Source organism: Camelus bactrianus, chromosome 3, assembly GCF_048773025.1.
Source record: "Camelus bactrianus isolate YW-2024 breed Bactrian camel chromosome 3, ASM4877302v1, whole genome shotgun sequence".
NCBI classification, from domain to species: Eukaryota; Metazoa; Chordata; class Mammalia; order Artiodactyla; family Camelidae; genus Camelus; species Camelus bactrianus.
In genome coordinates, this window is record NC_133541.1 from 2,370,679 (window position 1) to 2,492,574 (window position 121,896).

At 61.5% G+C, this 121,896-nt stretch overlaps 4 protein-coding genes and 1 long non-coding RNA gene across 15 annotated transcripts; 3 read left to right on the forward strand and 2 right to left on the reverse strand.

Moving 5' to 3' along the window:
• Positions 1-28,482: 28,482 nt before the first annotated feature.
• Positions 28,483-46,681, forward strand: SLC6A19 (solute carrier family 6 member 19). Of its 3 annotated transcripts, none has more exons than XM_074355726.1 (13): positions 28,483-28,800; positions 35,396-35,536; positions 36,542-36,679; positions 36,930-37,111; positions 37,416-37,526; positions 37,737-37,849; positions 39,807-39,935; positions 40,038-40,194; positions 41,882-42,086; positions 42,224-42,383; positions 43,868-44,030; positions 44,141-45,161; positions 45,790-46,681. In XM_074355726.1, the coding sequence occupies exons 1-12, from the start codon at positions 28,599-28,601 to the stop codon at positions 44,342-44,344; spliced, it is 1,905 nt and encodes a 634-aa protein (XP_074211827.1). In that variant the 5' UTR covers positions 28,483-28,598; the 3' UTR covers positions 44,345-45,161; positions 45,790-46,681. The 3 variants fall into 3 exon arrangements, with proteins under 3 accessions (XP_074211827.1, XP_074211838.1, XP_074211832.1); XM_074355737.1 differs by lacking the exon at positions 28,483-28,800 and adding an exon at positions 32,138-32,186; XM_074355731.1 differs by lacking the exon at positions 28,483-28,800 and adding an exon at positions 32,283-34,638.
• Positions 46,682-47,318: 637 nt separating this feature from the next.
• Positions 47,319-63,071, forward strand: SLC6A18 (solute carrier family 6 member 18). Of its 5 annotated transcripts, none has more exons than XM_074355702.1 (12): positions 47,319-47,569; positions 52,659-52,799; positions 53,425-53,562; positions 54,057-54,289; positions 55,902-56,012; positions 56,834-56,946; positions 57,798-57,926; positions 59,379-59,535; positions 60,125-60,329; positions 60,652-60,811; positions 61,814-61,976; positions 62,800-63,071. In XM_074355702.1, the coding sequence occupies exons 1-12, from the start codon at positions 47,398-47,400 to the stop codon at positions 62,989-62,991; spliced, it is 1,914 nt and encodes a 637-aa protein (XP_074211803.1). In that variant the 5' UTR covers positions 47,319-47,397; the 3' UTR covers positions 62,992-63,071. The 5 variants fall into 5 exon arrangements, with proteins under 5 accessions (XP_074211803.1, XP_074211820.1, XP_074211798.1 ...); XM_074355719.1 differs by having other exon boundaries at positions 54,108-54,289; XM_074355697.1 differs by lacking the exon at positions 62,800-63,071 and adding an exon at positions 62,199-62,793.
• A 3,742-nt stretch (positions 63,072-66,813) lies between these two features.
• Positions 66,814-86,080, reverse strand: TERT (telomerase reverse transcriptase). Of its 5 annotated transcripts, none has more exons than XM_074355672.1 (16): positions 85,850-86,080; positions 84,406-85,759; positions 80,980-81,175; positions 79,579-79,759; positions 78,609-78,788; positions 77,796-77,954; positions 76,225-76,320; positions 75,642-75,727; positions 74,856-74,969; positions 74,377-74,448; positions 73,328-73,516; positions 71,614-71,740; positions 71,184-71,245; positions 69,199-69,323; positions 68,298-68,435; positions 66,814-67,872 (listed from the first exon to the last, which is right to left on the reverse strand). In XM_074355672.1, the coding sequence occupies exons 1-16, from the start codon at positions 86,066-86,068 to the stop codon at positions 67,733-67,735; spliced, it is 3,438 nt and encodes a 1,145-aa protein (XP_074211773.1). In that variant the 5' UTR covers positions 86,069-86,080; the 3' UTR covers positions 66,814-67,732. The 5 variants fall into 5 exon arrangements, 4 of the variants coding, with proteins under 4 accessions (XP_074211773.1, XP_074211766.1, XP_074211787.1 ...); XM_074355665.1 differs by having other exon boundaries at positions 76,225-76,323; XM_074355686.1 differs by having other exon boundaries at positions 67,730-67,995.
• On the forward strand, positions 71,571-74,584 carry LOC141575731 (uncharacterized). The gene is made up of 3 exons (XR_012503494.1): positions 71,571-71,707; positions 73,270-73,473; positions 74,403-74,584. It is a non-coding gene; the product is annotated as an uncharacterized LOC141575731 (long non-coding RNA).
• Positions 86,081-96,174: 10,094 nt separating the features above from the next.
• CLPTM1L (CLPTM1 like) lies at positions 96,175-109,242 on the reverse strand. Its single transcript, XM_010970354.3, has 17 exons — positions 108,933-109,242; positions 108,445-108,545; positions 107,372-107,561; positions 105,885-106,030; positions 105,004-105,082; positions 103,374-103,491; positions 102,998-103,092; positions 102,462-102,546; positions 101,607-101,710; positions 100,655-100,720; positions 99,722-99,772; positions 99,033-99,115; positions 98,640-98,674; positions 98,093-98,148; positions 97,974-98,018; positions 97,161-97,276; positions 96,175-96,697 (listed from the first exon to the last, which is right to left on the reverse strand). Exons 1-17 carry the CDS (start codon positions 109,092-109,094, stop codon positions 96,625-96,627), a joined length of 1,605 nt encoding a protein of 534 aa, XP_010968656.2. The 5' UTR covers positions 109,095-109,242; the 3' UTR covers positions 96,175-96,624.
• Positions 109,243-121,896: the final 12,654 nt, after the last annotated feature.

Consider the following 121,896-nt stretch of genomic DNA (forward strand, 5'->3'; position numbering starts at 1 on the left):
TGTGTCACCTTGGCTGGGCCATGGTGCCCAGATCTTGGGTCAAGGATTTTTCTGGATGTCTGTGAGGTGTTTTTGGGTGAGGTTAACATTTAAATTGGTGGACGGAGTGAGCAGGCTACCTTCCCTGATGTAGGTGGGCTTCGTCCAATCAGTTGACAGCCTGGACAGAATGGAGGCTGACCTCCCTGAGCAGGGGACCTGTGGACTCAAATGTCAGCCCTTCCTGATCCTCCAGCCCACTGCCCTCCCTGCAGATTTTGGACTCTCCAAGCCAGGGTCTCATGGACCAGTTCCTTAGAGTAAATCTCTCTCTGTATCCACACATACTGCTGGGCTTCTTCTCTGGGCCCAACACTACACATCCCACATCTTGTCTGTGAGCATCGCTGCTCCGTCCTGGCTCTGAGGGAACTTCCCAGAGCCCTTCAATGCAGGCTCAGCTCCCAGTGGGGATGATGTGGGGCCAGGTTGCTACAAGGCAGGGCTCTGGCTTCCCCACCTGGAGGACGGGGGCCTGAGTCTGCCCAGCTCTGGAGAACGTCCTGGAGGCCAGCTCCCCTCGTCCCCTTGCTCACTGGGTGGTCACAGGAGATGATGACGTGGTGTGGCCTAGCAACTGTGCCACTTGAGGACCCAGTGTGATGGTGGCTCTGCTGGGGCAGGAGAAACCTCACTCATGCATGTGCACGCCCAGAGACACACGTGCACAAACACACACACGTGCACACAGACATGCGTACACACAGAGATATATGTGTGCACATGCACGCAGACGCGTGTTCGCACACATGCACACACACACGTGTGCATAAACACATGCACACAGACACGTGTGCATACACACATGCACACAGACACATTCCCTGACCAGCTGGAAGGGTCACCCATGGAGTCATTTGAAACAGGAAGGTCCCTGGACAAACTCACTCCTACAAGAGGCCTGAACTCACACCCTGCAGAGAATAATTCAGATTAGCAAGGACCACTCCTGGGAACGCCTGCGTGGTGCAACTGGATTTAATCAATCTGGCCTCTCCCGGAAGACGAGACACAGGGCTCTGTCAGAGGAACAGGTGGGGAGGGGTGTTTCCTCTCAGCCTGGCCCTGCTCTCCTGCTTGCACTCTTTTGAGTACTTCCCTATATCATGGTAACACACAGACAATATAAAACGGAGCATTTTCAGGCATTTGAAAGGGCCAGCTCAGTGCCGTCAAGCACAGCCACACCGCTGTGTCACCGCCACCTCTAGAGCCACCTCATCTTCCCAAACTGATGCTCTGTCCTTGTGAAACACTACCCCCCCAGCCCTGGCCCCCACCAGCCCTCTGTCTCTATGGATCTGGCCTCTCTGGGGACCTCACAGAAACGGGCTCAAACAGGATTTGTGCCTCTGTGACCGGCTTCTTTCACTGAGCAACACGGCCTCAAGGTCATCCGTGTGCAGTGTGCCAGAACGTCCTTCCTTTTCAAGGCTGAATAATACTCCACCGCATGGATGGATCACGCTGTGTTTGTCCATCACCTGCTGACGGACGCCTGTGTTGTCTCCACGTTCAGCTGCTGGGAGCGACACAGCTGTGCACATGGGGTGCAGGTTCTGTCCATGTCCTCGCTGTCAGCTCCTCTGTGTGCACACCCAGGAGTGGCATCTCTGAGCCTCATGGTAATTCCCTAACTTTCTGAGGGACTGCCGTGCCCTTTTCCACAGGCCCGTGCCATTTTGTGTTCCTGCCAACAGTGCACAGTGCTACTGTTCCTCCACTTCCTTGTCAGCACCTGTTACTTTGTACTTTTTCACAGCAGCCATTCAGGTGGGTGAGAGGTGGTTTCTCTTTGTGGCACCGGCCTGCACTTCCCTAACGACCAGGGATGCTGCTCACCCTCCCATGTGCATATCAGCCAGCCACGTGTCTTCTCTGGAGCCAGGTCCATTCAATTCCTCCGGCCACATTTAAGTTGGTTTGCTGTTTGTTGCCGAGCTGTGGGGGCTCTGCCGTGTTTCGGGTACCAACCCCTCATCACATGTGCGAGCTGCAGACGTTTCCTCCCTTCTGCGTGTCGTCTTCGGTAGCGTCCTCCGATGCCTGTCTGCAATTTTCAGCCCTGGGTCTACAGATACCTTTTTACTGCCCCCCCCCCCCAATTTGCACAGCAGCCAACACCCATGGGCACACGTCCAGTCGCCCAGCCTGCGCCCACGTTTGCAGGCGCAGCCTTCGCTCATGGGGACATGGCCCCATGTGGGAGGGGCGAGGGCAGGGCAGCGGGGGCCCCCAGAGGCTGGCCTGCCCTGGCAGCCTTGCGGCGGGTGAGGGACGTCGGCGTGGCCGCCCGGACACACACGTCCTCGTGCTTGTTTCCTGCGCGAACCGAGCAGGTGTGGGGCTGGGCAGTGAGGACGGGGGCCGGGCTCACCCAGGGCCTCCGGGGCCGAGGCCCCGCCCTGCTGTGTGGATTCGACTCTGAGACCAAGTCCTGATTCTCTCTTGGGGGTGTTACAGCTTTTATTTAAAGAAAAGTTTGATGTGTAAAGGGAGCTGGTACCTCAAAGCCCACCACAGTTACACCCCCCCACCCCCCCAAAAGAGAAGCCGAGCTGGACGTTAAGCAGTAGAGAAGAGAAAGGCTGGACATGCCCATATGGTGCCCTTTAGGCCGTGCCAGAAATCACCACGCCGGGCCCTTCAGCAGCAGCTCGGAGCCCGCGAGCGGCGGGGCGGTTCCCCCAGGAACACGCGGCCGAGAGCCAGGAAGCAGTTCCGCCAAAGGGGCCAGGTTGGCCCGGGGTGGCGGGCATTCTGACTCCAGGGCCGGGGCGGCCTCCCCCTGGACCCTGGACAGCAGCTCGGGTGTGTCCCCTCGGGACAGGGTCGCCAACCTCGTTCTGATGCGAAAGCACTGATTCAGGCAGGGAAACAGACTTTTCCCTGAAATGCACCTTGAGCAGAAACTACGACCCGCTCCCCGAACCTCCCTTCAACACGCACGACCTTCAGTGGCACCATCTGGGCGGGGAGGTGGGCTCCCCCACAGTGCAGGCCGCCCCGAGCCCATCACGGAAGTGGACCTGGGGAGCCAGCTCTCCATGCATGGAAGCGTCCTTGTGCCTGGCAGAGCAGGGACCGTGGGCAGGACCTGAGGACCGTTCTCAGCCTCGTCCCCTTCATGTCCCGGGGCCCCCAGATCCCAAATCATGAAGAAGCCTCGTCCCCTCGAGTATGAGCCTTCTGTCACACAGTGTTGTTCTCCAGCCAGAGCATCTCCAAGGCTTGGGGGGCAGCCCTTCACCCCCTAGCACTGAAAACCAAAGTGCACACAGAGACAATAGACACACATGGACGCACACACACAGACACACACTCACACAAGTATTCGGAGCTGGCGGCCTGCGCTACAGCCCTCCAGGTACAACTCTGAGGGAGGGTCTGTGGGACTCTGCTGCCCCACTGCCAGGACAGCCCCAGCGTCAGATCCAGGTGGAAGCAGGGTGAGGGCAGGGAGATGCCTGTGGGCTGTGCTGGGAGCGGGGAGCCAGGGAAGCCGGGCAGAGGGCGGCCCATAGAGTGGGCAGGATGAAGCTCTCTGGAGCCCCTCTGCCTCAGGCCCCTGTCCGCTGCTCCCAGGCCTGCAGACCAGCTCAGGCCAACATCGGGTAGGGGCGTCAGGCTCAGACCAGGCAGGACAGAGGCTCTGAAGGCCCCGGGCTGTGGGTGCTGCTGAGAATCCCAGGGAGAGCCTGCTGGGTCCTCAGCCGCCTTGCCAGCCCACACCCACCCTTGTCCACGGGCAGCTTTGGGGCTGGTGGTTGAGATGCCCACCCACCCTGGCTGAGGGTAGTGCCTGACCAGACTGGGTCCCTGGGCTCCCACTGCCCAGATGGACGGGCTGTCTGGGCCCCGTGTCCCCTTGGCCAATGCCAATGGCCTCCCGCAGGCCCTACAGCCAGGAGGATGTCCCTCCCCGTGGAAGGGACAGGCCACTGTGCACTGGCCCTGAGCCACGGCGCCTGGCCACAGCTCCCACGTCCAGAACCTTTCACTCAGAGTCTGTTTCAGACGCAGCCCACCCCGGCCACAGAGAGGCGGAGGTGGCCGAGGGGAGTGTGGCACTCAGGATGGGGGGGAACACGGGGGAAGGGGGGCAGGTGGGGGCCCTGAACCCCCCTGTCGATTCCCCTGAAGGAACTGCACTGGGGATGCTCGCTAGCACCCCTTTCCCGGGCAGAGTGGGAGGAAGACGGTTCACCAGGCCCATCCCCCGGCCACCACCACCCCTCCCCGGGGCACTCGTGACACCGTCACCACACGGAGCCCGGCCTCTCTTCTGAGACGGAGGCTCTGCAGGTGCCCCCTGCCGCCCTCAGCCCCGCTCCTGTCTGCTCACAGCTCAGGGGCTGCAGGGCGGTGGTCACACCTGGAGACAGCAGCTCCCGCCTCCCCTGGGTGAAGAAGCCACCGGCGGCTCCTGTCCCAGCACAAAATCTCGGCACCTCCGCGGAGCGCACAGAGGTGGCTCTGAAGCGCAGCATCAGGCCAGGTGTGTGCCGCCAGCTTGCGGAGCCGGGCATGCGGGGTGATGGCCACCAGAGTTGGTGGACACCCTGTCTGAGGCAGAGGGAAGGGAGAGCCCACCGCTGGCCAGCGCAGCCCAACCAGACTCCCCCCAGGGAGCGGGGGCCACGCCTGTGACCAGACGTGCTGGGGTCCCCTCCGGGTCGGGAGCGGCAGGAGCCCAGGAGGGCTGACACAGCCTCCGCTCGGCCACCGACACACACCCGAGTGTGAGAGGGAGACAGGACGGCATCCCACCACTCCGCTTCCTGGCTGCCCCCCAGGGCCTGCCGACAGAACCTGCGTTTGCTTTTGTAAACTTAGGCTGCATGGTCTTCACAGCAGCGTCAGACACTAGGTCTTTTATTCTCATGGAGTGGGGATGACAGAAAACCACTGATTGATCCTTGCTGGCTGGGTGCCCCTGCAACTCCCGCACCACTGGAGCCCATGGCCGACTGGCATTGGCTCAGCACAGTTTCCACACTGGAGGCTGGGAGTGGAGGGCGGGGTGGGGTGGCCCACATCCTGCCTGGGTCTTCTGGCCCCAAGTGAGGGCAGGGGAGGGAAGGAGGAGGAGGACGGACCCTGGACAGCTGGCCCACGAGAAGAGGGGAATGGGTATGAGCAATTCTAGGGTCAGGTGGATCCCTGGCCCCGAACAGCCTGCTTTCTCCCCCACGCAGCGTCACGTACCCTGGGCAACACCCTCTTCTCCCCCATCGGGAGAGGATGAAGAGGCCAAGAACCAAACAGGGGGCTTCCCCAGGGCAAAGGCCAGCACCGTGGGCACCGTGGGCAGGCACAGAAGATGGGCCAGAAAGGGCCACAGGTGCAAGGAGGCCCGGCGGGTCAGCCTGACCCAGGGCTGTCCCCACGGCCAGGCTCTGCTGGCAAAAAGCAGCCCCACGCAAGAGGGTGCCCACTGGGAGGCCAGCTGAGAGGCAAGGCTGAGGCCCGTGGAGGCCCCAGTTTCCGTGGGGAGGCGTGTGGGGGCCCAGCCAGCCCAGCCTGAGGTCAGTGGGGAGCCTGGACTGGGGCCCTCAGGGTCCAGGAGAACCGGCACCGCTCACTGTGCTGGCCACAGTCAGCAAGACCCCTCCGCTGAGTGCTGCTCTCGCTGGGACACCCTTTGTCAAAGACACTTCCCCTAGAACGGATTGGATGCTGACACAACACCCCAGAAATAACTAAATAATGAGTTGCTCTGACTCATACTAATCGACGACCTGTGGAAATCAGCTGCTCACAGAGAAACAGAAAAGCACCTGTTCCCGGGTCTGCGCGGTGTCCGAGGTGCCGTGGGGAGGGTCCCCTCGGCTCTGGGGTTAAGACCACAGGCCACACATCAGGTGCCACACACCCCCCTCCTGGAGCCCACGAAATGGCTCCCGGGGCCAAGAGGGTGACCTGAGAACCAGCGGCCACTGAGTGACCAGTGTTGGGTCCACACCTGACTCTGGCCTCAGAGCAGGTCTGATGGAGGCGCGTGCCCCCGCGCCATCACGCTGACCAGAGTTCTCAAGACCGAAGGTGAGTGGCAGGTGGTTCAGTGATTAAAGGCAGGGATGGGGCACAGGGAAAGGACACAACCCAAGGGACTGGCCAGAGGGTGGTGCAGTTACACAAGCACAGCTGTGACCCAGGCCTCACTGACCAGAAGGCCAAGTGGTGCCAGCCTGACAGGAGGAGCCGGCGCTTCCTTGGTGGTCTCCAAGCTCCCCCCACCCCCCACACCCAATGTGACTTGGGCTGGGCTCTGCACTCCAGGAGCAATGAGGTCAGAGGGTGCCCCGGGGGCTAGCACCAGCCAGTCCCAGCAGACAATGACCCAGGACTCACAGTCCTGTCCAAGCCTCGCCAGAGGGGGACCAGTGATGGGGGCATCTGGCCAAGGTCCCCGGGAGGAGAGCCTGGAGGGCCCTGGGGCAGCAGCTCGACACCAGCTCCACCACGCAGTGACACTCGGCTATCCCCAAAGCCAGCACCTCAGCAGCCCTTCAGCCTGACCAGCGGCCACCAGCCACTGCCCGCCTCCCACCGGGCCCCGGACGCGGAGGACGAGCATCCCCGAGGGGACGGTCCGCACCTACCGTAGCGGCTCGGCTCGCGGCAGTAGTGCAGGATGGGCAGCGCGTCCATCCCCAGCGGCTGCGGAGAGGCTGCGAGGTCCGAGTCGGGGGCTCGGCCGGAGCCGGAGCTCTGGCTGCCGCCGCCCCCAGGCCTGGGCCCTGCGTCCTTTGCCCCGCCGGCCGCGGGTGTCACCACGAAGCGCTGGGACATGGTAGCCCGAGCGCCGCGAAGGCTGCGGGATGGGAGCCAGCTGGCCGCGGGCGGGGCCCCAGGCGTGGGAGTGGGGGGAGGGAGGGGGCGGGCAGATGCGGGGGCGGGGCCGGGAGGACGGGGCGGGGTGGGGTAGGGAGGCGCGAGGCTGGAGGGGCGGGGAGGGGCGGGGCGGGCACCGGGGGAAGAGGGTGGACGGCCTCGAGCCGGCAGGGACCTGGGAGCGAGCGGGGACGTCGGGGAGCGGCGAGGGGACAGCCAGGGGAGCGGCCAGGGCGCGGGCAGCAGAGAAAGTCATGCGGCGGCCGGGTAGAGGCAGTGGCCCACCTTCGCGAGTTCTCCTGCCCACCATGAGACACAGAAGCCTTGAGTGCCCCTTCAGAAAAGCACAGCCTGGGGTCTCCTTGCAAGACCTTGGAGGGCCCACCCCCGGCGCCAGAAGTCAGAGCACCACGCCCTGGTCTGGGGAAGGGACAGGCCAGGGACGCTGGAGACCTGTCTTTGGTGTGGGGAGGGCGACCACCCCCAGTGCCAGACACTGAGGGTACCCACAGAGATTCCCAGAGTGAACTGAGGGGAGGCCTCCAGTGGGGAGGGTCTGAGGGAGGGAACCTGGCCTGGCATGGCCACCCCCCTGCTCCCCACCAACTTTGGCCTCATGGCAGCCAGGGGTCCGGCCATTCAGCCCAGGAGGTCAGGTAGATGGCTTCCCTGGAACTTCTGCCTGGAAACAAGCCCCTGGAGGGCACAGGGCCCAGGGCAGAGGCGGGGGTGGGGAGGCAGGAGGAACTGGGCAGAACCAGCCCACTCTGTTCTCCAGGCACCCCAGGCGCTCTCCAGTTTGCGTTCCCTCCGAGGCTCAGGTCAGTATTGCCACCACCTCACATTCATTTGTGTTGCACTTAGCAAGACTCAGTGTGTTTTTCACATTCATTCATTTGTTCAGTGAATGTTTATTAGTGCCTAGAAATGCCAGGCCTGTGGATGGCAAAAGACAGAAACCCCTGCTTCTTTGAAGCATGCATTCTAGAGGAGCAGCAGAGATAAGAACTCTGAGTAAGAGGCAAACAAAGAGGGGTCTGGTGGGGGGGCGGATTTTAAACGGGATGTCTGGAGCAGTGCTGGGAGAAGATGATATTCAAGCAATAACTTAAAGGAGGTAGGTGTCAGCTGTGTATGGTTTCCATTCACTCCCCTCATGATCCATGATGGCTGCTTCTGGTCCAGCCATCACATTTGTATTCCAGCAGGGGAGGGAGGAAACCGTGGAAGGGCAATGAGCACCCCTCCCAAGAACATGACCCAGAAGTTGCACACAGCACCTTTGCTTAACGCATTAGCCGGAACTTTGTCATGTGACTACACCCGCCTGTTAAGAAGACAGGAACTGTGCCTGCCAGTGTTTGGTGTCTCTGGTAATGAGGAGGAGTGAGAGGTTAGGTATTAGAGGCACGTTGAGCACAGGAGGAGAGTTCAGGGGCTTTGGACGGTGAAGCCTCCTTTCTTGCACCCAGCCTCTCATCACCCCCACCTCCCTTCACATGGGAGCAGCAGGGACAGTCAGGCCTGAGTTCTCACACGTGCAGGCACACCTGGCCGCCCCCTCTTATTCCTGCACAACCTTCTTGGGCTCTTCAGCTTCCACAGGTCTCCAGTTCTTCATGATTCATGGGGACCTGCCCCCCCCCACTATCCCAGTCTTCAATATTCTCTCCCCTCTCCATTAATTTTTTTTCTCAAGATGAATGTTGGAATCATTTTGGAAAGTTTTCCCCCAAGTACTTTTATGTTTTGATCAAAAGGCATTCAATTTAAAAGTAAATTTGCTGGAAACATGTCTTTCTGGTGTCAGTGCTTTCTACCCTGCTCCCACACGGCTTTCTCGTTAAGTTAATTCATATGCATTCACATTTTTTGTTACTAATGTAAGGGGTCTTGCAACTATACTGAAATATAAAAACAAAAACAAAACAAACATTATGGGCTGTTGTGTATTTATTTTGTAACCTGCCACCTCCCAGAACTCTCAATTCTACTACTCACTTGTTTTTCCAGTTCAGCCTCTGAGGTTTTGCAGGGGAATCTTTTTACCTGTAAAGGACGATAGCTTTGTCTTTCTTTGTTTTCATTCCTCCCTTTGTTCTTGTTTTGGGATTTTCGAGAAATTCCAGGGCAAGGTGAAATCACATGTTGGCTAGAGCTCCTTGTCTGGTCAGAACTGAGATGGAAACCGCCCTGGTGGTCGCTGTCAGTCACCGGAAGCCCCCCAAGCCGCTGAAAGGCCACCAGCCCCGCTCGGCCCTGAGTGCCAGCCTTCGGACCCGGCGGCCACTGTGGGCCGGCTTGACCAAGGAGGTCTGGAGCGAGGCTTCGGGGAGGCTCCGCAGCGCTTGGCCCTCAAGCCTGTTCCTCCCTCTGTCTAGGTGCCATCAGGGGAGGGTCCCTCCCAGCCTGGGCTTGTGTTTCCAGCTTTCCCTCTGCAACGCCCACCAGAGCCTCGCGCCTGGATGACCTAGAATTCCGGACCACTCTGGAAGTGCATGGAAACCACTGGCCATGCCGACCTCGGCCAGTGGACCTCGGACGAATGGGCTTGCTGCATCCACCATCCTCTCGGTGCCACGTGGGCAGTGGCCGCATGGCCTAATCTGAGAGGTCCTTGGCCAGGGCCCCTCTCCCTGTCCTGGTGGTGTGGGTGGGACCATGTGACTCCAGAGCCTGCCTGCATAGCAGCAAGAGAGAAAAAACGGAAAATATTGATTTTTTCTTTAAAATGTTTGAAACAGAAAAATACAGCCTGGCCCACGTAAGTTCCCTCGTGCCTGGTGAGAGAGAAGTGAAGAATGGAGGGCAGAGTGATGGCGGCGGGGGGACACCCAGCGCGAGAGACACGCCGGGGCACAGGAGGCAGCCCTGGGGCAGGGCATGGGGCTGGGGTTGGAGGAGGAGGGTGAGCTAGCTGGCGTCCCGTTTCCCTCCTCTCTGGTTCACTGAGTCTGCTGCCGTCCCGTGACCTCCTCCTTTATGCTCCTTTCTACTGTCGTGGTCTGGATACTCAGTTTTAAAAACTTGATCTGCATTATGTCTTGGTAAATAAAGAAAAGATTGAAGACCACACTTTTACTCTGAAAATACATTTGGCCTCATCTCTCAGGTTGATCTTTTCTGGGTACCTTCTCAGTGTCACTGTTTTATATGCCACCTCGGAGTCACAAGCTGCCAGTGGGTCTCCTGGCGGGATGGGGCAGTGAGGAGGCCGTGTGGCGAGGGGTCCACGCTATGGACCGGCCGCCAATGCGGGAGCCGGCAGTGTCACAGGCTCTCCCTGGCTGCACTGCAAGGGTCTGGACGTGCATGAAGCAGACAGCCTGACCTACCGCCACACGGCCCATCCACCCACAACCCAGCTGTCAGAGGGTTTCAGCAGCAAGTGTTCAGATTCCCTTTCATCTGGTAAACCCAGCTCCTCTGCTGCATCCCTGCGTCCTGGTGGACACAACATTGGTGCCCTCAAACGCCTGGCTGGAGGCGGATCTTCCGGGGGACACAGACCTGAGCCCACCTTGTGAGGAAAGCACCGTCCTCCTGTGAGGGGCCCCACCACACGCCTGGCAGGGAGCGGAGGGGGTGCCTGCGTCCTCGTGCTCTGAGGACAGAGCTTGGATCCCGTTGCAGTGAAAGTTCTCTCTGTTCTGTAGCTGTCTTTTTAATGCTGCCCACCCCACTGCACCCCACTGTGTTCTGGGGGACAGGCCAGGTCAAGGGGTCCCAGCTGGCAGGACAGTGAGGCCTTGGCCTCTCCCCGCCCCCAGCCCCTCAGTCCAGTCTTTTGAGCCCAGGAGCCAGGAGCCACCTCCTTCTCTCACTAATACTCAGGCGAGTTCACGAAGGAGTGAACATTACATTATGACAGACTTGAGTTAATAACGATGTATCAGTGTTGGCTCGTCAGTTGTAACAAACTAAGGCAAGGTGTTCCTAGCGGAGAAACCACGTAGCGAGGAGAGGAGGCGTACGGGGGCTGCTTGTACCCGCGACCGGTGTTCTCTGCAAGCCTAGACCTGCCGTAAGAGAATTAAGTCCGTAAGTTTAAAACATCAAGGGGATGGGAAAGCGCTACATTCTGTAAGACACTGAAGCGCGCCAGCTGGCTACGACGTCCTGGGAGATTCGTATTTTTTCTCAATCCGTTTATTGAGATGTAACTGACACGCAGCCCTGCATGTTTCAGGTGTGCAGCATAATGAGCTGATTTACATGCATCATGAAATGAGGACCACGACAAGTTGAGTGAACACCCATCATCTCATGTAGGTACAAAATGAAGAAATGGCAAACGTGTGACCCGTTGGTAACCAAGGGGAGGCAGGGACTGCCGAGAGGAGCAGGAAGACAGGCTTCCTTCGTGACTCCAGACTTTGAGAGGCAGCGACCACCTTGTCTGCTGAAGGTGAAGGATCCCTTTGGCCGGCTGCTCCCTGTGAGTCTATGGAAGGCTTGGTTCCTGTCTGCAGCACTGAGACGTTGCCTGGAGAGGGACAGGCTCAGGGTTGGGCTTGTTACGGGAATGGCCCTGCCCTTGGGAAAAGGGGGCCCCTCCGGCTGCAGGACACAGAGCCCTGACGGGGAGGTCGGTGCCTCCAACCCCGGGCAGGGGCACCGGCTGAGCGGTCCCTCCTGCCTCAGGACTCACCTCCCCGCAGCCAGGAAGGGCAGAGAACCACAGCGGCCACCCCATCCCCAGCCCTGGAGGTCGGGCTGCCTCCTGGGCCCTGGAGCACGAGGGCCACGTTCCGGCCAAGCTGGCCAGCCTGGTCCTCTGTTGCTGACCATCAGGAGTCTAAGGGAGAGCAGCGGTGAGGGGGGTTTGGGTGAGGCTGGGGGTGGGGGTGTGATGGCTGGTGCTGGATGTGTGCTGAGCTGTGACGCTGGCCAGGGAGTGATTTTGCTGAAGACTGAGGAGGTGACGGGGGGCTCAGGAGGAGTCAGAAAGATGATTCCTGACTTGAGGGTCCTCACTGTGCCAAGAAGGAGGGGAAGTAGGGCTGGACCTGTACATGCAGGGCCACAGCAGGTGCCTCCCAGAGTCCGCAGGAGCTAGTCCCCAGGGGGAGCTAGTTTTCTTTTGGGGTCACTCTCCCACCTTTAGAATGTTCTCTTCAGGTTCTGAACCTTTCCGGTGGGTCCTGCCAGCCCAGCACACCTCTCTGGGATGAGGCAGCCGCCTGTGGCCCTGGTTCTCCCAGTGGGCCCTTCTGTTCTATTTCCTGCTTTGCTCCAGCACATGAGATGGTGTGCAGTGCCTCTGACGCTCAGAAATTAGCGTGCAGTGATGGGTGGGTGGATGACGGAGAAACAGAGGGGTGAACGGATGCAGGGAAGATGGATTGTCGATGGATGGAGGGGTGGATGGATGATGGGTGGAAGAATAAATGCCTGGAGCCTTCTTTCTAGCACAGCTGGCACTCAGAAAACCTAATTTTCATCCTTCTTTTCTTCTAGAAAGTGTCAAAATGGTTTTGGTTTGCCCTGGACCCTGATGGCTATTTGGCTTAAGCTCTGCCTCTCTACCTTGAATTGTGTGCTGAGATCAGGCAGTGTAACTGCCCTCAAGGAGTTTAGATGAAGAGAGGGAGAAAGAGAGCAGTCAGGAACCAGGCCCACGGGAGGCGGGGTGTGGGCAGGGGCACGTAGGGGAGATGCCAGGCCTGGTCCCAGGGATGGTGGGCGACCCTGAGGCTGCTGCGATTTTCTCTGAGCAGGGCTAGGGAGATGGAGCAGGAGGGGCCGGTTGTAGTGGGGGGTGGCCTCGCTGCCCTCCCCTCCGCGGTCATCCCCTCCCATCATTCTGCCCTTCTGGGGAAGCCCGGGTTTGTCCCGGCTGCTCCCTCTCTGGAAGGACTTCAGCAGGTGGCGAGGCTCTGAGCCCATCCCTGCAGCTAACCCCCCCCCCCCCGCTTTTGCTGGGCAGTGAGCTGGGGGTGGGGGTAGGTGTGAGGGTGAGGGTTGGGAGAAAAGGAACATTTCTGAGAATGATTTCTGCAGGGCCAGGCAAGGAGGTCGCAGCTGGAGAGGCACTTTCCTCCTCAGGCCCGGGCAGGGGTCTGGGACTTACGCCTGGGCATGGGGTCTGTCTGCTTGCTAGTCTGTGGCCAGTGCAGTTAGAGGTGGCCCCGGTCCAGTGTCCAGTGCTGTGGGGGTCGGATCAGCCTCAGACAGGCCTGCCTGGTTCTAGATCAGTGTCTGGGGATGAGGGGTCAGGGTGCTCAGGACCCTCCATGGTGGACCCATGTGCCTCCCCGACCTGGAAACCCCAGTCTTCCTCTGACCACGTTGTGCCCAGGTCATCGAGTCAGTTGTCAGCCTTGGGACCCTCCCTGCAGTGAGACCTGCCCCACTTTGGATGTGTAAACACGGAAACTTGGGCCACCCGACCTGCGGCCGCGCTCAGCACCGCGACCTGATCCCTTGGGCTCCTCCAGCCCCTCCTCACTCCCTTGGAGGGTCAGGTTTCCTGGGCTGGGCGGCTCAGCCTGCTCAAGCGGCAGAAGCCCGGGGTGACCCTGGCCCTGAGCCTCCCTGAGGTCACTCCCGTGGCTTGGGGGTACGTGGTGCGCTGCAGCCTGTGACCCTCAAGCCTCAAGGGACAGCAGACACCAGTTGGCTCTGCCTCCCGTGCTGAGTGGCCGGGCACTGCCCGCAGGTGGGCAGTCTGAGTCTCAAAGTCTCCTCACGTCACAGACAGCCTGCTCTTTGAGAAGGTCTAAGACAGAATGTACCTAGTGCACGATCCATACTTTCTCACCGTCTGTCCATCCGTCCGTCCATCTGCAGCACAAGGCCTGCAGAGAATGGGATGGGGCACACAGGCCTGGGGACACTAGTGGGAGCCCCTGTGGTGGCTCTTCTGAGGGGCCTGCTGTCAGGAAAGCGGAGGGTGAGTAAGGCGCCAGAAGCAGGGCAAAGTCGTGGTAGGCAGTACATAGGGAAGGGTGCGTGGGGCCCACATTCCTGTCAGGCCAAAGATGGGGGTTCAGAGCAGATGGGAGAGATGCTGAAACAACTGAAATGACCAGACCCAGGTGCTTCCTTTTCTCTGCTCAGGTGGTGCTGTCTCACACCCTGGGCCCCTCCCCAGCTTCACGGGGCAGGTGGTCCCCGAGGCTCCTGGCCTCTCTCCTACTTGGCCTTCAGTTGGCTTCACGGAGAAAAGCACCCCCCACTGTCGTCCGGGCTGGGGGCCACACCCGATGGACGTGCCTGACGCCGTCTTTGTAGAATCCCCCAGAGGCATAAACGTTGCAACTTACAAATGAGGATACAGGCTCGGAGCAGGTGACAACTTCCCTGGCTCCCAGCTGGTGGGTGTTGAGCCCGCATCCCCAACCACGAGGCTCTGCATCAGGTCCCGCCGCCCAGGCGTCTGCTGGGGTCTGAGTCCCCTCCCCGTGGCCCTTGGCATCGCTTTTCAAGAGTCCTCCCCTCAAACAGCCTGGCTTAGACGTGCCTGCTTTGGGGCTGCCAGGCCTGGGGGGTGGCGTCTGTGAGCCCCCAGCCCCGCACAGGGCAGGAGCTGCACTGTCTCCCTCTTTTTGCAATGACAGGCTCCCCCCGTGGGGCTGACTGGGGGGGTTTACGAGGATGTATGTGTGTGTGTGTGTGAGTGTGTGAGACAGTGTGTGTGCGTGCGTGCGTGTGTGTGTGTGTGTGTGTGTGAGAGAGCAGGTGAGTGACCTCGTGGGCGCAGCAGGTGTGGAAAGACTCCTGGTTTCATCTGGGGGCCCCACTGAGCCGGACCTGATGGCTCCCCTCACCCTAATGAAAGGTACTTGGCTGCAGGGGGTCCCGAGGCCCCAGACTAGGGATTCCCCTCCCCCAGAGCCAGGGCAGTGATGGGGAGGGGGGCGAGGGGAGACCTGAGTGAGGGTCTGGAGACAGCCAGCCCCTCCATTGGGCCGGGAGGCCCTGTCTTGAGGGTGTGTCTGGCTCGTGTCTGGGCTGTGGGACCCCGAAGCCTGGGGAGTAAAGGGGAGAAGCTCCCACCCAAGGTCTGCCTGTGCAGGGCGACAGGAACCGGTGCCCGGGGCCTGGGCTGGACGAGGCAGTGCTGGTGTCAAAGGTACGTGGCAGGGGTCTCTACACAGCCCAAAAGTGCTCAACCCCGGAAGGGGACCCAGTGACATCACCTCAGAGCCCCCCTCCACAGCGGGGGGGAACCTTGACCTCACTTCCCCTTCATGCACCCCACATTCTGTTGGAGAAACCAGGGGACAAACACTGAACTTGCTTCCTATGTAATACAGCCCCGGATACAGGACCCCACAAGGATGCACACAGGACCCCCAGCAGCCCTTACTGGGGGAGCCCCCATCACCAGTCCAGGCCACACAGAGCAGTGGAAGCCTGGCCTCTTGGGGGCCTGGAGGCAGAGGGCACGTGGAGGTGAGGGGCTTGTGCTGAAGGGAAGGGGAGGGCCGCCCATAGACACCTGTCCCCCCGGCCTGGACAGAAGCTCCCTGTCCCCTTGGGACGTGGCGTGAGGAGCTGCCATCTGCCCCTTTGCAGCGCTGGGCCTGCTCTGCACCCCACACAGGTTGGCCCCCCTCCCTGTGTCACCCCAGTGTCAGTCGTGGGCTCAGGCCTGGGCCCCCTCCTGGATGCGGGCACCCCGTCCCAGTACAGGAGCAATTGCTGGATCCTCAGGAACTGGGGGCCCACAGTTAACCAGGGGTGGCTTGAAATCAGCCACGTGGGATGCCTGTACCCCAGAAGGTGGCAAACACTGCGAACTGTGCACTGCTTACATAGGGCAGGTCACCAGCCTCACTAGGAGGTGAGCACTGGGGCCATTCGCAATGGCGGACAGCTCCTGGGGGTCCTCACGAGCCTCCACAGGGGCCTGGTCCCAATCGCAGGCAGAATTCCAGGTTGAGTCGGCTCAAGCAGAGCAGAAAAGACCAGTGGGGTCTGCATGGCAGAGAACCACCCCCCACCCCGGATATTCTGGACCTGAGAGCAGAGAGCACGCAGGATGGGGAGGACCCCGCAGCAGGTCAGGAGGCCACGGGCCATGGACTGAGGACCAGCCCCACAGCTGCCTGGAGGCCCAGAGACAGTGGACATGGAGGACAGCAGACCCACGCTGATGCATGGCTGCCCGGCCTGGGGGGCCGTCAGGACAGGAGCAGACATCAAACCCACCTCAGTGCCCTGCGGGAGGGGCCACCACAAACACCCACTTGGCTGAACTGTTGAAAACCCGCCGTTAGGCTGCTGCTCCCAGGCCTGGGCACATGGGTCTGCGTGGGGCACCTGCAGACCCCCCGGGGCTGAGCCCTCACCCTGCATGCGAGGGGCCTCGGGCCCATGGCCACCAGGCTGGCACACACTCACTCTGGGTGGGTCTGAGCCATCCCGCCTGAAGAGGCTGGGCCAGGCGGGCACCAGGGGGCCCTCCTGCGGCCATTTCCTGCCTGGCAGCCCCAGAGCTCACCACCTGCTGACTTAGGGCCACAGGGTGTCCCTGGGGCTCCTCCCTTCCCACCTCCACCCCCACCCCCAGGGCCCTCTGCACTGACCCTTCCCCTGCTGGATGACTGTCCCCTCCCTGGGAGCACCCAGGCCCTTCCTGGCAGCGGGTCTGAGAGACACAGAGACAGAGGCTGAATGTCATTTCCAAGATCTTTGGAGCTTTGGGAGCAAGAGCTAAGTGCTACGTGTTGAAGAATGAACATATTTTAAACTTGAATGAGACTTTGGTGCTTCTCTCCCCGGAGAGATGTGCTGAGAGTGTGTGGAGCTGGGGTGCCGCAGAGGCACAGCGAAAGGCCCTGAGGGCTCCTCGGTGTTGTCACCCCTGCACCCAGGCCTGTCGTCCTGGGGAATGGGAGCCTGGGGGCGAGTCGACCGTGGGGCGGGTGCAAGCAGCCCCGCCCACCCCCAGGCTGCCGCTCCCGTTGTCTCCCGGGTCCCACGGAGCCTGGGTCTGTAGGGGGACCTGCTGCAGGGATGGTGCAGTGCTGGGTCTGCATGGCTTTCATCAGATGGCTTGCAAACCTTAATCTCGGGGGAGGGGTCTCGGGGGCCCTGTCAGTGAGTGCGCGTGTCCGTGTGCATCTGTGTCCATCCGTGCCCCTGTGCCGTGTGAGTAAAATCTCATTATCTTGGAGTGCTTGCTCCCCCTGCTGGCTCATTGTGGAATTACCGCCCGCGCCATTCCCCGCGTGACCTAGTGCAGCCAGGACAGAGTGTCAGGGAGCGACCCACACCCAACGCCCGCAGGGGTCCAGAGCCTGTGGGGTATACACAGGGGACTGGCTGAGAACCCGGCCACCCACCTGGCCTCTGGGCAGAGCAGGGGTGGAGTCCCGGGGGACAGGAGGCGTGGAAGAGGAAGGAAGAGACTGCAGTCGGAGGCCAGGGGGCATGGAGGAGCAGTGGGTGGGCCAGGACAATCTGTGCCCACCATGGGGTCAGCCGTGGTAGAGGGGTCAGGACCCCCTGTCCTGGGGTGGAGGGGCAAGGGGAGAGGAGGGTGTCCAGGGCGGGGCTTTTGGTCCTGCAGTTCAACCCCGGGGGTGAGCGTGCTGGCATCCAGCTGGGAGGGGGCTGCCTCTGGAGGGTGTGTGAGCTGCATTCCCTGAAGCCATGGTTGGCTGAACACCCCCTCCCCCCCGTGCCCTGGGTCTGGGGACCCTCCACCCCCACCTCCTCCAGGACAGCATGACCCCACAAAGATGGCCTGGCTTCATCTGAGAGTTTCCCATGAGTGCAGGTGGTGGGGAGCAGTCTGAGACCCCTCCCAGGAGGCGATTCCATAGGCTCCCCTCCCCTCCCGCTGCCTCAGCCGGTGGTCCCTTTGCTGGAACTCTCCCTGGCACCCCTCCTTTGGTTCCCCCCCGCCTCCGCACACTGAAGGCTGGGCACTATCCCTGCGGTGGAGACAAGCTTGTCTGTTGGCACTGCAGACTGCCGTGCAGGGCAGGGTCAGGTGGCTCCGGGATGCCTCTCCTGGACCGTCTTCCTGGGCCGTCCAATCTCACCCTTGGGTAGGCAGAGGCCCCGGGAGACCTGCTCCAAAGATTGCAGTTTTCCTGAGCTGCACGGCAGGTGAGACTTAAGTCTGAGCCGCGGTGACTAAGGGCCTATGGGGGTGCCAGGCCTCCCCCGGGGCTGAGGTGAGCCAGAGGGACAGGGCGTGGGGCTGACCTGGGGAGTCCCAGGGCCAGAGGGAGCAGGTCACACATGCGGCCCCTCCTCCTTCCTCCACCCTCTGACCTTGCCCTGGCTCCCTCCTCTGAAGACTCTGGTCAGGCCCCCACCCTCCTGGACACTTTTCCCAGCCTCTCACGTGTGGAGCTGACTCAGGCACTGTCCCCTAACCCCCGTGACCTTGCCCTCTGAACCCTGGCCACCACCCAAGACAACACCCAGGCCTGATGCTCCCCAAGCCCACCCCATCCGGGGTCATATCTGACCCCCAGACCGTGTCCAGCCCAGAGCGCCTGGTCCATGACCTGGTGCCCTGGGCCCAGATCCCCTAGCTCGGCCCTGCCAACTCTGACGCCCTGTTGGGCCGGGGGTGACTTCCCTGACAGGGCCCTGGCCCTCGGCCTGAGCCACCTCGGAGTTCCCTGAGTCGGCTCTGGGCAGCCCTATGTCCTCCGGGGGCCCTCTGACCCTCTGACCTCCAGGAGGGTCCCCAGAGCCTGATTTCCTTCCCCCCCCCCACCTCAGGCTTTCCTCATGTCCTTGACCCTGACGTCCAGCCTGGCCTCTCCTGACCACCTCCCTGCCCCGAAGTTTGCGGGTGGGGTCTAGATCCCGTAGCCCCACTCTGTGTGCTGCTCCCCTCCCCCTCCTCGCCCCCCTCGCCTGCCTCAGGCAGCCTGAGTGGCGGAGCTGACCGCACCCCTGTGGCCGGCTAATCCCCACTGCCCGTCCCTGCCAGGGAAGCTCTTCTAAAAGAATTAACTCTCCTTCACACGAGTTCTTGCAAAATGCGCAGCTGAAGTTGTGAAAGTGGTCTCCTGTGCTGGGCTCCCTTCTCTCTCTCACTCTTCCTGCTCAGCTATCTCTTTAGAGTCCACCCTTGAATTCCAACTGCTGGGGTCTGCCCGCCTCCCTGCCTGGGAGCCCCAGGCCTGTCCTCCAGTGGCTGCAGAGGACAGGAGGTGGGTCATCTCCCACACCCGTGTGCACCTCAGGGAGGCTGGCACACGGGGCAGGGTCTTTGTAGCCCCCCTCCTGTGTCCCTCTTGGGGCATCAGCCCCAGGTCCTCCAGTGTCCCCTAGACATGCGTGTCCAGGCCCCACCCCCGGCCTGGGCCCCAAGGCTCCCTCCTTGGTGGGGTTGTCCCTCCGCCCTTTCCACTCACACCCTCACTGCAGCCAGCACCATCTCAGCCCCAGGAACTCTGATGGGGAGGGCTCCCCCAACCTGCCTGGCTTGGAATGCCTCTCACCCTTGGGTAGTGATCCTGGCCTCTGGCCTGACCCTTGCCGGCCTCTCAGGCCCTGCTCTCTGCCCCTGACTCCGTTGGTCCTCCCTGAACATGGTGGGGGGTGCCCTGGGGCTCCTCGCCTGGCTCTTCTCTGCTTCCGCCCCGCCCCCCCCACCCCCGGGCCTGTCCACCACTGAATGGCACCTGATGGGGCCGTTGTGTTGAGGGCCATACAGGGCAGCTCTGCAAGGCACTCTAAGATCTACCAGTGAACGCAGCCACACAGACGCCAGCTTCTTGGCTCGGCTGTGCCCCATCTGTTAAAGGGGCCACGGGAACCCCGGCAGAGTCCACACTGAGAGAGCCTGAGAACCAGCGCTCTGGCCCGCGGTCAGTGTAGCCTCCAGTGAGGTCCGTCTCGGGCGGGCCCTGGTGCACAGGAGCTGTGGGATTACGGAGAAACGGTTCCAAAATGGTCGTTGGGGTGAACCTCGAATTTTGTTCTTGTGATAGAAATGTTCCTCCCAAACCGCATTCCCTTCAAAGCGCCTCTGTTACGAGGCTTGGGTGCACTGGCACCCACCCTGCCTGCCAGAGGTCAACAGTGAGCCTCAGCCAAATTCCAGAGTGACGGGTCCTGCTCACATGCAGCTCACGTGTCCCCGAGGGCACGGCAGCGGCTTGTGGGCGGCGGCCAGCCTGGAGGCTGGGCATGGACGTAAGGGCACAGTTGTGGGCTCTGTGCCCCTCCCCACGATGGACCCCCGGGACCTACTCTGTGTGTCTCTGTGCACCTAAGATCTGCTCTGAAACCCAAACAGGGCAGCTGTGAAGTGGGGAGCCCTGCCTCCCCGGGGGGACGCAGGGCGCCCAGTGAGGAGGGGGCTGTGGGGAGGGCAGCCCAGGGCTGGGGGTCTGCTGAGCTCGTTCTGCGAGGACTGAGGAAAGGCTGTCAGCATCTCGAGGGAGCTGGGTGCAGGAGGGGGCTGACTTCCAGGGTCAGGGGCGGTTGCAGGGGCCTGAGGCTCTGGGACTGGTCCAGGTGAGTCCGGGAGGGCAGGACGAGGGCTGAGGGGCCAGAGGTTTGTGGAAGAGGGTCCTGGAATAGGGGTGGGGGTGTCATGTGGGGACCCTTGAAGGGGCCACAGGTGTAAAGGCCAGGTTCCCAGACTGTCCCACCCCCAAGGTTCCTGCCCACCCCTCAGGGTTTCTCTCCAAGGACACTAGTTAGGGGTGGGGTGCAGGGTCTCGTGGAAAATTACTGGGCTGGACGTCCGCTGAGAAGTCATCTCCTCAGGTTGATGGTTAATCCTGCTCGTCGGCTGGAAAACAATCTGACCCGTTTCTGGGAATGCCCTGAGCAGGGGCAGCTGGTGACAGCTGGGCACTGACCGTGGGGCAGCCCTCCGCCCTGCTCAGAAACTCCCGCCTCGCTGGGGAGGGCGGGTCAGGCCGCTGCTCTGCTCTGGGAGGCCCCGGGGCCAAGTGCTCTGAGCCTCGGGTGTGACTCCCCGACACAGAGAGGTGGGAAAACAGCCCAGAGCCCTCACCTCTCAGAAGGAGGGTAGTGGCAACTGCAATCATGAAAATCAATGGAAGAGACCCCAGCTAGAACCGAGGGGTGGGGGGGTCCTCCAGCAGGGACCACTCACATCAGTACAGGTGCCGGCAGGGAGTCAGGACGTCACCACCTCCTCACACCAGCGGGAGGAGGAAAGATGCCCCACGCCCGGCCACCGCTCAGCCAATGAAAACCCACCCCCGCGAAACCCGTTTCCTCCAGAAGACGGTGCTCACACGTCACCACACTCGCGTGTCCAGAATCGCACTTCTTTGCTGTTCTTGAGCGAATCTGATTTCTGGTAAAAAATAATTGGCTGTTTACTGTTTTCAGTTAACCTACTGAAAATACGTAAGTAGCTGAGGGACCTGAAAAACCTTAATGCAGCCAGAAACGAGACACACAAACCAGTATCTTAGCCACGAACTCCTACTTAAGCCGGCAACGGTTGGAGTGACGTCCAGTGCTTCCCAGGGGCACGTGGAGTCAGCACTCCTGCGCCGAGGTCTTTCCAGAAAGCAGCTTTCATTTCCTTCAGCCTCCTGAGCCACTTCTAGAAAAATCCATCCCAGGAGTTCAAAGATGGGGAGAGGGTTTTTGAACAAAGATGTTTATTGCAGCAGTATTTATAATAACTAAAATCTCAAACACCAGAACTGCCCAACAATAGAAAAATGGGTAACATGGTCACACAAACTCCAGTACGGCCCCACATGGGGGCCAGTGGGCAGTGTGAATTTTGTGGTGTGGGAAAATAACACGTTAGGCGGAAAAATGAAGAATGACACCCGTTATGTATGAGTATCAGCATGTATGTGCAGCATGTGTGCACGTGTGTGTGTGCACACGTACATGAGGATAAAAATGCTGGACTGGTTTTTTACCGCCATCTACGGATCGTGAAATCACAAATGCTTTTTACTCATCTCTTGCGTTTGTTCTGAATCTTCCAAGTTACATGACACATTTCCATTACACAAATGTGTTAATTTCATAATCACAGAAGCGGCAAAAAGACAAATGTGCACGTGCCACTACTGACCTGGCCAGATCACTTTAGACCCTTTAGCTTCTGTCTTGTCTGCTTTTTCTAACCATGAGAATAAGCCGGAGGGCTCTGTGGGCGGGCCCTGGGCTCCCGGCGGGCCTCGGGGTCCCCAGGCCTCCTGCCCGCCTGCTGCGCCCACCGTGTTCCTCCCCGGCGCCCGCGGGCCAAGGCAGCTGTTATCGTGAGGAAGGCAGGATCTCACTGCATCCTGTCCCAGCTTATCTTGGGGCTATTTCCTCAAAGACCCAGGTCGGTAACAACCTGTTCTCTGGACAACCCAGCAGTAAACAAACACAGGAAGGGGCCTCCAGGGGACTCTGGCCTCCCACCTGGCCAGGTGAGTGCAGCGGGAAGCCTGGGTCCCTGGGTTCAGGCGCACTCAGGCAGGTGCTCCGGGGACCCCCACTCCCAGTGGGCAGGGCCTGGGAGCTGCATCCCTCTGCGTTCAGACAGGGCTCTCAGGCAGGGGTGATTCTGACCCTGTGGCTCGCCTCTGGGCCCACAAGTCGATGAGACTGGGCCTGGGTGGGGTCTGAACGGAGGAGCGTCAGAGGTCCCGAGACTTCCGAGGCTACTACGCAGTGACTCGAGCCTTATAAACAGGCGTCTCCATGAAGACGCAGGATGGAGAGGCAAAGGTTACTGACCCGGGAGATCCCGAGACTGTCCCCGGCCCCCACCGCTGCCCGCCCTGCCTCTCGTGCTGGATGGCTTCCAAAGCCCGGGTGTGGCTGGGCCGTCAGGAGTCACGGATAACCCGTCCTGTCCTAAGGCTTTCGGATGGCGCCGTCCTGCCCGGCACAGGAAGACTTCATAACGCGGCTGCTCAGCTTCCTTTCCCGCGGATTTGGAGCGTGAGCCATCCTCTTAGCACAAATGCGAGAAAAATCTGAAGCTGACCGGGTGTCCGTTGGGATGGCATCTGATTGAAAAGACACCAAATTTTACAAAATTTTATCAAGGCTTCAAAACAAGCCGTCTGGTCCATTTCAACTGCGCTTTCTAAGACTTACAAAATTAGCAAAGATTAAAACCAGTAATACTGATTGTCAGTAAAAGTGCGGTGGGCGGACTGTCCTGCTGGCTGGTGGGATCACAGCAACGTGGGGTCTGCATCTGCTCCCGAGGTGGGAGTGGTCCGCGGCCCCGAAATTCTCTCCCAGCAACTGACCCCAACTAAGTGACCAGAATTCTGGATCGACACACAGGGTGAAGGAGCATGGTGTAAAACCCTAAGTTAACTTGTCGTCAGCTGAATCCAGGGATATAAATTACTACGCACTGTGGTCAATTTGGGATTACCCCAGGAAGATAAGGTTGTTTTAAAGTTAAAAATGAGCAGTTCATTAAGAGAACCCAGGGATGGGTATTTGTAAACACGCATCAAAACAGAGGAGGCCTCTTGAGGTGAGGTGGCCCCTCGAGGTGGGGAGGCCCCTCGAGGTGGGGAGGCCCCCCGAGGTGGGGTTCTTGGGGGCGTGATGGAAGTGCTGGCCCTGGCTGTAGAGGTGGCTGCTGTGAACACACTGAAAAGAGACTGAATTGTACTTGGTGACGTTTACACGTCCATCAGGCTGTTCCAGCAGAATAAAGGGACTCAGTACACGCAGAGTAGAAGGGGGACTCCTTTATCCGACAAGAGTTTGCACAAGCATCTCCCTCGCACTCGATGGGCCCAAAGGGGAAACACTGAAAACGTCTCACGAGATGGGGAGCGAGGCAGGGGTGCAGCCGGACACCATGTGAGGAGGTGAGAAAAATGAGAGTGAAAGGCGGAAGGTGGGAAAGTGTTAAATTGAAACTGTCCTTTTCAGTTGGTATAATTTTGTATTGAGGGTATCTTTAAAAATCAACGGTTAAACGTATTAGAGAAAGATTTCCATCTAAAAATAGTGTTGTCACACATGTCAGCAGTACACAATGAGAAGGTGAACGTTAAAAACAATGTTATTCACAAGAGCATCCAATAAGTCAAACCCCAAGAATAAATGTAATAAAAGATCTCCAGACAGAAGAACTGTAAAACACTACGGAGAAAGAGAAAGCCTGTGCTGTTGGAGGGGCACGCTGTGCTCATGGCTTGCAAAACCCCGTATTTTAAAGACCCCATTTAAATCGACCTGTAGACCCATAGATTGAATGCACTTTGGTCCAAGTCCCAGACGGCATTCCGTGGGAACTTACAAGCTTGTTCTAAGATGTATGTGCCCTTGAAGTGTTGCAGAAGAAACGTGTTACAGCCCAGCGTTGTTACAGCTCAGTCGTGACAGCAACCAGGATCCGGGCAAGAGACTGAGCAGCACTCGGAGAGTCGGACGGAGAACTCAGCTTTACTACGCCAGCGGGCCCAGAGGAGTGAACACTCCAAGCTCTGGACGCGGTCTGCAGGGTTGCACAGGCTGTTATAGGCTGCTAGTTTACACTTTGCAACATCATATGCAAATAAGGTGTAACAAAAATTGACTAATTAGGGACAAGCTTTGTAGAAATGGACCAATCAGGAGTGAGAGAAATAACCAATCAGAGGTGAGCTCAGGGAACCAATAGAATTTTCGGGGTAAGTAAGCCGTTTCAGAGGCAAAAAGTGAGCTAGAGCCTCTGGGCCGGGAACCGGACGGCGCCGGCAGGAGAGCAGCGGCCCTGCCTGGGGGTCCTGCCGGTCTTTTTATGGGGCTTCCCGCCTCAGAAGAACACAGCTGGAAGACACGAAGTCTGTGATAAAACTTCGGGAGTGAGGGCTGCCTGCCCTTGAGGAAAAGGTAGACAAAGAGACCAAAAGAGCAGAGTGTGTCGTGGAGACACAGACCGCGCAGACACCAAGAGGTTTACCGCAAAGGCAGCTCTAGGGGAAGATGTGCAAGGGTGACATTTTGAGTAAACGGGGCCACAGCATTTGAATATTCCTCCCCCTCCAACAAGAAGGCTCTCGACTGACAGCTGCCTCACACGACACGGGAGACTCAGTTCCGAGTGGCTCACTGACTTCAGCGTGTAAGGAAACACTAAGGCTTCTGGACGGAAGGCGAGAGGATGTCCGCAGGACCGGGAGGTAGGCGAAGGGACTTACAGGAGCGGTGATCGGACAACGCTGCCACGAGCACTTCTGTTCATTAGAAGCGCCCACAGGCGGAGGGCCGGGCCGGGCCCGGGGGGAGGAGCCTGTGGAGCCCTGTCCAGGGCTCCCGAAAATGTCCTGGACATTAGTGGGAAGGAGTCAGCCCCCCACGATCTAAGGGCATTTGAACAGCATTTCCCAGGAGGTTAGCGATGTCACAGGCCTCGGGGAAATGCAGAGTAAAGACGTAACAAGCACCCTTGCTGGGGACACAATGGCCACTGAGTAAGAGGGCTGGCGACTGGGACTGTGGAACAACCCCGGGGCCGGCGGGTGGTGGGCTCCACCCCCGGGGAGTGGTTTGGCCACATCTGCTTGGGCTGGGCCCCCCTTGGGGGACAGACACGCACGTGCCGGGAGGAGAGGACGGGCTTCAGAGTGGCTCCTGTGGTAACGGCACAGCTGGACTCCTGCAGCTAGAACAGAGGAATGAACCCTGGCCCCCCCGGCACCTCCACCAGGGAGCCGGCAGGGCGGTGGCGGGAAAGACCCCGGGAACTCGCTGAGCCCTGGAGGCCTGGAGCAGGCAGTGTAGACCGTGGATGCCGGGAGCAGGAGGTGTAGACCATGGATGCTGTCGGGTGCCCCTCAGGAACAGCAGACCCAGCTGCGCTTTCAGACCTGCAGATGGTGGTTGCTTTGGGGGAGGTAGGGGTGCCTGGTAGGGAGCAGGGCCTCAGGGGCTCTGGAATGTTCTGTTCTTGATCTGGGTGATCTTGGATGTTCCTGCTTTACGAAAATTCACCAACCTGCCAACCGGTAACAAAAAGACGTGTGTTCACATACATTTACCACGACAATACTTAGAACGGGGACAAGTGGAAAGCGGCAGAGGTGTGCTGTGCCGGGGATTTTTCTGTGATAAACGACTGCACACGCAGCACCGAGCACGCCTGATGGTCCATGTCAAAAATGACATTTGGAGGAAAAATCTAACAAAAAGTTAGTAACATAAAACAAATTTAAATATAGTCTTAAAATTTTTAATTTAACAAAAGGAAATTACTCAAGATATAATGTTAAGTAAAGCTCAGGCACAGACAGAAATTTCAAGGGGTGAGTGTGTGTGCGTCGCCCACGGGGGACTGAGGGAGCTCTCCGTGTTCGTCTCCGGCTGGTGGTTGAAAACCCTCCGATTTTCCTCACTGAGCATGTGTTTCCTTTGTAGTAAAATGTTGTTCTGGCAGGTGTGGGCGGAGAGCCATGGTTCGGTGTGGAAGGAGGTGGCCTCGGGCTGCTGGAGGGGAGGGACTGCAGATGCCCTGGCATGTTGTCATGGACGAACGGGACTTTCCACAAGGTGCCCGTGACCTCTCAGCTTTGAGAGAGGCGCAGGGGTCCCGGCAGCCGTGGGGTGGTGCCTCTCGGGCTCCTCCAGGCCGGGGGAGGGGATGGGAGGGGATGGAAGGGGCAGTGGATTCAAACGCTGTCTCTGGCCTCTGTCTTCCTGGTTGTTTCCAAATACAATTCTAGCGAGAGCAGAAGGCCTGCTGGGCCTGCCGTCCCTTCCCCTGGGCCACCCTGGAGTTTGGAAAGGGGCTGACCCTTGAGTGGTCTCAGGGACCTGTGGGCCCTGGGGGGCTACCAGGAGGGGGAGCCTGGAAAGGAGGGGCATGAGCAGTTAGCCAAGTAACTAAGTAAACCGCACCTCCCGTCCCACGGGAAGGAGATAAGGCTGCGCAGGAGGGAAGAGTGGGAGGTGTCCGGCTGCGGGCAAGCCGGCGACCTTGGATAGATGCCCTGGCTGGAAGGTGGGGGGGCGGGCCCCTGGGCCCTGGGAGGGGCAGGAGGGGCCTCAGCTGGAGGGCAGCAGGGGCAGTGAGAGGTCCCAGCAGGTCAGGCAGCACCTGCAGGTCAAGGAAGGTGGCGGAGGTTCCAGCAGGAGGGTCCGGGGAGAGCAGATGCCTCCGAGAGGCTGTGGAAGCCTCCCCTCCCCCTCCCTGCCCCCTTATCCCATCCTCCCTCCCTTCCTCCCTTCCCTCCGCTCCTCTTTCTCCCCCTCCCTTCCCCTGCCCTCTTTCCTCCTCTCCCCTCCTCCCCCTTCCTCCCACCTTCTGCCAGCATCTCTGACTCTGTCTCTGCCTCCATCTCTCTACCCCCCTCTCTCTCTGTCGCTCTCTGTCCCTGTCTTTTCCTCCGTCTCTGTCTCTGGCTCTCTCTCTGTCTCTCTCTCTCTCCACAGGGCCTCTACCGCCGGCCCCGCCCTCCAGTCCATGCCCGTCTCAGAAGCCAGATGTCCCTAAAAACACACCTGATCTCTCTCTTCCGGCCTCCACCCTCCCCACTCACCCCCATCCTGTGGGCAAAGGTCGGGGTCCTGAACTCCTTCCTCCCCGAGTGACCCCCACCCGCCTTCCCTGGCCTATTCCTCGAATGTCAGTGTGAACCAGTCCCATGGAGTGGAGAGGGTGTAGACCGCGCCTGGCAGAGTCGGGCAGAGGCAGGAAGACAGAGTCCATGCTCCAGCGAAGGCCACGGGGCTGGGAAGGACAGGGTGGGGGGCAGGGAGGGTTCTGCCAAAGGTCGACCCTGGAGGCTGGACAGAGGCCGCTGGGAAGGACATTCCTCAAGGAAGTCTCTGTGGTGGGGCGGGTGTGGCCCCGACCTCAGGGCAGGCGGGCTGGGGGACCAGGGACCTCAGGACTGGGGGTAGGGGCACGGGGACACCCTCCCACTCACTGCATCAGAAGCTGTGCCCAAATTCCCACTCAGCCTTCAATGTCGGCTTGGATGTGACCCCTGCCGGGATGCCCGCCCCCAGCCCAGGGGCCAGACTGGGCCACCCCCTGCCCCCTGCAACCACTGCGGTCACCCTATGGAGGCCACATCATTCTCTGGGTGCACCATTGGCTCCCTGTGTCTCCCGGCCTGACTGGTCTGCCCTGGGGGCAGGGACCCCAATTCCCACTGCCGTCCTGGTGCCCAGCGAGGGGCTGCCTCACTCGTGGCTCCCGCAGGAAGGACAGAAATCCCTAGGGCAGGGCTGAGAGGCAGCAGGGGGATGGTTTTGAGTCCCATGACAACCTGTGTGGACAGGGGCCCTGGAGCGGCTCTGGGTACCTGATGCTGGTGGACCCTGCCTCTGAGGAGCTTTTTAGAGCCCAGAGCTCAGGCGGGAGGGGTCCAGCTGCTCTGAGTCAGTGTGAACAGGGCCAGGGGGGCTGCCCCCAGGGCCCCGGGCTCCAGCTTCTGTACCTGGACCCAGACAGGGAACAGGGTTGGGAGTGCCCGCTGTCTGGGAGAGGGCCTGCTGCCTCCTCTGAAGTGGGGGTGTGGCTGATGGGAGAGGCTCCGTGGGTCTGGGGGAGACCCCTGTCCTGCAGGACCAGGTGGGATGAGGTCCCTCCTCCCAGAGTGCGGGGGTGGGAGAGCCTCACCTGTGCTGTCAGGCTTGCTCGGGGGAGGGTCCAGGCGCCACGGCCGATAAGGCATTAACCGTCTGGCGGACTCGCCCTCCAGATCTGCTGACGCTTCCTTTCGGCCCAGGTGCTCAGGGTGAGGAGCCAAAGGTTCCCTATAAAGTGCTGGGGCTCTGGCCAGCGGCCACTCGCCCTCGCTCCGGGGCTGCACGCCACGAGGACCCACCCAGCGACCACGATGGTGAGGCTGGTGCTGCCCAACCCGGGGCTGGAGGCCCGGACCCCGTCCCTGGGCCAGCTGGAGCACATTGAGGAGGAGGAGAGAAGCTCCCGGCCCAAGTGGGACAACAAGGCCCAGTACATGCTCACCTGCGTGGGCTTCTGTGTGGGCCTGGGCAACGTGTGGCGCTTCCCCTACCTGTGCCAGAGCCACGGTGGAGGTAGGCGGGGTCCGTCCGGGTGTAACAGCATGGACGTCCGCATCCCAGCGCCCCGCTGGGGGCCACGGGCGGGACGCTACAGCCTTCCCCTGGGTGCGCCGCCTCCACCCGTGGACTGAGCCCCACGTTTGCACGGAGGGCAGGGCTGGGGCCGCAGTGTGACCACATCCCCCGAGTCCTGGCACACCGGCTGGTTGGCCATGGGGGCACTGCTGCCCCGGCTCCTCCACGTCCAAGTGCCTGCACAGTGGGGAGGCCCCCACAATCCAGGACCCAGGAGCCTGGCCCTGTTCCCAGAGAATGGGTCTGACCTGGGTGTGGGGGGTCCGAGAGGAGCCAGCTGCTCCTTGGGGGATGCCCCCTCCCCTCCTCTGAGCATGGAAGGTGCCAGCCTGAGAGGCAGAAAGGCCAGCCCTCCATGCGTCCACCATGCGGGCAGCGGGCCGAGTCCTCCCAGTGTGTCGTCTGTGTCCCACCCCCACCGCAGGCACCTCACTCCCTGATGGACAGAGGAGGGAGCTGGGCTGGGAGCAGGTGACCCAGAGAGAAACGCCCAGGCCAGAGGCAGGGGGCCACCAACCCCACAACAGGCCACCCTCAGCTCCATCCTGCTGCCACCAGAGGCTTCCAAGGGAGCTCCCCAGGTCGAGGCTGCCCTCTTCCCCCAGATGCAGAGGCCCCTGGTTCTGGTCTTCTCCCTTCATCCACCCTCCTGGCGTCCATGAAGTAGAGGTCACATCGTGGTCCCCTATGGCCCCCACGCCGTCCTGGGGCAGGGGAGCTGGACCCAGGGAGAAGGTCTGGAGCAGGGGCTGGTGCTTGCTGGACAGACGGGCTCTGCAGAGCTGGCCAGTTGGATGCTCTGGGAGTGCTGCTGGCTTGCTGGGCTCTTGGACATCGCACAGCAATGTGGGTCAGCGGGTGTGGCTTGGCTCTAACCTAAAGACCCTGCAAGCTCTCCTGGGCTTTGTGATATGGTTCCCCAGGAAAGCAGAAGTGGAAGTGGCCACTCCTGGGTCGCTCCTGTGACCCCCTCGAATTGCCAAGGACTTGAGTGCTGGAATGTCTGGGAGGGTGTGTCTCGTGAGCTTCTGGCCCAGCTGTCCTTCCCAGGCAGACTCCACGGCCTCTGTGCCTGGGGGGCCTTGGGGAGCCTTGGAGGTCAGGGACTGTCCCTGCATCTGGCCTCCCAGCTGCCCCAGTGAGGCTGGTGCCCCTCCCTCTGGAACTGGCCAGTCACATCCCCCGGGGGCTGGCCTGCGGGAGGGTCCCGGCGTCACCCTGCTCCGCCTCTGGCACCTGCTCAGTCAGCACATGGACTAGATGGGCCCTCGTCCCCCGTGGGTAGAAAGGGGAGAGGCTGTCTGCTCCCCCTGCACGCAGGGCCCTCAGGCGGCTCGGGATGGACCCGCTTTGGGGATGGAGACCAGATGCTTGTCCCTGAGAGGAGAGGGGTAGGCCCCGGAGCTGGGCCCCGTGTCCAGGAATATGCTGGAAGCGGCTTTAAGGCCTTCAGTGGGGTTGTCCAGGGCGATGACCAGGACCTACAGCTCCCAGAGAGCGTGGGCCCTTGACTGGGAAGAACTCGCTGTCGGAGGTGGGCTTTTGGGGCTTGGAGTCTGTGGGGGCAGCGTGGGAACAGCCTGCAGACGCTGTGGACAGCACGACCCACATCACCCCATAGACTGAGGCGGCCTGGGGCCCCTCAGGCGGCCGGCCCGTCAGCCTAGGAGTAGGGGGCGGCGTCCAGCCCCTGATGTCCTGGTGAGCTACCGCCTCCCCCTCGTCCACCCGCCCCACCCGGAGGGCCTGCCCCAAGTCCTCTGGGCCTGCTGGCGGGGCAGGGGCTCAGTGTCCTATCCTTCACGGCCAGGAGGCTGTCCCTGAGGACAAGGCGGCTGGCGACCTCTCAGGGAGACACTCCGACCCCGCAGAGCCACCATGGGGGTGGGGCCGTTGTGCAGCCTGCGGAGAAAGTGGCAGATCTGAGGGTCCTAGGGTCTTTCCAATTCTGACCGCATGTCCTGGTTTGGTGAAAACTTAATTTGTCTTCAGTTATTTCCAGGAGTTTTGGGTAATTCACAAAGTAAATGATCATCTGCTTTATTTTTAACTTTATATTACGAAAAAAAGTAATACAGAAAGTAGAGGAAACCACAGTGAAGACCAGCCCATGGCCTAGTCTCGTGGTCAGCAGCGTTTTGCAGTGTTAGCTGTGGGTATGGCCGCACAGCGTGTGCACGCGATCCTGGGCGACGGTGTCGCTGGGGACCCTGGTTCTGGGTCTCTCCCGTCAGGTCCCAGCCTGTCCGCGAGCAGCGGGTGCAGGGAGCACCGGGGGCTCCTCCCAGGGGGCCTGTGCCTTGGCCACCCGGCCGCCCTCGCCTCCGACCCATCGGCCTCAGCTGTGCTTCTGCTCTGGGTCTGCATTTGCCGTCAGGGTCTGTGGACACGGAAGGAGCATCCCGCTGCAGGCAGGCTTGTCCTCCCAGCCACAGGACGCGGGGCGATGGCACCCGGCCCAGAGCAGCCCTGCAGGTGGGCGGGAAGGGATGGGGAAGGGCCGCAGCTGTTTCAGCTCAGATTTCAGAAGAGTCTGCTGCTCCCCCCAACCCCTGGGATGGGAGGAGAACCCCGATGTCTCTCTGCCTCCTTCTCCGCGGCTCCCCCGGCCCGGGCTCCCCCCACACCCGCGTCTTAGGGTGGCTTCACAACAGGAGTCTCCTCTGTCCTCCCATCTCTGTGGTCCCACCCAACGTGGCCAGCAAGCTCCTTTCCCTCCAGCAGCCCTGGGGAGCGTTCAGAGGGTCTGCACGCACAGATCTAAGTCCAGTCAACAAACAGGCAGTGCGCACGCCGTCTGTCTGTCCTCACTCTGACCAAGAGCCCCCATCTGGAGGCCACATTCCAGTTTAGCTCTCTGGTCCCCACCCCCATCCCGCGCTCCGCAGAGTGTCTGAATTCCAGGAGGCGTGCTCACCGGTGCGCCACCAGCCTCCAAAACCCAGCTCTGTCCACACCCACGCTCATCTCAAAGGCCACCTCTCCCCAAACCCCACCTCTCCCCAAACCCCAGGGTGCACACTGGCTGCAGAAGGGGCTGAGCAGGGGCCCTAGGGGACAGGTCCGGGCAAGGAGGGCAGAGCAGGCCCTCGGACGTGCGAGGTGCAGGTCCCTCTTCTGGGGCGTGATCTCTAGACTCTGGACACACTGCCCACTACCCGCCGCCGGGCCTCCTCTCCACCCCCCAGGCCCTCTGGTCAGCTTCTGTGACAGTAGGCAGGACCTCAGGACCCTCAGATCTGCCACTTTCTCTGCAAGCTGCCGGCCCTTCCAGTGGTCACTCTGCCAGATGCAGACTGGACCCCACACCCAGATCAGACCAGGTAACCAGCCTGAAAGGACAGGACCCGAGTGGCTAGTGGAAGAGTGCCAGACCTAAGGAGGGCAGAACCCGCCACCACTGCTTTGGTCCCTCCTGAAGGATGGTTCTGCCGCAGTCCAGTGACTTCTCATGGACAGTGTGAATCTGGACTGTGGGGCTGGCAGGGGATGCAGGGAAGGCCCTGGCGAGGGTTGGGCCGCGGTCCTCACCTGTCCTTCAGGGAAACTCAGAGGGACCCCTGGCCCCTCCGTGGGCACCTGGGGTGGCGGGCAGCGTCCTGGGGGGAGGCTGGCCCTCAGAGGGGGCATCGGCCTTGGCTGCTCACTCCACGCACAAGGCCCCGGGAATGGGAACGACCCCCAAATTTCCTCCTCAACTCAGGTCACAGTGTAAACCAAAGTCCAGACCTGGGGGCACAGCCTCAGCCTCCACTTCGCTTTCCTGCTGGAAGGCCGTGGAGGTGTGCGGTCATCCTTCAACGGTAAACTAAAGTGCAGCGCCCCGAGAGACCCCCCGCCTGAGGCCGCGCCGGGGACTCCCGAGGCCCCCTCCCAGCAGCCCCTCCTCCCTGATTTCTCAGAGAGGAAGCACCCGGGTTCGCCTGCTGCTCCCGTGCCTCCCTCTGTGCCTGTGTCTGTCCGCGGGGCTGCATCCGTCTCCCAGGACCTTTGGAACCACGCTGGGCGCCTGGCCCTTACATGGCTTTCCTCCTTCGCTAAGACCTGTCGCCCTCCCTCCTCCGCCTGCCCCCTCCTCCTCCACACCTTCTCCACAAGGGAGTGGCTGGTTAAAAGGGAAGATTCATATCTCCTGGGGTTTGGTGTTGCTTGAGTTTCTTGAGAGAAAAGGAGCCAAGTTTGCCCATCCCTGGAAACAAGGTGCTGAGTGCCTGCTTCCTGGAGGGCGCTGCCAGGTGGGGGGTGACAGGCTGGCGGACCCCACAACGTGGGGACTCAGGAGGGCTCTCTGGGCCCAGCCCACTTCTGGAGGGTGCAGTGGATGTGTGCAGGGGCCCACCCACCCATCCTCTATCAGATCTGAGCCCCTGGTCCAGGAGGAGCTTGTGCGAGGGAAGGGTGCCAGGACCATGGGCAGCAGGGGAGGCTTCCTGGAGGAGGGGCTATCTGAGTGGGGTTTTCAAGGATGAGTAGGAGTTTTCTGATGGAGGTGAAGGGGCAGGGAGACGGGGTAAAATTGGCATCATGAGTGGAGGGGATAGGTGAAGGACATTTGAGAACTGTAGTCTCATTTCTTCTTGGCAGTTTTGCCCAAAAGATTTTCAAATCAAGCTTCTGAGAAAACATCAGAGAGACAAATCTTTTCTTATTTTAATTTTACCTTCACTGACCCTGGGATCGCTGCAATCCTGCCCTTAACCCTGCAGCCCCCAGACCCAGGGGGCTCCCCTCCCCGCCTCCCACAGGGGATCCAGCCGTGTACCTTCCTTTCCTGGTGTCTGTCACCACTCTCTGCTCTTTCTTGATGGCACGTTAAGTTGACCTCCCTGCTGGGTCACGCCGCACCTCTGGCTTTCTGACCCTCGGCCCCCGTGCAGCCCCAGCACCAGAAGAAGCCTGTCCCCGGAGCCCCAGGTGGAGAGAGGCTTGCGGCCAGGAGACCGGGGAAGGCCTCGGGGGCCTGGGCCCCCCAGTGTAAGGGCCTCACAGACACAGAGGAGGAGGAAGAGAGAGAAAAGGCGAGAGGTGAACCCAGGAGCCCAGGGGCGGGACAGAGACTGAGAGACAGAAAGGACTGAGGTCCCTCCTGCTCCTCCCTCGCCCACCCCCTGGTCCCCCCACTCAGCACGCGCACACACACACGTGGACACACGCACTTGTACGTGCACACATACACACGGGCACACTCACACACGTGGGCACACACGTGGGCACACCCACACACTCATGCTTACACACTTATCCACACACTTACATGTGGATGCACACTCAAAAATGCACTCCCTCAGACCCACATGCGTAGGTACACGCATGCATGTGCACACACAGGCACACATGCACACACGCAGCGCCACGCCAGTGAGGGCTCCAGCTCGGGTCTGACACCCACACTGACCCGGAGGCCGGTGCGGGGAGGAGGGGGTGCGGGAGAGGGTGGGACGGAAGTGAAGGAGCTGGGAGGCCTGGGGGAGCACAGAGAACGAGTGTGTTGGGAAAAGGAGGATGGGGCTGCACAAATGCGCCAGGTGTTGGGGTGTCCCAGCCGGGGGTGTCCCGGATGACCCCCTCACTCGGCAGGCCCACAGCCAGACTCCAGGAGGCACTGGGAGGTGGCCCCGGAGCAGCATCCCAGGTCGGGGATCATGGCTCCCGGTGTCCAGGGCCCCCGGCCTCGAGGCCCTGCCTACACTGTGAGTCCTGCTGCGACAGTGTTTCCAGCTCTTATCGCCTGTTCTCTGCTGCCGAGCTTCATCCTGACCGCGCCAGTGACCTTTGGTAACCGTGATTGTGCTATCTCTGCGGGATTGCTGTGCGCAGTCCCCTGCCCTGTGCACCTGGAGAGACTCCCAGTTTTCCCCAGAGCCCGGGTCGGGCGGAAGGGGCAGCTTGGAGGCCCGACCGGGCTCAGGACACAGCCAGTGGGGAGCTGAGGACGAAGCAGCAGGCAGGGGCGTGGAAGGGAGGAGACGCCACCGCTGGGTGGGACCGTGCGCACCATGAAGGCAGGCGTCCCAGGTCCCCGCCCTTCACGGACGCTCAGAGACATCCACAGAGCTCCTGGCCAGTATGGCCGGGCCCTGGAGCCTGCGTCCAGCTCCTCCGTGTCCCCAGAGCAGGGCCCATCCTCGGGCTGAGATCCCCCTCTGCATGATGTCCGGTTGCCTCTGAACCGGGGCTCCTCAGGGCCCCTCCTGTCCGCCCCTCCCAGATTTTGATTGATGGAGCCTCAAGGGTCCACACCTCCTGGAGGGGCTCACCCTGGCCACGGCCCCACCCCAGGCTCCGCCCCCACCCCAGTCTCCGCCCCCACGCAGACACCATGCCCAACTCTCCTGGGGCTGCAGGGCGGGCACCGTCCTGCGGGGACGGCAGACCAACTGGACACACTTGGGAGGTGACACAAGATGCCCCCCCCAAACATGCCAATGGCCTTCTCGGGTTTGTTGACGCAGTATCCTTTGTATTTGGGACAAAGTTTGTCCCCAGAGGTGGCCTTCAGCTGTCCCTGACCACGCTGTCGCCCCCACTGCAGGGGCGTTTATGATCCCGTTCCTCATCCTGCTGGTCTTGGAGGGGATCCCCCTGCTCTACCTGGAGTTCGCCATCGGGCAGAGGCTGCGGAAGGGCAGCGTGGGCGTCTGGAGCGCCATCCACCCAGCCCTGAAGGGTGTAGGTGCGTGTCCCCCCGGGCTTGGGTGACCCCAGCCTGGGGCCCCCTTCCCTTTACATTTCCAGGGAAGGGACGGTCCTGGGGCTTGACGGCCCCAAACTTGAGGCCTTTGCAAACCCTTCCTTAGAAAGTCGCTGGGGCGTGGTCTGCAGGGTCCTGGCCACCAGGGACCAGCAGAGATCGTCCCAAGTTCCTGGCACCCAGGGCCTGGGATGGGTAGACACGTGGGGAGAGCAGAGCCCCACACTCCCTACCCAGAGTAGGGCCCAGAAGGGATGCTGACCTCTGGGGCGGCCCCCTGCTGTCTGGGACTCCTCTGTTCACTCACACACAGTGTGTGAGGAGGTGACCCCAGCACTGCCCCCACCCCAGCACTGCCCCCCACCCCAGCAGTGACCCCACCCCAGCACTGCCCCCCACCCCAGCAGTGACCCCACCCCAGCACTGCCCCCCACCCCAGCACTGCCCCCACCCCAGCACTGCCCCCCACCCCAGCAGTGACCCCACCCCAGCACTGCCCCCACCCCAGCAGTGACCCCACCCCAGCACTGCCCCCCACCCCAGCAGTGACCCCACCCCAGCACTGCCCCCACCCCAGCAGTGACCCCACCCCAGCACTGCCCCCACCCCAGCACTGCCCCCCACCCCAGCAGTGACCCCACCCCAGCACTGCCCCCCACCCCAGCAGTGACCCCACCCCAGCAGTGACCCCACCCCAGCACTGCCCCCCACCCCAGCAGTGACCCCACCCCAGCACTGCCCCCACCCCAGCAGTGACCCCACCCCAGCAGTGACCCCACCCCAGCACTGCCCCCACCCCAGCAGTGACCCCACCCCAGCACTGCCCCCACCCCAGCACTGCCCCCCACCCCAGCAGTGACCCCACCCCAGCAGTGACCCCACCCCAGCACTGCCCCCCACCCCAGCAGTGACCCCACCCCAGCAGTGCCCCCACCCCAGCACTGCCCCCCACCGTCGCCGCTCCCGGTGACGCCCCCACCCCCGCAGGCATCGCGTCCATGTTCGTGTCCTTCATGGTCAGCCTCTACTACAACACCATCATCGCCTGGGTCATGTGGTACTTCTTCAACTCCTTCCAGGACCCCCTGCCTTGGAGCCAGTGCCCGCTCAACGCCAACCAGACGGGTGAGCCCTTCTCACATGAGACTTGCACACTTGCACACGCACCCATCCCACTCGGGCATGTGCGTGGTGAGCGCGCCGGGCCTGCACTCCTGCCTCCTCCCTCCTGCTCCCACCCCCCACGCCCCCCCTGCCCCGAGCTGGCGTGGCCCCACGCCTACACACGGGGGCCCACATGAGCAGGCATCCCTGGTGAAGGCCCCCGTGGGTCGCGCTCCCCGTGGCTCACGCTGACCGTGCATGCCCATCCCAGGCTACGTGGAGGAGTGTGCCCGCAGCTCCCCCGTGGACTACTTCTGGTACCGGGAGACCCTCAACATCTCCACGTCCATCAACTCCTCGGGCTCCGTGCAGTGGTGGATCCTGCTCTCGCTGACCTGTGCCTGGAGCGTGCTCTACGTGTGCGTCATCCGGGGCATCGAGACCACGGGCAAGGTGCGGGCGGGCGGGCGGGCGCTCGCGGGGGCGCGGCTCCCGAGCCGCTGCTGTCCGGCTCCGAGGGTCACGGCCGGCTCGGCTGGTTGCCCTGGCCGGCGCCCGAGGTTCAGTGCTGGTCCAGACGGCTCTCAGACACACGCTTAAGAAGCTGATCACGGGTGTGCTCATCTGATCAGCAGGAGCCAGACAGCGACCATAGTGGGAAGCAGAGAGGGAGGCTGGGGCCTGAGCACTCGGAGGAGGGCAGGGCGGGTCCTGTGTGGCCTGGCCCGGCCCCTCAGCCCACACCTGCCCTCCCCAGGCCGTGTACATCACCTCGACGCTGCCCTACATCGTCCTGACCATCTTCCTCATCCGGGGCCTGACGCTCAAGGGCGCCACCAGCGGCATCGTCTTCCTCTTCACGCCCAACGTGAGCCTCCCACTGCCTGCCTGCTCCACCCCACAGCCCTGGCCTGTCCAGGGTCCCAGGGCGCGAGTGTGCTGGGTGGAGGGTCCTCGGCTACCGCTTCGGGGCCCCTTGCCCTCTGACCTCCACCCAGCCAGGCACCCTGCCTCCGGCTCGCGGCGCTCCGGTGGGCCGGTCCTCGTGGCGTGCGCTGAGGGTGTCCGTTGGCCGCAGGTCACGGAGCTGGCCAACCCGGTCACCTGGCTGGACGCGGGCGCGCAGGTCTTCTACTCCTTCTCGCTGGCCTTCGGGGGCCTCATCTCCTTCTCCAGCTACAACTCCGTCCAGTGAGTGCGCGGGGCCGCCGGGCCCCACCAGGCACTTCGGTCCCCCACCGGACCCAGTGGGGATCGGCCGTGAGAGTGGAAGGAAGGGGACAGTGCGTGGGTCCTGGGAACACATGCGCCCGGAGGCGCTGCTGCGAATCCTCTGGATGGGGGGTGTGGGGCTGGAAAGAGGCTTGCGCACTGTCAGGGGGCGTGTTCATAAGCTGGCGCTGAGAGAGAGGCCTGCTGACCGTCTGGCCGCCCCTCTGTGCCTCAGCCCTGGGGACAGCGAGCCCAGGCGCTCTCCCCTCCCCTGCTTGCCCCTCGGCACCCAGGACCCTAGATGCGGGCCCCCTGCAGTCCACCGCGGCTGACACCCACACTGACGGGCTGCAGCCCCCAGGGCCTCCAGAGGAGCACAACAGTGCCAGTTCCTCTCACAGACTCAGAGTCCCTGCTGCGTCCCCCCACCAAAAGTGCCCTGCGTCCTGGGCCCTGCGTCTGGCAGAGGCAAACCCGCAGGCCGAGGCCTGCCAGGCTGCAGGTGGTAAGACACAGGAAAGGAGGCACAGACAGGACGGGGGTTCCGGCGGGGGGGGCCGGGCCGGCTGTGGGTCGGGGGCTGGGGCTCCAGCGCCACATGAGCAGAGACTCAGACAAGGAAGGGTGAGTGCGGCTGCCCGGCCGCGAGGAGGGTGGGGGTGGGGGCCGCGGGCGCCGTGCGGTCCAGCAGACTTAAGGGTACGCGGTGACAGCCCCTCTACTTGGATGCTTCCATGCCGCACAAGCCACCCCCTCCAGGTGCATGGTCCCGTAGGCTTAGTGTGTTCAGAACTGCGCGATGATCTCCACCTTTGAAAGAAGCCCGTGGCCTGCCTCCGCCGCCCCAGCAGCACTCGAAGGCTTCCCTTGGGTGGGTCGGTCTCTGGGCTTTTCACAGTCTGTCCCCTCCGGGTCGGTCCTCTGGCTCCTCCCAGGAGCGTGAGGTCCTCGAGGCTCGTCCGTGCTGCCCCGTGTCGCTTTCCTCCCTTTCGCAGCCGAGTCGTACCTGCGTGTGGACGGGCCACTCCGGGCTAGTTTACGGTCGCCCTGCCGCTGGACCTCTGGGCTGTGCCCACCCCCGCTGCTGTGAACGAGTGTACGCGAGCTCACGCGGGCCTGCTTTCTCCCCGCGGGTGCCCCCAGGGGTGGGGCTGCTGGGCGGTGTGGCAGCCCTGGGTCTCATGCGAGAGGAGCTGTTCTCCACGCGGCCGCCACGGGTCACAGTCCTCCGGCCTCGCGAGAGGCCCCGATCCCCCACACCTGTTATCCTTTGATGTCCTGGTTCTGGCTGTCGTGGTGGGTGTGGGGTGGTGTCTCTGGGGTTTGATTTGCGTTTCCCTGAGGGTGAAGGGACTGGCTTTTGACGGAAGCATCTGGAAGGAAGGTGTCCAAGTGAGGAAGGTAGGGGCTCAGGGACTGTGCCGAGCTGAGGACGGCTTCAGGTGTCCAGGTGGAGGGGGGAGGCCCCAGCAGGGGGGCCTGGGCGGGCAGGAGGGGCGCTGGCGGGGCAGGAAGGAGGGCGGAGGGTGGAGGCGGGGAGGCCAGGAGGAGGTGGGGGCCCTGGCCCCAGCTGTCTCTTCGAGGCCTTTGTGGCTGGAGAGCGGCAAGGTCAAGGCCTGGGCCGTCCTTTCCACGTGGGTTTGACGACTCACTGGCCTGAGTCCAGAGCAGATGCTGGCTGAGCAGGGACTTGCACACGATCTGGGGTCCCCTGGGATTCCAGGGGGACTGTGGGGCCACCAGGTCACGGCAGGGCTTGGGGACGGCCTCCGTCACCTTGCACTCGGCCAGCTGTGGAAGAACAGGTGGGCTGTGCACCCTCCACCACAGCCGGCCTGAGACAGGGCTCTGACCGTCCTGCCCGTGCTGTCACGGGCTGGGTGGGTGGACGTGGAGCCCTGGGCCTGTGGTGACCGGACACTGCCCTCGTCCGCAGCAACAACTGCGAGATGGACTCACTGATCGTGTCCGTGATCAACGGCTTCACATCTGTGTACGCGGCCACCGTGGTCTACTCCATCATCGGCTTCCGCGCCACCGAGCGCTTCGATGACTGCTTCAGCACGTGAGTGGCCCGTCCATGCTCCAGTGGCCGTGTGCCTCGCCTCCGAGGAGGCTGCCGGGCCTGCCCCCGCCCAGGCCGGCATCAGCCTGGCTGTCTTTCCAGGAACATCCTGACCCTCATCAATGGCTTCGATCTGCCGGAGGGCAACGTGACACAGGAGAACTTCGCAGAGATGCAGCAGTGGTGCAACGCCTCCGACCCCGCCGCCTACGCGGAGCTCAAGTTCCACACCTGCGACATGAAGTCCTTCCTCTCCGAGGTGGGCCCTGGGCCGCAGGGCAAGGCGGCAGCCAGCCCTGGGCAGACCACAGTTCCCAGGGGCCCGACCCCCACCATGTGCCCGCCCCGATCCTCCTGCCCCGTGGGTGCTGGGAGCCCCAGGCATGAGCCCCAGTTCAAGGGCCTCCATGGGCCTGACTCCCCAGCATCATGTCAAACACACAGAAACACCGCATGGTCCATTTTTACTATAATTCCTGCCACAAGAAAGTCAGAGTTATTATAACTGCACTTTTGAAGTCACTTGGCAGCTGGTGGCACATTTTATTTTGGACTGGCTGACAGTCTTGGCCGTCACGGTGCCGGGAGACCCTTGTCTGATGCACTGATACCCAGCGATTACTGACGTTTCATGCTGGGAGGCTCATGGGCCAACAGTTACTAATTTAATTTTTGCAGTTTTCTTGATTGGAGATGCCCAATATTTCAGGGCATGTTGAGCATTTTGAGGACCTGGCTCTGTTTCTCCAGTTGTAGCACGATCTGGATCTGCCCAGCAGCAGGATGCACAGAGCAGAGGGTCACTCTGCCTGGCTCTGCAGGCAAGCGCAGGGCGAGAGAGAGGGCGTTGACATGGTGATGGAGATTCTGTATTTCCTTTCTTTTTAAAAAACAACCTTATTGAGGTCTGAGTCCATGCACTGAGGCTTGACTGTTCTCTGCAGTTTGCTGGGTTCTGGTAAGTTTCTGCAGTCATGCCCGCCAGGAAGCTTTCCCTTAGCGGCGAGCCTGCCCTGCCCTCAGCCCCAGGCACAGCTGAGTGGCCTCTGTCTCTGGGGATTTGCTTTTCCTTCGTGGGCTGGGCCGGCTGCCCTCAGTCACTGTCAGACGTACCCTGTGCCGGGTGGATCAGAGCTTCACTCTTCCCTGTGGCCACGCGCTCTACCTTGGTGTGGTTGCCGGACTTCTCTCAAGCTGCCCCAGGCTCTCCTCTCCGCAGAGCTGAGCCCTTATGTGGAAGGGTCAGCTCACTGTCCTGGGAACTCACATATACGCTGCTAAGTTGCCTTGGGGTCCCTGGCTCCTGATGGAATCCCGGGGCCTCCCGCGTGGGCCCTGGACTCCCTGGAGGAGCCACTGGCTCCTAACTCAGTCCCTCCCAGCACAGGCACCTCTGCGGAATTTCCACTCCCAGGAACCCACCCTGAGATGGGAGAGCTGTTGCCTGAGGTCCCCTGACCCACATAGGGCTGGATGCGGGGGCTTAGGGTCAGCCCAGGGCCCTGTGTGGAGTATGGACGCACTCGCGGGCCCGTCTGTGCACACTGCCTGCCCCACGGGCTGCTCTGACTGTCAACCGGTGCATGTCCTGGGTGTCCATTTAGGGGACCCGCTCAGGCCCCGTTGAAGTCACTCGGTGCTTGGGACCAGCCATGGGCAGAGCCCCGTCTGAGCAGACGGTGGTATGTGCGTGTGTCTGTCCGGGCAGCATGCGCCCTGACCATTGCTGGACAACATGTACAACTGCCCCGCTCTGAAACTACCTCAGCTCTGAAAATACACTTGGGACTAAAAGGCAAAATCTGGTCATTTCACAAAATGGCTCAAATCAGCCCGATACTTGTGCGGTACTGGCTCAGCAGGTGGAGAGCTGTCTGGTGACGGGGCGGGGGTACCATTAAGGGCGGCCGGGGGGGCGGCCGTGGCTGACCTGTCTGCCCCGGCAGGGCGTGGAGGGCACCGGCCTGGCCTTCATTGTCTTCACCGAGGCCATCACCAAGATGCCGCTGTCCCCGCTCTGGGCCGTCCTCTTCTTCGTCATGCTCTTCTGCCTGGGGCTGTCGTCCATGTTCGGGAACATGGAGGGTGTGCTCATACCCCTGCAGGACCTCAATGTCCTCCCCAAAAAGTGGCCCAAGGAACTGCTCACAGGTAGGGGCTGGGGCCGTGCAGGCGGAGCCGTGAGGACAGGCCTTGGGGGACATGACTGCGGTGCCGCTGCTGGAGGAGGGGAGCAGCCGGCCCCGAGCCAACATGGAGCCGGTGTCCTCCCTGCGTCTGCCCCGCAGGCCTCATCTGCCTGGGGACCTATCTCATCGCCTTCATCTTCACGCTGAACTCCGGCCAGTACTGGCTGTCCCTGCTGGACAGCTACGCCGGCTCCATCCCCCTGCTCATCATCGCCTTCTTCGAGATGTTCTCCGTCGTCTACGTGTACGGCGTGGACAGGTAGGAGGGAAGGCGTTGGGCTGTCTCCGAGGGGAGCATTCAGGATGGGGAGGCAGGCCAGCCATGACACGGGCCCCAGCGTGCATTTCCCCTCTGGGACGTTATGGTTTGGGTGTGGGACTGGCCCTGGGGGGCGGGAGGGAGCGCAGATGGATCCCGCTTGGATGCCCGTTCGGGGCGATGCAAACAGTATGCCATCCAGCTTCCAGATGCCCCGGGACCTAAGACACAGAGGAGCAGAGGAGCTGTGGAGTCTGGGGGCTGAGTTGGGGAGAGGCGAGGCTGGAGGACAGGGTGGGCATTTGCTGTGGGTAAAGGCTTCCCCGGGGACCCTGCCCACCCGAGGTGGGGAACTGGGTGTTCCACTCCGACACCCCAGGGCTCGGGGAGGGCCCCTCAGCCAGACAGTGGCTCAAGCAGAGGAAGGCAGACAAATGTGGCCTGGTCAGCCACCCCCTTGGCCAAACTTTCAGGATGTTATCGGCCATCACGGACGGGTGGGAGCCCAGGAAGCAGCACCCGTGTTTTATAGGAGCTGGACTCACCACAGCTCCAGAAATGATCCGCCAGAACCTGTTAGCATTAATTGCACGGGGCCTGCCAGGCTGGGGCCCCTACGCTGTCCCCTGAGAGCACATGTGTGGAAGGACACTCGTGTGGGACGCTCTCAGCAACGCAGCTTGAGCCAGCCCGGGTGCTGTGGGGAGGCGGGGGCACACGGCAGGCCTGCTCTGCGGAGCATCAGCGGACGCCGGGGAAGGTGCTTAGACTGAAATGTGCAGACGTTGCCGTGCCTGTGATGCTGGTCGTGGTGCAGGCGGGAAACCACCCACCTGCGAACGGCCTGAGGACACCGGCCCCGTCTAGCCGCGGGTCGCTGCTCAGGGAGGACCGCCCCAGGCAGGAGAGCTTGGTGGGCCCCGGCACAGGGCCTGGGCGTCTGGCCATCCCCAGCGCGTCCTCCGGGTTCTCCGGGCCCCGGACAGCTCACGTCCTGCTGGCTCCGTTCCGACTCCCGCAGACGGCAGACTTACTTGTGCAGCAGGGAGCTGGGCATAGGCGGGCGGAGGGGGTGCGGCTGCCCACGCTCAGGGCCGCCATCCTGCCCAGGAGGCTGACGCTGGAGCTTGGGCGGCCTCTCTTCTCCGTCCCCTGAAGTTTTGACCCTACTGGCATAAGTGCCTGCAGGGGCCTGAGGAGGACGAGGCCTCTGACCTGAGTCCACAAGTCCAGCTGGGCAGTGGCACTGCAGGGCGGCGGGGGGTCCTGGAGGCTCCGAACCAGCTCCTTCTGCGCTGATGGGCGTCTGCCCAGGGGAGACGCGTCTTTGCCCAGAAGGGTGTCATGGAGGACAGGTCAGGGTACGGCATCACAGGATGGTGACCGTTTGTCCGGGCGTGGAGGGGCTGCCGGCCCTCTGCCCTCTTGGGATTAAAGACTCGTCCACGTCCCCTGGTGACGGCTCCCTTCGGCCTCCGTTCCAGGTTCAACAGGGACATCGAGTTCATGATTGGCCACAAGCCCAACATCTTCTGGCAAGTCATGTGGAGAGTGGTCAGCCCCCTGCTCATGCTGGTCATCTTTCTGTTCTTCCTCGTGATCGAGGTCAACGAGGATCTGATATACAGCGTCTGGGACCCTGCCTATGTGAGTCCGGGGCCTCCGGGTGGCGGCAGGGCCTGGGTCTACCTCCCCTCCCCCTGAGGCCAGGAGGGTCACGGGGGCCTTCGCTCACCCCGTGGTGGCTCTCTCTCCAGGAGGAGTTTCCGAAGTCCAAGAAGGTCAAGTACCCGCCCTGGGTGTACGCGGTGGTGGTCCTCGTGGCCGGGGTGCCCTGTCTCATCATCCCCGGCTTCGCAGTCTACAAGCTCATCAGGAACCGCTGCCGGAGGCGGGGGGACCACCAGGGACTGGTCAGCGCACCGTCCTCAGCCTCTGTGAACGGGGACCTGAGGTCCTGAGCAGCCCAGCCCACGGCTTGCAGGCGCTGGGGTCGGAGGAGGGGCTGGGGCACACGCATGTGTGCCGTGTGTGAGCAAGTGTGTGCACATTGCGAGCATGTGACATGGGCACAAGCATGTGCCTAGAGTTGTGCATGTGTGTGTACAGTACAAGTGTACAAGTGTGGTGTGTATGCAGTGTGTGGGTGTGTGGGCCTGTGTATGTATGTGTGCAGTGTGGGTGTACGTAAGTGTGTGTGCATTAAAGGGGACAGGAGCGATCCTCCTGGTAGGGGTGCACACACATGTGAGTGTGTAGGCACATGTATGTGTGTGTGTGCATGTGTGTGAGCACAGATATACGTGCGCTGATGCATGAGTGTATCCGCATGTGAGTGTGTGCTGGTGTGCTGTGCACACGTGTATACGTGTGTATGTGCATGTGTGCAAAGCTGTGTGTGCTTGCAGACTCTGTGCGGTCCTGCCCTGCACCACACACGCTCAGAGGGAGAGCAGAGCGACACTGGTGGGGGAGTCGGCCCCTTTGGGACGAGTCTCTGGCCCCCGCCTCTTCCCCTTGCTGTCACCTCCCGACCCAAGGCCCCCATGGTATGGTCGGGGCTTCTCCCCCGGGTCCAGGAGCATCTTTCGCGAGCCCCATCTGGAAGAGGCTGATGAACTTGAGAGAAGCTGGTGGAATCCTGCTGGCCTGCCTGTCCGCCGGCCAGTGAAGAGGTCCCGTGTCCGGGCCGCATTCTGGCGTGCTGAATTGTGACCCACTTAATCAAAGTTTCTGGCTGCCACGGATAGATGAACAGTTAAATAAAACTCAACTCGGGTAATTTAAGGCAGAAACCCCCCTTTGCATTTTTTAAGAGAATATTAACTGTGTGAATATTTAGCCAGTTGTTGGAAAGGGCAGGTTACAGGTTAACTCGGCCCTGGCCACCGAGGTTGCGGACAGCTCGTGTGTCCCAGCAGTCAGGGACTGTGAGGGCCCGGAGACCACTCGTCTGGTGCCTCGCTGGCTCCTCCCATCAAGGGAGGGATGTGACATCCAATCTCAGCCCAGGCTGCATGGGGCAGGGGTGTCTGTTCCACAGTGGTCCCCTCCACTGTCCATGAAAAGTCTGGAAGTTTAAGTTAAACTGGACCTTGTGAGAGTTCTCAGGGAGGGGACCCATGTGGAGGGTGGGTCCAGCGCCATGTTCCTGCACTCGGAGACTTCCCAGTGTCCCGCGGGGTCCCACCTCCTCTGCTCCCCAGGGCGTCCTGGCCCTCCCTTGGGGAAACTCTGGTCGGGACCCCTGCATACACCCCCCCAGCTGGGCGCGTGGCGGGGAGTCACGCTCGTGGGCGCCTGGGTGGGGCTGGCAGTCCCCTCACTCGGTGTTTGGCAGACTGTGAGAAATGTGGGTTTTGTGGGTGCTGGTGTCTAAATAACTCACTCCTTTTCATATTCTTAGCCTAAACGTTGTCTAAGTGCAGAGGACAGCTGACGGCCGTGCCCAGTCCTGAAGGGCCGGCGCAGGACTGTGGCTTTGCTGCATCCCCAGGTGTGCCCCCCACCATGCCCGAGGTCCCATGATGTGCGGGGGGGGGGTTGGGCCTGGGCCTCAGGAGGTAGGGGCTGCTGGTGAGGTCCCTGGGTGGGGTGGCAGGGGACGAGAGCAGGAAAGGACAGAGAGAAAGGCCTGTGCAGGTGACCTGGGGCCGCTCTCCCCTCCCCCCAGCACCTCCTCCCCTCCCCCAGCACCGCCTCCCCTCCTGTTCCCTCTTCTCCGATCCTCCCTTTTCTTACTTCCCTCTCACCCAAAAAGGAATCTTTTAAAACGTGTCCCCTGGGGCTGTGCTCCAGGACCCGCACGTCTGGAACTGTGCAGCCTGGCTGTGAGATGCAGCGTCCGGGTGTGATACTGTGGATGCAGGGCCAGGCCGTCCTCATGGAAGCGTCTGCTGGGTGGGGGGCCTGCGTGTCCAGGGAGCCCCAGGGGGAGGCCAGCTCATCACCCCTCCAGCCAAAAGGAGGTGCTCCTAGCAGAGCTGGGGGGACTCGTGTGTCCCTCAGTCCGGCTGAGACCTCCACCGTGTGCTGTCACCACCCCCCACAGGGGGCCCTCAGGGGTACAAGCGCCCTCCCCTCTGCCCGCCCCCTCCGAGGCTCCCGGTGGGCTCACGCCCGGCGTGGGTTCCTGGGCCCTGGGCTGCCGTTGGACGCAGAGGTGAGGGCTGCGTCTCCTGGAACTGGCCTGGGCGTCCCCAGAAGAGGACTACCTGGAACCAGATGGGAAGTTCACATTCAGACAGTCTGAGAAGGTTGGAAAGCTCTTAGGGAAATAAATGTGGCTTAAAAATGAACGTGGCACCGACCTGGCAGACACCCCCGGGCATTCACCCACCACCCACACCCTCCACACGCAGACGGCCAGCCCCGCTCACTCCCCGCGGCCCCTCCTTGTCCCTGAGTGGCGGGCATGGCGCACCGCTGGGGGCTACAAGGGGCGGCTGATTCCCACCCCGACCCACACACCTCCGGAGACTGCGGCCGACCCCCGGGTCACATGTGTGAGTCTGCTTATAAAATGATCTGGAGATGACAAATCGCAGCTTCAGAGAGCAGAGGGAGGCCGCCAGAGCTGTGGCCGTACCGGGACGGAGGGACCCCCGGTGATGGACGAGACCTCAACTGACGCGTCGGCTGTGATGTTGCCGGGGTGTCTGCAGGGCGTCGCTGCCGGGGCGGGCGCTTGGGCACTTGGAACCATTTCTACAGCCACGTGTTATCTCCCTGTCAAAGGGTAATTAAAAAATTAGCAATTTTATGCAGACAACCTCGGGGTCCTCAAGGTTCTCGTATTGGTGGTGACCCCAGCCCGCAGGCTGTCTGCTCCGGGCACGAAGTGGGACGGGCTCAAGGGCGCGGGTCAGGGAGGCACTGCGGCCGTTACCGCGTTACCGATTAACTGGCCCCGCGGACGTTCCTTTAAATGATGAGAATCACACCTGCGGGGGGACCGCACTCGGCTTCCAAAGCCCAGCAGAGGCCTGGCGGGCGGCGGGAGCGTGTGGCGGGCATGGCATGTGCCACGGGGCCAGACCCGCCCGGGGACAGCAGTGGGGACGGTGGCGGGGAAGAGCGGCCCGCGTGGGACAACAGGCTACAGTACCTGCTGAGCTGCGTGGGCTTTGCCGTGGGCCTGGGCAACTTCTGGAGGTTCCCGTACCTGTGCCAGACCTACGGGGGAGGTGAGCCTGCGCCGTCCCGTCCTCGCCCTCTGTGCCCACCCTGTCCTTGTCCCGGGCTGCAGTGCAGGCTGCACCTCGGGGGGTCGGGGACGCAGCCCGGCCAGGGGTGGGGGATTGCCCCCTGAGACCCAGGCGGCAGCACCCGGCCTTAGAGATGGGGGGACCCCCACATGCACTGCGGCTTCGGGTCTGCTGGGCTCCTCCCCAGGCTGCACGTCCTAGTGCCTGGCCCCGTCGCGGTAGCCATGTCGTTGCCAACAAGCACCCCTGGACAGCAAGCCCGCCCAGGGGGCCGCGGCTGCACAGGGAAGGTCAGGGTCATTTCGGGGACCCCAGCCTCCTCCCCTGGCCTAGAAGCCCACGAGTTAGTGCAGGGGCAGCTCTGCCTGGAGCTGCTCTCACTCGGCAGCCTGTCGCTCCTGGCAGCACGCTCGCTCCTGGGGACACGGGGTCGCAGGCCTGCCGTGCCACTGTGCTCGGGAGCTGAGATTTTGCCCCCAGATGCTGTGGGCAAGGGCTTTCCAGGCAGGCTCGTCCTCCCCTGGGGTCTGAGCTCGGGGCCCCTTCTAACCCGCACAAGGCCTGCAGGCCCCCAGCGCGCCGGCTGACTCTCCTGGCTGAGTCGGGTCACTGCCGGAAATTCGGGCAGTGTCTCCTTCAGGGGCAGTGGCGCTGGCCTCTAGCCCAGGAGACGGCAAGGGCTGAGTGGGGACGATGTCTCACGCTGTGCCTTTGGTCGGGGGGTCATCCTTCCCCGTTCAAGGGCAGACGGCCCTCCTCAGGAGACGGGTGGGCGGCGGGTGGGGTGGGGTCAGCCCGGAGAGCTGACCGCACACAAGCCCCATCCACCATATGTCCTGGTTGTGAGGACAGCGCTTCACTGACGTCTTCTTTCCTTCTGATTATAAGAAGATACGGGCAGGTGGGAGAGTTTGAAAATGCATACAAACTAGCAGAGTTGCTGCCCATAGCGGCCACTCCAGGGGCGTCAGAGCCCAGGCGGGCTTGGGGCAGGGCGGGCGCCCGGGCCCCGGCTTTCCAGGTCGGCCCTCCGGGAAGGCCCCTGGACAGCACAGAAGCACAGGTGGCTGGCGCGGGGGCTCCAGGGGCGCTCTGTGCCCATGCCTCAGGACAGAGCCTCGGCCACGCCCCACACACGCGTTCCACCGTCTGCACGTTTCGATAACTGTCACATTACCCGCCACTCAGAGCTGCAGGAGCCCGAGAGCCCGGAACTCACTTTCTTGGATCCTTGTCCTTATGGCTGGAGGCGGTCCACCCACCCCAAGGTCCAGATGGCGAGGCCACCAGGGTGACTGGGCCCTGCACCCAGAGCAGCCCCGTCACCTCCTGTGCCCGGGGGCTTTGAAACACCTCTGTAGGTTCTGTTTCCAGATGTGGAAGGTCTCGGTCAAATGCCGTGAAATATTTGTGTCTTTAACTCGCCTACCGTGAGAGGCCCCTTTCTGTCCGCTCCGACCACCTCCGATGACTTTGAAGACGAGACGGAGGCCGTCGGCAGGTGGTGCGTCACATCGATTTGCACAAACTCACCACTGACGGTCCACGTCTCCCTCCCTTCACGCTTATCCCAGTTTGTGAGTGGAAGGCAGCACCGCGACGGGTTTGGCAGAACATCTAGACAGAAGTGCTCGGCGATTCCGCCTCGCGGACGCCCTCGGGGCGAGCTGCTTTACGGTGCACGCAGTGCCTTCGGTTCAGAGGGCGGGAGCAGCCCGGGGCCGCTGTGTTCAGGTGCTGACCGCAGGGCCTGCCGCGTGCTGTGGCTGGGGACTCGCCCCAGGAAGCCATGCAGGCGGGTCACTTGTGGGAGGCTGCAATTTCCATGCTGCTCCTTCACGGTCAGTGTCCCCGGGGGGCCGAGGACGCGGCGCAGCGTGAAGCACCCACAGGTTTAGAACAAGTCCTGGCGTCCAGCAGACCCGGTCCTCGTGGCCTGCTCTTCCTCTCCACGTGGTCCGCGCTTCCCCATGTGAACTGAAGACTGGGTGGCGCCCGCACGGCGATGACTGTCTCCGTCGATTTGGGAAGCGCGAGCTCCGAGGTCGTCAGTCACCCCCCACGGGACAGTGCCACCCTCATTCCTGTCTTCGCGTGGCTCTCTCCTCAGATCCTGGGGTGGTTTCTCAGGGCCCCAGGCTCTCGCTGTGCTGGCCAGAAGCTCCTTTTTCTCCATGACCCTTTCTTCGTGGATTGAACTGGGGTGTTGCATCCGGCACCCCTCCTGCTGGGAGGGCGCGGGGTTCTCCCAGAGCCTCCAGGCAGGACCCGCGGCCAGCCGTCCACAGCGACCTCCTTGGACGAGTGGGGTGCAGTGCGTCTGCCTGCTCTGTGGTGTCCCTTCTGCTCTCAGGGCCGTGACACCGACGTGCGAGGGTCTCCCTGCACCAGACAGCTCTCCAGTTCTCGGCGGGCATGCCTGGGTGTCCTGGGGTTTAGCCCAATCCTGACACTCCCTGAATTTAGCACAGACCCCACAGGTGAAGGGCTCGCCCCACAAGGCTGCCCCCCAGGTGCCAATCTCAAGTAGCGGGTCCTCAGGGCACCACTTCTGTCCAACTTGGCTACAAATTTCGGGGGTCCCACAACCCCCGCCTCAGTTTCAATAATTTGCAAGAACTGCTCACAGAACTCAGGAAGCCACTTTACTTACGATTACAGGTTTGTTACAGAGGATACACTCAGGAACAGCCGGATGGGAGAGACTGAAGGGTGGGGATCAGGGATGGCACGGAGCCCCCGCCAGGTCCGGGGCTGCCACCTCCCTGTGCCTCCATGTGCCACCCGCCCAGAAGCCCCACTGCACAGGCATTCCTGGTTAAATCACTCGCCGCTTGGTGATTAACTCAGGCTCCCTGGCGGTAGGGGTGGGACTGAGAGTTCCAATCACTTGGCCGTTCCTCTGGCCACCAGCCCCCAGAGTCACCTCATTAGCATAAACCCAGTTCAGGCGAAAGAGGCTTGCTATGAAAAACAGAGGCTCTCCTGTCACCCACCACCCAGGGAATCCCAGGGGTTTTAGGAGCTGCGAGCCAGGACAGGGCGAAGCCCACATGGGTATTTCTTGCTTCATCAGAACGTCACGGGTGCTCGTGAACCCCTGCTCTGAGCTGACCCGACAGGCTGCACTCGGAGGTGCATGGACCTTCCTACCCCCTCGACGATGCTCCTCCTTCCTCCTTGTCCTGCAGAAACACCTTCATGGTGTGACGTCCACTCAGGGAAGCAGGTGCCCACGCTGGAGGGGACAGTCCTCTGAGCCCCCCTCAACAGCCCAGTGTCCACACGGCTGTCCTGTTGGGCTAACACGCATCCGGCACTTGGGGTGGACGCTCCTCCCCGAGGCTTCAGTCTCGTGATCACAGAAATGCCTCTCATCCTTCTCTCCCCAGACGTGGTGATCCAGTCACAGGAGAACCCCTCCCCACCCCGAGATCTTTCCTCTGGGTGGTCCCTGCCATACTGACCTCAGCCAGCCCCTCTGGCCCCGAACTGAGACCGTCCTCCTGGGGCCTTCCCCTCGGAGCAGGGGTCACGGGGCCAAGGGACAGTCAGCCCGGAGGCTGCAGCCTTTCCAGACACTGGATCAAATGCTGGGACTCAGGCCCTGCCTGAAAGCTGGCCAGGCGTGCACTTACAAGGCCCATGTGGGCATCTCATGTCTGTCCGCGCCACGCTGCAGGTGTGCGCCCTGAGGCCCGCGGGCGGCTGGGAGATCACAAGACCCCACAGTGCAGGACAGAGGTGGGTGGGAAGGAAGAGGGCAGGCTGGAGAGGGCTCCTCCCTCTGGGCCTTGGACCCCAGGCCTGTGGCCGACCCCCTCCCCAGGGGCTCCCACTCCTCCAGCTCTAAGCCCAGCCCACAGGTGTCCCGCCTTCCCTGGGTGGCTGTCTCTGGGAGTCCAGCATGTCCATCGAAGTTGAGACCCTCCAGAATTCAACTTTGTCCTTTAAGATGGCTTTGCTTTTCTGCTGCTGTATAAGAGACACCCACGAGCACATGTGCCCCAGACACTGGCCCCGGAGTCCTGTGCAGAGGCCGACCTGGGCCAAGGGCCCATGGCCACCTGCTTTCTCCAGGGCCCTGACTCGATGTCAGGAAAGCCAGCAGGAGGCTGTGCTGGCGAAATCCCAGGCACCTGGGGCTTGTGGAAACGGCCCTTAGAGAGAGCCAAGCGTCCCACGGACAGCACAGGAGAGATGGCGCCTGCTTCAGCCGCTGTCCTCGGTCAAGGGGCCTAGAAGTCTGCTCCCTGGTGTCGCCGGACGTGTGTGTAGGTTGGGAACAGCTGCCGGGCCTGGAGCACCTAAGTGCCCACACACCTTGGCCTGAAGCACGTGGACTGAGGGTGCCTGGAGGGCAGGACTTCCAGTTCCAATTGCAGCGTGGACCCTGGGGACGGACAGAGACGCCAACACCGCCAGCTCCGCTCTGGGGGCTGAGCTCTCTTCCCAAACAATGCGGAAACCAGCCTCTGCCCAGCAGGCCTCCCAGGTCGTGGCCCTGGTCCTGTGGGCTCAAGTAGGCCAGGTCCTGCCACCTCCCAGCACCTGCTCCATCCACACTGGCTTGCGGTGCAGAAAGGCAGCTGCTGTCTTTGCCTGCCCTTCCATTGGGTCCCCTCCATTGGTCAGCACGTGCTCCCTCCTGGGGACCACAACGCCCTCACCCACCACGGCCGTGTCCACACCTAGCGTCCCACTGGGTGAAGGGGTGGAGAGACAGCTCCCTGCCCCAACTCGGGGAGACGTTTGAGAGGCTGTCTGCTTCCTGCAAGTCTCCACCATGAACAGACCAGCTCCCCGTCCCAGGAGCACCGGGGCCAGGGGTCCCAGGGTCTCAGTGAGAACCACACCGCCTGTCTGTGGATGAAAGTTGCCACCAAAGCACTGGTGGTGGGAGCCGCCACGTCACCTAAAACAACGGAAAACCAGGTGCCCCGACATTGGGGTCACATCTCCCCGTCTCTGGCAGCCACGGGTGCTTCTCCCCAGCCCCGGCCCCGTCCTCCTGCCTGAGGCTGGCCATGGCAGAGGGTGTCACCCACTGACCGCCATGTCTCTGCAGGGACCTTCCTCATCCCCTACCTCATTGCCCTGGTCTTCGAGGGCATCCCGCTCTTCCACATCGAGCTCGCCATCGGCCAGCGCCTGCGCAGGGGCAGCATCGGGGTGTGGATGGCCATCTCGCCCTACCTGGGCGGAGTAGGTACGCGCCTCCCTCTGGCCCCACCCGCAGCTCCTGGGGGTGGGGCTGCACTTACGTGTGACATGTGCACTCACCACGACGGTGCACCTCCTGTGGTTTAGAGCCCGCAGACGCAGGAGGATCCTGGATGGACAGGCGCAGGGGCCCCGGGGGTGGGGAGGCTTGGGAGCAGGGCGCTGCCACTGAGCTCAGGGCACAGGAGGCAGAGGCAGTGGGCTGTGCCGAATTGCCCAGCCCGTCCCCCTGTGGTGCTGAGCCCACGTGTCATGGGAGGTCATGGTAGGGGGACAGAGGGCAGACCCCACTCCCCACGTGCCCTTGAGATGGGCGCTGCCGTAAGGGGGTCTGAGTGTCACCATCCAGGCCTGTCACACACCCAGGTGGCTGCAGGCCATCTGATAACCCCGGAAACAACCTAGATGGCTGGTGCAGAGGCTGGCTCTGGCCCAGCTGTGGCCTGGCTGAGACCCGGCTGAAAAGGCACCGCATGGCCAGGGAAATGATGGGTCGCTGGCGGGGGGGTGCGGCCAGATGTAGACCAGTGGGCGGGCAGTGGGAGCCCCTTGCCGTGAGCGTGAGGACGGTGCTTTCCCGGGAGGGAAGCGCTGACTGGCGGCGCCCGCAGGGCTGGGCTGCCTCACCGTGTCCTTCCTGGTCAGCCTGTACTACAACACCATCCTGACGTGGGTGCTCTGGTACCTCCTCAACTCCTTCCAGCACCCGCTGCCCTGGAGCGCCTGCCCGCTGGACCTCAATCGCACAGGTACACTCCCGGGCAGGACGACGGGGCTTCGTCACTCTGTTTCTTGTCCGTTCATTCACTGTGGGACCCAGGGCCCCGGTCACCCCATTCCTTCACAGAGCGGCACCTGGGGCCTCGCAGCTGTCGTGTGCCCGGTGACCAGAGGGTGAGGGACAGGGTGGCTGCTCTCCCTGAATTAAGACTTCCAGTGGCGACCCCAGCCAAGGGCTCCATCTGGGGGGACCTCCCAGACGTGGGACACAGTCCGGGTTTTCACGTTTGCTCCTGAAGCCAGCTTGACCTCTTTCCCTTCCTGCGTCTGGCTGACACAAGCTTGGTTGGCACGTGTGGAAGGAGGCCAGCCCTGGGGGCCTGGGTGGTGGGCCCCATCCCCAGGTCAGCCCTGCAGGCCAGAGCTGGGTGCTCGGGGCAGCGGAGGCATGGAGGGCATCACCAGGGTGGTCAGCCTCCCTGCCCCTCACTCAGGGTGCTGTGGGTCCTGTCCGGGTGCCCAGGACAGGCCATCTGCAGCCTGTGGCCAGCACGTGACGGGCCCCCCGTCCCAGGGTTGGTGGAGGAGTGCCGGGACAGCAGTGCCGTGAGCTACTTCTGGTACCGGCAGACGCTGAACATCACGGCCGACATCAGTGACAGTGGCTCCGTCCAGTGGCAGCTGCTGGTCTGCTTGGCGGCCTCCTGGGCAGTCCTGTACCTGTGCGTCATCAGAGGCATCGAGACCACCGGGAAGGTGAGAGCCTGGCGGGCAGACCACGCACTGCAGGTCCCTCCAGCTCCAGGGGACGCCTCTCCGTTTTGGTCCTCATTGGCCTCAGGAATTTAGAGGCTCAGCCAGGAGGGGCGTGAACTCTGGGGCTGCCAGGTCTCCTTGAGAGCTGACGCCTTTGTCCCTGGGAGGTGAGCCTCCGTGTCCTGGTGCCAGGCGGCTCGCGAGCCCACAGGGTGCTGGAGCTGCTGTGCCAGCCTCCTCTGACGAGGTTAACCTGGCGCATCTTTTCCAACTCCGTTTCTGTGAAGTTTTTTGGATCTCTGTGCTTACTGCGGTTTTGTGGACAGCATGCGGTTGCGTCTTGCGTTTTCGCTCCGTGTGACCGTCCTTGCCTTTTACTGGGGGTGTTTAGACCATTTACGTTTAATGTGCTGACCGGTCAGGGTGGGGTTAGCCTGCCCTCATGGGCTTGACTTCTGCCTGTCCCCTCTGTTCTCCGCTCCTGTCCCACTCTTTTCCTGAGCACTCTTTTGATCCCACGCTGGGTCCTTTGCTTGCTAGCTGGGACTCTGTTACCCGGGTGGCTGAGTTGGGGGCAGAGCATCACGGTCGTCTCCCTGCGAGGCTGCGCCACTCACCACGCAGACGACGCTCTTGGCATCACAGCCTCACCCCACCCAGTGTCCGTGCTGCTGACGTATATTTTGCTCACGTGTTATAAACAGCAAGTGATTTCTTAGCATTTTTGTTTTAAGCAGTTGATTATCTTCTAAAGAGACTTGGATGATAAGAAAGAACACATTGCCAGTTATGTGGCTTCCAGCAGAAGGCACCAGAGGAGTCTGTGCGTGCAGCTCCCAGCAGGCTTCTCGAGGCACCCCCAGTGCAGGGGCTCCCCACCCTCTCTCTCTGGGCTTGGATACGTCCAGTGTCTTGTGTGTTGGTCCTTTAAGTGACTGGGACGAAGTTCCATGCATTTCCAGGCCAGGCCCCCTGATCCGGGGTTGTGGAGGTTTATGGGTCCGAGTGCCCCAGTGCTTCTGCTCGGTTACCGTGTGAGGGCAAGCGTCACTCTCACATGAGGGCTCCACGCTTGATTGTGAGGGTGGCAGTTTCTGAAGCAGCCCCAGCAAGCCGACCAGAAACCCCAAACACTCCTGCTACGAGAGTCCCCGGAGGGGCATCGCGTCAGTCTGCCTTTGGGGCCTGGGGCAGCGAGGGGAGAGCCCCCATTTTTTGTAGACACCGTGTGCAGACCTCTCCCCAACCCTGACAGAGCTGGGCCGGGTCCTGCTGCAGGGGAGGGCAGGCAGGTGAGCGGCCCATGGCCCCTGCGAAGCGGCCAGCTGGGGGCCTGGGGGTGGCAGGAAAAGGCATTGGTGCCGCGACAGCCTGACCTTGGACCAGAGGAAGCCTCCCGCCCCGGGGAGCCCACCGCCCAGCTCAGTGGACCCCACTGGGCGTCAGTGCATCTGAGCACCTCAGGGAGCCCCAAACCCTCCGAGCTTGCACAGAGCCCGCTGTCTTGGCCCCAATCCCACGGGAACGACGTCACAGTGGGTACCGCCCGCCTCTCTCGAGGTTTCACTTGGAACAGACACACAGGAAAGTCTAACAATTGCCCTTCTTTTAGGCAATTTATTTCACAGCCTTGTTCCCGTACCTGGTCCTGACGATCTTCCTCATCAGGGGACTCACCCTGCCCGGGGCCACCCAAGGGCTGGTCTACCTGTTCACGCCCGACGTGAGTCTTGACTCCACGTCCCCCTGGGCCAGGCTCAGGGAGCACACGAGGTGGGGCCACTGCCCCACCCAGTTCATCCCAACCCCTGGCTGTGGGAGCAGAGACGTGGCCACAAGGAAGGGTGGCTGGGGTCTCCGGGGTCAGGTTTGGAGGGGAGGGAGCAGGAGGAGGACTCGGTCTAGATTGGGGACCACTGTAAAAGAGGGGGTTCAGGGGAGAGGCCAGCTGGGGACCCAGATGTCCCACCTCTAGCAACCTGAACCCTACATCTCTGAGGGCCTCGTCCAGCAGCATGACCCGCCAGGTGGGGAGCCACAGGGCCAAGGGGCCTGCCCACTAGAGCCAGTACACTTTCGGGACCGGTCCACAGTCTGCGGGACCCCAGGGGCTGCACAGCCGGCCCTGCAGGCAGAGCCCCCAGGGAAAGGGAAGGGGCACTGGTGTGGCAGCCAGCGCAGGTCTGCCTGAGCCAGCAGGAGCGCCAGGCACTCTCGGCTCGGGGCCCACCCGGCTCTCAGGTCCTGGAAACCCCAGGTCTGAGAGGAACAGAGCAAACACAGTTAAGTTCCAGCCACTCAGACCCGTCTCCACCCTGGGAGGTCTACCCCCAGGCTCTCAGGGCCTTGAGTGGATGGGACCCAGGGGTCATCACACGTCACCAACAGGCGGCCCGGGGTGGCTCTGTCTGCTCCTCACGTGTGGTCCTGGACTGTTCCTGGGGCCTGAGTGCGTGACTCAGAACTCTGGGAACGTTCTGGAACAGGAGGGACCGGGCCAGGGCAGCTTGTCTGCTGGCCACGGGCCTTCCCATCTCACTCCAGATGCAGGTCCTCTGGAACCCCCGTGTGTGGCTGGACGCCGCCACCCAGATATTCTTCTCTCTGTCCCTGGCCTTCGGAGGACACATCGCTTTTGCAAGTTACAACCCGCCAAGGTAGGGCCGGGCTGGGCGGGGACCACGCTCAGACACACGAAGCCCTTCTCTGTCGGGAAGTCCTGCCCAGGTGGAGGTGGCCAGCAGTGAGCTTCTGATAACAGGCGATTCCTGAGTCATCCTCAAGGGCCGGGAGGCGGGGCCACTTCCAGCTCGGTCCGAGCCAGCTGCAGGAGGAGAACCTGGGTGGTCAAGCCCAGGAGCAAGGCCTTACCTGTGCTCTGCCCCGTGTGTGATGCTCGTGGCCACAGAAGCAGAACCACGGCTGTATCAGCCTCCTGGTCACACAGACACCAGGCCGCAGCCTCTCCTGCAGGAGCTGTAGACTTGCTCTATGAGACCAAGAGGCTGAGGCCCCAAGCATGACCACGTCATAAACCCCAGGGCGCCGGCAGGCATGCCCTTAAACCACTTCCCCGGGGTTGTCTGAGGGTGGTAGGGCAGGCGGGGGTGCAGGGGCTGGTGGCAGGGGCCTCAGGCGTGGGGGTTGGGCCGCCAGGGGCTTCAGTGCGTTTCTGCTTGGACTCCCTTGAATGGCAGCTTGTGTGTGTTTCTCGTTTGGAGACTATCCCAGTGAGACCCGCAGCTGCCCCACCCTCGCCCTCAGCTCCCCGATGCCCCGGGAGATGGGGGCTGAGTGTGTTACAGCAGCAGCGCCCCGAGCTGGGGCCCCTGGGGAGGGGTTGGCAGGGTGGGGCTGAGACGTCCGAGTTCCGGGTGGAGCACAGGCAGGCCCCGGTGCAGAGCAGAGTGGGGGCGTCCAGGGTGCAGAGGTGTGATCCCTGAGTCGTCTCGAGGTTTGGAGGTGGGGTCTCTGGGCACACAGGGCCACACACGCACATGTCCCCCAGGAACAACTGTGAGAGGGACGCGGTGGCCATCGCCCTGGTCAACAGCATGACCTCCTTGTACGCGTCCATTGCTGTCTTCTCCGTCCTGGGGTTCAAGGCTGTCAACGACCACGGGCGCTGCCTGGACGGGTGAGCACGGTGCCCTCTGGGTCTGGGAACAGGTGTCCCCAGATCACGGCCCCACCACGGGGCCTGCTGCACGGGGGGCCCACAGACGACCTTCCCCAGGGGAGCGGGTGGAGGGTCTGTCCAGAACCTGGAATGGAAACAGGTCTCTGGCAGATGAGGTCGATCTGGGCAGGGTGAGCCCCCTGTCCGATGACTGGTGTCCTGATTGGACAGAAAGGGACGCAGGCAGGACAAGAAGCCACGTGAGACAAAGCAGAGGCTGGAGGGTTGCGGCCACAGCTCATGGATGCCTGGGGCCCCGGAGGCTGGAAGAGGCAGGAACGACCCTCCCCTGGAGCCTTTGGCAGGAGCACAGCCCTGGACATCTGGATCTCGGACTCCCAGCCGCAGGGCTGAGGAAGGAGGAACTTCTGTTGTTTCAAGGCCCCCCGTCCGGGGGCATTTGTCGCAACAGCCCCGGGAGCTGAGGCATTAGGAGGACCCCACACTTGGAGTTGTGCGTTCGATGGCCCGGCCTGGCCTACCAGACGTGTTTTCCTGGGTAGAACCCATCACAGTGTATAAGAGTGTCCCCCGGGGTGCCGTTGACGTCCACAGTGCCCGGGACGGCCCCACGGAGTGATCACCGTGTCACAGAGAGCCGAGATACCTGTTTCAACCGCGCTCGGCTGCGCTGCTGAGCGCGTGCTCCTCTCAGAATGTTCCAGAGAGGCTGCAGAGGCCACGCCCGGTGCACAGTGCAACCCCTGCAGGGGAGCAGGCGCCCAGCTGCCTCCACGGAGACGCCCAGCGAACAAGTCTGTTCATCCACTGAGGCCAGGCTCCCCCCACAGCACGTACCCCTGGCCTGAACAAAGCCTCTTGGAAGTTTTCTGTGGGTGGCATCACTGCCTTCTTGCTGCATTTAGAACACTGGACAGAACTTAAACAGCAAAACCAACAAAAAGCACAAGAATTTGAGAACCGCAGCTCCAATCATGAGGCGCTCGGCTGCGGCTCCAGCTGAGACAAGGCGGAGCGTCCCAGGCCCCGAAGGGGATGTGCACGGTGGAGTGGAGCATCCCGGGGCCCGGAGGGGACGTGCGTGATGGACAAGTCCGCAAGTGCCCTCAGATGCCGCGGGGACTGGAGTCGAGGTTACAGATACATCTAGCAGGCAGGCGAATCAGCAAACACGGAAGCCCCCATGGTGTTTGAGCCATGAGGTCCGAGACAGACAGTGCAGGCGTGCAGACCTGGGGCCACCGCCCACAACCTGGCCCGGGGTGGCCAAAATTCAGGGAGGCAGGAAGCGGCACAGCCCAGTTCGTACCCCCAGGGAGTGTCGCCTCCAGCCTGGGGCCCCTCTGGGGCTGGACCAGCCTTCTCTCCCTGCGAGTGCACGAGGCCAAGGGGCAGCTCCACACTGCCAGCCCCACAGGTGTCCGCTCACCAGGCCTCCCTACCCCACAGAAACATCCTCCGTCTCATCAACGCCTTCGATCTCCCAGACCAGAGCATCTCCAGGGATGACTACACGGCTGTCCTCGCCCGCCTGAACGTCTCCCGGCCTGAGTGGGTGGCTGGTCTCCACCTGGACGCCTGCCGCTTGGAGGACTTTCTGGAAAAGGTACTCGAGGGGCCGGGTCGAGGGCACCAGGCCGCTCTGGGCCGAGTACTTGCTGCACATGGCCCCCTGGGGTCAGGAGTGCAGGACTTTAGGCTGACCCTCTGCCTCTGCTTCTCCGAGCTTCTAGAAAACCCTGTGGCCTAAACACACCATGGCTGAAGGGCCCTGCCCAGCAGGGGGTGGGGTCCAGGCTGATCCAGGAAAGCAGGCATTGCTGGTGCACAGAGACCAGGGAGAGGGGCCAGAGCGAGGTCACAGAGCCAGGCCGTGGCTGGAAGGGCCTCATGCAGGGCCAGCTGATGCCAAGGACTGGGGACAGCAGGCTGGGTGGGCAGCCATCTGACGGGCACCTGAGCCCACGCCCCCAGGCCCCACGTCCCCTGCTGGCTGCCGGTTATGTGGGGGAACAGGCTCCCCCGGCTCCGTAGGTGCTCCTGAAGTTTGTTACGACACAGCTCGCACAGGGCAGGGCCACCAGCCCAGACTGGTGCCAGGGACAGGTGCTGGTGTGCGTGTCCCGGGGTGGGGCATGCCTGTGCGCGAGGCCTGGTGTGGGCACGTGCCACCTCCTCCCTGCGCTGCCCTGCAGAGCGCCGCAGGCACGGGCCTGGCCTTCATCGTCTTCGCTGAGGCCGTCCTCCACATGCCCGGGGCACCCGGCTGGGCCGTGCTCTTCTTCGGGATGCTGTTCACCCTGGGCCTGTCGTCCATGTTTGGGAACATGGAAAGTGTCATCACACCGCTCCTGGACTTGGGGGTCATGCCCAGAGGGGTCCCCAAGGAGCTCCTGACTGGTGAGTGGACAGCCACCTCCCTGCAGGCCTGTCACTCTCCAGACGCCCCTCCTCCAGGGGGGCTTCAGGGCCCTGTCCCCATGGAAGCTGCACCCTGCAGCTCTGACTTCACATCCTGAGGGTCGTTACCGGGGAGCCAAGGGTCAGGGAGTCAGGGGCCAGGGACGCTGTCCTGCACTGCCCACTGAGGCCACAGCCATCTGAGCTTGTCCCCTGGCTCCCAGGGCGCAGGGGGACGTGGCCGGGAAGAGCAGACGTGACAGGCAGAGGAGCTGGGAGGGCAGCGCCAGGGCGACTGCCTGAGATGTGGGGTTGTGTCCAGGGCTGGCCTGCCTGGTCTGCTTCCTCTCGGCCACCTGCTTCACACTGCAGTCTGGAAGCTACTGGCTCGAGATTTTCGACCACTATGCTGCGCCCTTGAACCTGATCTTCTTTGCCTTCTTCGAAGTGGTCGGGGTCGTTTATGTCTATGGGATGAAACGGTGAGTCCCTGGGGTCCCGCCTTTCTGCTGCTAGCATCCGGAAGTACACAGTGCAGGAGTCCCGGGCAGCTGCAGGATGACATGGGACCCGGCCCTGCCTGGCTGCGGGGAGGCCAGCGACAAACGTCAGTCTCCAGCCACATGGTGGACTCCTGATGTCCAAGTGCAGGTGGGAACTAGGGCACCAGGAGGCCCGGCCAGGGTTCCGAGCCCTGCCCTCCTGGAGGCCACACACTGGTCCTGCCCACCCACACCTGGCCCGGGCCTGCCGCACACCTGACACTCACACCTTCACTCACATCGAGACTCACACCTGCACTCACACCTGCCACCCTGACAGTAGCCCTGCCCAACGAGCCTGGAGGTTGTGACCTCTGTCCCTGTGTTCTAAGAGATCCCGAGAGACCCTGATGCCACGGCCTCCACTGCAGCAATCTGGGCACGGGGACTGTGAGCTTGTCCCTGCGGGACACTGCCCACCTCAAGAGGCAGGCATGAGAGGCAGGGTCCAGCGGCGATGAGGAGGAACAGTGAGCCCGTGGACTCAACTGACCGTGGGGTCTCAGAAGAAGACACTCCGGAGCTGGGAGGAGCAGAGCTGGGGGGCTGTGCAGGCAGGGGAGGGGCCATGAGGCGGGGCACCTTCTCCGCGTCTGCAGAGATGTTGCATATCCTGAGCCTCTGTCCCCACCCCTGGGGCCTGGGTCAGGCACCACCTTCCCCTGGGGTGTGCCACTGCCCCACCAGAGCTGGAGTCACCCCCAGGGTGGAAGTCCTCCCTCTCCCTCAACTGGGCTGACCCTCGCGCACTGGCCTTTCTCACCCATCTACCTGGAGGCTGAGTCCTCATTAGGACCCCAGAAGGCTGCCTCGTCTGGGGGCACTCAGGAAGATATGGGGCAAAGGTCAGAGTGGAGGTGGGGCGGGCCCCATGGGCCAAGTCTTGGGGTCACGGAGGCGCTGGCTGGGCGGGTGGAGCCAAGCCCAGTGTCTTCGTGGCAGGTTCTGTGATGATATCGCGTGGATGACTGGGAGGCGGCCCGGCCTCTACTGGCAGGTGACTTGGAAGGTCGTCAGCCCCCTGCTGCTGCTGACCATCTTTGTGGCCTACATTTCCCTCCTGGCCAGCACGCCGCCGAGCTACAAGGCCTGGAACCCCCAATACGTAGGTCCTTTGGGCAGGGAGCGGGAGCCCGGGGACCGCCTCAGACCCGGCCTGGCCCTGTCCTGGTGCCACCCAGGACCCAGAGGACCCCTCGGTGGGCATTCACGCCCTAAGGACCATGTGGGCTGCTTCTGCTCTGAGACCCTTGACCGCGGATGCCCTCGGGGGTGACAGTTTGATTCCTGCAGCCCCAGTAACCTTGGGCAAGTGGTGGGAGGACAGGAGCAGTTTCCAGACTCTGGCAACCTCACGGGTCCCTGTAGCCCCTCCCACAGGGAAGTGCTTCCAGCCAAAATTCACAGGTGCAGTGGGGATGCCCAGCCTGGTCCCAGACAAGAAACCAGCCACCCAGCTGGTCGGCGGACTCTGGCTCCAAATCTTGGCCCCAGGCTGCACTGGGAGCCGAGTGGGACTGGCTGACCTGCCACCCCTCTTGCGGCTCAGAACCTTGCCTGAGCTTGGGTGGGTGGTGCTTCCCCCTTACAGAGGGAGCACGGGGTTTGACGATGCCTAGCAGGTCAGGACAAGGCAGCCCTGAGACCCCCGGTCTGGGCGGCTCTCTCCAGAACAAGATTCCCCGGATTCCAGGCCTGTTTCTCAGTGCCCAGTCGCCATGAGCGGCTCGGCCCCGAGTCCCAAAACATCGGCTGCCTGAGCCCACAGAGTGGCCCCTGGCTGTGTGCCTTTCCCACCCACCCATGCTGGGTGCTTCGTTTCGGGAAGAGCTGGGATGAAGCTGCCCCCACACAGTTCCTGCGGCCGGGGGTCAGCCTCGCCACATCTGGGGTGGGGGGCGCCCACCTCTTGGCCTGTGTCCCTGTAGGAGCAGTTTCCCTCGCGGCAGGAGAAGCCCTACCCGGGCTGGGTGCAGGCCATCTGCGTGCTCCTGTCCTTCCTGCCTGCACTGAGTGTCCCGGCGGTCACCCTGGTCCAGCTGCTCGCCCGGCGCCGACGGAAGCAGCAAGATGTGCAGCAGGACATGGGCCCAAAGCTGCAGGACGGCGGGGTCTGCTGAGGGTGGGGCTGGGGCAGCAGCGTGGGGGTCCAGCCTGTGGGCCTCGCAGCCCAACCCCAATACACAGGTCCTCCCAGTGACTCCGAGACCCATGGTCTTTGCTTCCGACACCACCTCAGCCTCCAGGCCACCTCAGGGTACAGACCAGCTCCGACATCGCAGTCCATGCCCTTCTCCAACCAGAAACAGCCCGCCGTGTGGCTCCTGGGCCCTGCAGTCTGGGGTCCTGCCCGGGGCATCTGGGTGGTCTTGCACTTACCCGGCGAGTCCACAGGCAAAACTGCTGGGGTCCCAACGGTCAGGGTGGAGATGTGGCCACTGGGAAGGCCCAGACACGCTCCTCCACTGAGGGCCTGTGAGTTTGGGAACCAGCAGGGCCGGTCTCTGAGAAAAAGCCGACAGCGTTCTCTCCCCTGAGCTGGGAAGGGAGGCTTGGCCCCCTAGAAGCCCATTGCTCTACCCAGAGCCCTGGGGTCCTGAGGAGGGCATGCCATGACTGCCCACGCGATGGGGAAGCTCACGGGAGAGGGGGTCTGTCTGGGACCGAGGCTTGGGTGTCCTGTACTCAGAGAATTGCCACAGAGGCACAGACGCCCCGCTCCCAACTGGCCAGGGCACCACGGCCCAGAAAGCCGGGGGTGGGGGGTGGTCGGCTCTTCCCAGGTTTAGCTCAGAAACACATCATTTTTTTTTTTTCCGAGAATTCCTCAGGGTCAGTGTGTGTTAGGAATGAATAAAAGGGACGATTATCACGCAGGTTTCCACTGTCTACAGAGGAAGGACATCTCCCCTCACGGTCGGCCGGCCCTTCCCTGTGCTGAGCCCTCTGAGCAGCCCTCAGCCACGACCCGGCCTGTTCTGGGCCCTCGGAGTACCTCCATATGCCCCCGCCTGCTCCTCCCTCCCTCCCTCCTCTGTTCCTCCATCCTTCCTCCCCTCTGCCCCTCCTCCAGCAGTCAGGTTCTAAGACGCCGGGTGCTGGACACCCAGGCCTGCCTGAGACTCGCCTCCGTGGTGACTGCTGTGTCCTTGGCATCTTGCTGGGAACACGTCCCTCCGAGCACCGTTAACAAGCCTCGGGCCGGCGGTCGCTGTCCGTGGTGCTGAAACACCGCAGCCCGCAGGGCACCAGGGCGGGTTTAACCGGCGGCGCCCAGGCAGCCAGATCCCAGAGCAGACAGAGCGCGCGCGCTACCGCGTGCCTGAGGGGAGCTGCACATTAAACTGCAATCAACGCAAGAGCGCGCCGAAGTGAGTCCTGAGCCCCGCAGGGAAGGCGGGCCCTGCACTGTGCCCCACGCCACACTCTGCGGTCCATGGCCTCTTCTGTGGAAAAGCCAACAGCGGCTGTGAGTCTTCCTCGCGCTGCATCTCTTGGACTCGCTGCCTCTCCAGCCTCCCTCCTCCACTTTCAGGGACCTTGTGCTCACACTGGGCTCACATCCCCTCTTAAGATCAGCTGATTAGTTATGAATTCCACCTGCACCGTAATGCCCCTTTGCCACGTTGGGTGATGTCCTCTGGGGTTCCAGGATTGGGACGGGGGCATCTTTGGGGGTCCTTATTCTGCCTCCCACGAGGGCCCGGGGTACTCTGAGCTGCCAGGTTTGGGAAGCCCTTTGCTCTACAGCGACCTTCACAGGGGAGGGTCCCATGGCCCGGCGCGGAGCACATGCCGGGGTTTCAGTGCCGAGGGAGGGGCAGGGGTGTGGGACAGGGGGATGAGCGCTCGGCACTGCTTGGGGGCCAGGGGCACCGTCTGTGCCCTTTCACTCCTTTCTAGTCTTGAACTGGTCTTGCTGCACCCATGTCCGGGGACACACGCGTGAATGAGCTTCCTCACGGGCCATTTAGATCTAGGGAAACCTGAAAAACTAGATTTTTTTCCTTTGCTTCTCAAAATTTTATTATTTTCATGGTGCACCCTGAGGAGAACTGGCAGTCTGCATGGTGGTTTTAAAAACGAGATAAATCAGAAAGAGGTCTTACCCAGCTGAGACGGAGCAGAGCACACGCCTTCTCCAGGTAAAACTACAAGTGATTCTGAGGGAAAACATGGCAAAACGCACTTACTAGAGAAACAGGATTCTGGGAGCTGAAAGTTAGAGCAGTGCTGACTGGCCTCTTGGGTCTGGTCTGTCAAGGAAATGCCAGACACAGGCCGGGGCGCCGGGAGACCGCGGTGGCTGTGGTGGGTCAGCAGGCCCCCGCTGTGGGGCCCGGGACACGTCCCCCTGCATGGAGTGCCCTCCGCCCTGGGCAGTGGGCCAGTCCTCCCCAGTGAGGGCCCCGCAGGGCCGGCTCGCGGGGCGGGTGGCGCCAGCCCCTCTCTGGTCATCTCTCCTGCACTCACGATGTGCTCTGTGGACTTGGGTCCGTCATAAACACATCGGCTCCATCGCTCAGATGTGGTCGGCAGCAGCAGTAAACAGGCCACGGCCATAAACTGCGACAGACACCCTGCTCTCACGCTCAGCCTGTTTGGTCTGCATTAGCAACGACCCATCCAAGGTGCACTCCAAGTGGCCCTGTCAGGGACGTCCCAGAAGGAAGCCGGGGAGTTGCTCACTGTCATCAAAACGCCACTGACCGGCTTTGTGCTGCCCCGGAGCACCAGGCAGAGAGCCCACCCACAGGTCACACCCTGAGCCACCCCCTCCTGTTCAGGCCCCCGCAGTGGTCTGAAGGCACAGCCTCGGCAAAGTCACGGCAGGGCAGGCTGGCTCATCCCAAGAAAACCCGCTGGCCCTGGACAATGGATTCTCTCTCTTGAGGCACCTCACAGGGATCTGAGGCTGGGGTGGACGCAGAAGGCGGGGATCTGACCAGGGACACAGAGGGGCTCTGACAGGCTACTGTGAGAAGGGCACCCCTCTGTTCTCAAACCAGCCCCTCCACACCCTCCAGTCCCTTCTCCCTGCCGGCTGAGCTGTGTCCGCACAACCTCACCCTTCCCCGCCTCCTAACTCCTGACCCTGACCGAGGACTAAGCCAGCTGCTGTCTGCTTTGCACCAGAGTCACCAGAGAAGACAGCCCCCAGGGCAGCCTCCAAACCTCCCCACCCACCAGCAGCTTCAGGAACTAGTTTAAAATTCAAATTCCTGAGCCCCATCCCAGAAGTGCTGAGCCAAAAACTTGGGGAAGGGGCAGCCCCAGTGTGATTCACCCCTCAGGGGACTCAGGGCTCAGGGGGAAACCTGCCCCTTGCCTCTGATAAACTCTCTCTGGGGACCCTGGCCACCACCTAGTCCCTGATCTCAATCACCTCCTTGCAGCCAGCACACACATCTCTGACCACATCTCTCCCCAACCTGGGGCCCACCTGTTCTCCCCGAAGTCTTCCACCCAGCCCCACCTTTCAAAGCATGACCCTTGACCTTGAGCAGAGTGCCATGTTCCCAGCCCTTCCTGCTGCCCCTTCTGCCCCACCCAATGCAGGGAGGACCCCGGGTGTGTCCCTTGGAGATCTCACCCTCAGGGACCCAAGGAGCTCCCCTCTGCAGAGCCCCACCACTTTCCCAAGTCTAACATGCACCTCCCTGGGCACCATGCCTGAGTTCAGCTAAGTGGACATGACAGCACAGGACAGAAGGAATCCCACAGTGGCCAGGATGCAGGAATAGGAGAGGCAGGGTCACCTCACCCTTCAGGAGCCTGGATGGCAGAGGGGACAGACAGGGGGACACATACGGACTGACTGCCTGAGCTCGTCCCCCTGCCCGGGTCCAGAACACGGGGACAGGTCAGGAGACTACAGCATCGGGGAAGGGACAGGGCTGGACTTGGACCCGTGTCCATGGCCTTCACTGCTGACTCCACAGAACCCTCCGGAAAGATGAGAATCACGTGGTCCACCATGAAGATCATGGCCAGAGAAATGCACTCAGGAGGAATCCTACTGTCCCGGACCAGAGAACTGCCCTGTCCACTCTTGAGCGTCCAGGCAGCTTGGCCAACGCCAGCTGCAAGACGGTGGGTGCCTGGCTGGGGCCTCCCCATCCGCTGCCCAGATGCACCTGCCCCATGGGAGTACCTCCCTCCCTCACATCCCACCCCAGGAAATCCCCTCCGACCTTGACCAGGCCAGTGACCCACGTGCACCACCCACGCACACCAGTAAAAGCACACTTTTTAATAATTACAGAGCACGGTACTTATTGGCGCACAATTTAATGCAAAGACCGAGAAAAATTTAAAACTACACAAATAGAGGTTCACTATCTTCCTCACTGGGGTGAGGCGTGGGGGCTAGGAGGTGTGGCGGAGCACCACCAGGAGGACCTGGGGCCCGTGCTGAGCGAGGACCAGCATGGAAGAGTCAGGAAGTGGGGGTGGGGGACGGGCCAGGCCAGAGGCCAGGGCAAGGCCGGGTGAGGACAGGCCTCAAACAGCTGACTGGGCCCATTTGCTTCTGGGGAAAGTTCAGTGGGGCGTGAACTTTGGATGCAGCTGGTGGGGGCGGGGGCAGGGGTGGGGGTGGGGGGCAGGTGCTGCTCCTGGGGCAGGAGGACGGCTCAAGCCGGGGTGCCACACGGGTCGGCAGGAGCCCACGCCCACCACCCAGCCCCTGCAGGCCTCCCCGTGCCCTTGGGGACACACGTGCTATCACTGCAGACCAGGAGAAGTGAGTGACAAGTGTCCCCAACACTCCCTGTCCAGATGCCAATGCCCCAGCCAGGCTCTCCCACTTGCCTCCTCCCGGAGGTCAGCAGGTGAAGGGTGGGCCCCAGTTGCTGGGGGTCATGGTGCGCAGGCCCTGCTTTCCTGAGGACTTGGGGGCCGAACCTCCCCCAGGGTCTCCAGGGAGACCCCTACCTCGCAGTGCAGCTGGCCCCCTCCAGGATATGGCATCGGGTGGAACGGGGCTCTGGGGCTTCGGGCTGCAAGGAGGGCTGACTGTCAGTCCAAGATGGTCTTAAAGTCTGCGGTCAGGGCAGGGTCAACGGCTGCTTCCAGGGCGGCCAGTGTGGCCCTCGGGAGCCGCCGGCACAGCTGTGCGCTGGCTGCAAGGAGGTGACTGAGATCAGGCCTCCTCCCAGAAGCAACCAGAGGACACCGGGGCTGGGGCCGGGGGCACCCTGAGGCTGGGCAGGCGCCTGTATCAGGCTGAGCCCCGTGGGGTGCCGGCCTCAGAGGCGGGGAGTGGGGAGGTGCTGTGACCTGGGCAGACGTGCCAGGTCCTTGGATGAGGGAGGGGCCCACAACCCTAGGGGCACCTGCTCCTCTGACACAGAGGAGCCCAGAGGTCCAGTGATGCGTGCACACGGGAGGGGCGAGTCCTGTACCCCACTCCGCCCACGCTCACCTGCCCGGAGCGGCCCCAGCAGGCAGCTGTAGGTGATGTGGTGACCAGCCAGCTTGAGCCGGAAGGCATGCAGGCAGAGCCACTGTGCAGCTTCCAAAGGAAACGGGCCTGAGGCGCCCTGGGCCCCCAGTGATGTCCCTGAGGGGACATGTGGAGAGGCTGAGGCCCTGCCCGGCCCCCACCCCACCCCAGTACTCCTCCCAGGGGAGACCAAGGGGTCCCTCCAGGCTTGGCACAGAAGTGGGGACATGGGGTGGGGGGCAAACAGGAGACTTCAATTCCAGGGCCACCCCTACACGGGCACCAGGGGATTCTGATGACTGAAATGTTCCAGTCAACTGCTCCAAAGAAACTTCACAAAAAGAAGTAACAAAAGCGAAGTCTGCTAAACCAGGACCTCGGAGACACATTCGGCCCAAATCTCACAGGGACCAGAAATGCCCGTGGGAGGGGCTCTGACGGGAACTCTGGGGCGGGGGGAGGGGGGCAGGACGCCAAGCAGGCTGCACCCCAAGCAGAGACGGCTGTGTGGCTGGCAGGGGCGTCCCTCACTGGGCTCCTCCCTGAGGTGGGCAGCGGTGGCCCAGGGGCAGCTGGCGACACCCGGCCTCCTCCCGACCGCAGGCCTGGATGTGCGAGCACCCCGAGCGCCGGGGGAGCAGGCCCTGCCCGGAGCAGGCAGAGCGAGCCAGGGAAGCAGGAAGGACCACCAGCAGGTTCCCAGTGTCCTGCTCCCTCCAGTCACGCAGCGGAGGGCAGGTGAGCTGAGGGCAGCAAGTGAGGGGGGGCTGCTGTGACCGCGGGGCACATAGCACGCAGCGGGGTGCGTGGGGAGCACCCTCCCTTCACATCGCCCTGGCGACCCCCAGACCCACCTTCCCTGCCCTGTTCACTGGCGCACCTGAGTTCCTGGCTTTCAGGAGGGAGTAGGCGCGGGATGCGGTGTCGGAGACGACCCGGAGGAAGAACGCGGGATTCCGCCTAACCGGCTGATTAAAGGGCAGCTGCAGCACGCACGCGTGGAACCTAGGAGACGGCGCCGCTTCAGGGAGTGTCCAGTCGGAACACGCTGGCGTGCGGGTGCCGTGTGCACCTGGGCTCGTGCGTGCCTGTCAGGTGTTTGTGTCTACGTGCGGCATGTGCACACATGAGCATGTGTGTGTGCACGTGTCTGCAGGTACCCACGTGACCATGTGACAACCCTCTCGGGGGCCTGTGCCCTGTCTCACCCCCGGGGTCCTCTCTGCCATAAGGTGCAGGTGTGGACCTGGCCGTCCGATCTCACAAGAGCTCACCAGAACCCTGTGGAGTGGGGAGGAACCATCCCCACCTACGAGAGAGGGGAGCCCGTTCTGGAAACTCGCGAACATCGTGTGCCGGGGCCGGGGTCAGGCCACACTGCTGTCCTGGGAGGGGCTCGTCCTGCAGGCAGAGGACCCTCTCTGGGGGAGGGGTGGTGCTCCGTGTGGAGTAGGGAGGTCTCCACCAGCAGGGATTTCCATCTCCCCTGAGAGGAGCTGAGTTTGGTGGGTTCCAGTCTGCTGAGTGCCACGTGACCCCCATGACCTCGCCTGCCCAGCTCTGGTGGGTGTGACTTGCATGGTCCAGCTTTACACTCCCCACCCTGCCTTGGAGGCGCGGGGTTCCTGGGTCTGCCTGTGTGCGCACCACCCGCGTGTGGAAGCAGATGACATCCTTGATGCAGCGGGTGGGGTGCTGGTGGCTCTGCACGGTCACTGTCCCGGGTGCACGTCACCACCTGGACAGAGGTGCACAGGGCCACCTGAGGGTGGCCTCCCCTGAGCTCAGGTGTCTACAATGTTCCCTGGAGAGCAGGGGTCTGGGGCCAGCTCCCCACAGAGCACAGGGTCCAAGGTGGGGATACAGAGTGAGACCGCGGGGATCCTGGAGCAGGGTCCCCACCCTTGCTCTTCTCACACCCCCGGAGGTGTGCGGGTGCGCGGGGGTCACTGTGACCCGCGCCCTGCAGCTGGCATGGCAGGGGCGTGAGCACCTGTCCCGAGGGGGCAGAGGCAGCTGGCAAAGAGCACAGGGGCGCCTTGGGAGGTGCAGGAGGGTGGTCAGGGTGCTGAGGGGCACCAAAGGCGCACGCACGGCCTCATCACCAAAACAGAGCCCAGGCCCCTGAGTTAGAAGCGGTCTTCCTAGCGGGACTTTTCAGCAGGAACTCCCCCCCGAGCCCATCCAGACCCTGCAACGACCGCACGGCCCTGGATAACCGTCCCTCGCGGGCTCTCAGTGGTCGCCCAGCTCCCCATTAGCCGGGAGACAGCTCTCCCCTCGCTCACTGTCCCCTCGCCCACAGCGCTGCCCCCTGATGGGGCCGTGGGAAGTCAGCTGCCTCCCTGAGTTGCCCAGGCAGGGCTCCCCCCGAAACCACCGAGAGTGAGGCTGCGGGCAAGAGGACCGGTCAGTGAAGGACAGCGTCCGCCTTCCCGAGGTGGACATGTGGGAACACAAGCGCCAATGGCCCATGATCACCAGCCCATCCCCTACTTCCCGGCCGGGGGCTGCAGAGCCCCCGGGGGGCAGGGAGCGTCCTGGAAGCAAGGCTGGGCTGGGCTGGCCTGGAGCTGCTCTTGAGGGTTTGGGGCCACGGCCCTCTGCTCTCTGGACCCACCCCTGCCCCGTGGCCGCCTTCCTCCAACTCTGCAGCCCCTCCCCTGCCCCTCTCACCACAGGGCAGCTAGCACAGGGGGACACGGGACACCCTGGCCACGCTGGCCTCCACCGCTGCCTGGTGCCGGGAGCAGCGCCTCCCGAGCAGACGGGGACACAGGCGGACAGGCGGTACCTGCTGCTCAGGTGGGTGCTGCGTCCGTCCTCACAGACCCAGAGAGCGCCCTCACCCCGCCAGGGACCCACCTGTATGCCTGCAGCAGGAATATCTTGTAAACGTTTGTGAAAACTGTCTGGAGACTGTTCACCTGGAGTCACGAGGAAAGAGAAACGCTGGCAATACCCCTGGGACTTGAGTTTCTACCTTTTGCTTTATTTCCCCTCACCGGCCACGGGGTCAGGACTCTGTGTGGCCGCCGGCAGGATGATGGGCGGGAAGGACAAGGAGGTGCGAGCCCAGCCCGGCCGGACCACAACCTCGGCCCGCACCCTGCGAGGAGCCAGGGCGCGGGGGCGCGGCGGCCACTCAGCGGGTGAGGGCAGGGGCCTCCACACACGCACGTGCACACGCACACGCACACCCAGGATCTAAAAAGCACAGGGGCCCACGGGGGCCTGATGCCAGAGCCCTCGCTCTGAAGCCCCAGCCGCCGGCCGCCGCCCGCAGCCCACGCACCTGCAGGTCCAGAAAGAGGCCGTGGCACTTCAGCCGCAAGACCGCGAAGAGTTTGCGGCGCATGTTCCTTCCAGCCTTGAAGCCCTGGTTGAAGGTGAGACTCGCTCTGATCGAGGTCCGGGCGTAACTGAGGGACAGGGTGGGGTCCCGAGTGACACACACGTCCCCCTCACGCTGCCAGACACGCACGCCCCACCTTGTCACATGCGGCTCTGATCCACCCCAGTGCCTGGCCTGTACTCACGTGGAGCTGGGCCCAGACCGGCCCCACCTGCTGCCCCCTGGGCCCCGGCCTGCATGGGTGTCCACAGACACTGGCTCATGGTGCGGCACGGCCTCGGCCTGGCCTCCTGGACACAAGTCCTTCCAGGCCTTGTTTGTATCACTGGATCCAAACCTTGGGTCATTTTGCATGTTCCTTCCCGAGGGACAGACATGAGGCCCCATATGGCCTGTGCACTTTTCACTCCAGAGCACTGGTCACTCAGGCCCACAGTGGGCCCAGCACCTCCCCGGAGTCACCTGTGTGGGCGGGCAGCTCTGGGGAAATGAGGGGGTTGGCAGCCCCCAGCCAGGTGCCTGCACGTGGGCCCCACAAGCCTGTGGCTTCTCCCAGGAGGAGGTCGCCCCCAACATCCTTGACGCAGGACCAAGCGACCGGCGCAGTCACATGATGGGCCCGAAGTGTCAAGGGAAGGGGCCTCGTCAGCCCCGCTGTGCCCGCGGGGTCCTGTGCCTCCCACCCCCGAGTGTGATGTCACGTGACGCGGCCCACACCCCAGGACGGGCCCTCTCGCCCCAGCTTCCACACTCACACTTGACGTACACTTCCCATTCCCTTAGTCGCACTTTGAAAACAATTTTAACGGCAGATTGAGGTTTCCCCTTGGTGACACGGCACCCACTGAGCCTTTACCAAGGCCACTTCATCTGCCCCCCAAGCACTTAAAGACGGTCAAATAAAACCTCGGGTGACGTCTCTCATTTCCATTCTGGGGAAGATTTCCAGAAATGGAATTATTGGGAACCGTGTGAACATTTTAGCCGTGCCCACTGAATTCACGTGTTGAAGCCCTGACCGCCAGGGCCGTTTGGGGACAAGTCCTTGAAGGCAGTGAGGAAGATGAACTGAGACCAGGAAGGCGGGCCCTAACCCAGCGGGGCGGAGGCTGAAGAAGAGAGCGACACTGCCTGGACACAGGGACGACCATGCGAGGCCTCGGGGGGGGGGGGGGGGAGACGGGCCTGCAGCACCTGGACCTCAGCTTCCAGCTCTGGACCGAGGGGTCAGGCCCGTCTGTGGTACTTTGATGGCAGCCTGAGCGGCAGAGGCTGGCACCCACGGCACCGCACACAGAGCAGGCCCCACACGCTGCAGCCCTGCGCCCCGATGGACCCAAGGCGACCGCAAACCCTGACGTCCAGGGAGACCAAGATGCGTGCTAACGCATGTGCCTGGCCCTAAAGAGACCTGCGTCTGGCAGGTCCCAAAATCTCGTTAGATTTGCACGCTTCCCTGCAGAACACGCCAGGGTCCCGGAATCTGCTGCACGGTTGTTCTTTTACCAAAAATGGCCCAGAAAACTGTGCCCCCCGTGAGCACGTCCCCCCACCCCCCGGATGGGGAGACGGCTCTCTGACCTCTGATCTCTCCAGGTGGCAGCACCTTCACTCAGGAGAGGGCAGCCTGAGCGAGTTGCCGGCCAGCTCTCACCTGGAGTAGTCACTGCGCACCTCCAGGGTCTGGGTGTCCAGCAGCAAGCCGCACCAGGGGAACAGGCAGTGTGCCGGCAGCTGGAGGGGGGCCTGGCCGCCCAGGGCGCCGTCTTCCACGGGGAAGTTCACCACCGTCTTGCGCAGGTTCGCCAGGCAGCCGTACTCGGGCACGCCTCTGACCAGGGTGCTGAAGTGGAGGGGCCGGTCAGCCACTGGGCAGAGAGGGCCACCCGGGCGGGTCTGGGAAGCACTGGTCAACACCACTTAAGACCCCGAGAGGCAGCGGGGGCCGAGGGCTGGGACTGGGCAGGCCCCCGAGGAAGGCCGGACACAGCCCTGCTCTGGCCTCAGGCTTCTAGGCGACCAGTGCTAATAAACAGAGACCAGGCTGGCCGGGCTGGGGAAGGGCAGAGGCAGCGGCGGCGGGGCGGAAGCCGGGCGTGTGGGTGCTGGCCGATGGGCTTCCCCAAAGGCAGGCCAGTGACCAGAGGCAGGGACACTGTGAGGGCTCAGCTTTGCAACTTTCTTCTTCCTTGGAAACCACACGCTGGAACAAGCCCCCAGATTCCTGGGGCTGCCCAGAGGGGGACAGGGCTCTAGGGCCACAGCCCAAAGGCGAGGGCCCTGGGGGCCAAGTTGACTTGGGCACCGACCCCTAGGCGACCCCCAGAATTTGCAACATCGTCCCCGGGCAAGTCTGGATTCTCTCTCCCCTCACGGCACCCTCTTCTGCAGGGGAGGCCTCAGGGCCTCTCCTCCGCACCCCATGCTGTGCAGGGCTCAGCCTCCAGGAGGAGCTGCTGATGCTCCAGCCTCTGCCAGGGTGCCGCACGCACGGAGGCCCCATGGGCTCAGTCCCACTCTCGGTGGTTCCTGTGTCCCGGCGGCCACGCCCGCGTTCTCAGAGCAGCGGGACTGCACCACGTGACACTCGCCAGAGACACTGGGATGCGCAGGGTTCTGCAGGGTGGGACGGGAACTGCTTGCTGTGCATGCGTTACGTCCGCAGAAGTGCCCGTGGAGACACACGCATGTGCAGACCCTTACCTGAGAAAAGCCTTCGCACGCGTCAGGTGGGGTGTGACCAGCAGGAAGTCGTCCACCAAGCGCAGGAGGACCCTGGACAAGGAGAGAAAATGGAGAGCGCTGCCTTTTACACCCCGAGCACAACGTCCTCCTGGGGCGCTGAAGGTCGAAAACGTAACATCCGAGTTCCCGCGGGCGTGAATAAAGCGATCTTCTCCCAAGGATCTGAGCAAGAGACTTACGTGTTTGTGGGATTTGGCATCAGCCGGGGAAGGAGGCCTGTAGTCGGGCCAGGAGGGCACAGTCTTGGTGCCGGGTGGATGCCTGTGGAACTGCCCCTGGGCCCCGGCCACACCGTGAGCCACGTGCCATCCCACGCTCTGCTAATGCCTCCCAGGTGACGTTGCAGGGGGAAAGGGTGTGGCCCTGTCTCCACCCAGGACGAGAAATGCAAACAGGCCAAAGCAAAGCGATGCCCACAGAGGACAGAGGGGTCCTACCCATCCTGCTGCACTCCGGGGAAGACCTTGTCCTCCATGTCTCCATAGCACAGGCTGCAGAGCAGGGTGGACAGCACGGAGCCCTGGGGGACCCCCTGACACTGGACGTAGGACCTGGGGGGCAGGATGTGGTTAGAAGGGGGGCCAGCCACGGCAATACGCGTGCGCACACACATATGCCACATCCACCTTGGGGGATGGGGCTCAAGGCGTGTCACACTCCCCACGAAGCCCTGCCACACGCCTGGCCACATGTGAACAACTTCCTCCACACACATCACAGCAGGTGGGGCCCCTGAGGGCGTCTGGGGTCTCAGGCATGGCCTTTCTTGGGGAGAGTCACCTCCCAGCTGGTGCCATTTATATGCATGTGCGGGTACGTTTCTTTGGTCGAAACTTGCCCTGCTGTGCGCTTGGCATGCGTGCCTCCCCCAGGATGTCGGCATGGGTTTACACCGCAGCGTAACAACCTCTGGGTGAGCGTCATAATGACTCAGAAGGTCTTCTAACCAGAAGGTTTCCCAACCTCAGCACACGGTTAACGAGCCCCAAGAAGGCTTCACGGTCCAGGCTGACCTCCAAAGGCCGCGGCCGTGAGTCTGGAGCCCCAGGACCACCGCCCTCCACAAAAGCACATGGGGGTCTCACACAGCGCCTGCCCAGGCAGGTCTGGCTTCACACACATTTAAACAACTGTCTGCCAGGAGCCTCACTCCGCCACATGGGCCGAGCAGCCGCAGCACCTGTGCGGCCTGTGAAGTCGGGGAGGCAGAAGATGGCGCCCACCTGCCCCCAATCCTCATGACATGGTTGTGCACCAGGCGCAGGAAGGACTCGAAGAGGCTGCAGCCGGTCTCATTCAGACAGTAGCTCTGGAAGAGACGGGAGCGTGGCCCACGGGCGGTGAGGATGCCCCCTGGACGCCACTCTGGGCTGGCCGGGCAGCATATGGTGGGGCCCCGGGAACCGAAGGAAAGACGTCTGGGGTCTTAGCGCCTCACTTGGTGGCAGGGTCACCCTGAAACCATCCTGCATGAAGCAGGGATCCTCCCAGGCTGACACCTGGCGGACCCGCCGGGGACACTCTGCTCACGGGGGAGAAAGCGTGGGCCCCCATGGGCAGTTGGAGGAGGGTCTACGGGGAAAACCTGGCTTGTCCTAAAGGAAGGGGTTCCTCTTCTCTTGGCCTCAAGGTCAAATCAGAGAGATAAGATATGCAGTGAATCAGGAAGGGCCACGGGTAGCCACAGAGGGCTCAGTGAGGCGGCAGAAACGTGGCCATAGGTGGAAGCAAGTCTCTGCCTGCCAGGGAGGGCGTCCACAGCTCCCTCGTCCCTGACCCAGTGGTGAGCTGGGTGCCCACACCGACCTGCTCGATGACCACGGCGTCCCTCAGCGAGCTGGTGGCCTGCAGATGCTCCACAAACTGTCTCATGTACGGCTGGAGGTCCGCAAGGGTGGAAACCTGCTGGTGAGGACGGTGTGAGGTGGGTGGACACCTCCTGGAGCCCTGATGTCACAGGGACTCTCAGGATGGGGACAGAGCCCAGGAGGTCCTGACACGCAGCTTCTGCGGTCAGCTCCTCTCCCCACCCACCACAGCCGCTATGACCGCTGATGAAACACAGAGCAAGGCTGCTTGGGGGGCTCGAAAGGCAGGACGCAGGCAGACTGGGGTCCCAGTCCTTGTGGGGCACCCCACCTTCGCCCCCACTTCTCCCTGAGGTCTGTATCCATGGTGGGAGGTGGAGTTCGAGCACAAAGTGGGAGCTACGAGGTTGAAGACATCAGGGTTCAGGGCCACTAAGCAGCTCGGACTGAGGGGCAGCCCTGGGAGGAGGGGCTGCAGGGAAAGGGCTGCAGGAAAACCTGATTTCTTGAACTCCTCTACAAAACCAAAGCAGACTCACAGACGCAGCAAACACTCTTAGGGTTACTGGGGGGAAGGGGGTGGGAAGGGATAAATTTGGGTGTTTGAGATTTGCAAATTTTAACTGCTATAGATAAAAATAGATAAAAAACAAATTTCTCCTGTACAGCACAGGAAACTATATTCAGTGTCTTGTAATAATCTTTAATGAAAAGAAATATGAAAACAAAAATACGTCTGTATCTGCGTGGCTGGGACACCGTGCTGTACACCAGAAACTGACACACTGTAACTGACTGTACTCCAGTTAAAACAAATAAAATTAATAAATAAAATGAATAAAGGTAACACTGCTACCGAAGCAAAGGAAAAGTTGGAGAATGTCACCAAAAATCTGGAATGTGAGAAAATCTACATGGGATTTCTAGAGCTGAAAAATAGGCTGGTGGAACCCAAGAATTCAATAAATGGATTTCACAATCAGAAACAGAAGTGCCCTTCAGTGACTGGGAGACAGGTGGATGTGTGCTGCTCTGGGGGTAGAGGCTGAGTGCCCTCACCACGAGCAGCAGGAAACCCCACATGCTGGCGGCCCAGGGCATGAGCCCCTTAGCCTTCTCCAGCTCTGTTGAGGCCTGAGGACCCTGGCCACTGAGGGGGTGCCCTTGGGCCCCCACCCCACTGTGCGGGCAGGGACAGCAAGCGAGGTCAGGAGTGCTGGTGAGGCACTCTCTGGCCCCTCCCCTCCCAGAGCACAGGTGGCCCCTCCCCGAGGCCACGGGCCAGGCACGGGCTCCTGGGGGAGGCCTCGGGGACACCACAGGCGCACACGCACGGCCCTGCTCCACCAGCGTCCCACCTCTCGGCAAGGCTGGTGTGCAGCGGGGGCCTCAGCTGTGAAGGTGCAACAGCAGGAGACCCGCCAGCAACACGAACAAGAGTGAGGACGATGACCTGGAGGCCCCCACCGCAGACGGCACGTCCCACTGCGGGGCTCACAGCCCCACAGACCGCGCGCCCCACCGCGGAGTGCACACCCTGCCTCTGAACACGCGCCCTGCGGGCCTCACGTGTCTCTTGAAGGACTTCCGGACGTGTCCACGGGTGGCCCTCTGGACCACAGCATATCGGCGCACGCAGTACGTGCTCTCCTGGGGCCGGATCACTTTGGCGATCACCTCCACCAGCCTGTCCTGAGGGAGGGCGTCGTACGCCCCCGTCACGTCCACCTACGTGGGAGCGGAGGAGCCTGATTACACGCTCACCTTGGCCCCTGAGTTCCCAGGTCCTGGTAGTTCTGACCTGGCTTTAGCAAACCCTGTGAGGAATCAGACAAGGGAGGACAGGGGAGACCCTGAAGCCCCCACCATCCCATCCTCGCCACACACCCACCCTCCGTGGGGCTCTCATGGAGGCACCTCAACTCCCCCAGACTCCGAGCACCCCCAGATCGGGTCTGCGCCCTCTCTGGGCTGCAGGCTGGTGACCAGGAGATGCTGGCAGATGGCCAGGGCTCTCGGGGCCCAGTGCCGGGATCCGAGCAGGTGGGCTTCCTTCTGTGAAGGGGACCCTGAGGGCAGGAGCCCCCGTGGAGCTGGGGTGCAGTAACGGAGTCAACTCCAGCAGGGAAGGCACAGAGCTTCTGCCCTTGGGAGCTGGGCACCCCCGCATGCAGACGGGGTCCCCTGACTTCCTGCTCACAGGAACATTTGTGGGATAAGGATGTGGCTGCACCACGGGCACCCTATCCGGGCAAACAGGACCTGCAGAAGGCCGGCCATGCCCCTAGACAGGGGCAGGCCACCCGCAGGGGCAGCTCCCACAGGCCCCCGAGGCCTGGCCATCTCCCTTGACAGGTGTCGGGGGTGAGGCCCGGCCCTCACCTTGACGAAGTACAGAGGGGGTGCTGGGTGCCGGGCCCTCAGGGGCAGCACGAAGGCTCGCCAGGCCCTGTAGACGTCGTCCACGCCCAGCACGGAGGCCCCCAGGAGGCCCGGGCGCCGCGTCCGCTCATAGTTCAGAACAGCAAACAGGGTCTTGACCCGGGAGGAGAGGTGCTGGACCTGCAGGCCCAGCCCAGGAAGGCCAGTGTCATCAGAGGGGCCCCAGCCAAACGGGACCCAGGGTCAGACCGCCCCAGGGACGAGAGAGGCTGATCCCGTTCGGTGTCCCCTGTGGCCTCCCCTGCCCACCCCCACCCCCAGGGTCTCCCCAGGGACCCGTCGTGGGGTCCTGGACACGTATGGAAAGATGCAGCCAGCTACACTGCTGATCCCCTCTACCTGGGCCCCACCCAGCAGGAAGGGACGCTGCCCCCCAGGGCCCCCCCACCAAGTGAGGAGTTCATCTGTGCTCAAAACCAAAACCTCTGTCAATATCGACAGCTTTTCCTTCCACTAATGACAAAATCAACCCCAAATACCATAGGGGGCACTCGGAAGGGGTGACACATGGCGCCGCGGTGGGGGGGAGGAGTCACGGAGGCTAACCCCGGGGGTGAGGTCCTACAGGGTCCTCGGGACCCCAGAGGGCGGGTGACAGCTCATCACGTGGTTCCTCTTGCCCCTGGATCCCAGAGAGCACACGGTCCCCCACCGCAGGACTCCAGGAGCTGGCGCACGGGGGCCGTGTCATGACATCCCTGTGGGCTCCTGGAGCCTGTCCAGCACCTTGAAGGGCTGGCCTTTCCAGGAGCGCCTCTCGGGACCGGGGAATCCCGCCCCTCCATGGCCCGAGATGCGGCAGGCGCTGGCCTCCTCATGGCCGCCGGCCTCCTCGGGGTGGATCCTGACGGCACCAATGCCAGATCCGGGGTTTAAAAGCATTTTGCTTCCAAGTGACACAAGCGGTGACCTTCTTGTCCCGGGGGGCGGTCCTGGCTCCCGCGACGTAGTCCATGTTCACGATTGGCCGCAGCCCGCTGGGCTTGGGGAGGAAGCGGAGTCTGGATGTCAGCAGAGCGTGCCTGGCCTCCTGGTGTCGCTTGACCTCGGCTTCCGACAGTTCTCGAAGCCGCACGCGATCTAAGTGTTGTCTGGAACAGAAAGGCCCGCAGGGAGCCAGGGCGGGTAAGCCCGGCAGACCCTGGTGCCCGTGCGGTCGGCAGAGCCCGGTGCCCAGTGCCCAGCACCTGGATGCGGCGGTGCAGCTAGGTGCCTGCTGGAGGCCCCTCCACGGCGGGGCCAGGACACCCAGCTCCTCTGGACAGAGCCCTGGGTAGTGCAGGCTGGGGCCGGATGGGACCCTTGGGCCAGAGACTCCGCCTTCCTCCACACAGAACGAGCAGCGGGTGCTCGGAGCAGTCCCTGTGGACCTGCCAGCTCCCTTCGGCCTTTACCCCAAAGCCACCCACAAGGAGGGGCTAGGTGCCCCCCACCTCCTGGCCGCTGGGGCGAGAACGCTCCCTGGACTGGGGGCCCCGGGGTGAAGGGTGGCTCACAAGCAGAGCACATCATGGAACGCGAAGGCCCACCGGCAGAGGATGTCCCCACGGTCCCCACAAGTTGAACCTAGAGGCCGCTTGGGACCACTGGCCGTGAAATACTTTAAATAAGGTGCACCGTGCATGAGCTCAGGCCCTGACAAAGGCCTCCAAGCCTCTCCTGGATGCCGGACACCCCCATGTGGCCCAAGGCCCAGCCCGGCTCCCTCCGCGGACGTCTTGACTCAGGGCACGGGTCTGGCCCGAGCGCACAGCTGCGCCCTCTGATGCTGGGCACCTCGGCCGAGCTCAGCCCATGTCTTTGAGGCTGTCACACGATCCTGATTGAATCCCAATGCAGCTCACATCCGCCCAATCCTTTAAAAGGGACATAAAACAGCCACTGAGCAATGGAGACAAAGCCAGTGGTCACCGTGAGGCAGGCAGCCTCTGGAAATGCCGCTGCTCGGGGACTGGGTCCCGGGTAATTCCCGCAGCACCTGTCATGCAGTCACACTTGCTCTGCGGAGTGAAACCGCCCTGGGCCCACGAGTAGAGAGCAGTGAGCGGTCCGCCCGTGCTGTTTCCATCAGTCAAACCGCACCCCCTGCCCAGCCCCTTCAGACCCTCTCGCTCAAACCCTGGGCTTTACGGGTAAGAAGAGGGGGGCTGCAGGGGTCCATGCCGAGTGCAGGACCCCGGCTCACACGCCCCTGGTGCAGCCGGAGCCACGGGGAGCCCGGCGGGGGCTGGGAGTAGGAGTCGGCACTCAGCTTACTGGCGTCTGCACAGGTGGGAAGCAGAGATCGCGTGACACCCGAGGGCCACCCTACCTGATGCCGATGCTTTGCAACTGGGTCCAGACGCTCTTCCGGAAGAAGAAGAGCCGGTTCTTCTGAAACGTGGTCTCCGTGACATAAAAGAACGCCCTGAGCAGCTCGACCACATATGTGCCCATCAACCAGCACAGGAACTTGGCCAGGACGGCCTCTCTCAGACGGTGCTCCTCAGCCGGGACGCAGCCAACTCCTGGGGAGACAGGCCTGCTCACCCCATCTGTGCTGGCCAGGCAGGCCTGGACTGAGATGCGCATACACGCGGCCTGCACACACGCGGGGTCTCAGAGACTCGGCAGAGGAAGAACCTGGGATTGCGGCAGCGAGCTCCGCCCAGTTATGCGCTAAAGTGCCGATACCGGTCCCTGGGCTGTGATACGTTAGTTTCACCTTTGTTCCTTTCTTGTCACGGCTGCTGGAAGACTTAAACGACATCGTGACTCTAGTTCTACTCCTGGGCAGCGATGCCGTGGAGATTCAGCACTTATCCTGGTTTACACGCAGGTGGGGCTCCGGCCCTGACACTGACCAGCAGGACCCAGAAATGCCTGGGGCTTTCCAGGCTAGACAATGGTGGGGGGGGGGTCACACACCAGCTCAGGGATGTCAGACGCCTAGGGGTTCTGAACACGCACCATGGGCCAAGATGACCACCCGCCCTGGTAGTTCTCTGTGCTTTTGTTTCGTTTATTTTTTCGGGGAGTAGTAATTAGGTTTATTTATTTATTTAATGGAGGTACCGGGGACTGAACGCAAGGCCTCTTGCACGCTAAGCACGCACTCTACCACTGAGCTACACCCTCCCAACACCCGGTCCTCTGCGTTTTATCCTGTGCACTTGGAAACGTCATGAGCAGAGGTGCACGGGTTTCCCCAGAGCCTCAGCACAGAGTTAAGGTTTTTCCACCAGTAATGGACATGAAAGAAACAAAGGAAAAGAAAGGGGCCCAGAGGCAGGTCTGGGACAGGAGACAGATGGCGGACAAAGAGAAGAGACGAGGGGATAAAGCTAAATAAGCTTCGACCGGAGAAGCAGCAACAGCAGCGTCTAACGTGGACACAACGGTGTTAGTGGGTGGTGACCCGACCCTGGCACCCAGATTACCATGCTTCAGATGGTAATCACCAAGGGAGGAGAAACGGAGAGTGTGCACCTAACCGCCCCGGGGCAGAGCCAACACGCACAGTGAGAAAACGCACACAATCCATCAGGAAGCCAGAAGTATGGACACGGAAAAGCAGACACGCTGGGAAGATGGAAAGCGCATCGAAACCTGTCCATCATCATGGAACAGTGAAAATAAATGACACCTGGTAAGTGGTGAAGACCGTCAGGCTGAGTTGAAAATAAATGTAAAACTCTCTGCTCTTGGTAAGGCACCTCAACTTTGAGGCTACATAAAGGGTACAGACAAAAACCAGAAGATGAAACATGACCCAAGAGGTAAATGCTGACCCACAGGAGGCCAGGGCAGCGGCTCCGTGAGCAGTTAGACAGACTCAGGTGAAAAGAGTCACTAGACACTTTCCAGGAAGAGAAACTGTAGAGCGTGCACCCTACCAGGACGAGACGTGGACACACCCACCCCAGGGGCACGCCCACCCTTGGCATTGTGGCCCCTGGCAGGATACACAAGTTTTGTGCAGCACCTGGTGGAGAACACGGCACCATCCCCGGGCCCCTGACACCCTGACCAGCAGCGCAAACGCCCACGCACAAGGCCAAGCAGGCCTCCAGCGCTCAGGGAAGCCTGCGGACCACCACCCGGCCACGTCAGAAACCAGCTGAAGGTGATTTACAACGGCCCAAATAGCTCCGGGATTAAAGGAGAAATCACGGAAGGAACAGAAAACACAGAAAAGCGGCTGATATCAAAACGCGCAGCCGAAGCGAGCAGGGCACAGAGATCACACGAACGCACTGTGGGGCAGACGCAGGACTGGGAGTCAGAGTGGGAATGGCGGGCGGCCCAGAAAGCGGGAGATGATGAACTTCAGACCTCAGCCAACAGCCCTGCTGAGACGTGGGAGCCACTCGATGGTCCAAGGGGCTCCGCAGGAGGGGCACGCCCCCACCCACAGGGCGGGAAAAGCCATCACTGCCAGATGTGCATGGACGGGACGGGCTGACCAGAGGCCAAGCGCAGTCCAGGGACCCGGGTCGAGGCAGCGAGCAGGAGTCGTTCTTGTCACAGCTCTGGCCACACCGGACAGCAGATGTGGACAGCCTGGGGGGCTGGCCTCTGGCGCTGGGAACCAGGGAGGTGACGAGTTTCAACAGGCAGTGCGGTGGGCAAGGCAATGGCCAAACCCAGCTCAACAGAGGCAAAGAAGCCCAGTGCTGTGGACGGAGTGGCCGGGAGGCCATCCCGGCTGTCCACATCACCTGGCCTGGGGGTGTCCTGGGGAGCCGGAAACAGTGTGCACCAGTGCCCACCGGAGACCACCGAAACCATGATCCTGGCGGCTGCGGCTGGTCGTTTCAAAGCCCCCACCCCAGGAAACTGTCCCATGCATCCTGGGCGGGCAAGTCGGACTCTGACAGAGGCTCTGCAGTCACCTCCTCCTTGAAGAAGTGGAAGCTCGGGATTCGGGGGAGGCCCGACCTGGGGTCTGTCCTTCCGGCCGCTCCACCACACAGAGAGCAGGGAGGGGGCTGGTCCGTTTCTTTCCTGGCTCCGGTCTGACAAGGAGGGCACTGACTGAGAGGGGCAAGTGGCGGCTGGACCAGAGGAACCCCAACATGAAGCCCAGAAAACCACAGTGGGAGGGACATCGCAGGCCTGGCTTCACAGAAACTCCTGCCGGGACACGCAGGGCTGCCCACCTCCCTGAGACAGGGAAGGGGGGTGTCCTGCTGCTCCTCTCTGCCCTCGGTGACCTTGGGGCCTCATTCAAGGACATCGTCTTTTCACTCCTCCCATGTGCCTGGCCCTGGCCTAGCAGACATGCAGTCAGAACTCACATTAGGACCTGCATATCGCCGACCAAATGTGTCGGGAACCCAGGAGCCCTGCCTCCCACCCCCCTGATAAGGGGCTTCTTGGCCCAGGACCCATTTCTATCAGTGGGGCACCATTTCAAGGTGATAAAGCTTCAAGTAGGAAAGGGGTAATGAGGAACCTGCAGGCATGCTCACGAGAGCTCCAGGCACCTCTGTCTGTCGTCACAGTCCTGCTCACCTGCTCTCTGCCACCGCCCCCCAACCCAGCGCCCAGAACCTGCCCAAGTCCACGAAGGTCCGCAGATTCATGCAAACTGGGTGGGAGTGGGTCGGGAGCAGAGAAGTCAGATGGAGCCACCCAACAGCCACCAAGAAGCCCACTGCGCTGGAGCGAGGTGCGGAGAGGGCCCTGTTGCGTCCCAGGTCCTGGGGTCCGGTCCTGCAGGGCCAGCCAGCACCTGCTCACCTGGGCTCCTCACCTGGGCTCCTGCGCAGCCAGGTGCAGTCCTGCACTTTCATCTTCCACGTCAGCTCCTGCAGCGACAGCTTGGCGTGCTTTCCCAGGGAGACTAGCTTCTTAACATTCCTCATAAAGCGGCGCTGGTTGTGCCTGGAGCCCCAGAGGCCAGCAGGCACCAGCCTGTGAAGACAGGCTCGCAGGAGCGCGTACACCTGCCAGGGGCTGCTGTGCTGGCGGAGCAGCTGGACCAGGCACCGCGGGCCGGTGTGCCCCTCCGGGGCTGCCATGGGCCTCTCCAGGGTGCAGGTGTCCACCCCATTGCGCTCCGGGATGCCTGACCCTGCCCAGGTGGCCTCGGTCCGCAGCGGGCAGTGCGCCCTGAGCAGTGCTTGGTAGGGACATCGCGCATGGTTCTCAAGCAGCTCCCGGAACAGGGGCCTCATCTGCCAGTAGCGGGCGGGCAGGCGGCGCGTCCTGCCGGGAGCCCCTGGCCGCCAGGGCTTCGAGCTCAGAAAGATGGTCTCCAGGAGCTTCCGGGCCCCCGCCAAGCTGGGAGGCAGGGAGCAGAGCAGGAACGAGCGGCGCAGCCGTTCCTCGCTCCCCGGGCAGTACAGGAAGTGTTTGGTCTCCACGCACACTCGGGGACCGGGCACGCCCTGGGGACGTGACTGCTGCCAGGATGCCAAGCCTGCACCGCAATCGCCACCCGCCAGCGGGAGGGGGCAACGGGTCCGGGGCACCTCATCCTCCTGAGACTCGGCTTCCGCGGCAGCTCTGGTCTCTGTTACCGCGCGGGGGTCGCTGTCGCTAGGTCCAGTAGCCCTGCCCAGGTGGGCCCCGGACGCCTGCCCATTGGGTCCTCGCTCTGGCCTCGAAGCGCGCCTGGGCCTCTTGGCTGGAGGCGGACGACCCTCTGCGCTGCCCCAACGCCGCTTCACGCCCGGGGCGGGCAGCCCCCAGGGTCCCCCAGCGTTCCCGTCGTTCCGGGCTTGGCGCGTAGGTCCGAGGCCTGCCTGGGGGCCGCCCGCGGGTCCGGGCCGAGCCGCGGCGCCGCTGCAGAGGTCATAGAGCGGCGGCCCGCACAGCTGGTAGGCGCAGCTCGGGGCCACCAGCAAGTAGAGCGCGCAGCGCGCCAGCAGGTGGGTGAGCACGTCGTCGCCCACGCGGCGCAGCAGCAGCCCCCACGCGCCGCTGCCGCGCAGCGTGTCGGTCACCGTGTTGGGCAGGTAGCTGCGCACGCTGGTCGTGAAGGCCACGGGCGGCCCGCCGCGGGCCCCGTCCAGCAGCGCGAAGCCGAAAGCCAGCACGTTCCTCGCGCCGCGCTCACAGAGCCTCTGCACGACCCGGGCCACCAGCTCCTTCAGGCTGGACACCTGCGTGGAAGGGGTCCTGAGTCGCTGGAAACAGAGGTACATCGTTCCCCACCCTCTGACCCCCGACCTGGGTCCCTGGGGACAGCCCACCTGGCGGAAGGACGGGGCGGCGGGGGGCGGCTGTGCGTCCCAGGGCACGCACACCAAGCACTGGGCCACCAGCGCGCGGAAGGCCGCCGGGTCCCCGCGCCGCACCAGCCGCCGGCCCTCGGGCCCCAGGCGCCGCACGAAGGTGGCCAGCGGCAGCACCTGCCGGTAGCGGCTCCGCAGCAGGGAGCGCACCGCCCGGCACTGCAGCGCGCGCGGCATGGCCGGCAAGAGGAGGGGGTCTGCGCAGAGGAAGGGGCGGGGCCGGGAGGAGGAAGGGGCGGGGTCGCGGGAGGCCGGCAGCCCCGCCCTTCACCCGCCCTCCGGGTGAGGGTGAGGCCCGGTGTTTGCACAGGTACCACGAGGACCTGTCCCCACCGCTCAGCTGTCCCGAGGCCGCCTCTCCACCCACGCGCCGCGACCCCTCCCAGGCTCAGGGGTCGCGCGAGGGTCGCACAGAGGAGAGGCCCTGTGGTACCTGAGGGAGGGGACCATAACGTGGGGTCCCTGAGGGCGGAGTTCGGCGCCCCCTGGGGGGCGGGTCCTTCTGGTTTGTCACTTTATCACGTGGCCGTGACCGGCCCTTGAGGGATGCTCTGGGGTCCAGCAGGGGCTTTGGAAGGAGCAGGACAGCTGACATATAGTGATGTGCAAAGAGGAGAACGGATGCCACCGCGCTGGCCAGGTGGGCGGGACAAACCAAGGGCTCGGGCGCATCCTCGACGGTCAGGCCCGGCAGCGGTGCTGCTCCCAGAGCTCCTCCCGGCGCGGCTGCGGGCAGCGGGCAGCAGCAGCCGACTTGGTCTCCTCCACCCCGGTCTGTAGCTTCTTTTTGAGGATTCTTTGGCTTCTGTGGTCCCCACCTTAAACAGAAACCCCCAAATCTATTCCCTTTGAATCACCCGGCCCGTGGGTCAGCCAAAGCAAGGGGAGGCGACAGAGGCACAGGCTCGGTTTCTGGGGGGCACTGCCTGCAGGCTCCATCCCTGGGGGGCTTTGTCTGCAGGCTCCTGGCACCTGCCCATGGCTCCCTTCACACCAGAGCCCGAGGAGGGTGTGACTGCAGGTCAAGGGCCTCCCACAGGCTTGCAGCCCCAGGAAGAGCCAGAAGCCCTCGCCTTCCAGCCAGTGGCAGAGGCACTCCCCAGACTCGGGGGGCAGTTTGACTGTCACATGCACAAGATGGTTCAGAGCACTCACCTAATGAGCTTTCACCCAAACCCAGAGCTGCAGGATGTTCAGGTTCGAATCCCTTGGAGTCGGGAAACTTGCAAGTCTCTGGAGGCTTGTGGGGATGAAGCACCTGAATTTGGCAAACACCGAACTGCTGAAACTTTGGAATTGGTGTTTGATCATGGCCAGAGCATTTACACAGGCTTCTGCTCTCCCTCCGCTGGGCAGGGCTCCCCATTTACCTGCTTGCTCCGGGTCTGCCCGCTGGGCTTGTTAACAGTCGGGACTAGGGCTGCCTGTCCTGGAAGTCCACTGGGTGAGCACCGTGAGGTCTCTGAGGCTTGCTTCTTTCTGCCACTTGAGGATTTGGGGTGGCTTTGGGAAATTTGGTCTTTTCCAACAGCAAGAAACCAGAGAAACCAGCATGGAAATCCTAATTGTGAAAAAAAAAAAAAGAGAGAGAGAGACCGAACCTTACACGAGTGTGGCTAATGCTGTGCTGGCGGTGAGGAGCCTCTTCCAGCTCGACAAGAAATGTCTCACCTTCCGCATCCTCTCTTCACGTTACACGTCAGTCAGTCTGTCTCTGGGAAGCTGGCGATGCTTTAAATCGCTGCATCATAAAACATGGAAATGTTCCCAGGCAGCAGTTCCTACTGTTGGCTAACGATGAAATACAGCAAAATCCAACTCTGGAACTTCTGGAAGTCAACGGATGGACATCACACTTCACGCCTGAAGTTTCCCAACAGAGTGGATTCTGTGCCAGGAGCCAACTACTGATGTGTGATTGTCACTGGAGGGACTAGCAGGCCCCCCCAACCAGTGACACACACCCCGACCCTGAGGGGTGTCCAACAGCGTGTGCGCAGCGGTTGGACACTGGGCTGCTCTCGGGAGTAGGTGCAGAGCCTGCTGGTCTGCGGGCCTGGAGCTGTCCCCGCCCGGCTGCAGAGACGGCACTGGGCCGCTGTCCCTGGTCGGTGAGGAGCCACAGCAGATGGCGAAGAGGGTGAATGTACCCAAAGGAGGGAGAAAGGAACTCCACAGACTCCGACTGTTGAGCCTGGCTTGGGGCCTGGCCGGTGTTTAAATTACTGATTAAGCCGTTGGTTCGAGAGCAGGGCTGTCCTTCGTGGGGCCACATGTTGCTTCTTGTGTTCGCTGCCACTGGCCTCGGGGGCGCCCCAGTCCTGCCGGTGCGGGAGGGCCCTGCGTGTGGGTGGAGACAAGTGCAGTGCAGGGTCCGGCACCCCCGTGCCCACTGGACGGCACCCCTGGTGTGCGGCGCCTGCTCCACCACCTGGGCACCCTGGGGACATGGCATCCGTGCCTCTGATGTGCAGCCACGACCCGAGACGGCACCAGGACCCAAACCAGTCTCAGCTGGTGAGACTGGCTGCCAACAGCACAACGCAATGGGACACACGCAAACTTCTGACCACAGTGGGGTAGAGACAAACAGCCCAACGTGCCCCCAAGCCCAGCGCTGGGGCCTGAGGGCCAGACGCTAGTGGCAGGGAGGAGAGAGAGAGAGAGATGGCCCTTGGGCCCTACCAGGACCCTCCAGGCTCTCTGACTAACCTCTGCTCTGTTGCCACTGCTCCCTCCCTGACCTGACAAGGGCCCTCCGACTGACTTAGGGTCCACCTTGCCCAGGATCATCTCTCATCTGCAAAGTCCCTTGTGCCGGGAGGTCATGCTCCCAGGTTCCAGGATCAGGAAGGGGCACCCCTGAGGCATTACTCTGACCACGACACTCAGGGCGGCAGAGAGAGTGCAGCTGCTCAGGGGAAACGGCTCTGCCCTCGGGTCCCTTTCCCAGCGCCCCTGGTGGTCACTCCCGCGTGACTCAGTGGACAGAGCCAGACCCTGGTGCAGCCTGTGGGTAGAGGTTGATGGCATTCTGTCGCCTGTGTAGGCTGGTGTGACCAGCACTGCCATCAGCATACACAACTGTCCTGCCATCTCCGGGAGGCCCTGTGTGGTGCCCGTCACACCCCCCACCCTGCTGACCAGGAGCCTGCTCTGTGGTGAAACCCTGTCCCTTCAAGACAGTTACGAAGATGGAAAGTACCACAGGTGAGCTCTGACACTGGTTTTTCCCCTCGCCGTGGCCCTGCGCTGCGTGTCATCTGTCACCTGCTCGCCGTGACCCTGTGCTGTGTGTCATCATCTGTCCCTTGGATCTCAGGACAGCATTCTAGGCCCGGGAGTGCAGCTACGTTACCCCGTGGCTCCTTGAGGGGCCCCTGGGTCTCTCCCTCGTTGGAGCTACGACAGATGCAGCTGCTGGACAGCTGACTGGGAGTTTGTGAGCAGTATTCATAATTACATGAGTGTCCCTAACCTGGGGTCCGTGCCCAGGGGTCATGTCCTAGGCACTTGTTAGTCTTCTGTTCTGCAGGGGCTGCGCCAACTTGCATTCCAACCAGCAACTTAGGAGAGTCCCCGTTTCTCCGAGTCCTCGCCTGCATTTGGTGGTGTCACTGATTTTTGCTGCAGGTGCTCTGACAGAGGGGGGTGTAGACGAGAGAAACTTGCTGGTCCTGAGAGGCCTTGACTCCTGCAGGGCCAGAGACGCCCGGGAGGAGGCGCCTGGACACGCATCTGGGCACTGGCTGCCACCCCAAGACCTGCGCTTGGCTGAGGTGGGACTGGCTCTGAGAAGGGATAAGTGACTGACGGAAGGGGCACTGGCCTTCACGGTAGTCGCTGAGAGACAGGGAGGCACAGCACTGAGGCAGGCTTGGGGATCAGCGTTTAGGAAGCATTTTCTGAAGAAGCAAAGGGGTCAGAGGCACTGGACTTCCTCCTGGCACCAGAGGGCAAGGCAGGTGGCCTGTGGGGAAGGGGACAGAGCGGAGGACACAGAAGCTGCAGGACCACCCGCATGGGAGGGGACGGCTGTCCTGCCAGGCCTGGGGGGAGGGTGGTCCATCCTGGCTCCCAGGTTTCTGCCTCCAGGGAACCCACCGCCCAGCCGCCACTGTTCCCCGTCCTGGGGGTGCAGAGCAGCCCGTTTTATCATCTCCCCGGTTCTGTCGGTCCGGAGACTGGCTGTTCTCCGGGGGCAGAGTCACACTTGGGTGTGTTTTGTGGTGGTGTGTCACATGTCAGGCTCACTGGAGCAGTTCTTAATCTTAGCGGTAAGGAGAACCAACACTAAGGAGGGTCTTCGTTTATGCAGAGCTTTACATCCACATGGCTTCCTGCTCAGCAGCCCGCCCACCCAGCAGCCCTGGGGAGGAGGTGGGCAGGCGTCCCCAGCTTTTCTTACAGGTGCAGAGGTGGTGGCTTCCTGAAAAGCCCCGATAATTTGGGGGCAGAGCTGGGACACAGGCCCAGGTTCCCCGAGTGCAGGTCCGGGGTCCCCCATGGCAGCCGGCTGGCACCCGGGAGCTGAAGTCAGCCAGGAGAAGAGGCAGAGGTTGTGTGTGCAGGGGGAGGGGACCGGGGGCTGGGGGACGTGGCTCCACCGGGTCATAGCTGCCGGGGGCGGGGGCGGGGTGGGGGCTGCTCCCAGGAGAACTCATCCTTCCACTTTCTCAGCGGACGAGCCTTTCATCTCCTCCCCCGGCGGCTTGGCCACTAATCCGTCCTGACCCGTTTCCACATCTTTGTGTACTTTCTCCTGCACCTTAAACCACCTTATGAAAACCAATAAAAAGTGCTTAGGACTAAAAATCCCTCCAAACAGGGTATTCAGTCCTTGCACTTTGACAAACACGGTTCAGCTCCTCTTACACACGTGACTTCCACTTTCTGCACCCTTGAAAGTTATTTGATGAAATTTAAGAAAGCAGTAAGATAAAATTATCCCGTCGGTTGCTGAACAGTGGAATTTACTTACAGAATTAAGTCGGTTAATCGCTCCTGGCCCAGCCACGTCCTGGTTCCCTGGTGGGCCAGGCACAGGGCGGGGTGCCTCTGTGAGGTCCTCACCAGGTCCCAGAGAAGCTCAGGGCAGATCAGCTCCCATGCGCAAGAGCAAGGTGGGAGGGGAGAAAAGAGGCGACGACCACAAAGCCAGGGCTCCCAAGTGTCACTGGGAGGGGAGTGAGCGGGAACTTCCCGCAGGCACAGCCCCGTCACTGGTCGGGATCAAAGGCAGGTGGAATCCGCCAGTCCGGGTTTCTGCCCCTTCCACTCGGCCGGGAAGCACCAGGACCATCTCAGAAGAGCCCAGGTCAGAGCATCACACCCCCCAGAGCCTTCTCGTTGCTCCTAGAATAAAATTCAGACTCTTCACCCTGGCTTCCAGAGCGGACGTCACCTGGTCCCGGTCGGTCCCCGGGCTTGCACACTTCTGTGAACCGAGGCCTTGGAAGATCTGACGTCAGTTCATGCTCACAGAGCCCTGGGGGCTGGTGCTCCCGATGAGGAATTCTCAACCCTTCAGGCTTCCAGACACCTACAGATCAGTTGTGACGAAATATGAGCCCACAATCAAAAGCCTCCAAAAGCGCGGGAGGACGAAGTACCGCGAGTGAGGGCAGACACAGACGAGCACCGCAACGGCGGGGCCAGGGCCGCAGGCTCTGCGGCCGCTGAGGGACACCACAGCACGTGCCCAGCTGTCTCCTGGCGGAGGACAGAAGCGGGGGACAAGGTGTGACCTCAGGGCAGGACCACTGGAACACACCGGGAGGATCTCAAGGGAATCAAATCGAACTTCTAGAACCACAATAAAAAATTCAGTAAAATGAACCAAGCACCAACGCAGGGAACATCAGCAATGTGGAAAAACAGCCCTGACTTCAGCGCGAGGGACAAGGAGACTGAGAACAACAAGAGGCCAGAGACACAGCATCGTGGCGAGAAGAGGGCGCTTCTGGGAGAGCCCGGCTGAGACCGTCCTGCGACAGAGCCGCGGACACGCTGTTGAAGTGAGCGCCCCACGGCGGCAGGAGAGCCGGGTGCAGAGGACACGCGGCTCCTGCAGAGGGGCTGGCACGCCGCAGCCTTGCCAGCAGCAACAGACACTTGGGAAGACGCCGAGACACCCGCAGCGCCGGGAGGAGCCTGTCTGCCTGGAGAGTCTCAATAAGGAGGGTGAAACAAGACTTGCTGACTGCAGTGAGCCTGGAGGGGTTTCCAAGCAGTCGCCTCTCAAAGGGATGTGCGTCCAGAAGGAAGGTCTGGTGTAAGAAACGGGAGCAGGGACAGCAGATGAGAGGAAGGAAGACCTCACCGTGAGGCTCGAGAAGAAACAAGCTAAGACACTGACGTAACAGCCCTGAAGTTTGGGGGTGACCGAGCGAGACGTTCCAGAGGTCTCCCCGCGACATCTGAACGACGCGGCCGGTGGGGGGGCAGGAAGCCCCCGCCCCAGACTTCCGGAGGGCACCAGCGCTGGCGTCGTTTCTTCCCTCGGTGTCAGGTGGGCACACTGAGAAGCCACCTGGCCCTCGAGTTCTCTCGGTGGGAGCTGACTTTTCGGAACAGAGGGCTCTTCAGTCACCGATTTCTTCTTGTGGGGGTTTTGGTGGTTTGTGTCTCTCAGGGCATTTGTCCTCGTGTCCACACTGTTGGCTGTACTGGCACAAAGTGACCCAGGATTTTCTCTTGCTGTTCTTTAAATGTGTAGAATCTGGAGTGATGCCACCTCCCTCAAAACTGGCACCTTGACTGTGTTTTCCCTCTTTCTCCTAATCAGTCTGGCTGGAGGCGTCTTCATTTTATCAGTCTTCTCAAAGAACCCGGTTTCGAGCTCATTGGCATTCCGTGTCGTCTGTTCTGCCACTGGCTTTTGCTCTGATACTTATTACATCTTCTGCTGCCTCTGGGTCTCATCCGCTCTCTTGGTTTGAGGCGGCAGCTGCAGGCACTGCGCGTCTGCCGGGCCGCGGACGCCCTGCGTGCTTCAGCTGCGCTCCGGCTCGCTGCCAGAAACACAGCCTTGGGCGTTTTGTGTTCGTTTTCATTTTCATTCCGTTCAGAATACTTTCTCATTTCCCTTTTGTTTCTTCTTTGATCCATGGTATATTTCAAGTGTGATACTTAATTTCCAAACTCATGGTGATCTTCCCAGATCTTTCTGCTGTTGGGGCTAAAGAATGTAATTTGCATGACTTTAATCATTTTAAATTTACTTAGGCTGCTTTTATGGCCCAGAATATCCTTTCTTGATAAATGTATTATATACTCTTGAGAAGAATGTGTGTACTTCTGATGGGGGTGGGGTGGCTACAAACAGGTCCCGTGGGACGACTGTGTCTGCTTCCCGTGCTCCAACAGAGGACACCTTACACTTGGTGGGTCGCTACTGAGACGGGCGCTGAAACCTCCTCCAGCTGTGGACTCCACTGCCTCTCCCTGCATTTCTAACCAGTTTTGTTCCGTGTGCTTTAAAGCTCTGTTACTGGGCACACAGACGTTTAGGCCTGATGTGTCCTTCTGACGAACCGATGCCTGTGTTTTTATGGAACGACTATTTTGTGGTAATGTTATTTCTCTGAAACCTACGTTTCCTGATGTTGACATGGTGGATTTCCTCTCAGGCTTTGATTTTTAACCATCTGTGTCCTTGGATCTTGCTTTTTAAAGTCAGTCTGGCAATCACTGCCTTTTAATTGGGGTGTTTAGACCATTTACATTTGATGTGATTACTGATATGGCTGGGTTTAAATCTGTGATTTTGCTGCTGGTTTTCGATTTGCCCCAACTGTTTTCTGCTCCTCTTTCCATATTGTTCTGCCTTCTGCATTGAGTATTTTTTTTGGAGGGGAGGGGAGGTAATTAGGTGTATCTATTTATTAATTTATGTATTTTAATGGAGGTACTGGGGATTGCTAAGCACGCGCTCTGCCACTGAGCTACGCCCTCCCCTCCTGTCCTGAGTAGTCTGTCTCCTTTACTGAGCGTTTTATTCTAGAGGTCGCTGTCGGGTTTATGGTGTGTCTGGAACCTGTCTCACTCAGCCTGGAATCACATCGCATCTCACACCCGGTGTGAGAGCGTCCACTGCCCCCCTCCTGCGTCTGTGCTGGCGCTCATACATGTCCCCCCACAAGTTATGAGCCCCACAAAACATTGTTATTATTTTGGATTTAAGTGGCTTGTTACTTTGCAAGATAATGTAAGTGATATGAAAGTCAGTCAGTTCTTACCCATGTGGTTACTGCTTCTGGTGCCCTCCGTCCTCTGTGTAGATCAGATTTCCACCCACCTGGCACCATCATCTGCTGCTGGAAGACCTCCCTGCAACATTTCTTGTGGAGCAGATTTGCTGTGAATTCTTCCAGCTCTGGCGTGTCTGTAAAGTCTAATTTTTTAATGTATTTTGAGATGCACTTTCGTTGGTGAAGAATTCTAAGTTAGCAGCATCTCTTCTATAACAGGGGTGGTGTGTGCTGAGGGGTGAAGGCAGGCTCCCACGCTCATTCGGGGCAGCCACCGCTTCAAGTTGGAGGCGCCCACCTGCCCAGGCAGGTGTGGAGCCCTGACCGAAATCAGGAGCTGAGCTCCCCCTGGTGTCCTAGTTGACTGCAAGCTTTCCACCTGTCCCCAGTAATCTGTCTCAGGGTAGGCAAGTTAACAGTGTCTAAGGCCTGTAACAAACAACTTGAGAATGACGTGCTCCTGAAAACCCTGAAGTCATCACAAATAGCCTTCATGTTATGAGGATCAAGGGTGCTCCAGGAAAAAACCCGCCCAGGCAGCACCACGGCCGGTGGGAGGAACTGGGAGATGGGGTCCAGATGGCTGCTCGCTCAGGCCGCGGGCATGGGGCACCACGGGCAGGGGGTGGGCAGGCCTGCACGGGCGGGGGGGGGGTCACTCAGCACAGCCGATTGACTCTTAGGACACTGCAGTGACCAGAGCACGGCCTGAGGGCGAATCGGGAGCCAGAATGCCCAGTCCTGAAGCCGGCAGGGCTTCAGGCCTTATACTCACACTCCACCTGAATGTTTAAAGTCCTGCTTATCTTAAAAAATAAGATAAACGTGCAATTACAGCTTTTAGAAAGAACAGCCTGTGACTTTCTATCAACTAAACGTGTCTTAAAAGAACATGACTTCAGCAGCCAGAGGACAAGGCGGCCCATGGGCAACGGGATCTGCAGCCTGGGGGCCCCAAGACCCAGGGCTCGGGCCCCTTGGCGACGACTGAGTGGCCAAGGAGCGGGACGTGCACCCCGCTGACTGCCCACAGGGCTCCCCCACCACCGCGTCTGGAAACCTGGCAATCGGGCCCGCCGTCAGGTCCACAGCACTGCTTGTGACGACCTTTACGCCCCCTGAAACGAAGGCAGGTGTCTCAGCAGAAGCAACAGCCCTCCCGACAGCGTCTCCCTCTGAAACTGAAGCGAGAGGGCCGAGGGCCAGCTGCGCGGCTTCCAAGGCACGGCTAAGCTTTGCCGGATGCCACCTTTATGGAGCTGGGCCACAGGCCTGAGCGCCACTGTGTGTGGCTCGTGCCAGAGCCCCCGGGCACGGGCCTCCCAAGTGAGGCTTGGAATAGCCCTTCCGCCATGAATCTCATCAGTGCCCCAAGCGAACGTGCCCCATGGATCTCAGAGAAGCCCCCAGCCCCAAATAAAATGAGTGACTGAAAACCCGTGGGCGTGGAGAGGGTGAGACCCTATGGCAACCTGACCTTCAGGGAGTGCCCTCCACACGGCCTGGCTGGAGGATCCGACTGTGGGGCCCTGCCTGGAAGACCCAAGATGTTTCTCTCAAGTGGAGCGAGGCCACTGGGCTCTGATGACCGCTGCTGGCCCCTCGGTCAGTTCTGTGTGGGGACGTGTGGAGGGGCACATGGTCCTGACCACAAGAGCCACCTCCAGCCTCCGGCCACCTCAGCCACACATGCCAGGGGCAGGGCCACTGATGACCTTCTGAGACCACAGCCCGCCAGTGTAGACAGCGCCACGGGTGACCTCAGGATGATGGAGACTGGATTCCCTGCTCTTCTCCCACCGCGCTAACCTACAGAATTTCTCTACCAAAGGCCCTGGTCCATCTGACCCCTCACGAGTGTGATGATTCAATAGCAGACGTGATTGCTTAAGAACAGTCATGACCTGAAGGCTTGGGAGACAGTCTTTAAATCTGCACCTTTTCACAAACATACATCGTGTGCTCATTTCCAGGAGTGGGGTAAACTCACGTATGGATCTGAAACACCTTCCACACGGTGCCAGGCTGGGAGAAATGTGACAGCCAGAGAAATTTATTTTAAAATAGAAACATACATACATTAAGCTTTAAAACAGTCAAATTTTAAACAAAAAGGAAAAAAGCCTTTGACCCCAGAGTCTACACGGAATGGATTTAAAGAGGCGTTTGACGTTCCTTCTGGGAGCACTCACGGACAGCGTGAGACTGAATCCATGCCTCCCTGTGCGGCGTCTGCGGGCGGGCAGGGGACGTACGTGGCAGTGATGGTGCCGCCCCTGCAGACACTGGGCGCGCCCATGGCGGCAGATGACGCGTTGCACGCTGGGGGCACCCTAAGTGCTGTGTGTCCCAGACACGATGTGAGGGATCCAGGAGATGTGAGGGCCTTCAGAGACTTTGGCAACGCAGAAGAGGCGGCGTCCAGGAGTCCCAACAAGAGCATCCGGATGCGCGGCCAGCACCCAGGCCTGCTGCGCGCGGCTAGTCCGTGCGGGGCTTCTCCTCGTAGGACTCGCCGAACTCGTTCACTCTGCTCTTATCCACAGGATAAAGCCTGCAAGGGGGCCCAGGGTGCGTCACGCCTGGCTGGCGAGGGAGGGAGGCCGGTCCTCGGTGCCCGGTGCCCGACACGCGGCAGTTGGGAGTTTACTGCTGTCTGGTGCCCTCCTGGTGGTTCTGTAACCGTCAGGCCCGAGCTCTGCTCTCACGGCCCACAGGAGGACGAGGACAGCTGTGCCGGAGCAGAGGCAGGGCTGGGACCCCCACCCGCAGGCTTCGACACGGAGCGCAGCACAGGGGCCAGGCGGCGGCTGCCTGCCTGTTCCGCCAGAGCAGCTCCAGCCACACGCTTTGGGGAGAGATGCTCACAGGAGTACACATCACTCAGACAGAAACTGGGCCCTAATCTGGGCAACACACGCCACCCAAAAGCTGCCTTCCCTGCAGGCAGGCCTGGGTGCGGGCGTGTGCAGACGTGCCCATCCACCCCGCACAGCCGCGCCTCGGCCCACGCTCACCACCGCTGGTAGAGGTAGACGAGGAACACCACGTCGTCCCTGAAGCAGGCCAGCCGGTGGGAGGTGGGCATGGTGATGACGAAGGCGAAGACATCGTCAATGAAGGTGTTGAAGGCCTGCGAGGGGGCAGGGCCATGAGACGGACGCGCTGCCCCCCGCCCCCGCCTGAGCTACTGGGCGCGTTGTCCCCCAGCACCTGCACCACCAACTCGAGCCTCAGAGCTGCCCCACAAAGCAGGGAGCCAGCAAGGGGGCCCTGGTGCCCTGACACCCGCCCGGCTCAGACCCCACAGCCGGGTACTCCCCACCCGGTTCCCCACACCCGGGACCTAGAACTGCCTGGGAACCCAAGGTGACGACACGGTGCAGCCTGTCCAGGAACAGCTGTTTTGTTCGGAAAACCGAAGGAATTTTAACCGCCCCCCACACCCCACCCCAACACCGAGGCTCTAATTCACAGCCGGGTCATGTGTCCCAGCAGCACCAAAGGGCCACAGGGTCCAGCCTCCCTGCGTGTGGGACTGGCCACAACGCACCCAGACTGGCCGGGGGGTGAGCAGACCCACTGTCTGGGTTGACGTGGAGCCAGCACCCTGGACGCCAGGCCATGGGTACTTGTCTGTCCTCTGCTAACAACTGCCGAGAAGCAACATGGCTTTTAACTCAAGGGGACATCTGCTGTGTTGTGACAAACACGGACCTTTAAAGTCCCCACTGTAACTTCAGAGCTTTCTAAAGGGGACCCCCAGACACTCCCCCAGGAGTGCAGCCCAAGGGCGAGTGTGTGTGGCGTCAGGCAGGGGAAACACTAACCTTGTAGGTGAAGGCCTTCCAGGGCAGGTGTGCCACCGACTTCATCTGGGGACAGGAGACAGGGCGCGTCAGGGACTGGGCACATGGGGACAGGGGCCGTGGGGACAGGGGCGTCTTACCTTGTAGTTCACAAAGAGCTGGGGCAGCATGAACAGGAAGCCAAAAGCGTAGACCCCTGGGGAGACAGACGCGGCGCGGAGACTCGTGCGCACGACCAGCCGACCTGCGCGTCTCTGGGCGACAGGACCACCCACACCCGCAGCGTGGGCACCCCAGTGAGCCACCCCCACGCCCGGGGGGCCGAGCCGGTGCTGGGGGCTGTGATAGGGCTCCTGCCCCACACCTGGTGATCACGGCCCTCCTGCTGTGTGGACGGCCCAGCTGGCCCCTAACTGCCACCAGAAAGCAGCGTGGTCAGGACCGGCCTGGAGAGCAGGCGGGCTGGGACCCTTGTGCCCTAAGGCAGCATTTACAGTCCGGGGGAACTGCTCCCTGAAGAGCATGCCGTCCCCGGCTGGTCTTGCAGACACACCGGGCCACGCGGGGCCCAGCGTGGGGCGGGGCAGGGCCTGGCGGGGAGCCTCGCACCGCCCCGGGGTCATGCAGCAGTGCGACAAAGGAACATGCGGCCAACGCTGAGGCTGAGGCGGGAGACGCAGGACTCACCATTGACGAAGCTGTTGACCAACCAGGAGTACCAGCTGGAAGGGAAGAGGCGGTGAGGGGCGGCTGCGCCCGTGCTGGCAGTTAACGGCTGCACCCCTTACCCTCGCCCAAGGCTCAGACGCTAATGTGAGAGCTGCTTCCCGGGCGCGCCCACCGAGGCGCGGGTGGAGATGCAGCCCCGACAGGCTTTCCCCCCACAACTTCCAGGGGGACGGGAACCACAGCCGACTGCGCAGAGCCGTCAGGGCCGCAGGCTGTGCATTCAGTTCTGCTCCCACGAGTGTTCCCGACCCCACGAGGCCCAGGGTCGGCCCAGCCGCCGTCCATGCTGCAGCGACGACGCACAGCGGCAGGCGGCCCATCACTGTGGGCGCCTGGGCGGCGGGCTCTCACCTCTTGTACTTGACGTTCAGCAGAGAGTAGGCAGCGCCCCCGACACACAGCGGGTAGAGAAGGTAAGACAGGTACCTCATGGCCTGCAGCCAACAGAGACCTGTCAGCGCCGCCGCCAGGCCCGCACAGGCACCGCTCACCACACTGCAGACGGAGGGCGCACGCCCGGGAGCCCAGCGGCCAGCCTGCGCGAGGCTGTGCTGGAGGACAGCGCGCATCTGTCCAGACCTCAGGGCGTCCCCACCGCGACCGCATGGCAGCAGGACGCGTCCGCGCGAGGCCAGGAGAACCCGCCACACTGACAACCCTCAGGCCAGCAAGCAAGCATCTCAGAGAGGACTCTGGAGAAACACTCCCGGAGCCGGTGTCCGACTGACTTCTAGCCGACAACGCTTCATCACTGTTTGTTCTGATCTAAACTTTTTCAAATTCCCCCCAAAGCTAGGAGGCAGACGATGCCCCCTAAACCGGAAAACACGATCATCCCTGTACGGAAAGTGCTACGTGAAATCCAGCTGAAACCTGCAGGTCCCCACAGTGGGGAAAGCGATGGCCTCAGGACATGGGGGCCCCTGGGAGGCCCACGGCCCCGTGACAGGCCCGCAGCCACGCACAGGGGACCGGCTCGGCCGCCCTCCTCCCAGGGGGAAGTCGCCGCGGGACCCCGCCCAGCAGGCAGCTCCGCCCACCTGAGTGTCGTACTCCTCTGTCTTCCTCTCCGACTCGCTGTAGGTGCCAAACTGTTGTGAAATTCAACACAGTCGTGTTAATTAACTGGCCAAACAGACATCAGAGGCTGTGCCCTGAGCTGAGTGTGGCTGACGTGGAAGCCCCCCAACTTCAGAGCACGGGGCGCAGAGGCCACGACCCACCAGCCCCATCGCGCTGGTGAGACCCACCACGTGCCTCACTCCTAGCGGCCACTTCCTGTCCCCAGTCCCGCTGGGTTTGCAGTGAAAACATTGCTCTTAAGTCAGTAAAGGTGGGTCACTGGCCTTAGAACAAAACAAACTGCACCCCACCTCCAGGTGTCCCACCCTCGACCTGGAAACCTGAAGGCCACGCAGACTAAGGTTCCTTGATTTAAGCCCATCGTGGGAAGAGGAGTGAGGGCCCCGACCAGAAACCTCACAGTGACACCCAGCCCCACCCAATCTGCCCAGAAAGCTAGTGACCCCCAGCACAGCCGTGTGGGACCAGCCTGGACCGTGCTGCGGGCAGCAGCACACCCGCTGCAGGAGCCAGAAGCGTGGATGCCACACCTGCACCTGGCCAGCCAGCATCCTGTCTTGTTAGGGAGGTGGGAGAACAGCTCGCATGTGGGCAGGGCCAGGCCTGGGACCCCAGGGTAGTGAGAACGCCCAGGATGCTGGTGGGCAGAGCTGCAGAGCGGTGACCCGCCCCGCCCTCCCTGCTCCCAGATGCCTGTGTTCCCACCAGTCTGCAGACAAGAGATCAGCGAGTGACCAAGTGACGCTCGCCTGCTCTCACGTCCCACAAACGCTGGGGATGCAGCTGAGAAACATGACAGCAGACAACCTGGCCCCGCGAGCGGGCCGGCCGGAGAGGAGGTGGGGCGCAGAACCCGGAGGATGGGAGGGTTCCGACGGCAGAACTCCCACCTGAAACGCGGGCCTCAGGCCCCTCCAGACGACTGTCATCTTCAAGGCCTTCTTCACTTTCCACAGCTGAGGGGAAACGAGGAGTGGGCGATGAGGTTCTGGGACCAGGGGGAGGCCACGGCACACTCAGGGCCAGCTCAGGGCCGGCTCAGGGCCCCACACCCCTGCCCACCTGATGGCACCGCTTCCCTCTGCTGCTCACACTCAGGGCATCCAGCCTGTCCGCCCACATGGACCCAGCCACCTGCTTGGCACCACCGGGACAGCACCAGCTGGGCTGTCCTCCTCTGGACAAGTTCCCTCCCTGCTCATCTGCACTCAGCCAGCTCGCCCCACCCCGCCTGCCTCCAAATTAGCCCCAGCACCTTCCCCTGGTACCTGGGAGACCCCAGCCCCATGTCCTGCCATTGTGGGGTCTCTCCAGGACCGACCCCACGGGCCGCCTCGCTAAGACAGGACCAGCACAACGGCCTGTGAGGTTGGTGTCTGTGCAGTGACTTGTGGCCATGGGAGGGTCCCTGCCAGCCGCAGGCAGGGCCTGGGACACGCAGAGCGGGGAAATCCTGGCCGGCCACCCCTTCATTGCTCCTGTGCCCCAACCCCACCTCCACTCTCGGCCCCGAGTGCCCCAGCCCCACAAGGCTGCTTTCTCTGAGCTCCATACTACCGGCAGGTCACGGGGCGCCTGCCTGCCACATGTGTCCAGGACGGCACCCAGCACAGCCAGAGCCACGGGGTGAACATGGCCGGCAGGAAGATGCGAGGAGCCCAAGCTTCCAGATGACAAGAAACACAGGGCAGTCTGCTGCTCTGGCCGGCAGCCGCGCCCGTGCCCTCCTAGGTGGCCCCACACTCCTAGGCCAGGGATGTGAGTTCCAACAGCGCCGGGGCTGAGGCCCAGGGACAGCCACACATGGGAGCTCAGACCACACAAGCCCTGGGGGTGACGCACCTCGATGGCGGCTCCGACGCCTGCAGGGACCAGCACCAGCAGGCTCGTCTGCTCGTCCAGCAGGAACAGGAAGATGACCACCGTGCTGAAGCAGCGCCAGAGCACTAGGGGCGGAGAGAGGGGCTGAGTGGGCGGGGCTGAGCGGGGGTGGGGGGGTGCACGCGTGCAGCTTCGACCACGCCTCCCCTCCGTCCACTGAAAGGGAACAGTGGGCCACGTGCAGCCACGGGAGGTGTGAAATGACTGAAGGGCTGGACCGCAGAAGGCACTCGGCTGGTGTGGCAGTTACACTTGTACACACAGGTGCACAGGCCCGTGGAGGAAACCGGCTCCTGACTCGATCGCAGCCCTACCTCCCCAGGTCCAGCCCCACACTTTCCTGCTTTCACGCCGAGTCTGTGATCCCGAGTTTGTTTTAAAACCTGCCCATCCTTTCAGGCTGTGCTCAAGGCCCCGCCGTGCACCCCTCTCGGGGGAGGTCAGGCCCAGGACACACACTGCTCACGCCACAGCCTGAAAAGGCCGGGGGAGGGGGGGCACCCAAGCAACCCAGACCACCCCTCAGTGTCATTCCCACGGGATGAAGAGAACGGCCTCCCTCATCTGAGACTCAGCTTGGCGGCCACAGGAGACCACGACCCGACACACGGCACTGAGAGCCAGCACCTGTGCCACCTGTCACCTGGGCGGGGCCCCGTCCTCCACGGTCGCAGGCTCACACAGCTGGGCTGTTAGGACGTGGGCTCCAAGGCACCTCGTGAACAAGAGGCGGTCACACAGCACAGGCCCCACGAGGAGCGGCGGGCCTGCGGTGCTGGGGGGCATGCTCTGCGGCCGGGGGCCCTGGGCACCCACCTGCCTTGGAGGACATGCCGGTCATGCTCTTCTTCTTCTTCCAGAAGCTGATGTCGTTTTTAAATGCCAGGAAGTCAAAGAGCAGCTGAAAGGAAGACGAGACGGCAAGCGGCCTCTGAGGCTCTCCCTGCTGCTCCGCCCCGAGACGCCACAGCTCAGGAAAACCCACGTCTCCCAGCACAGCTCAGGCCAGTCTCAGCCCGGCTGGCGGCCGACTGCCAGGCCTGTGCCTCGAGGCCCCCTGGCCCCGCGACACCTCTGCCTGTCCCACAGGGACCCTACAGGTGGGCCTGGTTTGTCACTGCGAGAACCGCCACGTTAGACCCTACCCAAGCAAACGCTTGTTCTACAAATCATTCATCCATCTCGTTGGTTTTGAATTCTTTTCAAAATGGCTTCCAAAACCAGCAGACAAAACCCCTTGTCCTAAAGGTGGTCAGGGCCTGAGGTGCGGGGGAAGGAAGTCCCAGCGAGCAGACCACACGGCCCAGCTGGGGAGCTGCCCACGTGTGCCCGGCCTTCCCAGGACCACTCACGTGAAACGCTGCCACGAAGAACGTCAAGGCCAGGAAGTACAGATTGGTGTCCACGAAGATCCCTTTCACCTCGTCTGCGTCCTTCTCGGAAAACCCTGCGGAGAAGGAGACCCCACGTGAGCCGGGGGACCACGAGCTACATGGGAGCCCCGAAGGCGGGGTCTGCGCCGTGTCGGCAGCAGGAGCTCCCAGTCAAACGGGGTCTGTTATGTAAAGTGCGACTACACAGACCCCCAGGTGCTCCGGGAGAACGTCCTCACGGACGCCCGCGCTCCCAGAGTGGAACCGGAGTGAGAAACCTGCACCTCAGGCTCCAGCCTGCCAGGTTTGAGGGGAACCACCCCCCACCCCAGGGCGGCCCACCCGGCGTCCTCACCGAACTGCTGCAGCGAGAACACGGCGTCCTGCATGTGGATCCAGAAGCGCAGCCTCCCCAGCGAGATCCTGTCGTAGCACACGGTGAGGGGCAGCTCCGTGGTGGAGCGGTTGATGACCTGGCAGGAAGGGCGGTGGTGAGGGCTGCCTGGCCACACACCCCAGGCCTGCCCTAGGCTCTGCGCCGACCCAGACCCACGCAGCCACGGTGGCTCTGGCTGGACCCAAGGCCAGTCTCCTACCTTCGCCCTTCCTCCCCTACCCGGGGTTCCATCCCCATGCTGTCCTCTTGGAACCAAGCAGGGCACCTCCTCCAGGAAGCCCTCCCAGCCCTCATCCCCTCTCAATGACCTGACCCCTGTGCGTCTCATATGTGTCACAGCCCCATGAGCTGGGGCTTCGTGGGTGTGCATGGCACCACCAGCAGGTGCTGGGGACCGGCCTGTGCCTCTGGGTTGAGCACCAGCCTGCAGGAGCCTCAGCCTCTCCCAAGGATGGACATGAGAGGGTGGCTGTGAGACCCTGCCTGCACATAGGGTCGAGCGCTCGGGAGAGGCTGCACTTGGGACAGCAGGGCAGGGCAGTCACATGCACTGGGACAGCGGGAGCTTCAGGAAGAGGTGGCACCTGAGCTGAGCTCTTGAGTATGCACAGAACTGACATGTGTGTGGGAAAGGGGGAAGTGGGGAGAGCAGTAACCCCCTCCACAGGAGTGCTATGTTCCACGGCACTGCGTGGCAGGGTGCGGTCTGCTCCCTGGGCCCCACCTCACTCACGACACTCACAGCAGACAGCGAGTGGCAGGAGCCCGGCAACCAGACGGGCCAGGATGGACTGGACACCCGGCCCCGGCATTGGTCCCCCATCCCCCGGGCAGCACACTGGCCTCAGCAGGCAGATGGCAGGCAAGGCCCGTCCGGGGGCACTGTCTAGGCCCCATCACCCCAGTGGGCTTGTGTCTCTCCAAAGACAGCATTCCCTCTGAAAGGTGGCTCCAAGCAAGACCAAGGACTACTGGCCAGAGAAATGGTCTGGGAGGGAGCCAGCTGGGTGCGCACGACTCTGTGTCTGAACACAGCACTGCTGATGCCAGGCCTTTGACTAAACTACATCCCCCAGGCGGTCACAAGAACAGAGATGCCTCCAGCAACCCGGGCAGACTCAGTCTCTCCCCACGGCCTCCCAAGTGCCTGCATGGGGCCGGCTCCAAGGGCCTTGCCGGCTGTGACCAACAGCCCCTCGCACCCAAGGCACTGTGCGAGTCAGCAGAACCCAGTGCAGCTCAGGTCTGCCCGCTGTGCAGGCCAGAGAATGCTGGGTAGGGGACCTCAGCTGGAGAGATCACCTAAACAGGCCCCCGTGAAACAGGGACACACCTCCACAGAGAGCAAGCCACCAACACGGCAGGACAGCCCCAGAGGAGGCAGGCTTTGCTGAGACTTTCCTGACGAGCACATGGCCTCATGTGAGGACAGGAGCTGCGCACCCGCCATCCACACACTGAGCCAAGGGTCCTTCCAGAGCCCTTCACTGGGCGCGTGAGGCACAGGCAGGGAGCGCCCACCAGCAGCAACCCCGAGCCCCCCTGAAACACGCAGGAGCAGTGGGTCCAGGGAGTGACATCCACTCACCACGAGGTCCTTCACGCGGTTGCTGAGCTGGTCGATGAAGAGGATGGGCAAGTAGTGCACAGTCTTCCCCAGCTGGACCCTGGGGGGACAGATTTGGAGTCACCCCGCAACCTAAACCCCCAGGACTAAAGGCGGCGCAGAGACGCTGGCTGTGCCTCTCAGGATCCCCCGACTCCCAGCGTCTGCAGTCGCTCGTCAACAGTGGAGGACATGCCTCCCTGAGGGAAGCATGGGGTCCTCACAAGCTCTGCTGTTTCCCCGCCCAGCCGCAGCCCTGGGTGGGAGACCCCAGGGCCACCAGGAGGAGGGTGAGGGAACGGGGACCTGGGACACGGTGGAAAAGCATCCAGGTGGCAAAAAGCACGGCCACCTGCACTGACGTGGGTGGCCCGTGATGCGGTGAGAAGTGCCTCCACCCTCCGCGCCTGGGAGCGGGCAGGAGGCCTTTGCCCCAATGCTCCTGCTGCTGCTTTCACACTGTGAACTAGGTGAATGCGTTACACACTCGAAGATGAGATTCAAATTTTACAAAAGGGAAAACCTGATGACGAGACCCCTGGAGCCACTGGGAAATCAACAAGGGGACAGTTCTCATCACGGCTGTTTCCAGGTGACAGATCGTGACTTAACGGGGCCCCAAGGTGAAGAGTCGCGGGATTATGCAGGCTGATGGGTCTGCCAGCTATACTTACAGGGGAAACTTACAGTGACAGGAGATCTGAGGACAAAGGTTTAGGCAACCGTAAGCGAGTCAGAGGCAACGGGCCAGCTGGCAGCTCAGGGAGTGAATGAGTGGGGCTCAGAGCTGGGCAGGAAAGCACATCTGACAGTGTCCCTCCCGCAGCCTGGCCCTGGGCTTGGCGCCGGACAGCGACACTTACATCTTCATGTACCGATGCACGTCGGCAGGCAGGGAGGCGCCGTCAAAAATGAAGTCATCCACCATCACATTCAGGGTCAGCCTTGGTCTCCAGTGAGAAACGGGCTCATCCAGGGCACTTGTTGGCTTCTTCTCAGCTTCGAGCTGCTGCTTAATAAAAGGGTGACTTAGCAGGAGGGGCCCAGGGCACAGGGCGGAGGCAGCGCGGCCAGGGCAGCAGGGCGGCCAGCACCTCCCCTGGAACAGCCCACGAGCCAGGATGCCCGACCAGCAGGAACCAGCGGGGACCCTCAGCTGCCAGCTCCTGGACTCCTACAGCCCTCAGCAGAAGCTGAAGTGAAACTGTTTTGTCACATGTATCTCCCCGACTCCTGGTCTGTGTCCTCATTCTGAGCAGGGACCTGAGAAGGACAAGTCCCTGGGCCAGCAGGGGGAGGGGCAGGAAATCTGGAGCTAAGAGGCCTGCGGTGTGCGAGGAGCCTGAGTGGGAGATGCTTCTAAACCAGCTACGTCCAGCTGCCTGGAGGGGGATGTGTTCACGACTGACGTCAGCCCTAAACATCACTACATTCAGAAACAGTCTGATGTGCAGGAAACCTTTATTTCAGACGGAATTGTTAAGTCCTACGAAGCACTATCACTCTGTTTATCTCCTACCTAAACCTACGGTTCAGCTACAATAACTTACAAAAAAGGTGGCTTTCTGAGGAACAGAGACAGCTAACGTACACTCAGCCCCATACGTGCCAGAGACCCCTTCATACCCTTCACACCCGCCGCCTCACTGACTCCCCGGGAAGGCCCCCAGGATGAAGGGTCACGTGGGCCCCAAAAAGGGAACGAGGGGTCTTTCCAAGGGCGCACAGCATGAGGCAGCTCCACAGACACTTTCTGGAGCGCTGCCATCTCTCTCTGTGATGACCTCGCCTCCCACTCAACACAGGCCCCAACACCAGAATTCCTGCTTCACACTCCACTCTGCTAACGATTGCTTACACAGCCTCCCGCCCTTCTTTGTACAGAGCTTCTGTGTGTGCATGAGAAATAATTTGTACACATGCCTTTTCCATAGTTCTGAGTTATACTCTCAAAATAAACATTCAAACGCTGTCCTGTCCTATACACAGTGTACCACCTCCCAAGGAGAAGGGACAGAGGAAAGGTTTTTGACTGCAGCTGAGCTCCACAGAAGAGGCTGTCCTGAACCCCCCGGGGTGCACACACACCCTCTGGGGCCTGAGAAGGAACCTGGGTAAAGAAAGTCACTGAACTCCTTAAATTGCATATCACTAATTTGATGTAAAATTTATCTCCAAACCTATGAGGAATCATTGAGCTGAGAGGTTTGCACACCAATAACGTCAGACGGCTTTCCTTTCTAGCAGTCCAGCCCCAGATGCAAACTGCACATGCAGACACGCGTGCGAAAACTCCAGGGGGAGTGAGCAGCTTCGTTCAGCTGGTAGGTAACCTGATGGAGACACCCACCTGAGTAGCAGACTCCCCAGTGAGCAGGTTGACCTCTTCTGGTTTGGGGACCATGTAGGTGGTCAGAGGGCTCACCAGGTGCACCTGCTTCCCATCCTGCCACGGGAGAACGCCCGCATGGTGGAGGAAGATGTAGGCGTACAGCGTCCCGTTATTTCTGGTTTTCTTTGGTACAGAAACATTAACTGTCCTGAAACAAATGACAATTCAACCACTTACATTTTACGTTCTGCGTACACACACGGTGGAGACCACTCAAGTACCCTTATAAATAATGTCTGAAACTGCACAACTGATTTTTGCTGAGAAGTACTAAAAATGAAACCCACCTGCCTAGACACCACTGAAATCCTAACCTTGGACATTTACGAAACGTTCTGAAAGTCCTGCACTTTCTGCCCCGCTTCCCAGGCTCGGGAGTCAGAACTCACTGCATGCCCAGGCTAACCAGGCCAACTCCAAGCCCGTGTGCCCTCTGCCTGCTGCACTGCCACCCAAAGACACACACTCTTGACAAGCATATCATTTTTAACCATTTTAAAAATTACCTCGCTGAAATTCAAAACACGAGAACCATAGGTTAAATGCAACTTTAAAAACTCACGTTATGTATTTGAACACTTAAACACTGCTTGATCCGTTATTACACAGTATTTCACTTCATCATGATTTTCTGCTAAATTCTTTCCTCCATCCCTTCTCCTTCCCTGACAGGAGACCCAACTGAGCCACTCGCACCAGGAAGACAAGCTGTTTGCTGCGGGAGCCTGTACAAGCTCTGTCCCCAGCTTCACCCCCACCACAGCACCTGCTCCTCTGGAAACCCCCATGGCTGCGCTGATCCCGGCTATCAGTGTCGGCTGCTGTAATCTACTTCCTAGATGATAAACGACACCTGCCACTTTCAAGTGAAACCAAAGTCCAACTGTTTGTGTACCACACACACCTGCAGATAAAGCAGGAGACGGCAGGTGACACTGCTTCTCTGAGGTCACCCCTCACATGCAGAATGCTGACTTTTCCACCATCTCAACGTTAATGATGTTTTCCCATCACTCAGTCCACGTCCATACCTTTCAAATTTGGACTGCACGTCAAAGTCCTCCACGTTCAAGACAAGATCCACGTTGTTCTCTGCACCCAGGTTGGACCGCGTGGTGGTGTACACACTGAGCTGGAACGGACGCCAAGAAAGTCAGATGGGCAAGACCCCTGGCGGAAAGCACACGCGGCAAACAGCGACTGGAGGGAGGGACACGCACCAGCTACCACGGGGGAAGGTGCACCTTAACTCCCACCTGTGACAGGATGGCGGAGCGGACGTGCCTGCTGCAAGGGACACTGTGCTACAGTGTCTGACCCGCTTCATCAGCCGGGCAGGGGTACACCGACTCTGGGCGTCTTAAGACGGGGTGAAGACGGGCCCAGGGGCCCGCGTGCGGGAAGGGTATTTAGGACACGGGGTGTGGAGTCCAGGTCTGGTTCAGGTGCGAAGGGCCTGGCCCCTGACCTCGCCCCGAAGTCAGAGGTCACAGCTCAAGTGGGAGGGGCCTGCGCTCACCTGCAGCTTGGGCCTCCGCGCCAGGTAGGGCAGGATGCAGTTGCCGCCGCCGGCGCACGGGCGGGTGTAGACGATGCCATACATGACCCAGCAGGTGTGCACCACGTACACCACGAACACGCCCACGACCAGGCTGGTGAAGGAGCTGCGGCCGCTCCACATGGCGCCGCCGCCGGGCCGGGCCCACCTCACTGCCGAGGGCCCCGCCGCCCGCCCGCACGCTCCGGCCGCCGCCGCCGCCGCTCACGCGAGAGCCGCGGCGCGCCGCCGCCACCTCCGGGGAACGAACCCGCCGCGCGCCGCGGGCCGCCCGCCGCCCCGCATACTCCTGTCGCCGCCGCCGACCTGTCGCCCCGGGATTCGCCGCCCGCGCCGCTTCCGAGCCCTGCACCGCCCGCCGGAAGTGGGCGCGCCGCACGGCCCCCTGGGAAGCGTAGTCCAGCCACCGCCGCTCACGCACGCTACGTCAGGGGCGCAGTGCTTACGTCACCCGCCCGCGCCGCCCTCCCGGCATGCCCGGCGGCGTCCGCGTGTTCGGGCTTCGGCCGGTCCTGGGGGGCGTCGGCGCGTGTCTTGAAGGCGGGTGTCGGGAGGCCGGGCGCGGGGCGCCGGGCCGGGCTGTCCCCATAGCGTCGGGCCCCCCAGCCGCCGCCCCCACCCGCTCTTCCTGTTTCCGTCGAAGAGTCGGTAGAATCAGGACCCTTGATTGCCGGGGGCCGCCGTGCCCGCTGGCCGGCCCTGCGCTGGAGAACGCCCCGCCCTCATGTGCGTTTGGGTCTCGCCTCTTTTGACTCAGCCAGAAGCATTGCGAGGCGTTTCCAGAAAGCCTGGCTGCCGTTAAAGGCCTAGAAAGTTGCTCAGGGTTTTCGGAGAAGGGGGCGGGGCTGCTGCGGCAGAGACAGCCGAGGGACGGAGGCCTGGCCGGGGAGCGGGCTCTCCCCTGCCTCTTACACCCTCATCTACTCACTCTCGCCTGTAGACGCTGCATGTGGCCCTGCTGGCTTCAGCCACTGGGATGATGTGTAGCTGCACCCCGTCTCCACCTGCGCCCCGTGGAGCACACCTGCCCTCATTGCAAACCCTTTGCTGACTCCTGTTACCTGAGTGTAAAGTCCACCCACCTCGGCAGGCTGACCAGCCTTTTGCCCCTAGGCCGCCATGCCCTGTGCTCCTGCCCTGCAGGGTCAGCCGGCGCCATACTCCGCGGCTTTGCTCACTGCTCTGCGCAGCGGAGGCAACGGAACGCTGTATGCCTCTTAAGTCTGTGAGGAACAAAGACCAGCCCCACTGCGTAAGCACAAGAGGAGACCCAGGGCGGGGGGGTCTCATGGCATCCCAAAGCCAGGATGCGGCTGGGCCTCGGGAAGGGGCTCTGGGGTGCAGCTTCGTATCACTCTCCCGGCCTCTCAGGCCCGGTTTGGGTCCTGTTAGACTTGTGTCCCAGGTGCAGCTAGTTACTGGCGCGCAGGGACGAGAGCCGTCACGCAGAGCTGGCAGCCCTGCTGTTTGTGCAGCTGGGAACTCTGACCCGGCCTTGATGGGGGGTGGGGCTTGTGGCCTACCCAGCTTCCGCACTCCGGGTCACACCGAGGGTCCACGCCTGGTCCTCCAGGTGAGGACGCGGCTCCCTTGGGATTTTCTTTCCCACCCACGAGAAACACTCAGCTGTTGGAAAGCTACTTGTAACATCTTTCACGTTTCTCAGCAGCTCTCCTGGTGCTGGTGTGTAAGGTGGTATTTAGAGAGCTTCCCTGTTGAGTGGCAGTCTGGTTAGGGCCCCTCGAATGCTGATCATTCTCCGGAGAGAGGCTGCGGCTGATTCTCAGGGCCCCTCGAACGTCAGCCCTCCAGCGCTCTGTGAGGTCAAAACTCACGTGCTCACATAGATTTGTCACAAAGCCCCATGCTCTGCACCCTTTCCTCATTGGGGGGGGGCCTAGAGAAAGGGGAAGCTGCTGCAGTCCAGGGTCCAGGGAGCCCATCCTCACCCGCCCCCTCCCTTTTCTTTCCTTCTTTCATGGTGAGCCCCAAGCCGAGAGGACTCTTGGTATGATCCCATGTTTTTTACCTTATTTTCTGGCCCCAAGAACTCGCCACCACCTCTGGGGTTGACTAACTCTTGGCAGCTCTGAATGAGCGCCACAGACCTGGGCTGCCAGGGGCAGGGCGGCGCCCTCAGTGGGGAGAGACAACCTTGGTTCTCCCTGGTCTCATGTGATACTTGCAGAGGATACGGGGGTGGTGATTATGTGAGTGGTCGTTTTATATTCATTTAAAAAGATATCCTGGTTGTAAGTTCTGGCCTTCCCCCGTTTAAACCAAAGTTACTGATGTATAATTTGCGTAAAGAAAACCCATTCTAAGTGTGTATTTCTGTGAGTTTTGACAAATGTCTTCACCCAGATAACCCCTACTACAACAGGACAGAGAACATTCGCATCCCTTCAAAAGCTCCATCTGGCCTCTTTGCGGTCAGCACCCGCCCCCTGCCCAGCCCCCAGGCAGCACTGGTCTGTTTTCGGTCCCCATGATCAGCTGAGTCTGTTCCAGAATTTTCCATACATGGAATCATTCAGTCTTTTGTGCCTGACTTCTTTACTGAGCGTGGTGTGTGTGGAATCCATCACTGTTGTTGCGTTAATCGGGAGTTTGTACCTTTCCGTTGCTGAATAGAATTCCTTGGTGTGTATGTACCACAGTTTGGTTAACCATTCACCCGTGGATGGGCATCAGGGAGGTTGCCGAACAATTCTACAATGTGATTGTACCATTTTAGCATTGCTGCCAACAAGTTTTGAGAGTTTCAGTTGCTTTAAAACCAAAACTATGTTTTCTGTCTTTTGAAGTGTATTCCTTGGAGTAGGTACACAGTAATATCCCACTGTGGTTTTAATTATTTGCATCCTTCTGATTCCTAATGATGGTGAGCATTTCTGTGTGCTTATTGGTCATTCGTATATCTTATTTTTTTTTGTTTGCAGTTTTCGTTAATGATTATAATACATTTGAGGAGGGAGAATATTTACGCTATAAAAGCACTGGAAATTTGACACAACATTGTAAAATGATTATCAATCAATAAAAAATGTTAAAATAAATAAATAAAAGCACTGGAAAACAACTGAGTGTCAGATTGTGATTATCATAGAAATTAGAAGAATTATACACATGTATCTTCTTTTATAAAATATCTTTCCAAATCTGTCGCCCAGGGGAAGTTTGGGGCTGCGTACCAGCATGTTATCAGGCTGTGAGGGTTCACTATATATTCTGGGTGTGAGTATTTTGGAAGAAATACGTTTTGTGAATACTTCCTCCCAATGCATTGCTTGTGTTTTCTTCTTAATTGTCTCAAAGCGGAAAAGGGTCAACTGCTTACAATATACCCAGTGAGTCAGTGTTACGAGGAGAGCTTTGTGTTCCCCGCGTTTCTGCCAGTTTTTGCCTTATGGGTTGTGAAGCTCTGTTACTTAGTGTGTGCTGGTTTAGGGTGTTATGTCTGCTTGATGAGCTGCCCGTTTTGTTGTTTTGAACTGTCCTTTATTCCTTTGTTCTGAAGTCTGCTTTGTCTCAAAGTGACGTAACTACTTCAACTTTCCCTTTCCAGTGCCTCCCACGTCCTCCTCTTTCGCGTCCACGCCCTCTGTGTCTTTATGTTTGAAACGTGTCTCTTGTAGGCAGTTCACAGTTAGTTTCTCCTCTTAAAAAAATTCTGGTTGACAATTGCTGCCGTTCAGCTTGGGTGTTACATCGTTTCAAGTGGATGTCCTTATCAGTATGGTTTCTGTTTGTCCTGTCAGTTCTTTGTTCCCTTCCCTATTTTTCTGCCCTCTTTTCTTCTTATTATTTTTGTACTTTAAAGGTTTAAGTGTCCCTTCTTTGTTGGCCTCTCAGCCAGGCCTTGTTCTGTTCTGTTCCGTGGTTTTCCTGCTGGACAGTTGTCAGCATGCTGCTTTACCTTGAGACGGTCTGCCTTCAGGCCTTACTGCACCTCTTCACATGGGCTGCGACAGCTTCAGGTCGTGAAGTCTCACTTCTGCTCTCCTGTTTCTTGCTTACTGGTCATACTTTTCATTTCCAGGTGTGCCGTCAACTCCACTGTCATTTTTGCTTTGAGCAGTCGATTAGCTTGTAAGTCAATTGAAAATGAGCAAAGGTATGTTTAATTTCCGGGCACGCACCCGCTGTCTCGGCTCCTTTGTGCGCGCCCTGGCTCCTGGCTGGTGTTTACTCCTTGAGCCCCAATAACCCCTGTGAGCGTTTCTTGTTTGCAGGTCTGCTGGTGGTGAGTCCTGCCAACCATGCGGGTATGGAAATGAGTTTAATTTACCCTCTCTTTTCTGAAAGATACTTTTCACTACGTGTAGGGATTCCAGGTCGGTGGGCAGTTTTTCTTCCAGCTAAATGTTAAGGGTACTGTCCTACCGTCCTCCTCGCGCCGTCTCTGGTGAGACTCGGCACCTGTGCCGTCCGCGTCTCTGCTTCGCTGCACATCGTGTGTGTCCTTTCTCTGGCTGCTTTTAGCATTTTTGGAAGAGTCGCTGGTGTTTGGCAGTTTGCTGTCACGCTTTCCCTCCTTGGTCCTGCTTGTGGCTTATCGAGCTTACTCAATTTGTGAGTTTCATCGGATTTGGAAACGCCGCAGCCAAGATTTCTTCGGCACTTCCTGTCTGCTTCCTCTTGGGGCGTGTGTGTCAGCAGCCTGCGGCCCCAGCGCCAGTGAGGCTCTGTCGGGTTTTCAGCGTCTGTCCCATCTTGTGCTGGGCCTGAGTGCTTTCTACATCTCCGTGTTTAAGCCACTGATGCTTTCTTGCAAGTTCTAAACCGCTGTTAAGCTCAGCCTGGAATTTCTCATTTTGCATGTTATATTTTTTGTCTCTGGAATTTCCAGTGGGTTTTTTATTCTTTTCTTCCCCTATGCCTTGGAGAGAACACCATACAGTAAGTAGAGCTGTGTTTTATATCTCTTTACGGCTGCACGTTGTCCGTTTTGCGGATGTACCACAGTTTATTCAACGACCTCCATATTGATTGACGACTGGGTGGTTTCCAGCCTCTGGTGATTAAAACCAGGGCTCTAATGCATAAGCTGGGACATGCATTGTCTCATATTTTTTGATGGTGCATCTCTGAAACAGACTCTAGGAAGTGGTGGTGTTGATTCAGGTGGTAAATGCACCTGCCGTCCCAGGGACCACCCTGGTCCTTCCCCAGGTGGCCCGCTGCTCGGAGCCCTGCCAGCAGGGTGAGCTCTGCCTCCAGGGTCCTGCGTCAGCCCGCCTGAGGGGTGTGGCTCTGCCACGGTGGAGCGCTCGCCGGTGTTTCTCTGATCACGAGAGCTGGCTGGCCCCGTCGGCATGGGGTCTGTGCTTGCTCTGTGCACCGTCTGCGCTGCACTTGGGGGGCTCAGGGGCTCACCCCGAGCACAGTGCACCCAGCCCCCACCCAGTGGGGACAAGCACCGCAGGATGCAGTCAGGAGAAGTGAAGCCCTGTTGAAGAGAAGCTGGGGAATGCGGTGTCGGGGCCACTGGGGTCAAACGTGAGAAACAGCAGGAGCAGTTCGGAGGCGGAGGCAGGGTGCCGGCTTCTGCGCCTCTTCTCCCGGGGAGTCCCCTGACTTTCTAGATATCATTGCGGAGGAGTGAAGTGCCATGGCCGGTCAGTCCCAGACGCTGGGCCCGGCTTTCAGATGAGTCGTGTAACCTCTCCCAGTGTGACCTTTTGAGAAATCAGGACGATTCGCCTGTGGGAGGAGCGAATGCCTGGAGACCCGCAGCCTGGGCCAGCACGAAGGGGCAGCTGGCCACGCTGGGTCGTGCCGGCCGTCAGACCATGGTTTGTCGGACAGCTGCCCTGTGAGGTGTCGCTGGGCTGGAGGGAGGGGTGAGGGGGGCCCGGCACTAGGTCCGCGTGGGTTTCCTGTGGTGGCTCCAACGTTTCAGCATCAGGCGTCCCTTGTCTGAGTCCTGGAGGCGGGAAGCCCAAGGCCCCTTCCCGGGCCGCCCCTCCTGTGTCCTCACACCCTGTGCCCTTCATGCCTGCTGTGCCCTAACCGCCTCTCCTCCGATGGCACCACTCAGATTGGACGAGGGCCCTCCCTGGTGAGCCTTCCATCTTGATTACCTCCTTAAAGGCCTCTGTCCGAGTTCAGTGACGCCCTGAGGTCCTGGGGGTTCAGGCGTCAGCGTGTAAATTTGGAGGAAATGGTTCGTCTTGTAACAGCCCCTCCCTCCCCTGCTCCCATTCCACTGGGAATCCTCCTCGGAGTGTCACTAAAATCTGCAGTTTTGAGGCTTAGAGGAGTTGGCGGGGAGGAGCATGAGGTCACAGGCCGGGAGGAGTGCAGATCAGTGGGGGCGGGCAGTGCTCACCCACGCGGGAGCTCGACACCCTCTGCTTCTTGGCCAGCTGGGTCCACGCTGGTCCCAAGGGACCCCCCCAACACACACACACACACACACACACACACACACACACACACACACACACACACACACACAGGGGGCCGCGGTGTGCCGTCCTTGCCTGAACTGGGCTGGTGTGGGTCGTGTCCTGAGGGGCTCGGGAGGTGGCCTCTGGACCCCTCTGCCATCTGCGAGGTGCTGGCTCTCCCCTGTGGCCTCCCCCTCATTGATGACCAGCCTCCCGGAAGGAGAATCAATGAGACCACAGGTTTCAGCCTCAGAACACACAGCCCTGTTATTATCTTGCAAAACGCCAGGGCAGCCTTCCCACAGAGCTTCTAATATGACTTGGTGTCAATATTGGAAACCTATTTTTGAACAAATAGTAGATTCTCTTCTCTGGAACTCGTGGGGAGCCAAACAGCTCTTGAAGGCTGAGAAGCTTATGGAAATAGCTCTTGGTGGCAGGAAGAGGCTGGTTCAGGGTGGCCGTGTCACTTTGTCCCCTTCCTCGGGCTCTGACGTTTTGTCTAAGCTCCAGCCCTAGGCCCTGTTCTGGCTATGATTGCCCCCCTGACTGGGGCCAACACTGAAGCTCTGGGGCTTCTACACTGAAACCCAGCTGCAAGGGTGGAGGTCGCTGCAGGATAGGGCACCGCGGGCTCCCAGACCTGATGCAGGTGCGGACAACGCCCACCGCCAGGTTCACACAGGGAGCAGGGGCCCGGGTCCCAGGGAGGCTGCTTCCACGCAGGGCCAGCCCCAGCGGCCCCGGACAGGACCGTGTCCCAAGGTTTAAAGAGAATAACTGTTTGATGGCCCCATGCTGGGACCTGGGCAGACATGACCCAGCTCAGTAACCCACAGCCTACCCCAGATGGGCAATTCACAGATGAGGGAATGGAGGCAGGGAGCGTCTGGGGCTGGGGGCTGGGCTCCTGGCCACCCTGAGCTTCCCGCATGGCCCACTGTGGCCCCCAGGGCCCTCACGGTCCCCCTCCCTGCCAGTGTGTGAAGGGCTGGGTGGTGGAGACCAGGAAGGTCTGCAAGGAAGGCGGTGGGAGGAGGCACCTGAGGAGTTGTTGGGGGTGCTGGGCCCTTCACAGACAGCTGGGGGACTGGGCCATGGGCCCTGGAGTCTTCCTGTCCGCCTGCAGCCCTGGGAAGGCTTGGGGGCTGCTGCACACCCCCTCCCCCTGTGGCAGAAGCAACAGGTCCTGGGGGTCCCTTTGGGGAGGAGGCCCTGCAAACTAGAGTGGTCAGTGGGGAGAGGTGGCCTCCAGCAAGACCACGTGGGTCTGCAGGCAGTGTGCACATTCAGAGTGAGGGCCCCATGCACCGAGGTCGGATTTACAGAAATAAAGGAGGGTGGGGGCTTGGGGTGTGAGCTGAGGGGGAGGGCAGGGCCGGAGAGAGGAGACTCAGCCGAGGGAGCGGCGTGGACCAGCGAGGCCGGGCCCAGTGCTCAAGGCCTGGGCGGCTGCGCATGGGCCCCTGCGGGGTGGGGTTGGCGTGCAGAGCACTGTCCCCCAGCCTGGCCTCTCCAACTGACCACCCCATCTCAGGCTGGGCCTCGAAGGTGCTAAGCTCATGGAGAGCTCTCGGAGGGGCTGCTTTCAAGCTGGACTGTTCAGGCAGTCATTGGTATCGTGTCGCAGGGTGAGTGCAGCCCTTGCTCAGCGGACTTTGAGTTTCAGACGTCTCCAACTGCGAGACCGGCCGCTCAGGAAAACTCGTCGTGGGGTTCACAGTGTGGGGGGCACAAACGTTCACTCTGACCCCTCCACACACCACCCAGGACTTGGAGAACAGGAGACAATCTGCTTGTTAAACAGATACATTTCACTGAATAAACTGTTCGTGTGGTGCTGTCCCCAGGAGTGTCACCCCGCCACACCTCCACGGAGCTGGTGCACAATCACGTGACTGACAGCAATGGAACTGACTGAGGGAGGTGAAACCCGCCTTGGGAGGGGCCGGGCTGCTCCGTCCTGGGCGGCGCGGGCAGGCGGGGTCGCGGGGGACCCTGCGTCCGAGAGCCTCGCCCGGTTGTAGCCGTCCTTCCCCGATGGGCTTCCCAGGCTGCTCACTTACGACTGCTCACAGCTGGACGCGTTCTGAGGCAGCTCCCGGTCATGATGTCCAGTGCCAGCCACCGGGCTGACTTGTGCTAACCGTTCAGCTTTCTCTTCCTTTACGTCTTCTCTCCAAGTCTCTACTTCCAGCCTGACTTCAAGCTGAGGCTTTCCAGCTCTCCACTGGCAGCCTCCGGTTTTCACGTCTCTGTTACTTTGATCTCGAGTTTTGCCTCCTTGAAAGCTGACTTAAGGCCTCGCCTTGTGTGCAGCTAAGTGTCTTTCCTCCAGAAGAGCGGGAGCCCTGGTGGCCTGTCCCTTGTCCCCACTTGAATTAATCTGACCAGCACTGTCCACACCTCCGTCTTCGTGGGGTTCTGGTGGTACCACCAAGCAGCCTGGTTCTCCAAAACCAGCAAGGCACAGGCACCGAGGCCACCAGCCCACATCCACGCTTGGCCAGCACAGCAGAGGGTTAACGCTGCCCGAGTAAGGTCTGGCCGTCTGCCCTGGCCCTAAGCTCTGGCGAGTCCGGCCTGATAACAGCGTCCTTGCTTCCCTGGCCACATGGTGTCGGCCGGACCTCAGGCTGGAGACTCGAGTCAGCCATGCCGTGTGACTGCACTCCAGGGCTCGGGCCGCGTGCCCTGGCCGTCGGTACTCGAGTGTGTTGTCACGTCCAGGACTTCATGGAGGAGGACCTCTGGGAGCTCACGTCTGCTCTCCTCTGGGCCCTGCCTTTGCGTCTCCTCCGCCTGCTGCTTGTAATCTGGGCGCTTTGGCTGTCATAAGTCAGGACTTCAATTTTGCTGAGCTGAGACCGTCTGGTGAGTCACTGAACCTGAGGGTGGTCCCAGGACCCTCGCCCTGCATAGCACCAGCAGCAGCCTCAGAGCATCGCCTGGAAGCGCCCGGTGCCTGGACATAGAGCAGGCCTGGGGGTGGGGACACGCAGCAGGACAGTGACCCCCGCCTCCCTCACCCCTGCCACCACACACACAAACACACACACACACACACACATATGCACACATACACAATACACATATACACACATACACACACACACACACGTACATACACACATACACTACACATATACATACACACACACACACACAGGGACAGCATGACAGGACCCAGGGGACAGGGCCGGCTGCTGGGGGCCCAGATGGTGACAGACGTGGAGCGGCGGCGGTTGGGTGCCCCACACCTGAGGGTGCACCTGTGGAGAGAGGGTCTGAGAAGGGGGTGGGCGCGGTGGCCTGATGGAGGGAGGCTGGGGACGGCAGAGCAGGGTGTGGGGAGCCCGCGGAGGAGGATGGCCACACAGGGCACCGAGGCCTCTGCAGGAGCAGCGACAGCTCATGGGCAGTGGACAGAGGGGGCAGAAGCCTTCCAAGGAGGAGGACCTCTGCTCCCTCAAGCAGGTGTGCAGGTGGCCCCTGGGGTTGGGGCGCGGACGCCCGCAGTTGAGGATGGTGTGCGCTGTGACAGCAGTGGGCGGGAGCTCTTACTGGGTTCAGGTGGTGGGGTTTTAAAGTGACGTTAGGGTTAGGCACAGTCGCTGGGTGTGGTGCATTTAGATCTTGAGTGCGGTTTGAAGCGGTTTGGAGCAGGATGGTGGGGCTCCCCAGGGCTGGGCTTTGTCAGGTGAGCGCCCAGGAGGGGCTGGATGCTTTGAGGGGAGGGCTCAGGGTCTGCACTGAAGAGAAGTCGGGGGACCCGAGCTGACCGACGGCTGGGGCGGCAGTGGTTAGACTAGTGACCCCAGAAGACCAGAAGGACAGCCAGAGAGTGGGGTGGGGCGCCGAGGAGGTCTACAAGGATGGGAGGTTGAGAATGGGTGGTCAGGAGGCTGGTCCCCACAGAAGTGGGAAGCCCCAAGGCTGAGGGAGAGAGAGCAGAGGGACCTAGGACAGGGGGGAGGGTCCACAGAGGGGCTCATGCTCAGCGCGGCGCGGAGACCGCCGTCCAGGGTGGGCAAGGGCCCCAGGTCACCCCCACGGTAGAGTGAGGGGTGAGTCCGGGAAGGGGGGAGGCGGGGTGGGATTGGGACCGAGAAGCAGGGAGGCCGGGGTCGCTCATGGGGGAGGAGACAGAGACTGCGGAGGTGTGAGCACGCCTGCCCGCCCTCCTTCCCGCTCCACATCAGTGTCAAAGCCAGCGTTGGGTCTGCAAGCCGGGTGCCGCCACGGGTCGGGCAGCCCTGGAAGTCAAGTCCACCGTTGCCCTTGTCACCACCTGCCTCGCTGTCCAGCTGAGGCCCCGGGTCCCCTCCCTGGGGGGGACCAGGCCCAGAGGCTGCTTCGGCCACTTGTGGGCCTTCGTCTGGTCGCCCCAATGACAGGGCAGTTGGGGTGTGCTGGGTGCTGGATGCCCTCGCCTGCAGGGAGGTTTGGAAGGTCTTGCCAGATGCACAGTGAAAACTTGAGCCCGGATTCTGATTAATTACATACACTCACATAATTTTTGCATCTTTTAACATAGTCTGATTTTTCTAGGAATTTTCGGTAAGATGCGGGAGGGTGGATGGTACCTGGCTTTGCTGAGAGCACCCAGGGTAGTCATCACTCTGGACGGCCGGGCACTCGTGGGTCGCCTGCCCTCACCACTGCAGCAGCCCCGGGCGTCTATGATCGGGGACCTGGTCTGACACCTTGACGTGCAGCCGGGCTGCCTGGCGCACCCCTACCCCTGCCCGAGGATGCCCCCGAGGCTCCCTCTCTCTGGATCCTTTGGCTCCGGGAGACCACAGAGAAGAAACAACCTCTAGAAGCCGGGCGCATGAAGCACAAGGGAGGGGCCGGCCTTAGAGCCCTCCCCTCCCGCTCAGAAGCCGCGTCCTCCCTGTAATTCGGGGGCGTAAGTCCACGCCGAGCCTATGGGGTTGGAGGTCGAGCACGTCCCAGCTCAGCGGGGTCAGCTGCTGCGGGGAGGGGGCCCCCGTGATGACACTTGGAGATCTGAAACAAGACCCAAGAGAGGCCTGGGGTTTTTGCAAAAAGTTTGCATCTGATAAAGGATTGTTGTCCGACACACAAAGAACGCTTTGCACTCGATAGTAACAAACAAGCAAGCCCGTGTGGAAAACGGGAACTGGCCTGAGTGTACACCTTGCCAAAGAAGATGAGCGGATGGCAAACCTGAGTGCGAGGATGCCCCACACCCTGTGTGTGAGTTAAAGCGTTGACGAGCAACGTCCAGACGCTGACAGCAGCGATCGCTGACCAGGATGTGGAGCCGTGGGAGCGCGCGCTTGTCCACTGCCGGTGGGAAAGCAACGTGGTCCAGCCTCGTGGAATACAGTTTCCAGTGTTTTACAAATTCAAGCCTCCTCTTACCATGTGACCCAGCAGTCACATGCCTATTTACCCAAAGGAGATGAAGACTTACGTCCACACAATAACGTACACGTGGACGCGCACGGCAGCTTTACTTGTAATCGCCAAAGCTTGGAAATGTGCTGGATGTGAATCTGGGGAGATGCCATTCAACGCAGTGTGACTGGTGGTCACAGCGGCCGTGACATAACCACACAAACAGCGGAATTATTCCGAATGACTTTTGAGCCCAGCACTCACACTGCGCACCCTTAGTGGGACATGCTCCAAAGTCAAAAGAGGATCTTTCGTTTTAGTCTTATGTTCTGATTGTTCATTTTGAAATGATTTAGGACTTACGGAAAAGGTGCAGAAGCCGTGTAGAGATTCCCAGCGTAGCCTGCAGCCAGCTCCCCGGAGCCGACGTCTCAGTCACCTCAGCCCACTGCTCACGGCCGGGGGTCGCAGCGACGCGGCGCCGTTTCCCATTAGCACCGATGCGATGCAGCCGTATCTGGACGTCTTTTCAGAGCCAGGACCCAACCCGGGACACGCACTGCGTTTAGTTGTCATGTCCCCATGGGTCTCCCCCAAGGGGACACTGGCCCTGGCTAAGCCTCTCGGCGGGGCTGGTCTGCGGGTTTCCTCACGGCCACGTGGGGGACGAGCCCCTGGCAGAGCTCACAGGGGCGACGCTGGCCCTCCGGGGGCCTCTGGTGTGGCGTCCACGTTGGCGTGCCCTCCCGCCTGGGGCACGGGCACCTGCTCCCCTGTGACGGCGCTGCCTTCCCGTCCGTCTCCTCGGAGGGGGACTAAGTGCCCGTCTCACTCCTCGTCCTGTTTCTCCCTCGGATCTTTACATCCTGATGCCTCGTCTGAAACGGGGGTCGCTGTGGCGTCGGCCCCGCGGCCCCGCTGCGCTTGTGGGCCGGGGCCCTGCTGGCGGGGCCGGCTCCGCCTCCCTCCTGGCTGCGTGCTCACCGCTGGGCGTTAGTCCTGTTGGCCTGCGCATCCATGTGCCCCAAACCCGTGTGTTGGGGGGATCAGGAGGCGCTCCCCCTTGGCAGTGATTAGGTTTACATGGGGCTGGGCAGGGGGCCCCCGGGGGGACAGTGACTCTCCCTCCACCGTGCAAGGCCGGCGCTGCCTGCACACACAGG

What these genes read in the sequence shown, in the direction of transcription:
- TERT (XM_074355665.1), bottom strand. Translation starts at nt 86,068, where the DNA reads ATGCCGCGCGCGCTGCAGTGCCGGGCGGTGCGCTCCCTGCTGCGGAGC. An exon ending in CTGGCTGCGCAGGAGCCCAG is followed by an intron (nt 81,176 to 84,405) that starts GTGAGGAGCCCA and finishes CTGTCTCCCCAG; the next exon opens with GAGTTGGCTGCGTCCCGGCT. An exon ending in GTCATGAGGATTGGGGGCAG is followed by an intron (nt 74,970 to 75,641) that starts GTGGGCGCCATC and finishes CCTGCCCCCCAG; the next exon opens with GTCCTACGTCCAGTGTCAGG.
- CLPTM1L (XM_010970354.3), bottom strand. Translation starts at nt 109,094, where the DNA reads ATGTGGAGCGGCCGCAGCTCCTTCACCAGCCTGGTCGTGGGCGTGTTC. An exon ending in TCTTCGTGGCAGCGTTTCAC is followed by an intron (nt 102,547 to 102,997) that starts GTGAGTGGTCCT and finishes TCTTCCTTTCAG; the next exon opens with CTGCTCTTTGACTTCCTGGC. An exon ending in CAGAGGAGTACGACACTCAG is followed by an intron (nt 99,116 to 99,721) that starts GTGGGCGGAGCT and finishes TGTTGGCTGCAG; the next exon opens with GCCATGAGGTACCTGTCTTA.
- SLC6A18 (XM_074355697.1), top strand. Translation starts at nt 47,398, where the DNA reads ATGGCATGTGCCACGGGGCCAGACCCGCCCGGGGACAGCAGTGGGGAC. An exon ending in GCAAGTTACAACCCGCCAAG is followed by an intron (nt 56,947 to 57,797) that starts GTAGGGCCGGGC and finishes CATGTCCCCCAG; the next exon opens with GAACAACTGTGAGAGGGACG. An exon ending in AGGCCTGGAACCCCCAATAC is followed by an intron (nt 61,977 to 62,198) that starts GTAGGTCCTTTG and finishes GTGGGAGGACAG; the next exon opens with GAGCAGTTTCCAGACTCTGG.
- SLC6A19 (XM_074355726.1), top strand. Translation starts at nt 28,599, where the DNA reads ATGGTGAGGCTGGTGCTGCCCAACCCGGGGCTGGAGGCCCGGACCCCG. An exon ending in GCTCAACGCCAACCAGACGG is followed by an intron (nt 36,680 to 36,929) that starts GTGAGCCCTTCT and finishes TGCCCATCCCAG; the next exon opens with GCTACGTGGAGGAGTGTGCC. An exon ending in GCATCGAGACCACGGGCAAG is followed by an intron (nt 37,112 to 37,415) that starts GTGCGGGCGGGC and finishes TGCCCTCCCCAG; the next exon opens with GCCGTGTACATCACCTCGAC.